The 144,179-nt window shown below is 47.0% G+C and overlaps 1 protein-coding gene across 1 annotated transcript; it reads left to right on the top strand.

Annotated features, from left to right (window-relative positions):
* The first annotated feature begins 24,724 nt into the window (after positions 1-24,724).
* On the top strand, positions 24,725-109,118 carry LOC140898583 (scavenger receptor cysteine-rich type 1 protein M130-like). The gene is made up of 15 exons (XM_073312584.1): positions 24,725-24,794; positions 53,037-53,351; positions 55,076-55,390; positions 78,839-79,153; positions 79,590-79,901; positions 89,936-90,253; positions 91,769-92,083; positions 94,149-94,475; positions 95,273-95,308; positions 95,692-95,829; positions 96,781-96,873; positions 97,884-97,955; positions 98,667-98,756; positions 107,350-107,502; positions 108,994-109,118. Exons 1-15 carry the CDS (start codon positions 24,725-24,727, stop codon positions 109,116-109,118), a joined length of 2,994 nt encoding a protein of 997 aa, XP_073168685.1.
* The last annotated feature ends 35,061 nt before the right edge of the window (positions 109,119-144,179 follow it).

Genomic DNA, 144,179 nt, shown 5'->3' on the forward strand with positions numbered 1-144,179 from the left:
CATATAATGGTAGACCTTTAGTGTGGGGTATCGGGCACGAAAAGGGGAGAGGGGCCGATCCACAAAGAGCTGACACAAGGTCGGACTATTTTGCATTCCCTGGGGCAAGACCTTCCACTGATACCTATGAGAGGGTTGCTGATTATTATATTGTGGCACCGTAAACGCGAATTTTTCACGATCTTGTGGGCAAAGGGGGATGGTGAAGAAACAATCCTTTAAATATAACACACAAAGCTGATCAGTTTGAGGAATTAAATTTGGGTTCGGTAAGCCAAATTGTAAGGGGCCCATGGGTTGGATGCGTTTATTTATTTCCCTTAAATCATGTAACAGCCGCCATGCACCCGATTTTTTCTTAATAACGAACACCGGGGTGTTCCAGGGACTAGTGGAGCGTTCCAAGCGCTGTGCTTGCAAATGTTGCTGCACAAGCGAATGAAGCGCTTTCAGCTTCTCTAGAGGGAGGGGCCACTGGTCAATCCATACAGGCTCTAAGGATTGCCACACCAAGGGTAATGCTGAAGGCATGGCGGGTGCGGGAAGGTTTTGGGCCATTAGATATTAATATCGAGAGTGGTGTCCAGCTTTGTAAGTAAGTCACGGCCCCAAATATTGAGGTGGACAGGGAGCACAAAAGGGCGGATTGTAGCAAGGGCACGGCCTCCTGGTTTAGAGACTGTGACCCAAGACAAATTTTGGCGCCCAGGTTTGCTACCCCCGATCCCCCACAACTCTTTAGAAGGAACCGTAGGCCAACTGACCAGCCACTCCGGATCACGAATCACCGTAATGTCAGCTCCAGTGTCCACCAGCCCTGTAAAAGGAACATTATTTAAGAGAAGTGTTAACTGAGGTTTCGAGGGGCGGACCGACATTGTTAGAGCAACAAGTGGAGAGGACGTGTTGTGAGATGGTGACTGAGCCAGCGTCGATCCAAAGCCGCCTCCGCCCCAGGCTCGATCCTCTGCAGCTGGCACCTGATAGGGGACTAAAATCAATTGCGCAATTGACCGCCCACGCGGGAGTGACTGTGGAAGATGGGTCCATACCTGAACCTTAATAACGCCGGTGTAGTCGGCGTCAATGACCCCTGGGATGACAAAAAAACCCTGTTTCCCAGCGTGTGAGCGAGGAAGAACCAGACCCACAAATCCAGCAGGGAGAGGTCCCGTCACCTGGGTAGGTATGGCGCAAACCTCCCCCGGTAACCGAAAGTCAGCGTCCTCCTGCATAATCAAATCAAGCCCTGCACTTCCGGCAGTCGCCGCCTTCATGGAGTCTATGGGTTTTAAAGCAGAGGAACAGTTGTCTGAGTGGGAAACACCCCCGTTTGGCCCTGGGTTCAGGGGGGACCCGCCGTGCGGTTTCCCGACCTGCTACGGCACTGATTAGCCCAGTGATAGCCCTTCCGACACTTGGGGCACTTCTTTGAGGGGCGAGCGGGTGCCGCCGATGAGCGGCACTCCCACTGAAAGTGACCCTTCTTACCACAGCGGTAACAACACTTCCCCTCCTTCCCGCTTTTCCGCAGAACTCCAGCTTTATGTGCTTGTGTGCCGATGTTTTGGCACGCCCGCAGCATGTCTGACAGCTCTAGAATTCCAGAGGCTTGTGCTGCCTGGAGAGCACGGCAGCAATCCTCGTTCACATTTTCAACTGCCATTTTTAACAGGATCTCCTGAGCTGCTGCAGGGCTATCCACCTGTCGGAGGATAGCCTCCTGCAATCTGTTGGTAAAATCCATAAAGGACTCTGACGCACCCTGACGGATACTAGCAAAGCTTTTGGTAGGCTTGCCGGAATCCGGGACCTTCCGGAAAGCATGCTGGGCGCAGGTGGAAATAATGGGGAAGACGGCCTGAGGGAGTTAAGACTGCAGCTGGACAGTAGCAAACTGGCCCTCCCCTACCAAGTGCTCATAAATGACACCTTGCTCTCTATACACCTGGGCTTGGCATTCCGCCATCTGCTGAAATTCACTAAGCCAAATAACATACTGACTAGGTGTCAGCATCATGCACAACAGCGCCTTCCAGTCTTCAGGGACCAGAGAGTATCCAGAACCTAGCCCTTCAATGAGACCACGCACATACGTGCTAGTCAGACTGAACTCGCGAATCACTTTCTTTACCTCTCTGATCACCGAATAAGGCAAACTGACCCAGTTTGCAACCTGGTTGCCCTGGCCATCATCCTGCCAGGTCACCGCAGCTCAGCTCAGCCAGCTCCTCTGCTGTAAGATCTGAGCGAGTCTTCGCTGCGTGAACCATTTGTTGTACCAGCGAAAGTCCCTGAGCAGACATGGACAACCCTCCGGGGGGCCCCGGAACATGGGGCCCCACGGGGGGAGGGTGATCACACACCAGCTCCGGTGGGGAAGGCCAGGGAGGCGGTGGTAATAGAGGCACTGGGGGCGAAGCAGGGGGAGGGATGGTTGCAGGAGCAGACAGGGGTGGCAAGATCGGCAGCCCCTCTGTTGGTGCGGGAGAGGGCCTTTCCCAGGCGACACACTGTGTCGCATCGCTAGGAGGGGGGACAGCTGCAGGGGCGGACAGGAGTGGCGAGAGCATCAGCCCCGCAAGGGAGGGCCTGTCTGAAGCGACACGCTGTATCGCGTCGCGGCAGAGGTGCCAGGCATGTAAAGCCTGCATGGGCGCCTGAAGCTCTTTGTGCAATGTCTGGCCCAACCGCTCCCAGTCCGCTACCTTAAGGGTTCCGGCTTCAGGGTACCACGGGCATTGGGCACTCACCTCCTGTAGCAGGAGAGGGAGTTCTCGAGTGGGGCAGTCATGCTGAGCCTTACGCAGCAAATACTGTAGCTCACTGTGGTGTTGCACTTGCAAAGCAGAGAGGGAGCTTCCCATATTTACCACAATGAAAAATACTCACCGGGATCCACGAAGCGGATGAGTGACGCATCTGAAACCCTTGCCGGGCAAGGTGAGTGCTGAGGGCCCCACGTTTGGGCGCCAGTTGTGGCGGTTCAATACAAGACAGGACACGGCTTTAAGCAAGCAAGCAGGCTGGTCTGCTGACGGGATCTTTTCTGTCAGCTTTTCCACCTCTACTTTATTTCTCTCCCCCCTGCGCATTACATACTCCGACCGCAAAAGGCATCAACAAAGGAAATAATATGACTTTGATGAATATTCTTATTTACCAGCCTCTATCTACTACAATCTTTATTCTCAGGTCTTGAGCCTAGGCCAAGGAAGCTTCCCATGGTTGATGTCCTTATTTTGACTTTCCAAATGTTCCCATGGTCCATGTCCTTGGGCAGAGCAGAGCAATGTGTGCATCGCTCCTACACAACAGTCAGGGTGTGCCCTGACTGTTTCCAGGTGCATGAACGCTACATGAACTCTTCACGTTTGTATCCGCGTATAAAAGAGGAATTACTGAGGGGGTGTCATTATTTGGCCAAGGGGGCATGGATTTCACTCATCTGGTCCGTTGTCATGGGCCTACATGTATTAAATGAATTTGTAGTATATATAGGGCACTAATATTGTGCTTTGTTGACAATAAACCTGGCCGAGCACCTTCGTCCCTGAATGGAGTCTGTGGTCTTCATGGGCAGTTCGATCAGAGCCTGCTGTACAGGCTAGCTGTCCAGAGCCAGTGCAGCGCACAGAGAACATACACGTGCAGCCAACGGCTGATGACAGCTGCGTGTCAGGAGGGGTATGCCTCAGGATGCAGGCAGGAATGTAGCTCAGGATGCAGGTGGAGGGTATCTAGGGGCTTTGTCCATGCAGGGGGGTAGCTCAGGGTGCAGGAAGGGGGTGTCTAGAGGCTGTGTGTGGGCAGGGGTAGCTCAGGTTGCAGTGAGAGGGGCAACTAGGTGTTGTGTGCAGGCAGAGGGGTAGTTCAGAGTGCATGCAGGGGGTAGCTAGGGGCTGTGTGCAGGCAGGGGGATAGCACATTGTGCAGAGATGTAGTAGTTAGGGGTTGTGTGTGGGAAGGGGGGTAGTTCAGGGTGTAGGGAGGGGAGTAGCTGGGGCTGCGTGCAGGCAGAGGGATAGCACGTTGTGCAGGGAGCGGGTAGCTAAGGGCTGTGTGCAGGCTTGGGGGCAGCTCAGTGTGCAGGCAGGGAATAGCTAAAGGCTGCATGCAGGCAAGGGGTAGCTCAGGGTGTAGGGAGGCAGTAGCTAGGGATTTGTGAGGGCCGGATGTAGCTCAGGGTGCATTGAGAGGAGTAACTAGGGGCTGAGTGCAGGCAGGGTTGTATCTCAGGTTGCAGGGATTGGGTAACTAGGGGCTCTGTGTGGGTAGCGGTGAAGCTTAAGGTGCAGAGAGGGGCTAGCTAGTGTCTGCGTGTGGAGGCAGGGGCATAGCTCAGGGTCCAGAGAGGGGATAGCTAGAGGCTGTGTGCACTAAGGGGTGTCACTCAGGGTACAGGGTGAGGGTAGCTAGGGGCTGTGTGCAGACAGGGGTATCACTCAGGATACTAGGAGAGGGGTAGTTGTTTATGGACAGGAATAGCTCAAGGTGCAGACAGGGGTATCACTCAGGGTACTAGGAGAGGGGTAGCTGTGTATGGACAGGAGGTAGCTCAGGGTGCAAGGATGGGGTAGCTAGGGCCTGTGTGCAGTCACCGTGCAGCTCAGGGTGAGGGGGGGGGTAGCTAAGGGTTGTGTGCATTGGCTTCTTAGTCAGAATATGGTTCAATTCAAGCTATTGATCTATAATCCCCGCTGTAGTATAGGTCCTAGATAAACAAAGGACCCTCCTCTCTCCCTTCCCAACATCTGAGATGTCCCTACTTCCCTTCCTGAGATTTGACTATCTAGGGGAAGTGGGCAGCCCAAAGCGCTGATGCTCACTCCATACATGGGTGGGTTAAATCCTGTTTTGCTAACCTGCAGGATTGTGTCAGGCCAGATGTTTACTCACATGTTTTCCTGAGGTGCTGCTACTAGGGCCTGTGAAAGGCTGTCTGCTGCGGTGAGAGTCTTAGTGAATTATTATTTGTTAATAAATAATTTCCATTTTCCTAATCACTGTGTCTGCCCCCAAAACTAAGTCAATAAATGCAAAGGTTAGTCCCTGCCCTTGGCTATTACTGGGGACATTTTTTCAGCTACCTGGGTGTTGACAGACAGACAGATACACACACAGAGGGATATTTGTTCAGTGACCTTGGTGTACACACACACACACAGCTATGAAATGACACAGGTGGAATCAAACACACAGATCCAGAGATATTGCTTTAGGTATTTAAAAATAAAGTCCCAGATATTCCCCTTCACGTTGTGATCTGGAGATTAAGCTCCTGAACATGCAGATTGCAGGTGCAGAAACCACAGCACATGGCAACCCATCAGCATAAGACTTGAACTCCCTCCAACAAGGCCCAAACCAGGAAGAAAGTGGTTTCTGTCTTTCCCCTTATTTCCCCCATTCAGTGTCACTTCTAGTAAAACACTGTGTGAGCTACTAATCCTCAATACACTGTTTTAATGAGCTGGTGGGCATGCTGGGGATATGGCCACTCTGCCCCTGCAGCCTTTTTCCCTGGGTCCATGGAGATCCCTTCCCCACTAACAAAGTACTCCAGGAAGAGGTTCCCTTTGGAATAATTTTCACTTTGCAGGGGGAGCTGTAAGTTTGCTCATCAAAGCTGCTCTAGCACATTCCTCAGCCTCTCCAGAGCTAGCTCAATGGCTCCTGCCTGGCCCAGGATATCATCCAAGTGCACTTGACAGCCAGCAGGCGGCGGATTCCCTAAGGCTGCTTCATTAACTGCTTAAATGTAGCAGGTGCCATATGATGAATCTTGCATTCAGTTTCTTCTTTCTATTATAAGTACCTTAACCTAACATACTCACACCCTTCTTTGAGGACCCAGTAATAGAGGTGAAGGACCAGCCTCACTCCTGGCATGCCAGATTATGTGATTGTGCTGGCTTCCCCAATGGTTAGGAATGTTGAGTAGTTATACTATACTGCACAAGATGAGCTGATAGCATGATAATAGATAGAAGATAGAATAGATAGATAGAGCTTAGAACTTAGAAGAGCTAAATTTAGCAGAACCCAACTGCACTAGCTGAAATCTCTTACAAGATATTTTATAGGATCCTGACCTATGTAATTCAGGCCCAACCTACTATACCCAAATCTTATTTCCTTACCCTAAGAAATTTATGTGTACCCTTCTCCTATATGTTAGTGGATTATGACACTTACTTTCTAAATATATTAATAAGGATTATCTCATTCCAAAACTGCAAACCTAGGCTCTCTTGATGACCTCCAAGTTGTGGTGTACCCTGAGGTTACCAACCAGTTGTAGAAGCCGGATAAACCTTTGATGTGATGTGGATAGTTCCTCACTTTGATTCCCCAAAGTTCATGGACCATTCTTATCTGTGCCAAAGGTTGCCAGCTTTTATGGTGACATATTTATAACTGATTATGCTTTTTGCAATATAGCAGATCTTACCGGATCTTACAGGCTGGTAGGCTTCTTGCATTTCAGCAAAACTTATTATTAGGAAACACATGCCTCAACACATCCTAAATTCCAAGGAATTAATACTGATAAAATATAAGAATAAAATGGATTAATTTCAGAAAAAGAAACATATTAATCGATACTGCTTGCTGGATTAGTAGGTTATAATACAGTAGCTAGCAAAATAATCCTATGGGCTACACCAGTGGTTCTAAAAGCTGGTCCGCCGCTTGTTCAGGGAAAGCCCCTGGCGCACCGGACCAGTTTGTTTACCTGCCGCGTCCGCAGGTTCGGCCGATCGTGGCTCCCACTAGCCGCGGTTCGCCGCTCCAGGCTAATAGGGGCTGCGGAAAGCGGCGCGGACCAAGGGGCGTGCTGGTCGCCCTTCCGGCAGCCCCCATTGGCCTGGAGCGGCAAACTGCAGCCAGTGGGAGCTGCGATTGGCCGAACCTGTGGACACGGCAGGTAAACAAACCGATCCGGTGCGCCAGGGGCTTTCCCTGAACAAGCAGCGGACCAGTTTTGAGAACCACTGGGCCACATTACCCACATCTCCTGTGGGACATCCATCTCCCCAAGTCTAATCTTCAGCAAGGCCTGCCCAACTATCCTGCCTAACTCCCTGATGCAGTCTTCAATTGCCCACTGGCTGGACCCTGTTTCTTCTGCAGGAAGCACCCACTTTGTGCAGGACTTGGGGGTCACAAAATAATCACAGCTGACCTTGTGTCAACCAGCCCTTATTGTACATGTTCTCAGTGCAACATCCCCCCACACAAGTATCGCTGCAATCCAGGGGACTCACTGTCCTTCTGCTGAGGCTGTTCCCCATCCATGGACACAACCTCCTAGTGTCCTTTGTTCGGTTTCCTAATCCAGGTCTCCTGGCTGGTTGCCTGGCTGGGGCTCTGGTGTCAGTTCCACAAGCCAGGTATCACCCCTTTATCCTGGCTCTCTCCTACTTGATAACAGGAACCCTTCCTCTTTGATAATGTGAAGTTAAAGGAAATGGGAAACAGGAAAAATTTCTAGTTGGGCTGTACCTGAAGTTAGAACAGAGAGATGAGGAGAAGAGGAGATTGCACAGGCCTGGCAAGCAGACCTGTCGCTTTCTATTCATGGCTTTGCCACTGAGTCACTGAATGGCCATGAGCAAGTCACTTGTCCTCGCTGTGACTTGGTGTCATAAATATAAAGGGAAGGGTAAACCCCTTTAAAATCCCTCCTGGCCAGAGGAAAACTCCTCTCACCTGTAAAGGGTTAAGAAGCTAAAGGTAACCTTGCTGGCCCCTGACCAAAATGACCAATGAGGAGACAAGATACTTTCAAAAGCTGGGAGGAGGGAGAGAAACAAAGGGTCTGTGTGTCTGTCTATATGCTGCTTTTGTCGGGGATAGACCAGGAATGGAGTCTTAGAACTTTTAGTAAGTAATCTAGCTAGGTATGTGTTAGATTATGATTTCTTTAAATGGCTGAGAAAAGAATTGTGCTGAATAGAATAACTATTTCTGTCTGTGTATCTTTTTTGTAACTTAAGATTTTGCCTAGAGGGATTCTCTATGTTTTGAATCTAATTACCCTGTAAGGTATCTACCATCCTGATTTTACAGAGGGGATTTCTTTACTTCTATTTACTCCTATTTCTATTAAAAGTCTTCTTGTAAGAAAACTGAATGCTTTTTCGTTGTTTTCAGATCCAAGGGTTTGGGTCTGTGGTCACCTATGCAAATTGGTGAGGCCTTTTATCCAACATTTCCAAGGAAAGGGGGGGTGTAAGTGTTGGGAGGATTGTTCATTGTTCTTAAGATCCAAGGGTCTGGGTCTGTAGTCACCTAGGCAAATTGGTGAGGCTTTTTACCAAACCTTGTCCAGGAAATGGGGTGCAAGGTTTTGGGAAGTATTTGGGGGGAAAGACGTTTCCAAACAGCTCTTCCCCAGTAACCAGTATTTGTTTGGTGGTGGTAGTGGCCAATCCAAGGACAAAGGGTGGAATATTTTGTACCTTGGGGAAGTTTTGACCTAAGCTGGTAAAAATAAGCTTAGGAGGTTTTCATGCAGGTCCCCGCATCTGTACCCTAGAGTTCAGAGTGGGGGAGGAACCTTGACACTTGGTTTCCACAACTATAAAATGGAGGTACTCAAGGTTGTGTTTATTATCTCATTTAACAGGGTGAGAAATGGAGACGCAGAGATTTGGGCCCTGTCTATGTTTCAGACTTTTAGTGAGTTTTTAAGCTAGTGACTGCCTGAAAGGTTCAGAATCCCATGGCTGACATGGCTCCTAAGCATGTGCATATCCTGTGTTTGACCCCATGTGAGAGGTGGGCCAGGAGCCCTTTCCCTGCTCTTCAGGGAACAAGAGGATATGTGGTGCCTGAGGGCTGAAGAGCTAACTCAGTGTAGCATGGGGAGCAGCCTCTGCTATTATACTGGGTAACCTGATGATCCCTAGAATCACAGTGAGCAAATGGGGTCTTCCAGGAGATTCAAAAGGGCAGCTCAAACAACAAGAAGGGCTTGCCAGGGGCTGCGGGATGGGTGTGGAAGTGACTTCATTTGGCATAGGGGATGGAGTGGCAGTGACATCACAGAGCCCCCGACATCAGACATGCATGATCAGTGAGGGGGTGTGACCTCTGAAATCCCTGTCTTTTTGCTGGGGGAACATACAGAGGTTTCAGGGTCACAGCCCAGGTTGGGAGGTACAACAGCAAAGCTGACCCCAAGGTTGCAGGACAGCCGGTGACACAATCCATCACTGGTCTGGATTACACCCCCCCAACACTAGATCACTGTTCTGGACTTCCTCTTGCCAGTCTGTCTCTTTCCCTGTCTGCACCCCAACCTGCTGCCTGGGCAGTGTAATGTGCCAGTGCAGCATCCTCTGCAGCTCTTGTTGGTCCCAGAGTGTCAGGAGGAAAGTGAGAATCAGCATCTCTAAACATCCGCCAACAAGGACCATCATCTAAAGCAGTGGTTCTCAACCTATTTATAATTGTGGGCTGCATATGCGGCCCACAAAGTGTTACCTGGGTTGCAGGTTGAGGACCACAGTGCTCCCCACCTAACACCCCCACAAACCTCTATGCCCAGCATCCACCACCCAGAGACCCCTCCACAGAGTGGGGCCAGGAGCAGAGTGCTGGGCATGGGGTGGGTAGCAGGGACCCAGACCCTGTTGTGTGGGGACCCCTGACCCTGGATCCCGCTGTGTGGGGCCGGGGGGCAGCCAGGACTCTGACCTCAGACTCTGCTGCAACTCTGGGCCTCAGCTGGGACCCTGGACCCCGGACCCCGAGCCCGCTGTGTGGGGCTGGGCAGTGGGTGGCAGCCAACAGCCTGCAGCTCACCATGTGGGGCTGGGCGGTAGCTGGCAGTCCAGAGCCCGGAGCTTCCTGTGTGTTGTTTCCTAATACCCAACTAGACCTCCCACACTGCAACTTGAGACCACTGCTCCTTGTTCTGTGATCTACCATCACTGAGAACAGCCGAGCTCCATCCTCTTTGGAACCCCGCCCTCCCCCCATTCAGGTAGTTGAAGGCTGCTATCAAATCCCCTCTCACTCTTCTCTTCTGCAGACTAAACAAGCCCAGTTCCTTCAGCCTCTCCTCATAAGCTCCAGCCCCCTAATCATTTTTGCTGCCCTTCTCTGGACTCTCTCCAATTTGTCCACATCCTTTCTGTAGTGGGGGCCCCAAAACTGGACTCAGTACTCCAGGTGTGGCCTCACCAGTGCTGAATAGAGGGGAATAATCACTTCCCTCAATCTGCTGGCAATGCTCCTTCTAATGCAGCCCAATATGTCATTAGACTCCTTAGCAACAAGGGCACACTGCTGACTAATATCCAGCTTCTCATCCACTGTAATCCCCAGGTCCTTTTCTGCAGAACTGCTGCTTAGCCAGTGGGTTCTCAGCCTGTAGCTGTGCATGGGAATCTTCCATCCTAAGTGCAGAACTTTGCACTTGTCCTTGTTGAACCTCATCAGATTTCTTTTGGTCCAATCCTCCAATTTGTCCGGATCACTCTGGACCCTATCCCTACCCTCCAGTATATCTACCTCTCCCCCCAGCTTAGTGTCATCCGTGAACTTGCTGAAGGTGCAATCTATCCCATCATCCAGATCATTAAAAAAGATGTTGAACAAAACTGGCCCCAAGACCGACCCCCTGGGGCACTCCACTTGATACGGGCTGCCAACTAAACATTGAGCCGTTGATCACTACCCGTTGAGCCTGACAAACTAGCCAGATTTCTATCCACCTTATAGTCCATTCATCCAATCCATACTTTTTTAACTTGCTGGCAAGAATACTGTGGGAGACTGTGTCAAAAGCTTTGCTAAAGTAAAGATATACCATGTCCACTGCTTTCCCCATGACTGCAGAGCCAGTTATCTCATCATAGAAGGCAAGCAGGTTGGTCAGGCATGACTTGCCCTTGGTGAATCCATGTTGACTGTTCCTGATCACCTTCCTCTCCTCTAAGTGCTTCAAAATGGTTTTCTTGAGGACCTGTTCCATGATTTTTCCAGGGACTGAGATGATGTCTGTAGTTCCCCAGGTTCTCTTTCTTCTCTTTTTTAAAGATGGGCACTAGATTTGCCTTTTTCCAATTGTCCGGGACCTCCCCCGATCACTATAAGTTTTTAAAGATAATGGCCAATGACTCTGCAATCACATCAGCCAATTCCTTCAGCACCCTCTGATGCATTAGAACTGGGCCCATGGACTTGTGTATGTCCAGCTTTTCTAAATAGTCCTTAACCTGTTCTTTCACCACCGAGGGCTGCTCACCTCCTCCTCATACAGTGTTGCCCAGGACAGCAGTGTGGGAGCTGACCTTGTCTGAGAAGACAGAGGCAAAAGAAGCATTGAGTACTTCAGCTTTTTCCAAATCATCTGTCACGAGGTTGCCTCCCCCATTCAGTAAGGGTCCCACACTTTCCCTGACCTTTTTCTTGTTGTTAACAAACCTGTAGAGACCCTCCTTGTTACCCTTCACATCTCTTGCTAGCTGCAACCCCAGTTGTGTTTTGGCCTTCCTAGTTACACCCCTGCATGCTTGAGCAATATTTTTATACTTTTCCCTAGTCATCTGACCAAGTTTCCTCTTCTTGTGAGCTTCCTTTTTGTGTTTAAGCTCACCGAAGATTTCACTTGTAAGCCAGACTGGTTGCCTGCCATATTTGCTATTCTTTTTGCACATCGGGATGGTTTGTTTCTGTGCCCTCAGTAAGGGTTCTTTAAAATACAGCCAGCTGTCCTGGACTCCTTTCCCCCTCATATGAGCCTCTCAGGGGATCTTGCCTATCATTTCCCTAAGGGAGTCAAAGTTTGCTTTTCTGAAGTCCAGGGTCTGTATTTTACTACTCTCCTTTCTTCCTTTTGTGAGGATCCTGAACTCAACTATCTCATGGTCACTGCTGCCCAGGTTGCCACCCACTTCTACTTCCCCTACCAAGTCTTCCCTGTTTGTAAGCAGCAGGTCAAGAGGAGAACGGCCCTTGGTTGGTTCCTCCAGTAGTTGCACCAAGAAGTCGTCCCCAACACTCTCTAAAAACTTCCTGGATTGTCTGTGCACTGCTGTATTGCTCTCCCAGCAGATGTCAGGGTGATTGAAGTCCCTCATTAGAACCAGGGCCTGTGCTCTGGAAACTTCATTTAATTGTCTGAAGAAAGGCTCATATACCTCATCCTCCTGGTCCGGTGCTCTATAGCAAACATCCACCACAACATCACCCTTGTTGCTCTTGCTTCTAAACCTAACCCAAAGACTCTCAACAGATGACAAATGTCATCTGCATATGTGACCTTGTGGGACTGGGTACATGGAAGGTTGTTTCTGTACAGGTTGAAAAACATAGGTGTCAGCACAAAGTCCTGGGGTAGACAGTTTGCTTGTTTTCTCCAGGCACTGTCTCCCATGTGCACTCAGAATGTCTGTTGCGGATGAGAATGTCAACAACACTGACTATTCATGCTGGGGGTGCTCTTGACTAAGAACCCCCATGTGCCAGACTATGTCATATGTTGCTGTCAGGTCCAGAAATATGACACCTGTCTCCAGGTTTTTCTGAAAACCATTTTCAATTAATGTTGGGAAAGCACCTTGAATGGAACAGACAACAGAGATATCGGTTGATGACTTTTGATATTCACCGTGTCTTCAAAAGTCGCTTTTTGTTGACCATTTGCTTGAAGAAGCGCTCCAGCCACTGATGAAAAAAACTCTCAAGGTAGTTCAAAAACTCTGGCGATATGTTGTCATAGCCAGCAGCAGTGCCACTCAGAATTTTGTCTAAATCTGAGGCTGTGAATGGCTCTCTGAGTTGCTAAGAGGCACTTCTCTGATGCCACTGACGCCATTCATCACAAACTTGTCATCTCACATGCTTCTCATTTAGGGTCTTTGACACATTCAGCAGATGGCTGGCAGCTTGGTTTGGTTTGACAGGTGGCTGGCTTAAGGTTATTGGTTGCTGAGCTGCACCGAGATGACAAATCAAATTCAAGCCTTTCTGGCTTGAGTGGGTGATATCTTGATTCCAAGTTGTGTCTTCCCATTGTGCCCATCTGGCAGCATCCAGTGACCTGATTAGATTATCAGAAATCTCTGGATCACCAAAGGATTCATTCTGACAGAGGAGTTTAGCACATTCAGCCTCAAGGCATGGTATATAGGCTGGATGGTGGCTGCATGGTACAAATGTACTGGCAGCACTGAAAATGGCTCATTGGAAGAGACTATAAGCTTCATTGACTGGGGTGATGCGTGATGGTATGGAGATGACACTTTTTTCTAGAGCATCTGAGTACTTCTACCACTTTGCCTTCTTGAAGTTCCATCTTGGTTTGTTAAAGGTTCTAATGATTGGGAGTTTTAGGACGATGTGGATAACAGAAGGTTTGTGTTGCCTCTGTGGGAAATCTTCCAAGACCAGATATGATGCAGGTTTGGAATGATCACTGATGACACCCAGCACAAATCATGAGGTATTCCTGAGAGCATCTGGCTGAGCAGAATATGCCTCTCTGCTTTGCATCATGGGTAAGGGCATGATTGTTGTTAGATGACCACTCCACCAGTTTGTCTCCATTAGAGTTTGATGCTGAGTATCTCCACTCAGGATTGTGGCAGTTGAAACCACCTATGTAGACAGCTGGGTGAGCTAGTCTCGACAAAACTTGCTGGTCCAGTTAACATTTGGTGGCTTATAAACATTTGTGATCTGGAAACCTCCCATCTGAATCACGTCACAGACATTAGTTGATGTATGTGGACCAGCATCTGAGAAGTTTGACAGGATGTAGATGGTGCGGCTGTATTTGGTGTGGGGGTGTGGCACAGTAGGTCAAAAACAGCTATCTTGAATCACCTTGAGAACAGCAATAGGAGGTGGGGGGACAACAAAAGTGTTAATGGGGATCAGAAAAGGCTTCAGGCTGGTGTGGTCTGATGTGAGGAAGGGCTGAGAGATGTCTTGTTATTATTCTTACAAGTGTGGAAGGGCAAGAAACTCCTGTATGGTCATATTGCCATTTTCCCCCAGCTTGGAGGAAAAAGGGAAGGATAGGGAGCTTCCCCCACCCTTGCAGGACACTACTGTCTGCTGAGCCATCAGCTGGTCCAAAAAAGAGTTTACCTGTCCCAACAAAGCCTGGCAGAGTGTGGTCAGTGAGATCTGTCCGAGAGAGAACTGGGACTGACTCTGCAATGTCTTGCGGATGGCCACCTCCAGATTTTTACCAATAGTTTGGAACTACCAGAGAATAGACAGGCCTCAGAAAATCCAGTTCAGGTCTTGTACTGACCCCAGTATGCGGTGGGAGTTTCTTATGCAGTGAAATCCCCGAAGGCTTATAAGACGATGGTGACACAGGGAAAGGATCTGCCCTTTCCAACCTCAGTTACACTTCCTGTCGCTGCTGAGACCCAAACATGAGGAACTCAAGCATAGGAACATCTGAGGGGTCACAATGTGGGCAATGCTGCTGCATTGTCTCAGGCTCCCCCACCCTCCTGTACAATGAATGTCAGGAAGATGTTACAATTCTCTTTCCTGTGTTCTGCTCCTTTAAATGTGAGGCGTCTCCTTGCCCTCCTCCAGGATGGGCCAGGCTGGGAGCACAGCACGGACCCCATACTGGGCCTCTCTCTCTTTATACTGATCACCTCTTTGGTGTTTTCTTGACTGTGAAATAAACTGAGATGGAAAGGGCCTTTGGAAAAGATTATTTTCTGTTTGTGGGGACTAACAGAGACACATACTAAAGTATATAGTCATACAGGAATGAATAGGAAATTCAAACAGGAAATGGTTGCCGTATCTAGCCACAGAGACAGAAGTAAAATTGTATCAATCGTCTCCCTGCCCATTCTCAATATGGAGTGAAACCCAATAGATTTTCTCCCTTAAGGAGTATACTAGCCTCAGTGCCAATCATGAGAGCCCAGTAGCAGGACTCTATGGATATTTTATGCTTTCTGGCAGTGTGAATTAGAACATTCCACATCTTCTCCCCACACTTTTGATCCCAGATCAGCAATGTCACAGGATGCAGTCCAGCATCGGTCCCCATGGTGTAGCAATGCTGCCACCCTATCCTCCATTTCCCCTGTGACAGTCCTAAAAAGTGCCCATACCCCATATGGCAGTTCCCCTTCCCTGGGGCTGTGTACTGGAACACTACAAATATGTACTCCTTTCTTCAGCTTCACAGCAGTGATCCTCCACCTTCTCCCTTTAGCCCTTCCTAGCTACACTTGGGCAGGGCATCACCAGCCCCTGTACTCCAGCTCCTAGTCTTGGTGTCTCTTTTATGTGAAGGATCTGGAGGATTCGACAAAGGAGCAGATATGAACGTGAACAACAAGAATTAGCCAAAGTTATAACAGTAAATACTGTGACATCATGGGTGTCTGAATGAATGAGGAGAGACCAAGCACATTGTCTAAAAGTCCACACTCAAATGCAGACAGATCCTTCATACAGCAGTGCCACCTCCCCTAAAACTGGGAATGGGTGGCACCTTCTTCCACAAGAAAGAACAATCACTTACCTTATAGTAACTGTGGTGTTTTGAGATGTCTTGTCCAGGTGGATCCCACTGTTGGCGCCAGAGCCCCATGTGGGTGACTTCAGAACTTTCTAGAAAGCAGAGTCCATTTGGGACTATGCTGAGCCTTACATATCCTCATGCCTTATTTCCCCTCATCCTTCCCAGGACAGAAAAGGCCTGTGACAGACAATTTCTAGGACAAACCTTATTGAATTAAGTATCTTAGTAGTTCATTGTATTAAAAATGAAAATGTGTGTGTCATATTGTCAGATTGTATGTAACTCCCCTAGATAGAAGGCCTGACTAAACCCTCTGAAATATTATGAGCTTCAAAGGACTATTTGAAACAATGCAAACTTTTAAAGTTGAGTGTGTTTCTTAGGACATATCTGGGATAATTTACATCTCTGGACCCAACCTTTTGAAGCTATGCCCTGAAGAGAGATCTATTGCTTACAAATTATCTGTTCCCAGATCAAAGACCCAGGCTATATAAAGGATGAGGCTAAATTATTCATCAGTGTGCTTGTTCTGAGACAAGGCTCTTATGAACTTGTAACCACACACACACACAAATCACACATGTATTAGCACATGTGAAGGTTCTTTTATATATGTAGATAGATAGATGATATGTTTTCTCCATAATGATTTCACTTTAAGAATAAACATGCTTGCTTAGAAAAAGCTGTGCAGTAAGTTAATGGTGAGCAATTACTCTGTTTATAGCCTGTGAGGAGAGGGCAAAGCAAGGCCGCTGAGGCAGTCTGCCTTGCTGGGGAATTCACAGTGTAGGCAAGGAACCGTGCAGCCTGGAAATGCCCAGGTCAGGAGAGAAAGAAAGAGACACATGTATCAGCCCCAAGAGAGGTAATGGCTGAAGAGCCAGAAGCCTAAGAGTGCGTGCCATTGCTCGACCACTAGGGGGAAATACAGGTGCAGTTGCTCTGACCTGTGACAGGGCCCAGCCGATCTTGGGTGGCTTGTGAATCCTCTGAGGTTGTCCTGAGGGCTGGGAACTGCTCATTGGGTGTCCAGCAGCTGAGGGAACTGGCAGCCTGACATCAGGAATGATAATGGACTTCTCAGAGACCTGATGGCTCAGGCTGCCATCAGTCCCCTCTGCCTCCATGTTGTCTTCTCCAGGGGACCTGTAGTGATAATTGGGGCCTACTAGTAACTGTAAGCCTAACTGTGAGAAAATGAATAAAAGTTTGTAATATGCCATACAACCTATAATACAAAGCACAAAATCAGTCACACCCATAAAGAATCATAAAGATCAATATAAAGAGATCCTTTAAATACATTAGGAGTAAGAGAAAGACAAAGGAAAGTATAGGTCTTCTACTTATTTGGGAAGGAGAGCTAATAACTTCACTAAAAAGGTGAATGGTGATCAGATACTCAACACAATTAATATTAACAAGGGATAAGGAATGCAAACCAAAATAGGGAAAGAACAGGTTACTTAGACAAATTAGATGTCTTCAAGTCACCAGGGCTTGATGAAATGCATCCTAGAATACTCAAGGAGCTGACTGAGGAGATATCTGAGCCATTAGCACTTATCTTTGAAAAGTCATGGAAGATGGGAGAGATTCCAAAAGACTGGAAAAGGGCAAATATAGTGCCAATCTATAAAAAGGTAAATAAGGACAACCTGGGGAATTACAGAACAGTCAGCTTAACTTCTGTACCTGGAAAGATAATGGAACAAATAATAAAGCAATCAGTTTGCAAACGTCTAGAAGATAATAAGGTGATAAGTAACAGTCAGCATGGATTTGTCAAGAACAAATCATGTCAAACCAACCGGATAGCTTTCTTTGACAGAGTAACAAGTCTTGTGGATAGCGGGGAAGTGGTAGATGTGGTATATCTTGACTTTAGTAAAGCTTTTGATACTGACTCGCATGACCTGCTCATAAACAAACTTGGAAATGCAACCTAGATGAAGCTACTATAAGGAGGGTACATAACTGGTTGGAAACCGTTCCCAGAGAGTAGTTATCAGTGGTTCACAGTCATGGTGGAAGGACATGATGAGTGGGGTCCCGCAGGTATCAGTTCTGGGTCTAGTTCTGTTCAATATCCTCAATGATTTGGATAATGGCATAGAGAGTACACTTATAAAGTTTGCAGATGATACCAAGATGGGAGGAGTTGCAAGTGCTTTGGAGGACAGGATTATAATTCAAAATTATCTGGACAAACTGGGGAAATGGTCTGAAGTAAATAGGATGATAAGGACAAATGCAAAGTACTCCACTTCGGAAGGAACAATCAGCTGCACACATACAAAATGGGAAATAACTGCCTAGGAAGGAGTACTGAGGAATGGCCATAGTGGACCACAAACTAAATATGCGTCAACAGCGTAACAACAGTGAACATCATTCTGGGATGTATTAGCAGGAGTGTTGTAAGCAAGAGATGAGAAGTAATTCTTCCGCTTTACTCCACGCTGATTAGGCCTCAAGTGGAGTATTGTGTCCAGTTCTGGGTGCCACATTTCAGGAAAGATATGGACAAATTGGAGAAAGTCCAGAGAAGAGCAACAAAAATGATTAAAGATCTGGAAAACATGACCGGGAAGACTGAAAAAATTGGATTTGTTTAGTCTGGAAAAGAGAAGACTGAGAGGGGACATGATAATAGTTTTCAAGTACATAAAAGGTTTTTACAAGGAGGAGGGAGAAAATTTTTTCTTCTTAACCTCTGAGGATAGGACAAGAAGCAATGGACTTAAACTGCAGCAAGGGAGGTTTAGGTTGGACATTAAGAAAAACTTCCTAACTGTCAGGGTGGTTAAGCTCTGGAATAAATTGCTTAGGGAGGTTGTGGAATCTCCATCATTGGAGATTTTTAAGAGCAGGTTAGACAAATACGTCCGGGATGGTCTAGATAATACTTAGTCCTGCCAGGAGTGCAAGGGACTGGACTAGATGACCTCTTGAGGTTCTTTCCAGTCCTATGATTCTATGATTGTATGAAATAATATATAGATAAATTGGATGTATTCAAGTCTGTAGGGCCTGATAAAATTAATCCAGGCCATTTAATGCACTAGGTGAAGCAAGCTCGGAACTGTTAGCAATTATCTTTGAAAACTCTTGGCGAATTGGTGAAGTTCCAGAGGACTGGAGAAGGGCAAATATAGTACCTATATTTTAAAAAGGGAGCAAAGAGGAACTGGGGAATTATAGCCCAGTCAGCCTAACTTTGGTACCTGGAAAGATACTAGAACCAATTATTAAACAATCAATTTGTAAACCCCTAGAGGATAATAGGGTTATCAGGAATAGCCAGCATAGATTTTGTCAAAAACAAATCATGCCAAACCAAGCTAAGTCCCTTCTTTGACAGTGTTGCTAGCCTAATGGATAAGGGGGAAGCAGTAGACATGATGTATTTCGATTTTAGTAAAGCTTTTTGATAATTGTCCCACATTACGTTCTCATAAGCAAACTAGGGAAATGTGGTTGAGATGAAATTACTATAAAGTAAAAGATGAAATTACTATAAACTGGTTGCAAGACCATAGTCAAAGAGTACTCAATGGTTTGCTTTCAAACTGGGAGGGCGTATCTGGTGTGGTCCCAGAGGATCTGTCCTGGGTCTGGCACTATTCAGTATTTTCGTTAATGACCTGGATAATGGAGTAAACAGTATGTTTATAAAAAAGTAGATGACAGCAAGCTGAGAGGGTTGCAAGCACTTAGAGGACAGGATTAGAATTTAAAATGATCTTGACAAATTAGAGTATTGGTCTGAAATCAACAAGATGAAATTCAATAAAGACAAATGCAAAGTACTTCACTTAAGAAGGAAAAATCAAATGCACAACTACAAAATGGGGAATAATTGGTTAGGTGATAGTACTACTGAACAGGATATGGGGGTTATAGTGGATCACAAATTGAAGATGAGCCAACAATGTGATGCAGTTGCAAAAAGGGATAATATAATTCTCTGGTGTATGAACAGGAGTGTCATATACAAGACACAGGAAATAATTGTCCCTCTATTTGGCACTGGTGAGGCCTCAGCTGGAATACTGCATGCAGTTCTGGATGCCACACTTTAGAAAAGATGTAGACAAACTGGAGAGAGTTCAGAGAAGAGAAACAAAAGTGATAAAATGTTTAGAAAACTGACCTATGAGGAAAGGTTGAAAAACACAGACTGAGAGAAGACCTGATAACAGTCTTTAAATATGTTAAGGGTTGTTATAAAGAGGAAGGTGATAAATTGTTCTCCAGGTCCACTGAAGCTAGGACAAGAAGTAATGGACTTAATCTACAGCAAGGGAGATTTAGGTTAGATATTAGGCAAAACTTTTTAACTATGAGGGTAACTAAGCTCTGGAACAGGTTTCCAAGGGATGTCGTGGATCCTCAGCACTGGAGGTTTTTAAGAACAGGTTGGCTAAACACCTGCCAGTGATGGTCTAGATTTACTTGGTCCTGCCTCAGCACAGCAGGCTGGACTTGATGATTTCTCAAGGTCCCTTACAGCCCTACATTTCTATGATTCTATGGACATGTTTTTTTTGGTAAATGGTGCAAAAAAAAAAAAAAAGAAACAGACAAACTGAATTAGTCTAAACAAAAAGGCCTACTGTGACACTCTTTACTTTAGAGTAGCATGCTGGCACCCCCATATCAGTGACCATCCCTGGTGCTGTAGTGTAGTAAGCAACCCTTTCCAGGACTCTCAGTGCAGGCCAGTATTTAGGGCTGCCCTGTGTGGTAACTCTAGGATACACAATCTGCATTAGTCCACCAGTGTTGCCACAGGAGCCATTAGAGAAGCCACCTGCACCAGCCCCTGCAGATCCCTAGGGAGACTTAGGAGCATCTCAGCCATTTGTGTCCGGTGTGCCTGGAATTAGATGTGGCCCCTTTGCCTGCTTCCCATCTGGGCACAGGGCTTGGTAATTGCCAAGCTCCTCCATGCTAACAGAGGCCAGAACTGGTAGGGCTACCCCAGTCAGGCTGGTGGCCAAATATGTCCCCTTCTCTTTCTGAGATCAGCAGTTAGGCTCATTTGTCATTACTAATGGTGTTGGGTGCAGCATCCAGCTTCCTGACCATCAGACATGGGGGCTTCCTGACTCACCAGGGGCCTCTGCCATCCCCATCATCTCATTTGGTGCTGAAGCAGGGTGCATTCATAGAATCATAGAATATCAGGGTTGGAAGGGAACTCAGGAGGTCATCTAGTCCAACCCCCTGCTCAAAGCAGGACCAATCCCCAATTTTTGTCCCAGATCCCTAAATGGCCCTCTCAAGGATTGAACTCACAACCCTGGGTTTAGCAGGTCAATCCTCAAACCACTGAGCTCTCCCTCCCTGCATTGCTGTCCCAGGTCTTCCCTGACCCCTCAGTTGGTGGGAGATCCTGCAATTTCATTGCTCACTTCTCACAGTGGAGCCTCCATCTGTCCCCGCCTGCTCTGATTCAGCACACAACCTGCCTAGGACTGCCTACTCCATCTTGGCCCACCCTGAACGTAGCTGTGAAAGCTGCTTAGTGGACCCTGCTTCTGTTTGCTGGCATGGGCTCCCTTCCTCACTGTCCTGCAATTCTGGCCCCAGAGGGACATCTGGGGAATCCAAAGGGACAAGGAGAGACTATGTCCTCTAAAATCCAACGCTCTGCTGCCTGGGATAGGGGCCGAGTGAGCCAGAGCCCCTCCCTCCATGCTTGGCCCCGGGGAGGGAGGCACAGGAAGAGAGGAACAGAGGCCTCCCCCCAGGCAGGTAGTGTGGGGTGGGGAGAGTGCAGCAGTCCCCTGGGGCACAAGACAGGGGAGTCACTAGGCAGAGGACATGTGGGGCAATCACATATCCTCTCCTTTAGATTGTGCCCCCTTCAGTATGGGGAGGTGCCAGTTATCCATGCCTTCTGCTTTGCACCACACTTGCTGTGAGGGGCAGATTTAAAATTTCATGCTAAACTCTCCTCAGGTAGGCCTGCTCTAACACATACCTACTGTGTTGGGGTGTATATCCAATCTGGCACTGACAGAGTTTTTTTTTTTTTTTTAAACAGAAAGGAGATTTATTTGTAACAGTTACAGAGAATACAAAAGAATAAAAAAAAACTTAACAACAAAACAACGCAATCAGAAGGTATAACTCAACAGCTTTCAGGAGGGAGAGGTGTTCAGGTTAGCCCAGGCCCAGAGCGGGGGGGCTTCCTCGACACTCGTGGTCTTCCACCCTCCTGAGTTACCTGGTGGCCTAGAGCGGGGGGGCTTCCTCGACACTCATGGTCTTCCACCCTCTCGAGTTACCTAGTGCCGCGCCCAGGGTCACCGACCCTCCCTCTCCTGAGAGTGCCCGACAAAATGGGCACGGCTGCGGGGTGGGTGGTTGGGAGGGAGGGGGGTACACCCATGTATAATAGGACCCCTGGCACTGACAGAGTTAGAGGGAGCTGGAGAGCTCAATTAAGGCACATGGTGGAAACGACTGGGCATGGCTGGCCCAGTGAAGGATGAGACCCAGCTGAGGAGGAGCTGGGTGACTAATAAAAAGGAATGGCAGAAGGAGAGAGGGAAGCTCAGGGGAAGAGTTGGTCTTGAGATCCTCCCCCGAATACTCTGGCAAAAGTGCAGGAGGAGAAAGGGAGCAAACACAAGTGTGGAGCAAGCTCTGGCAGTGAGCCTTGATAAAAGAGAGAATCTGGATTTCCAAGGAGAAAGTACTGGCAGGTGCTCAGGTGAGGAATGGAGCACAGGGAGAACTTAAGATGGAGGAATGTTCAAGCCCAAAAGGGCTTGGGGAACTCCATGCGGGAGCCCTGTGAGCTCTGGCCCAGAAAGAAGGGTGAGCCTGGAGAAGCCGTGGTGCCTGGGAACATAGAGAGGTCATGGAGGCTGAGAAAAATACAGTTTCATACTGGGCCTAGGAAGAAGCTGTGGAAAAGGTCTGCTGACAGACTGAGGTAGGAAGAAGCCCAGGGCGGCAGTGCGTGTGTGTGGGATCTGAACAGACAGATTTTGCCTGCTCACTACAGGGTCCTTAGGCTGCAATCCAGAGGAGAGGGAGGGTCTGGGAACCCTGATAGCCCACTGAGAAGGGTGGTACAAGGTCCCCAGAGACCAGGGGTGGAAGGATTAGTGAGTCTGGACTTGGATCAAAAACTCAGTGTGAGGCTGCTGGACTTTTATCTGTGGTGCTCTCTGCTATCCTGGAAAGGAAGGACTATAAGTGAGCTAGCCAGAGGGCCAAGTCCTGAGAAGAAGCAGGCCAGGCTGGGCTGGAGTGACTGTTGTCAGGGGGAACCTGCTATGCCATGCCCAGCCACTGCGGGCAGGCCAGCCAGTGAGCCATTCTTCAACACTGACACGTGGCTTCTTCAGGCTGAATTTAATCTTTGATTGCCCCTCCCCTGGCCACCTTTCCACTGGGTGGAAGTGATGGGGGCTGTCCATTTATTACTCATCCCATTTTTTTGGTGATATTCAAGACCCACCTGCCCCTTTGTTACACTTTGTGTGTATCAGTGTTACAATCTGCCATGCAAAATTAAGGACCCACCAGCCCCCTAATGCAGTGGTTTTCAAACTTTTTGCGCTGAGGCCCTGCTTTGAGATAAAAGTTTTGGTTGCGCCTCCCCAACCTAGACAAAAAGAGGTGAGTTGGGGGTGCAGGTGGAACTTCCTCCCCTAGCCCTGCCATGCTGAGCTGAAGCCTGAGCATCGCCACTCAACCCCCCTGAACGTTCCTCTCTTCCCCCTAGAAGGGCATGCCCCGGTTTGAAAACCACTGCCTGAATGTGTTACATAACGTGCTCCATTGTTTTTCCTTGCTGACGTCTCCACTTGGGGGCCTCATGTCCTTATGGCCAATGTAGTGCTCTCCTTGGTACAGGAGAGGTGGGATTCAGCTGCACTGACTACACAACAGAAGCTCTATCCAGATTGATGCAATCAAGCAGGACCCTGGGGTTCTCTCTAGCTGCCAGGCGGACTAATGCAGATTGTGTATCCTAGAGTTACCACATAGGGCAGCCCTAAATACTGGCCTGCACTGAGAGTCCTGGAAAGGGTTGCTAACTACACTACAGCACCAGGGATAGTCACTGATAATCAGACCTGGTCAAAAGTCGGAATTTCCATTCCTGAAAAAAAATCGTTCTATTTCTCAACAAAAAGTTAAATTTCCCATGAAAGCAAAAATCTGAAAAAAGAAATTCATTTGAAAATGTCTAATGGAAATTGAGCCTGAGAGCTCAGCTGTAGCTCCTAGGATTTCTAAACTCCTGACTCTCCACTGGCTGCCAGGAAGTCCTGAGAGCCCTGGCTCAAGCGGAAGTGAAATCTGAGCCTGAGAATCCAAGCTCCAAAGGTCCCAGTTCAGCTAAGGTTCAGGGGACCCTGGAAGCCCTGACGTCCCCGACTCTGGGGCAGTCTGTGTACAGGGCCTGGTCTGGAGCCACAGAGTCTGGATGTCCATTGGAAAATTCCTAATGGGCTCTACTCATAATCAGATCAGTAAGCATTAAGAACAAGGTCTAACAGCCTGAACAGAAAGCCCTACAAGCCTCTGTTGCCAGTGATAGTCACATGTTAAGAAGGAAGCTCTATGACACACTACTCCCTCCAATTTGCTACTGCTATTCATGCTCCATTCAGGAGGCCTTGAGCAGTCTAGGTTCCACAGGAGGAGCAGGGGTGGTTCCCTGTGTTTCTGATGCAGCTGATCCCAGGGGTACTGTCCCAGCTCTGTGGTTTTAGTGGTGTGGCTAAAACTGGACCCCAACATCTCTGAGGGGTTGGATTTTAGAGGTTTATTTTTCTCAAATTATACAATGATCAGCATTCAAGGCTCCACATTTATTTGCCTAATAAGGCAGAATCATTTTTCACGCTGTTCTGCCCTGTACCAAGGAGGGTGGTTGCATGATGATCTGAGACTGAAGCGAACATGACATCAGAAGCGGACTCGTCACTCATATATGGTCACAGCTGGAGTTTTAGAATTGTATTGGATGTTTTGGCTGCATAAAGTTTTAGATAAACTCTCTGATAATGTCTAAAAAGGTGAATGTTGTTTCTATTGGTTCCTTCTGGCAGCTGATGCTAGTGTCTGAATCTATATATTTCCCTGCAACTGCTTTGTTGTCACTTGTTAGACACAGAGAAGCCAGTGCAGTGTCAGGAGGGCACAGGGGTCAGGATGGCAATGAAGGGACATATCTCTGCTCAGCTGCTTTGGCTGTTTCTCCTCTCTCTTCAGGTCGCCATGGGTAAGTGCCTGCTTTATTTCTCTTACTGAGCCGGGCAGTCTGGAACTGAGAATCCACTAGAAATGTGTTTTATTCCAGAAGTCAGTGGACAAAAGGCAAGCAGGCAATTGAGTTAAAGTAAATTTGTGTCTCAAATTAGCTCCCAAAGGTGATTTTGAGAGAGGAGGTTTATATATTTACAGTAATCATAGATTTTACCCAGTCACCGACTGTGCGTATTTATGAATTGTCCCACTCTTGTAGCACTGTGAGCCCAGATTTGGTTTCAAGGAAAGACTGACTTCAGTGCTTAGAAATTCCTGATAAAGAAACTTGCTACAAGACAAGCAAAGTGGGCTTCTATATTGTGAAATCCAGTCTCATCCCCCTGTCCAGCTCTGTGCCTGAGTATGGGGCCTGTAAATAATTCCAGACATACAGCCCATACAATTTAAATAACACTGCTATGCTGTGTGTGTCAAATGTTCTGGGCCAACTTCAGCAGGGTTTGAGCGATCCATGTGTCAGGACATTGAACGGTCCAGTAGCAGCCTGTTTCTTTGAATTGGTGCAGTGTGAGACACTGAAGTATAAATCGGTGAAGTTGAAGATGGGAATCAGATTTTAAAACCTCAAATATTTTGCTAGAGACAAACCGTGGTATCACACCTGGTAAGTGCAGATCACAGATAGCTCTGCAACATCTCTGTGTCTGGGAGGGTAGAAGCTGGGGATTGCAGAGCAAGACATATTCAGGAGCAGTTAATGTGAGGTCAGGGCTGTGGTTAGGGAAATTGGTGCCCTGGGCAAACTTGTATTTTGGCCTCCTTGCCCCCCATTGCCCTGGGCCCTGATGCCTCCCTGAACTCCCCCTCACCCCCCATGGGCCCTGCTGCCTCCCTGGGCTCCCCCCATCACCCCTGACCCCCACTCCCTATCGGGACTCTCCTCTGGCCCCCATTGCCTCTCTGGGCTCCCCCTATCACCCTGTGGGCCCACTGCCTCCCCTGCTCATTGCCCCAAGCTCCCTTCCACGACCTCACACCCTAGGACTGCCCTGCTCCTTGCCTCTTGGCCATGGTGCCCCCCTGACCACAACGCCCTGGGCAGTTGTCCACCATCGTCCTCTCTGTCTGGAGTTTGTACCTGAACTTCCCAAGAAATTCAAACAGAATTAGCTGGAGTTTGATCTCACAATAAAACTGAACTTCACCAGAGAGAAGCAGTAGAGAATTCCACTGGGATTCCTGGGTAACCACACTGACAGGCTTAATGTGAAAATATGGGACCCTATTCTCTCCACACGGTCAGAATGATTTCCATTAGCTACCATGGGCGTAACTTGTACCTTTCAGAGAGAGAGGGTGGCTGCGGATTCCATTTATGAACAGTCTGGTGAGAGTATTAATAGGAGTTGGTTACAGTATTGCTTTTCTTGCCTTTAATGTGGCTCTGTGGAACAGGAATATCATCATCACACTTGTGTCTAGTTAAAAGTTCATAATCCAACAGACCATGAGCATGTTGTATGAGCTTGAAATTAAATAACAGTTTAAAATGGCACAGGAGTTCTCTGCCACCCTCCCTCAGTAATGGGGTGCTTTTCAAATCTACAAATGCCCATTTATATATGGGCCAGATTCTCACTCTTGAGAAACTTCTCGTGCTGTGTAGGCCCTTGCTGCATGAATAGTCCTGCTGAGTCCAGTGGGACCACTTGTAGAGTTAGGTGGTGCTCGGCATGAGGAAGAGTGTCAGAATCTGGCTATATCTCTCTAAACACAATCCCTCATAGGATATACTAGAGGAAATATAGATTAATGTTATGGGGAATGTTCCCCCTTAGTGTATGGAGTACCCCCAACAAAGGCTCTGATTAAAGAATCCCATGAAATTTAGTATGCTGAAAAGAACATGTGCTAAAGGACTTAAAATTCAAGCATGGAAGAGCTGAAATCATTCAGCTGTAAGACCATTTCCTTTAATCCCCAAAATGGTCAAGAGAAGGAGAGTAAATATTGTTTGGTTAACTTAACTGTGAATTTTAAACCTTAATTTAGAGGTTCCATGTTTTTCTTATTTGTGGGTTTGTTTGTTTTTTTCCAAAATCTAAAATATTCTCAACGATTTGTGTGCTTTAAATTACCCATACTTTTCCAATCTGTATTCCAATTTAACAAGGGCTTTTGGTTTTTGCCTTGGGATAATAATTTACAATGGGCTAAAGGGGATTTTGTTGTTAAAGCAGTAGTACTATATACATTACTGACTTTTTTTGCTAAAATTCGTAACTAGAAGAGTACTTTAATTCCCTTACTCTAAGAAGTTATTGGAGGAGCATTCACTTGAATAATCCACTGTTGACTTCCAGTGGCTTTGAGTCAGAGATACCAGCAAATGCTATGTGGAGGTCCAGCAGTAGTGTCATGGATATATGACCCTTGCCCATGTATGGCTCTTGCCCATGGCCAGGAGTAAATCATCCATCAGGGCCACTAGTGCCATCTCTGCTGCATGTCCTCATGTGAAGCCTGATAGGGAGAGGACCGGCTGTTGGCCCTACAGGTAGAGTTGGAGGGACCTTTGGGTACATCTACACTGTGTTTTAAAACCTGCAGCAACCAGTCTCGGAGTCCAGGTCTACAGACTTTTTGGGTTTGTGGGGCTCATGTTACAGCACTGTGTAGATGCTTAACCTATGAAACCCATGGAAGGGAAGGGATTAGGAAGGGAAGGGATTAGGGTTCAGAGCCCAGACAGCCGTGTGAGTGGCAGCTTCTGCACTGCTGTTTGTAGTGCAGGGGAGTGAGCCTGTGTCCGTAGACCTGTGCTCTCAGGCTTATGGCAGTGGGTTGTAAAACACAGCGTACCCTCGGTGAACCTCACCATTAGCCTGCACAGGAATGGGAGATTAGATACCCGTTAGTAGCTGCAGAGATTGGCTGAATCAAGCAATGGTTTATTAAGTAATGGCTGGATTATGTTAAATTTAGGGGGATGTTTCGGCACTGACTCCATGGGTGCTCCAGGGCTGGACCATCCACGGAAAATTTAGTGGATGCTGAGCACCCACCAGCAACCAAGCTCCCCCCTCCCCCCTGGCACCTCCCACCCGCCACAGTCAGCTGTTTTGCAGCATGCAGGAGGCGTTGGAGGAGCAGGGACAAGGCATGCTCAGAGGAGGGGGCAGATCTGGGTGGGAAGAGGCAGGGCAGGGGTTGGGGCTTGGAGGAAGGGGGCAGGTGGAGGCGGGGTCTGGGGTGGAGCAGGAGTGGGAAGAGATGGTGTGGGGGCTTGGGGAAAGGGGGTGGTTGGAGGTGGGGCATGGGATGGAGCAGGGGGTTGAGCACCCCCAGAGCCCGGAGGAAGCCAGCGCTTGTGGGGGGATGATGGTGAGGGGCAGTAGTGGACAATCAGTTTGTAAACAGCTATAGGGTAATAGGTCTATAAGGAATAGCCAACATGGATTTGTTAAGAATAAATTACGCAAAAGCAACCTAATACCTTCGTTGACAGGGTTATTGGCTAATGGATGAGGGAAGCAATAGACATGCTATATTTTGACTTTAGTAATGTTTTTGATATAGTCCCATGTGACATTCTCATAAGCAGACTAGGAAAATGTGGTCCAGCATCCGATGAAGTGAGCTGTAGGTCACGAAAGCTTATGCTCTAATAAATTTGTTAGTCTCTTAAGTGCCACAAGCTCTCCTTTCCTTTTTACAGATAAAATTGGAGGTTTTTAAGAGAAGGTTAGTCAAACGCCTGTCAGGAATATTCTACATTTACTTGGTCTTGCCTCAATGCAGGGGGATGGACTAAACAAGTCTCTTCCATCCCTTCTTTCTATGATTCTCACCTCAGAGGAAGTGAGGATGATTTCTATTAGAAGGGGTCCGAGGCGCACTCAACTTTCACTGGGCAAGAAAGACTAGGATCAAAGTCGCAATGTGATGGCTTGGAGTTTCTGGGATCCTCTTAGATTTTCAGTTGGGTGAATGGGTCAAATTAAAAGAAAGGTTGCATTCTCTGGCTTTTGTCTGATCTGTAGTTATTAGTGTCCTGAGAAGCCCTCTGGCATGCAGGTGATTTTTTCTAAGAAGTGAGCTGACAGTTCAGTGCAGCAGAAGGTGCTGAGTTCTGGAGCTGTGTAGGCACTTAGTGGGCTGATAAAATTATTTATTGTGTCTCAGTCTTGCATCCTTTAAGCAGGGAACACTTAAGATGAAGTTCTATCTCTAAGGCTGGCAACATTCTGATCTGTTGACCCATGAGCAGCTGCTCAAGGTTATTCTGATAACTGACATGGGGCCTGCCCTACAAATGAGCTGATATGGGTCTTTTTGCTACAGAATTTTGTTAGCAATGTGAGCTGCTATTTCCAGCATTTTATTCCCTCATGGGTGGGGGAGGTGGAGATAATATACTTGAAATCATACTATACCCCCAAAAGGTTCTAATTCAGAGATGGCAAACTGTGGTCCATAATACCAAAATGAGAGGAGATGCCTTTTAATGTTAACAATGGTGCTGCAAATCTAGAAGAACACCCATGGCTATTGGGCCCAGGTGTGTCCCTTTTTCTCACACAGATCTAATTAGAGATGGTTGAATTGTTCGTGTGGAAAGTTTTTTTTCTCCAAAAAGATGGTTTTGTTATAAACAATTTTTTTTACAGGAAAATTTCTATTTGGTTGAAAAATTTCAATTTTCACATAAGGACTATTAAAATGATTTCATTTTATCTTGATGTAATGTTCTATTTCAGCATTTTAGTTTAAAGAATCAAAACACAGGGACAAATTTTCATCTTGTTTCAAAATGTTGCCTGGAATTTTTTTTTCTTCAAATCTGTTCAAAAAATATTTCTGGCAAAAAAAAAATTTTCAGTAAAAAATATTGGTTTTCTGAGGGAAATTTTGATTTTCCAACCAGCTTTTGTTCTAAAGTTGTTCCTTTCCACAGCCTATCAAGTGACACAATAAGTAGGGAAGGATCTTTGAGTTGTATCTTCCTGGTCATTCTGCAAGACTTTCATGACTCTCCATGTGCTACCAAACCAACATTCAGGCTCATTCCTGGCATTTTGTGAGGCCCTGGTTGTCTCTCCTGTTTCCAGTACCACAACAGGAATATCATAGGTAACCAGAGTTCACTGTTGGAGAGCTCCTGTCATTGCACAAAAGTCACAGGCTGAATGGGGATCTCTGAGATATAGTTGAGCCAAGCAAGTCTAATAAACTTGGATGTAATTTGCAGTTGTGTATCAGCAGTAGTGCCTTTCAAATAAGTTCTATTTCTGGGCTGAGGCTGGCAGGGCATTCAAAATGGCACCCATGTGTCCTTGTATATCAACCTGAGCCTCTAGGCAACCTGTGTGATCAGTCAGGCTCCTTTAGAATGTGTTATTCCTTATGTGGTGTACAGAGAACTGTTAAAATTACAAACAACCACCTTAAATTGTAAGAGGGTTCCTGGTCCTGCTTGCAGGCTAGGGACCTCTGAGAGAAACCCTCTGACCTGTGTCCTCTTAGGCAACCTGCAGAGAGCTAGCCTTGAGCAAGGTGGGTGGAATTGTGCATCTCTGCTTTAGGGACCATCCTTCTTTTTTTTGGGGGGGGGGAGTTGTTCCTGTGTGTTAGGGTTCTGGAGTCTAAGAAATAAAATTGTGTTCCATTGCAACCTTCCAGAAAGAGTATTTATATTTTCTTCTACTTCTCTGGGTGTACGCTGTGTTTAAAAAAAACAACAACAACAACAAAAACCTCACTAGGGACTTCCATGGTTCATATTCTCCTAATGGTTTAAATCTCACCACTTGCATGAGCAGTCTTGTAATAAGGGACTAGCTCTTTACTGTTTATTTGTGTCACTAGTGGCTGTTGGTTTCTCATAAGCTTGAAATTATCAAACCTTGCAACTATCTTGTGTACCACGTTCACACCCATACATTTGCCAGATTATCTCTCCCTAGTTGGGTGTAACTGCTCTTGGAATCTGAAACCCTCACAGAATAATATTGTTACCTCTTTTGACCTGAGCAGTTAAAAGCATAAGAACGGCCATATTGGGTCAGACCAAAGGTCCATCTAGCCCAGTATCCTGTCTTCTGACAGTGGCCAGAACAGGTAATCCATTCCCCAGAGGGAATGAACAGAACGGTGATCCATTCCCTGTTGCTCATTCCCTGCCCATCCTGGCTAATAGCTATCTGTAGACCTACCCTCCATGAATTTTGAGGCTTGGGGCAGAATTTTGAGGTTTTGCAGGTTGTCCCAGTTAGGAGAAATTATTGGTAGAATCTGATATTTCTTTGATGCATTCCTGTTTATTTCCAAGGAATGTACGAAGTGCTTTCCTCCAGAACATGGCAGGAATAAAACAAGAGACAATTTCTTTGCTCACAGCTCCAAGCCCCCTTTCCAGTCAGCACTTAGCCCAAAAGCTCTGTCTCTAGGCTTTTCTCAGGGCCATGTTCCCAGTGTTTATTATGGCTGTGTCCTTGTATTTGCTGCTGCTTCTACACTCTGGTGTTTTCTCCTGCAGTTCTGCTTATCTCAAAAACACAGTAACACACATAGTGCCACCAGTCAATACCCCAACCCTGCATTTGCTATATCAGCCCCTGGGAAATCCTTTGGGCCATATCATACAGCTTCTGCTCAGCCTTGCCATATGGGCCTGTGTTTGGGGCAGTCGCCTCTATTGTTTCAGCTATTGATGAACAAAGGGGTATTTAAATTCTCGGTCATTTAGCCAGAATGGAAGGGCAACTGTTACATCTACCAGTTTCAATGGGGTTTAACCCAGCCATAACAATAAGCTACAGACAGCCAATCATCACTGGAATAGCACCTCAATGTGCAACCACAGCTGTTTAGTTTGTGGAAATGACTGGAACCGTCAGAAGATGCTAGTACTGGGGATGTGGTCAACAGATTGTTAAATGATCAAAAACACGTTCTGCTTTGTCCCAGAATCACACAAAGGCCTGGCTGTCCACTTCTTGAACCTTTTACCAGGCAAAGTGCATATGAAGTATTGCCATTCTGAATACATCGTGTTTGAAACCCACTGTACATGCAGATTGCACAGGCAGAAATAACTACCCAAAGTGCAAACCAAAGGAGAACCAGACACAAGGCTGTTTTAAGCAGTTCATAAATAATTCCAGCTGGTAGAACTCAGAGTATTTTGTAACCTGCTGTAAATTATACTGTTGTCCAACATGCCCTGGCTGACTCACCTGCACGATGCAAATGTAAGCAAGGTAAAGGGGCTTGACCCTGTATTGGGATATATCATTTAGGGTGTGTTCAGGGTGAATGCGCTGTCTTTGTTTCATGGAGCGGCGATAGCCCCTCCCTCTGAGAAAGTGGGAGTAGGTGGCCTCTCCCCTTGTGGGGTTGGCGGGGAGAGTGGCAATTGGAGGAGAAGGACGGTTGAGGGACAGGGGCAGGGAAAGCCTGAGAAAGAGACAGAGAGAAACAGAGTCTGGGACTAAATGGAGAGAAACAGGGTGAGGGGACAGGGCAGCCAGAGGGATAGAGGGAAACTGGGACTGAGAGGAACCCAGAGTGAGTGGAGAGGCAGAGGCTGGGCAGGACAGGCAGGCAGGCAGGAGAGGGTCTCTGTCAGTTTAAAGCTGGCTGGTCAAGTCAGTTCATGTTCGACGATGTGTTCCTGAGCATCCGTCCCTGTTTGTTCCTGAGCATCGGTTCCAGTGAGTCAGGTCTAATGACCAGTGAATATCATGAGTCAAGTTCATCCTGTCAGGAACTCACAAGAGGCACCTAATGCTCAAAATCTGACTTGGTCATTATCCAGCACCAAGTGAGATATTTGGGTAAAGGGGAACCTTGAAGAAAATAATAATAATAATAACCTAGAAAATAATAGCTTGTGCATACAGAGATATAGATATATTTTTTTATTTAAGTGCGTTACATTTAGTTAAGTACACTTAGTAGTAAATGATAGAATGATTTGAACACACACACACACACACAGTTTTTTATATTATCTATATTCATCTATTTAGTGTTATTGTAGTTAGGTGGAATCCAGTTTTGTTTGTTCCAGGTTAAATATGTTATGTAATTTTTTTGACAACCAGTTGTAGTGTCTTGTCTACCATTAAATAACCTTTTATCATGCTGTAACACTACCCTGCCCCCAGCTCTCACCTGCTGAGTAAATTATGCCGCCACAGTGTTGGACTCTTAATAAATCTTGGTCGGTGGTTTTGGGACAGGGTGACCCTCAGGTGTATTTCAAATTATAACACAAATAACTCTCCTCTGAGAAAAGAAAAGGAGTACTTGTGGCACCTTAGACTAACCAATTTATCTGAGCATAAGCTTATTTCTTTTTGCGAATACAGACCTACACGGCTGTTACTCTGAAACCTTCTCTGAGAAGTCAGTTTACACAAAGCTCCATTCAGGTGTGGGTCTGGTCTTGTATCTTCTGTGCTGTGAGGAATACAGTTTTTTTTTCTCCTTATTCCTTCATCGATCCTCTCTAGGGGTTAGTTTACATTAGAATTCCTACAGTGGCATAGTTGATAAAGTGACCATTCGGAACCTCATGTACCTGATATATTTGAGGCCAAGAAGGTCAAGGATGGGTCTTAAACCTCCTTTGTGTGTGGGTACCAGAAAGTACTAGCAGCAGTGAGTGGTCCTGATCAAGGAGCAGTATCTCATGAGACAGGTCCCTGAAGAGGGATATGAAGAGAGGGTGAAGAGGAGATGTGGAGAGGAATTGGATGGCATAACCCGATCTGAAGATACTTAGGACCCAGCTGTCGGTAGTGACTGAGCCCCAAGCATTGTAAAAGTGGGCTAGCCAGTCCTAAAAGGGGAGGGAGGAGCAATGACAAGAACAGTGCTCTGGACCAAGGAGTCAAAATGGACACTTGGGGGGTGCCAGGGTCGGTCATGTGGACTGGCCAACCCTGAGTCCAACTGCTTCCTCCTGTGGGATCTGTCCCTTTCTGGAGTAGTCCCATTGCGCCTGAGGAGGGAAAAGCTGGCCAAAGGTGCACTGTGGATGATATTACTGCTGCTGCCCAACGCCATAGCGGTATGTCTGCACTGCTGGTATGTACACCCCCAAGAATCACAGGGTAGCCCTGGAGTCCTTGAGGGAGTGCAGCATCTTATCAGTTTTGTTGGAGAACAGCGTTTGGCTGTCAAATGGCTAATCCTCAATAGTTTGCTGGACAGCTGGACCAATGCCTGAATTCTGCAGCTAGGAAGCCCTCCTCATGGTGATCTCAGGCCATCACCATGGCCGAGGTATCTGCAACATCTAGCGTGGACTGCAAGGACATCTTAGCCATGAAGCAGCCTTCAGTGACAAATGCCCCAAATTCCTCTTGCGAGGCCTCAGGGCAGCTGGTCTGCAAACTTTGACATAGCTGCCCAGTTAACAAAATTGTATTTGGACAGCAAGGCTTTCTGGTTAGCAATTCGCATCTGTAAGGAAGATGCGGTGTAACTCTTCCTGCCCATGAGGGCCATTTGTTTACAGTCCCTTTCCTTGGAGGTGGACTTAAAATTGCCCTGCTGGGCTCTGTCATTCACTGCAGTTACAGCTAGGGAATTTGGGGCGAGATGGGAGTGAAACCCCTCAAACCCCTACACCGGAATGAATGTGTGCTTTTTCATGCATTTAGCTGCAAGCAGTACCCAAACCAGAATGCTCCAGAGGGCCTTAGCCAGTTCAAGGACCGCCTCATTGATAGGGAGGGCAATTCTCCCAGGAGCAGATGGCTGCAGTATATCCACTAATTTGTGGGTGTTCTCTTGCAATAAGTCCACTTGGATACTGAGGGAAGCAGTTACATGTTGCAAAAGGTCTTGTTATGCCTTAATCCTCTGGTACTGAAAGGAAGGACGAGTCAGGCAGCACAGAGTCGTCCAGAGAACAAGACAAGGTCTTTAATTGGGTCAAAGCTGGATTCTGTTACAGAGCTGACAGACCTGGGCAGAATGGCTCTGGAGGCTCTGCAGGGAGAAGGACCTCTGGTGCCTGGCCCTGTAGCAGATTGATGGTCACCAACACAGACCTCACCAGCAATCTTGTCTTCAAGTGTGACAAAGGGTGGGAGCTCCATGATCTCAGCTGACAGACGGGGAGGATGATGACCCTGACCCAGACACCAAGGAGCCTCAGGATCCTAGGGATATGGGAGGAGCAAAACCAGACGGAGTGAGTAACCGTTCTGACATCTGTTGCCCAGAACGAGGCAGGAAACAGCATGGAAATGTAAGCAGTACCATTGGTACCAAGCATGCAGGTGCTGGAAGCGGTGTCAATCCCAAAGTCAACAGCAGTACCAGAGTGTCTGATGGTACTGATGTCGAGGGTGGTAAAAGCTGCCAAGGTAACATTTGTGGTGCCACCTGCAGCAGAGCCAAGGAGATTCCCAGTACTGAGGTCCCCTGTACCAATCCCAACATGTGGAAGGGGAACATTGGGGTGCAGTGCCTCCAGACCTGGGGGTTCAGCGGCAAGCAGTTGATGGGGCTCTAGAAGTATTGGACCAAAGGAGAGGTCAGGGCCAAAAGGTAGAATAGGCCTGTAGCTGCCTTGTATGCTGCCAAGGTGGAAACAGTCAGTGCCGGCATCTCCCTTGTTGGTATGGATTCAATGGATGCCCAGGGGCCAGAACTGGAGTCAACAATATGGGGTTTCTAACCTCCCTACTTGGTACTGGGGAAGGGCTAGAGGTACCCATGCCATCCTGCACACTAGCACCAACTGCGTGCCAGTCCATGCTTTTCCTAGGGGAGGCAGAAGTGTTCCCCTGAGAACATGAGCTGTCTTGACTAGTCTTATGTGACCTTGTCCTTGGCACAGTTGACAGGGAGCGGCCCCTCTGTTTCTTCAGAGAGGTGCTACTCTGAACGTGAAGCAACAGTACTCTTGGAGCCCGAGGGTGACCTCCGACCCAACAAGGGCCTTGGTGCTGAAACAACCTCATAGCCTGTTTGAGCAGGTGCTGTTTCGGGCAAAGCCTCTTGAATCTGTTTCTTGAACAATATGCAGATCACACAACACTCTTTAATGTGGGCCTCACTGAGACAGAGCAAGCACAGTATGTGAGTGTAACGGGGCACACTCACCTCTCATGAGCACCCCCTTGGCCAAGTGCATGTACCTGGGATAGAGCAGTGTCCCAGGGCACCCACCCTGGTGACAATGTCTTCATCCTCTTGGGCTTTCTGGCTGCAGCTCTCCAGCGGGGCCACTATAGTTCATTTCCTGCTCTGGGGTGCATCGGTGTCCAGACCACTTCCCCCCCCAGTGGCTAATGGGGCATGGGGGCAGAACTTGAGCTCGCCACTACTCCATCTGCTGTGTCCCTTTAATTAGCTTCTCTAATTCCCTTGTCCATTTCCCACACCCCCGTGCCTTATCCTAATGGAGTCCCATCAACCAGCTCAGGGTTCCTTCTCGCTCTCCCCAGCTTCTGGCAGCGCTGCCCTGTCTGAGGTTTTGCAGCTCTGCCAGTCAGCCACACACCATCCACATTCCTACAGCTTCTGCAAGGAACTGAATTCCCTCTGGCCCTGCAGCATGGTCTGTGAGGAATTCGAACGGGGCTCTCAGTAATTAGTAGCACAGTGCCACCACTGCCCAGCAGACAGCCAAGCACTCTTGTTCTATGGTGGAGTACCTAGTTGCCCACAGCTGAAGTTTTTTGCTCAGATAGAGGATTGGATGTTCTGTCCCTTGGAAGTTCTGGGACAGTACAGCCCCCAAACCTACATTGGATGCGTCTGTGTGCAGGATAAATGGTAAGTAAAAGTTGATGCATCAGACCACTGGCTGCTGCCCCAAAATGTCTTTTATACTTTGAAACACCACCTGGAATTCCTATATGCATAGTACCATATTCGGTGCCAACATCTTGGTCAGGTCTGTCAGTGGTTCTGCTACTGTTGCAAAATGGGGGATAAACCCACGGTAATAACTGGCCAGGCCTAAAAAGGCCCAAACCTGTTTTTTGTTTTGTTTTTTGAATTGGAGTTTGTTCTAGAGCTTTGGTTTTATCTTGTAGGGGCTGTATCTTCCCATTCCCTACCAGATACCCAAGGTATTTTGATTTCCTGCATACCAAAGTTACATTTCTTTGGCTTTGCTGTGAGCCCAGCCTCTCTCAGTGACTGCAGAATGGATGCTACCTGCATTAGATATGACCACCAATCTTCACTGAAGATCACTACATCATCTAAATAGGAAGCTGCAAATTGCCCATGGTGATGCAGTACCTGATCCATCAGGTGTTGGAAGGTGGCTGGCATCCCATGTAATCTAAAGGGCATAGCTATAAAATGGAACAGCCCTAGGGGTATGGCAAGTGTAGATCCCCTCCCTTTCCCCTCCCCCGGAATCTTTTGTAAGGGGTATTTGCCAATACCCCTTGGTTAATTCCAATGTTATGTACCTTGCCTGTCCAAGCTGATCAACTGGGGGCATGGGATAAGCATTGAACTGTAGGGCTGCATTTAGGGCCCTGAAATTGGGTGGTGCCATCAGATTTGGGCACCAGGACCATTGGGCTGCACCAAGGGCTTTGGGATTCCTCAATGACCCCCAACTCCAGCATTGCCTGAACCTCTTGTTCTAGAGCCTCACAGAGCTTTTCAGGAACTTGGTAGGTATTGTGTTCAGGCTTGGCAGTCAGATTTGCATGGATTTGATGGGCAGTAGATGATTCCAACCTGGCTGAGAGGAGAAGAGATCATCAAATTATCCCAGAAGATTCTTGTCCTGCCATTGCAGACGTGGAGGGAGGCATTCTGCTATGGGTACATCTGCAGCACCTGCTGGGGATTGCACCACTGGTCTCAAATCATCCGGCAGGTCCTGGAGGTCTATAAATAGGCCCTCCTGTGCTTTCCATGCTTTTAACAAGGTTACATGGAAAATTTGTTTTTCCCTCCTCTTATGTGGGCAACAGATTTCACAGTCCACATCCTCTATTTGTTTTATGACCTCATAGGGCCCTTGCCATTTGGCTAAGAGCTTACTCTCGGAGCTGGTAACAATAGTAAGACACAGTCACTGGGTTGGTAGACTTTCTCCTGGGCTCCTTTATTATAATGCAAAAAGAAAAGGAGTACTTGTGGCACCTTAGAGACTAACCAATTTATTAGAGCATAAGCTTTCGTGAGCTACAGCTCACTTCCTCAGATGCATATCGTGGAAACTGCAGCAGGCTTTATATATACACAGAGAATATGAAACAATACCTATTCCCACCCCACTGTCCTGCTGGTAATAGCTTATCTACAAGTACTCCTTTTCTTTTTGCGAATACAGACTAACACGGCTGTTACTCTGAAACCTTTATTATAATGGTGAGCCTAGGTTTGTTGGGCCCACTCCAGATTCTCTCTAGCAAACCTGGCCACCTGATCTAGTCATTCACGCATTTGTAACATACCGAATTACAATTTGGGCTTGGGTAGGTTGCTCTTTCCATCAAGGCTGGCTCCAGGCACCAGCGAACCAAGCAGGTGCCTGAGGCGGCAAATGTAAAGGGCGGGGCTGCGGGGGCACATTTCTAGGGGCGGTATGGCCGGTGCCGGAATGCCGCCCCTAGAAATGTGCCGCCCCAAGCACCTGCTTGTTTTGCTGTGCCTGGAGCCAGCCCTGTATACTGTTAGTAGTTGGGAGAGCGGGGTCAGTAGTGGAAGCAGATGCTTTTGTGTCCACAAGAATTGTGCATGGCCAGCCCCTTATTCATGCTTGTAAGTCTGGCCTCAAGGGATCTATATCTGCATTAGCAGTACAGACGAGCAAGCGTGCAGGGGGTGCGCTGGATTTTAGTGGGTCATGGAATTTAAAAGCCTGGCCATTTCCTTTTTGCTTAGGTGTGAGTAAGGGTTGGCAGCTGGTTGATATACAAGTTGGGGCCGGTTGCCCAGGGCTACTCGGCATGGGTATCTAGCTTGGGCATGATTTCCCCACATACAAAACACTGTGAGGTGTGTGAGGGGGTGGGGACGGGACGAGGACCAGATTGGCAAGGGCAGTGAGATGCTGCAGGGGGATTCAACTGGCCATGATGTGGTCCCTGACTAGGCTTTTGGGCCTTGCGCCTGCAGTTTTTTTGGGTATGCCCGAGACACCCACAATTATAGCAGGCTACATTACTGTTTGCTGTTACCACAGAAACGCGAGTAGCCTTGCTCTTTATTTATTTTTTTTTAGCTTATTTGGCTTTGCATTTGGAGGCCCACATATAGATGGATTAGAGCCTGGGTTCACTCCCAAATTAAGGGCTGTTTACAGGTGGGAGTTAAAACCTTCCTTTAACATTTTTAGAAATGCCTGATCAGTTTTCTTTGAGTCCGCAATACCTGCATTGCTGGAATACATCTCCCATTTTCTCTCACAATACTGAGAAGCAGGCTGGTCCTTGCCTTATCCCCAGTTACCGGCTCCATTCCCCAAGGCTTCTTGGATGGCTTCCTTAAACTCAGTGGAGGCACAGGTCATATCATTTTCAGATTCAAATTTTACAGAGGCCCAAACGCTGTTTCGGTGCCCTTCTGTAGGGATCTTGGCCCATGATAGGTTGGGGCATTTAGCTTTTGTTAAGATATAAAAATCCCTGGGATATAACGTATAGGTGATAACCATTTGGCTTATTCTTTTTCAGAATATCAAATTTGGGTCTTTGGGCTTTATATCAGGGAGATCTTTCAGTAAGCCCCTTATTTCCTTTGTGCTGAGAGGAGTGTACTTGTGAGTATTATGGGCCACTCTGTTTTCACCTGTCCCTGACCACCAAGTGGTCACTTGGAGAGGGGCCAAGGGAGCACTGGCACTTAATTCTGGGTTAAAGGGCAGGAGGAGGAGGAAGAGGGGGCCAATTATCTCGATCTTCGCCTGTGTGTGCCAGGTTCCAATTTTGAATTTGTTTTTTAAGGTGTTTCCAATTAGTTTCATTTTGTTTTTTATTAATATTGCTGCCTAAACCAAAGTCAGTGAAATTACCCTTTTATTGTTTGCTAGCAACAATATGCCACGCAGAGGAGTTGTTTACTTTTAGTTTTGCTTTTAGAGCTTTGTTTTCTGCTTCAAGCTTGCTCATCTTACAGTTGCAATTTGCCTTTTGATTTAGCTCTGATGGTAAGAGCCTTTTGGAGTATTTCTAACTTTTGTAATTTCCATTTATATTTACAATACATTATTACAGTCCTCTTCTTTAATTTTTTTTCTCTGACCAGACTATTGACACACTATCTATCATACTCATACCCTCATTCCATCCATTTTTTGCCATTGTCTTTTGAATCGTCTCATGTTTCCCCTTTTATAAAATCAATGAGTCTCCTTCCTGTAGAGGGTATCATTGGTTCACCCTGGGGCACGCCAACGAGTCCCCCTCCCTTAGACGGAATTGTTGACACCACCCTATACTGGAAACCTACTGACCACTATACTTACCTACATGCCTCCAGCTTTCATCCAGATCACACCACAAGATCCATTGTCTACACCAAGCTCTACGATACAATCGCATTTGCTCCAACCCCTCAGACAGAGACAAACACCTACAAGATCTCTATCAAGCGTTCTTAAAACTACAATACCCACCTGCTGAAGCAAAGAAACAGATTGACAGAGCCAGAAGAGTTCCCAAAAGTCACCTACTACAGGACAGGCCTAACAAAGAAAATAACAGAATGCCACTAGCCGTCACCTTCAGCCCCCAACTAAAACCTCTCCAACACATTATCAAGGATCTACAACCTATCCTGAAGGACGACCCATCACTCTCTCAGATCTTGGGAGACAGGCCAGTCCTTGCTTACAGACAGCCCCACAACCTGAAGCAAATACTCACCAGCAACCACACACCACACAACAAAAACACTAACTCAGGAACCTATCCTTGCAACAAAGCCCGTTGCCAACTGTGCCCACATATCTATTCAGGGGACACCATCATAGGGCCTAATCACATCAGCCACACTGTCAGAGGCTTGTTCACCTGCACATCCACCAATGTGATATATGCCATCATGTGCCAGCAATGCCCCTCTGCCATGTACATTGGCCAAACCGGACAGTCTCTACGTAAAAGAATAAATGGACACAAATCAGACGTCAAGAATTGTAACATTCAAAAACCAGTCGGAGAACACTTCAATCTGTTTGGTCACTCGATTACAGACCTAAAAGTGGCAATTCTTCAACAAAAAAACTTCAAAAACAGACTCCAACGAGAGACTGCTGAATTGGAATTAATTTGCAAACTGGATACAATTAACTTAGGCTTGAAAAAAGACTGGGAGTGGATGTGTCATTACACAAAGTTAAAACTATTTCCCCTTGTTTATTTCCCGTCCTACTGTTCTTGTCAACTGCTGGAAATGGCCCACCTTGATTATCACTACAAAAGGTCCCCGCCCCCCCGGCTCTCCTGCTGGTAATAGCTCACCTTTCCTGGTCACTCTCGTTACAGTGTGTATGTTAACACCCATTGTTTCATGTTTTCTGTGTCTATAAAATCTCCCCACTATATTTTCAACTGTTTGCATCCGAAGAAGTGAGCTGTAGCTCACGAAAGCTTATGCTCAAATAAATTGGTTAGTCTCTAAGGTGCCACAAGTACCCCTTTTCTTTTTGCGAATACAGACTAACACGGCTGCTACTCTGAAACCTGTTACTTTGTTCTCTCCATTATTACTTGGAACCACTTAAATCCTACTTTTTATATCTAATAAAATCACTTTTGCTTATTAATTAACCCAGAGTAAGTAAGTAATACCTGGGGGAGCAAACAGCTGTGCATCTCTCTCTCTCTGTGTTATAGAGGGTGGACAATTTATGAGTTTACCCTGTATAAGCTTTATACAGAGTAAAACAGATTCAATTGGGGTTTGGATCCCATTGGGAGCTGGGTGTCTGGGTGCTGGAGACAGGAGCACTTCTTAAGCTGTTTTCGGTTAAGTCTGCAGCTTTGGGGCATGTGGTTCAGACCCTGGGTCTGTGCTGGAGCAGACTGATATGTCTGGCTTGACAAAGCAGGGCTCTGGAGGCCCTAATTGGCAGAGAAAACGGGCTCAGAGGTAGTCTCAGCACATCAGGTAACAGTCCCAAGGGGGTTTATGTGACTGAACCCGTCACACCTGCCTTGAACCCTTTGGTGGAACCTGCTGACAGTCTCGACAGGACACACAGAAATTAGTGGCATCCTTATAGATCTCTGGCCAGAAGAACTGAGCCAATAAGTGGGCTAATGTTTTTTCCCCAACCAAGATGGACAACTGACAGTATTGAATGAGCCAGCCACAAGACCTCCCTCCTGAGGTCACTAGGAGTTACTAGTAGGCTTCCCTTGTTTTCAGGTCAAGGTCAACTTGATAGAGCATATCATTCTTTAGTTCAAAATGGGGAAATTGGGCAGCTTGGGCCTCCTGGATAACCGTCCTGTCAACCATCGCTATCCAGGTGTATGATTCTCTCAAAGTGTCATCTTCCTTTTTCCCACGTATAAAGTCATAGGTCTGCGTTAAATGGGCTAAGTCTATGTGGGGAGAGGATCTCCTGATCAGAAGGCGCTTCTCCCCCTTTGCACTGGGCGTCATCCATCTGGTGAGACAGTTCCCCTGGTCCCATCTCCCCAGCCAGATGGGCCTGTAACTAGGCACTCCCTTCTTCTGGGTGTTGTCTTCAGGATTTCCTAATCCTCTGGGTTTGTGTAGACCTCTCCAAAAGGTCAGATTTCAGTACTGGAAATATCTCATCCAGTTTTTGGGGTATTGGTTCAGACGGAGCAGGAGGTCCGGATCGGGGGAGGAGCAAAGGGGGGAACTGTTGTCAGTCTCTCAGAATTATAACCTTTCAAGGAAGGCATTTTGTTATGCCAACCTGATTTTTGCTTCATGATCGCCCAAAATCAATTGTATCCAAACCATGGGATAGGAGTGGACATCCCCATGTCATGACATGTCACCTTCAGGGAGCAGCCATATTGGAGGGTGCTAAAGTCAAACAGGGACTCTTGAACCAGGGTTTGGGAGCACCCTGAGTCCACCATCCAGAGCATAGTGCATCCCCACATGTTAACTTGGCCCACATAGGCCTTATGCCACTGGTGCAGCCTGGGCACAGAGCTGCTACATGTTTCAGTGACCCCACAGTCTAAGAAATCACATTCCATGACAGGACAAGATTGGCTGAAGTGTCCTGGCCTCCCACAGCAAAAGCATACCAGCAGGCCATTAATAGGGTCTGGCTGACCCCTTCTCTTTGGGGCTTCTGGGGTGCAGCTCTGGGATGGGAGTGGGGCAGGCACCCATTGTGACCGGTGCTCTGGGGCTGGATCCAGAGGCACTTCCCTCCTGGTTGGTTTAGGTCTCTTGGGTGCCCCCTTTGGCAACCAGGCAGAGTTCCCTGGACTCCGGGCCTGCCAGTTGTCAGATCTCAGCGGGGTATATTTGAAAGGCCTGGCAGCTAACGAATACTCCTTTTGTAATCTGTACCACAGTGGCAAGCGAGTCAGAGCTATGCTGTCAAGCCCATGTTGGAATTGACATTGGCAATATGTCTAGGTACTGCTCTAAGACTATCACGTCTATGATGGGCACAGTTGTGTGGACCTCAGGGCGTAGCCATCGGGTGGCCCAGTCTTTAAGGCATTGGGCTACAGCCCGGGGGTGAGCCCCTGAGGCAAAAAACTCTGAGCAGAACCTGCACTGGTAGGTTTCTGGGGATACTCCCAGGCAGTCGAATATGGCAGCCTTCACTGTCCGATAATCTCTCACTCATTCGTCATATGAATGGGGATATGGGGAAAGCGGTGGACACGATATATCTTGACTTTAGCAAAGCTTTTGATATGATCTCCCACAGTATTCTTGCCAGCAAGTTAAAGAAGTATGGATTGGATGAATGGACTATAAGGTGGATAGAAAGCTGGCTAGATTGTCAGGCTCAACTTGTACTGATCAACGGCTCGATGTCTGGTTGGCAGCTGGTATCAAGAGGAGTGCCCCAGGGGTCGGTCCTGGGACCGGTTTTGTTCAACATCTTCATTAATGATCTGGATGATGGGTTGGATTGCACCCTCAGCAAGTTCGTGGATGACACTAAGCTGTGGGGAGAAGTAGATATGCTGGAGGGTAGGGATAGAGTCCAGAGTGACCTAGAGAAATTGGAGGATTGGGCCAAAAGAAATCTGATGAGGTTCAATGAGACAAATGCAGAGTCCTGCACTTAGGAAGGAAGAATCCCGTGCCCTGCTACAGGCTGGGGACCGACTGGCAAAGCGGCAGTTCTGCAGAAAAGGACCTGGGGATTACAGTGGACAAGATGCTGGATATGAGTCAGCCGTGTGCCCTTGTTGCCAAGAAGGCTAACAGCATATTGGGCTGCATTAGTAGGAGCATTGCCAGGAGATCAAGGGACATGATTATTCCCCTCTATTAGGCACTGGTGAGGCCACATCTGGAGTATTGCATCCAGTTTTGGGCCCCCCCACTACAGAAAGGATGTGGAAAAATTGGAGAGAGTCCAGTGGAGGGCAATGAAAATGATTAGGGGCTGGGACACATGATTTATGAGGAGAGGCTGAGAGAACTGGGCTTATTTAGTCTACAGGAGAGAAGAGCGAGGGGGGAGGGGGGGATTTGATAGCAGCCTTCAACTACCTGAAGGGGAGTTCCAAAGAGGATGGAGCTTGGCTGTTCTCAGTGATGGCAAATGGCAGAACAAGAAGCAACGGTCTCAAGTTGCAGTGGGGGAGATCTAGGTTGGATATTAGGAAAAACTATGTCACTATGAGGGTGGTGAAGCACTGGAATGGGTTACCTAGGGAGGTGGTGGAATCTTCTTCCTTAGAGGTTTTTAAGGCCCAGCTTGACAAAGCCCTGGCTGGAATGATTTAGTTGGTGTTGGTCCTGCTTTGAGCAGGGGGTTAGACTAGATGACCTCCTGAGGTCCCTTCCAACCCTGATCTTTTATGATTCTGTGATCATCCAGGGCCTGGTAAGCCACCTGAGCTTCCCAGACAGGAACAGAGCCAGGTGAGTGGCGTAGGTCTCTTTATCCCAAGCTGTGGTTGTGGCTACCCGCTCAAAGGTGACTAAATAGGCCTCCGGATCATCATGTGGGCTCAGCTTGGCCAGCAGTATACCCAGCCCAGAGTTCAACTGATTTTGAGGAGGCTGAGCTAGTTAGTCGCTGCGACAATGCCTCTGGGAATTGCTGCTCCTGCTGCTGCCAGTGCTGCTGGAGCTGAAGCCTCTCCAGTGGTACAGCCTGCTTTTATTGAGCAGCCTGCTGCACCGCATGTTGTGCTTCAGCTAAGACCCTCTCGGTTTCAGTAGAGCTGTGCTGCTGCTGGGCCAGCAGCCTTACCAACTTTTCCATTGGCCCCTTGTTTCAGGGGTTGGTCACCGAATCCCCACTTCTGGTACCAGTGTAATGGGGCACACTCATCTCTCGTGAGTGCCCCCTTGGCTGAGTGCGTGTGCCTGCACTCTCTCTTTGAGTTTGTCCCTGCTCCAGGATAGAGCAGTGGCCCCAAGGCTACCACCTTCATGACAATGTCTTTGTCCACTTGGGCTTTCTGGCTACAGCCCTCCAGCTGCGCCACTATAGTTCAGTTCCCACTCTGGGATGCCTCAGTGTCCAGGCCACTTCCTCCCTGTGGCTAATGGAGGATGGGTTCAGAACCTGGTCTCACTCACTACTCTGGGTCCCAGCCCAGGGACCCTGCTGATAGCAGCCATCTGCTGTGTCATTTAACTGTGCCACACAGCTTCTCTAATTCCCTGGGCCACTTCCCCACAACTATGCGCTGAAGGAATTGGCGGCTGTGATTGCAGAGCCATTGGCCATTATCTTTGAAAACTCGTGGCGAACCGGGGAAGTCCCGGATGACTGGAAAAAGGCTAATGTAGTGCCAATCTTTAAAAAAAGGAAGAAGGAGGATCCTGGGAACTACAAGCCAGTCAGCCTCACTTCAGTCCCTGGAAAAATCATGGAGCAGGTCCTCAAAGAATCAATCCTGAAGCACTTGCATGAGAGGAAAGTGATCAGGAACAGCCAGCATGGATTCACCAAGGGAAGGTCATGGCTGACTAATCTAATCGCCTTTTATGATGAGATTACTGGTTCTGTGGATGAAGGGAAAGCAGTGGATGTATTGTTTCTTGACTTTAGCAAAGCTTTTGACACGGTCTCCCACAGTATTCTTGTCAGCAAGTTAAGGAAGTATGGGCTGGATGAATGCACTACAAGGTGGGTAGAAAGCTGGCTAGATTGTCGGGCTCAACGGGTAGTGATCAATGGCTCCATATCTAGTTGGCAGCCGGTATCAAGTGGAGTACCCCAAGGGTCGGTCCTGGGGCCGGTTTTGTTCAATATCTTCATAAATGATCTGGAGGATGGTGTGGATTGCACTCTCAGCAAATTTGCGGATGATACTAAACTGGGAGGAGTGGTAGATACGCTGGAGGGGAGGGATAGGATACAGAAGGACCTAGACAAATTGGAGGATTGGGCCAAAAGAAATCTGATGAGATTCAATAAGGATAAGTGCAGGGTCCTGCACTTAGGACGGAAGAACCCAATGCACAGCTACAGACTAGGGACCGAATGGCTAGGCAGCAGTTCTGCGGAAAAGGACCTAGGGGTGACAGTGGACGAGAAGCTGGATATGAGTCAGCAGTGTGCCCTTGTTGCCAAGAAGGCCAATGGCATTTTGGGATGTATAAGTAGGGGCATAGCGAGCAGATCGAGGGACGTGATCATTCCCCTCTATTCGACATTGGTGAGGCCTCATCTGGAGTACTGTGTCCAGTTTTGGGCCCCACACTTCAAGAAGGATGTGGATAAATTGGAGAGAGTCCAGCGAAGGGCAACAAAAATGATTAGGGGACTGGAACACATGAGTTATGAGGAGAGGCTGAGGGAGCTGGGATTGTTTAGTCTGCAGAAGAGAAGAATGAGGGGGGATTTGATAGCTGCTTTCAACTACCTGAAAGGGGGTTCCAAAGAGGATGGCTCTAGACTGTTCTCAATGGTAGCAGATGACAGAACGAGGAGTAATGGTCTCAAGTTGCAGTGGGGGAGGTTTAGGTTGGATATTAGGAAAAACTTTTTCACTAAGAGGGTGGTGAAACACTGGAATGCGTTACCTAGGGAGGTGGTAGAATCTCCTTCCTTAGAGGTTTTTAAGGTCAGGCTTGACAAAGCCCTGGCTGGGATGATTTAACTGGGAATTGGTCCTGCTTTGAGCAGGGGGTTGGACTAGATGACCTTCTGGGGTCCCTTCCAACCCTGATATTCTATGATTCTATGATTCTATGATTCTATGATTCTTCACCCTTACCTCAGGTTCTTGTCCTAATGGAGTCTCATCAACCAGCTCAGGGCTCCTTCTTGCTCTCCCCAGTTTCTGGAAGCCCTGCCCTGTCTGGAGTTCTCACAAGAGTGATGTAGTGGTGGGAGTCTGCTATAGACCACTGGACCAGGGGGATGAGGTGGACGAGGCTTTCTTCTGGCAACTTGCAGAAGCTACTAGATCGCACGCCCTGGTTCTCATGGGCGACTTTAATCATCCTGATATCTGCTGGGAGAGCACTACAGCGGTGCACAGACAATCCAGGAAGTTTTTGGAAAATGTAGGGGACAATTTCCTGGTGCAAGTGCTGGAGGAGCCAACGAGGGGGAGAGCTTTTCTTGACCTGCTGCTCACAAATCAGGAAGAATTAGTAGGGGAAGCAAAAGTGGATGGGAATCTGGGAGGCAGTGACCATGAGTTGGTTGAGTTCAGGATCCTGACACAGGGAAGAAAGGTAAGCAGCAGAATACAGACCCTGGACTTCAGGAAAGCAGACTTCGACTCCCTCAGGGAACGGATGGGTAGGATCCCCTGGGGGAATAACATGAGGGGGAAAGGAGTCCAGGAGAGCTGGCTGTATTTCAAAGAATCCCTATTGAGGTTACAGTGACAAACCATCCCGATGTGTCGAAAGAATAGTAAATATGGCAGGCGACCAGCTTGGCTTAACAGTGACATCCTTGCAGATCTTAAACATAAAAAAGAAGCTTACAAGAAGTGGAAGATTGGACAAATGACCAGGGAAGAGTATAAAAATGTTGCTCGGGCATGTAGGAATGAAATCAGGAGGGCCAAATCTCACCTGGAGCTGCAGCTAGCCAGAGATGTTAAGAGTAACAAGAAGGGTTTCTTCAGGTATGTTGGCAACAAGAAGAAATTCAAGGAAAGGGTGGGCCCCTTACTGAATGAGGGAGGCAACCTAGTGACAGAGGATGTGGAAAAAGCTAATGTACTCAATGCTTTTTTTGCCTCTGTCTTCACGAACAAGGTCAGCTCCCAGACTGTTGTGCTGGGCAACACAGCATGGGGAGTAGGTGGCCAGCCCTCTGTGGAGAAAGGAGTGGTTAGGGACTATTTAGAAAAGCTGGACGTGCACAAGTCCATGGGGCCGGATGAGTTGCATCCGAGAGTGCTAAAGGAGTTGGCGGATGTGATTGCAGAGCCATTGGCCAATATCTTTGAAAACTCATGGCGATCGGGGGAAGTCCCGGATGACTGGAAAAAGGCTAATGTAGTGCCCATCTTTAAAAAAGGGAAGAAGGAGGATCCGGGGAACTACAGGCCAGTCAGCCTCACCTCAAAATCCCCAGAAAAATCATGGAGCAGGTCCTCAGGGAATCAATCCTGAAGCACTTACACGAGAGGAAAGTGATCAGGAACAGTCAGCATGGATTCACCAAGGGAAGGTCATGCCTGACTAATCTAATCGCCTTCTATGATGAGATTACTGGTTCTGTGGATGAAGGGAAAGCAGTGGATGCATTGTTTCTTGACTTTAGCAAAGCTTTTGACATGGTCTCCCACAGTATTCTTGTCAGCAAGTTAAAGAAGTATGGGCTGGATGAATGCATTATAAGGTGGATAGAAAGTTGGCTAGATTGTCGGGCTCAACGGCTAGTGATCAATGGCTCCATGTCTAGATGGCAGCCAGTATCAAGTGGAGTGCCCCAAGGGTCGGTCCTGGGGCCAGTTTTATTCAATATCTTCATAAATGATCTGGAGGATGGTGTGGATTGCACTCTCAGCAAATTTGCAGATGATACTAAACTAGGAGGAGTGGTAGATACGGTGGCAGGTAGGGATAGGATACAGAGGGCCCTAGACAAATTAGAGGATTGGAACAAAAGAAATCTGATGAGGTTCAACAAGGACAAGTGCAGAGTCCTGCACTTAGGACGGAAGAATCCAATGCGCCGCTACAGACTGGGGACCGAATGGCTCGGCAGCAGTTCTGCGGAAAAGGACCTAGGGGTTACAGTGGACAAGAATCTGGGTATGAGTCAACAGTGTGCCCTTGTTGCCAAGAAGGCCAATGGCATTTTGGGATGTATAAGCAGGGGCATAGCCAGCAAATCGAGGGACGTGATCGTTCCCCTCTATTCGACACTGGTGAGGCCTCATCTGGAGTCCAGTTTTGGGCCCCATACTACAAGAAGGATGTGGAAAAATTGGAGAGAGTCCAGTGAAGGGCAACAAAAATGATTAGGGGTCTGGAACACATGACTTATGAGGAGAGGCTGAGGGAACTGGGATTGTTTAGTCTGCGGAAGAGAAGAATGAGGGGGGATTTGATAGCTGCTTTCAGCTACCTGAGAGGTGGTTCCAAAGAGGATGGTTCTAGACTATTCTCAGTGGTAGAAGATGACAGGACAAGGAGTAATGGTCTCAAGTTGCAGTGGGGGAGGTTTAGGTTGGATATTAGGAAAAACTTTTTCACTAGGAGGGTGGTGAAACACTGGAATGCGTTACCTAGGGAGGTGGTAGAATCTTCTTCCTTAGAAGTTTTTAAGGTCAGGCTTGACAAAGCTCTGGCTGGGATGATTTAGTTGGGGATTGGTCTTGCTTTGAGCAGGGGGTTCGACTAGATGACCTCCTGAGGTCCCTTCCAACCCTGATATTCTATGAGCTTCGTCAGCCAGCCACACACCATCCACATTTCTGCAGCACCTGCAAGGAACTGAACTCCTTCTGGCCCTGCAGCTCTTCTTATACTAGGCTGCTGGCCCTGATTAGCTGCTTCTCACACAGCCATTCTAGGCAGCTTGGAGGACCCTCTTCACTTTCCTTTTTTGGGTGGGGTGTGGCAGGGCCAGGAGGCCTCCAGCAGGGGGCCTCAGAGGGTCTGGTATACCTCATCACAGTGAGGATTACTATTGGTATCACTACCCCACATGAAGGACTGTGTTTAAACCCCATTGAAGGCATCACTGAGGAAAACTAAACAAATACAACTAATGCTAATCTAACAATAAGGATACTAATAACTATATGCAACAAAAGAAAACTAAACTGATTGAGAGGTTGTGAGGTTAAGACCACACACAGCTCCAACTCCAGCCTCGGCAGTAAAGAGGAACTGAGGGTTGGTTGAGGTGGCAGTGTTACCTCCAGGGCCGGATTTACACCTTATGCACCCATAGGCACAGCATCTTCAGTACCCCCCTCCTCCGCCTACAGCTGACCTCCAGGCTTTCTGTAAAAAATTAAACTTTTAACTCACTTTTAAGTTTTAAGCGCCCCTAGAATGCCGGTCCCCCTAGGCATGTGCCTACTGTGACTAATTGGAAATCCGTCCATCATCACCTCATGTAGTTGGGGAGGGGCAATGGCCACAAGATGCAAGTGCTGCCCCTTGACAGGTATTGCTAAGCAAATTTTTCTTGCTCTGGAGTGCTGGGTGCGTGCGCGTGCACACACACACACACACACACCCCTGAGTGGCATGCACAGCTGCCTCTACTGGAAGAAGAATCTGCATTTATACTTTATAACAAGCAGATGAAATGCAGATGGTGGAAGAGCCCCTGTGACTGAGGACCTGGGGTCAGTCAGTAATTTACATGTTAAGATAAGGTAAAATTGAGCAGAAGGATTTAACACGAGCTAAATCCATGCTACTTCTGTGATTTAGCTAATACAGAAACTGGATACATCCCACATGAGGGTGCAGCTCTTGAGTAGTGCTGGAATGCTCCAGAATGCCTTTCTGGCATTTGGTTTAGGAGCCAGAACAGTGTCCCGGTACTTGTCATAACTGTAAAGCTAAAAATATTTGAATTTTTTAAGAGACCTTTTCCAAAAATCCTACATCAACCCCCTGCTAATTCTAGCATTCTGGCACTTATTTTTTTTTAGGACTCAAGCACAGTGAGGATAGGATCTAACACGTAGTTAAGAGGGGAGGACATGCAAATTGAGCTGACTGCATGGGCGGCAGATATAATAGGCCAGGGGAGGCTTGCTGCTGGTGCTGGACACCTGGGTGTGGGTTTTGGGAGAAGTTTTTTGTTTGTTGTGGCCCATGCAGATTCCAGGGCATCTGAGGAGGTGGTATGTGCTATTCTGCTTCCTGGGTACATCAGTAATCTCCCTGGACTCCAGAGAGATTACTGATGAACCCAAGAAGCTGAGTAGCAGATACCACCTCCTCAGCCGTGCTGGTACCTGCATGGGGCATATCAAAAACCCAGGTTCTTCTTTGTGGGGAGATGCTGTCATGTTTTTGAGGATTTTCCGAGGTGGCTTGTGGTCTGGGGAGGGGAGGGAAGGTTGCAGTGCGGCTAGGGTTGCCAACTTTCTAATCACACAAAACCGAACATCCTAGCCCCGTTCTTCCCCAAGGCCCCGCTGTGACCCTCTGTATCTCAGCGGAACACCCTGCATCCCCTTGTTCATCCTTATAATATGATTGTGTGGTATCCAATGCAAAGTTTGTCATGTCAGGTGTCTTCGGAAGGCTCATGATGCACTGAGCATTGTTGTTATAGTAATGTTATAGCTTGTAGTTTTATGTATAAAGTTACGAGGCTGAAAATGTGTCCTTGTAGCTTAAAACAATCCCAGGCAAAACTCTCCAGGAACAGAGGGGCAGTTCACACCTCATCAGGGCATGTATAGGACAAACCCAGTGAGGAACAAAGGACACTGGCCTAGGCAGCAAGAAGTGATATGTTGGACTCCTGAGTGAGTCACCCCCTTCCCTTGGTCAGTTTGGGACTATGATGAGGTAATGCTCACCTGAACCTGAAGGTGGGGGGGGGCAACGCCAAGAGAGAAGAAAGAACATGATAAAAGGGAGAGACATTTGCCATGCTCTTCGTCTCTCTTCCACCTCCATCTACAGATATCACCACCAACTGACTGAAGCGCTGATCAAAGAGCCTGGCTGAAGGCCAACCAGCAGCCTGTGGTGAGAAGCATCTAAGTTTGTAAGGGCACTGAACGTGTTGAGATCATCTTAGAATGTGTTCTTGCTTTTATTTCATTTGATCAAATCCGACTTGTTGTGCTTTGACTTATAATCACTTAAAATCTATCTTTTGTAGTTAATAAGTTTGTTTGTTTGTTCTACCTGAAGCAGTGCGTCTGGTTTGAAGTGTGTCGGAGGGTCCCCTTGGGATAACAAGCCTGGTACATATCAATTTCTTTGTTAAATTGACAAACTCATATAAGCTTGCAATGTCTAGTGGGCATAACTGGACACTGCAAGACAGAGGTTCGTAGGGTTGAGTCTGGGCTCGGCGATATTAGCTAGTGTCATTCGGTTGCAGAATCCAAACAATGACTGGCCAAAAGTGCTCACTCACATAGCTGGGAACAGCTTACATGCCAGAGGCTGTGCATGAACAGCCCAGGAGTGGGGGTTCTCACAGCGGCACAGAGTAAGGCTGGCTCCCAGACTCGAGGATTGGAGTGACCTAGCAGATCACCAGTCCAGATAACACCAGAGGAACTTCACAACTGCCCCCTGCTCACTACATTACCCCTCCCTCAGTGGCTCTCTCTCCCCCACCCTCACTCACTTTCACTGGGCTGGGGGTGCAGGCTCTCTGGTGGGATCAGGGATGAGAGATTTGGGGTGCAGGAGGGGGCTCCAGGCTGGGGGGTGGGGCCAAGGAATTTGAAGTATGGGAGGGGGCTGCGGGTTGAGGCAGGGGGTTGGGGTGTGGAAGGGGGTATGGGATCTGGGCTGGGGGTGCAGGCTCTGGGGTGGGGCCAGGGATGAGGGGTTCAGGGGCAGCAGGCAGAGAGGGATGAGGTCTGACTGGGGCAGCAGGGGGTAAACCCCATGTTTGATACTGTCCAGGCCAGAGGGATTATTACCAACAACAAGGGGGCTCTGTGCTGTCTGTAACTCTGCTCTTTGTCTCTCTTTGAAGGTGCTGATGAACTGAGGCTGGCGGATGGAGGCAGCCCCTGTGCCGGGAGAGTGGAGGTTAAACACAACAATCAGTGGGGGACGGTGTGTGATGATCGCTGGGACATGGAAGATGCTGAGGTGGTTTGTAAGCAGCTGGGATGTGGATCTGCTGTCAGCGCCCATGTTTGGGCTCATTTTGGACAAGGATCTGGACCAACTTGGCTGATTGTAGTTGATTGTGATGGTGACGAGTCAGCTCTCTGGGACTGCAAACATCCAGGATGGGGTATAATCACGTGCTCTCATTCTGCTGATACTGGAGTGATCTGCTCAGGTAAGAACTTGGCAAATCTGCCCCCATAGAAAACTCACCACGAAAGAGAAGGGACTGAACCCATGTGTGTGACATTCCTGATGAGTCAGAACTGAACCATGCCCTGCACTGGGGTCCATGTGGAGCTGACCAGTCTCTCCCTGAGCTCCTCTGGGCAAACTGGGGATGAGTAGGCTGCAACATCCTCTAGGCTTCCAGTATGGGGCAGGTGGAGGTCAGGTGGTCCCATTAGAAGGTCTGTGCTGGTAGGTGCCTGTGTACAGAAGCCCAGTATCTCACCAGAGTCTCAGCAGCAGGTCGTGACAGTGGCTGCTGGATCTGGGACAGGAGCCAATGGGGGTTGAGTGCTGTGGAGCTTTCCCTAGAGTTCACTGAGGCAGCAGGAGAGGAGCCATGAACCTGAACTTGGCAAGGGGGAGGCAATCAAAACAACTGCACCAACTGTTAATACATCCCAGAATGATGTTCGTTGTTTGGTTTTTTTTGCAATGGTGTTACACTGTTGACTCATATTTAGCTTATGGTCCACTATGACCCCCAGATCCTTTTCCACAGTACTCCTTCCTAGGTAGTCATTTCCCATTTTGTATGTGTGCAGCTGATCTTTATTGATCTTTATTAATGACCTGGACATAGGAATAGAGAGCACACTGATCAAGTTTACAGATGACTCAAAGCTGGGGCTGGGGGTTGCCAACACTTTGGAGGACAGAGCTAAAATTCAGTGGGATATTGATAAATTGGAGAACTGTCCTATATACAACAAAATGAAACTCAACAAAGACAAATGTAAGGTGTTACACTTAGGGAAGAAAAACCAAATACGCAAATACAGAATGGGGGATAACTGGCTTGGCAGCAGCACTGCTGAGAAGGATCTGGGAGTTGTGGTGAATCACAACCTCAACATTAGTCAGCAATGCAATGCTGTTGGAAAAAAGAAAATGAAATTTTAGGTTCCATTAACAGAGGCATAGCATGCAAGTCATGGGAGGTGATAGTACTGCTCTACTCAGCACTGGTTAGGCCTTACCTGGAGTACTGTGACCAATTTTGGTCACCAATGTACAGAAAGGATGTGGAGAAACTGGAAAGGATCCAGAGGTGAGCAACAAAGATGATCAAAGGGATGGAATGCAAGGCATATGAGCAAAGGCTGAAGGAACTGGGTATGTTTAACTTGGAAAAGAGGAGATACGGGGGGGACATGATAGTGGTCTACAAATACTTGAAACGCTTCCATAAAAAAATTGAGAAAAGTTGTTCTCTTTTGCTACAGAGGACAGGACAAGAGGTAATGGATTCAAACTACAGCATAGCAGATTTAGATTAAATCTCAGGAAAAATTTCCTAACTGTAAGTACAGTAGGACAATGGAGCAGACTGTCCAGGGAGGTTGTGAAAGCTCCTTCACTGGATGTTTTCAAAAGCAAGATGGATAACCATCTGTCTTGGATGGTTTAGACACAACAATTCCTGCACCTTGGCAGGGGGTTAGACTAGATGACCCTTGAGGTCCCTTCTAACCATATGATTCTATGATTCAAACTCTCTCATCACTGGAGCACAGAAATTGTCAGAGTGGGTAAAGGATTCCTGCCTATTTAAAACTATCTGTTACTGGGAGAAGAAGGTGCCCTTCATTTTGTCTCTATGAAAGTGTATGGAGGGCTATGGGATGTCAGTGCAACCCCTGCTTACTGATGGATTTATTGACTTTCTAGGTCACATTGAGCTCCGGCTGGTTGGAGGGGGCACTGCCTGCTCAGGACGTGTTGAAGTAAAACATGGAGAAACATGGGAGACAGTCTGTGATTCACACTTAGATTTCAAAGCCGCTACAGTTATCTGTAATGAATTAGGGTGTGGACAGGCTGTAGCCACCTTGGGAACAGCTCACTTTGGAGAAGGACATGATCTGATCTGGAAGGAAGCATTCCAGTGTGTGGGGAATGAGACTGTCCTTTCAAACTGTCCCAGGATGTCCCATTCTAATGAGACATGCTCCCACGCTAATGATGTTGGCCTATTGTGCTCAGGTAAGAATTCAGATTGATGACTTTAACATACCATAAACATGGGTCCGGCAGCTGGGATACTCAGTCTCTTTTCTCCCACATCCACCTATTTCTCCTGTGAACGCACATCTCAGAATCCTTTGCATGTTTCCATGATGCTTCAGAGGATTCCAGTTTGCTAGCAAGGGTGGCTTCACTCTCTCTCCCCTCAATGGGAGCCAGAAGGGATGGCAGGAAACCACATTATCTCTCTCACATTCCTCACTCTATTTCAGGTATCCTCAATAAATGGGGGGACAAGGTGGGTGAGGTAATATCTTTTATTGGACCAACTTTTGTTGATGAGAGAGACAAGCTTTCAAGCTACATCAACTGCAGTTGGTCCAATAAAAGATATTACCTCAACCACTTTGTCTCTCTAATAGCTGGGACCAATAAGACTACAACAAGACTGCATCCAATAAATGGAGACACTTCTATTTACTTTTCTTCCTCTATTACATCACAGTCCCAGCAATGCTCTGATTCTCCTTCATCCTTCATTAGGGGTACATGTTCTCCAATGCGCTTCCAGTGCTGAGAACTCCGTTTCCTACACTCCCTACATTTGTAAAGGGATAGGGCATGGTCTGGTGGCTTGAGAACAGAACCAGCACCTGGGAGACATGGTTCCAGCTTTGCCATTTTGTTCATTAATCCCCGTGCCTCAGTTTCCCCATCTGTAATAATAATTACCTACCTCAGCGAATAGTTATGAAGCTTAATTCATTAATGCTTGTAAAGTGCTTTCAGGCACTTGGATACCTCATGCTACATACGGGCCATGTGTTGTTTCAGATCTTTACTGACAGAATTTGTGCAGTTGTCGCCACTTATGTATGTTATTGCCCTGTAACAGGGGTTGGCTTCGTGGCCCCCATTAATATGGATCTGGTTTTCAGAGATAACAGACACTGTCTTCTTGTTAGGGCCAAGATCTTGTCAGGACACAAATCTAAATGGGTGAGATAAAATAAGGGCTGGACCATCTAGTGCGTAGCCTTTCCCATCACCGCTAGTAGCACAGCCTGGAAAGGATCTGTACTGCCCACCAGCCTGCCTGTGGAACACACGGTTGCCTGAAAGAGCCATCCATTGCAGCCAGCCAGTTAGCCTGTCTCTGTGTGAATAAAGAGCCCATGGTCATGCTGCTAGGTTGGGTATTGGGATGGGTGGGGGAAATGGAAAACATAATGGTCCTTTTTCCTAAAAGGTAAAGTCCTGGGGAGAGGAGGCCAGGATCTGAGAGGGAGCTCATTCCTCCATAAAGAGGGGCAGAGAGAGAGAGAGAGAGAGAGAGAGAGACCCTAGCCCTCTGGTGCTCATTACTGCAAATGTCTCTGTGAGAGCTCCTAGAGATAAAGCTTTCTCCTCTCCCTGCCCCTTCCCCAATTTTCCCTTCAGTGGTGTGTTTCACTCCCTGTCTGATCTGGCAGTGGCAGTTGAGGGATCTGCTCCATATCTTGTGCGATTGAGCTCTGTATTTGGGGGACTGTGACACACCAGGGCACAGTCCAGACTAACGAATAGCTGTGTCACCCCTACCCTCTAACCTAGGGTGCCCTTTATAATATCTTGAGGCTGTAGCCTCCAACCTGGACTTCTCACAAACAGCCTCCAGCATGTAAGTCACTTCCAGTTATGTTTGTGCTGCTGCCAGTCAGCCACACCTTGGTTCTTGCCAGCCTTGGTTATACTGCAGGGTGACCCCAGGACACCTCCATTGCCAGATCTTCCCCTAGAAAAGTATGTCCTGTATTGCCCAGTCCTCTCCTGGACAGTACAAATATATTAAGTTGATTATTCCTTTAAGGGAATGATATGCCAGTTTATTGCTTTAAATCAAATACCCAGACACTTCAATTTAAACACCCTGGATTAGATAAAACAGTAAAACAAATTTATTAACTACAAAACAATTTTAAGTGTGTAAAAGTAATGAGGCATAAAAGTCAGAAATGGTTACAAGAAAAATGTTTAATAGTGCCTAACTCCACAAACTATGCTAGATTCAAGCAAAAATTCTCATCACATGTTTCCAGCCAGGTTACTGACCAAACTCTTCAGGTCAGGGCCCCTCTTCCAAATTCCAGGGGCAGTTTCCTTTTGTCTTCTCAGGTGCAGAGAACGCAATGGGCAGGGAGAGAGAGAGAGAGCGGTCCGTTGGGGTGTTAGTCCCTCCTTTTTAAAAAGTCCCCCTCTTGAAAAACATTTCCAGCTGAGACCCAGGAGCGAAAGTGTCTTTGTGGAAAGTTATTCCCTGCTGGTTTTTAAACCTGTTTAAATTTTTTTGTCTTCCCTTCCTGCTTGATGCCTCTGTTTAATGCTTAACTGAAAATTAAGGCAAGCACACAATCCTTCCTTTCTTTAGGGCAGACATGACTTCTGCCAGGGCAGGGATGTGGGGTTTGGAACATGTGTCAGTCACACCATAGACTCATAGAATATCAGGGTTGGAAGGGACCCCAGAAGGTCATCTAGTCCAACCCCCTGCTCAAAGCAGGACCAATTCCCAGTTAAATCATCCCAGCCAGGGCTTTGTCAAGCCTGACCTTAAAAACCTCTAAGGAAGGAGATTCTACCACCTCCCTAGGTAACGCATTCCAGTGTTTCACCACCCTCTTAGTGAAAAAGTTTTTCCTAATATCCAATCTAAACCTTCCCCACTGCAACTTGAGACCATTACTCCTCGTTCTGTCACCTGCTACCATTGAGAACAGTCTAGAGCCATCCTCTTTGGAAACCCCTTTCAGGTAGTTGAAAGCAGCTATCAAATCCCCCCTCATTCTTCTCTTCCTCAGACTAAACAATCCCAGTTCCCTCAGCCTCTCCTCATAACTCATGTGTTCCCGTCCCCTAATAATTTTTGTTGCCCTCCGCTGGACGTTTTCCAGTTTTTCCACATCCTTCTTGTAGTGTGGGGCCCAATACTGGACACAATACTCCAGGTGAGGCCTCACCAATGTTGAATAGAGGGGAACGATCACTTCCCTCGATCTACTGGCAATGCCCCTACATATACATCCCAAAATGCCATTGGCCTTCTTGGCAACAAGGGAACACTGTTGACTCGTATCCGGCTTCTCATCCACTGTAACCCCTAGGTCCTTTTCTGCAGAACTGCTGCCGAGCCATTCGGTCCCTAGTCTGTAGCAGTGCATGGGGTTCTTCTGTCCTAAGTGCAGGACTCTACACTTGTCCTTGTTGAACCTCATCAGATTTCTTTTGGCCCAATCCTCCAATTTGTCTAGGGCCCTCTGTATCCTATCCCTACCCTCCAGTATATCTACCTCTCCTCCCAGTTTAGTGTCATCTGCAAACTTGCTGATGGTGCAATCCAGGCAATCCTCCAGATCATTAATGAAGATATTGAACAAAACCGGCCGCAGGACCGATCCGTGGGGCACTCCACTTGATACCGTCTGCCAACTAGACATGGCAGATCACTACCCGTTGAGGTAATGATCTAGTTAGCTTTCTATCCACCTTATGGTCCATTCATCCATCCCATGCTTCTTTAACTTGCTGGCAAGAATACTGTGGGAGACCGTGTCAAAAGCTTTGCTAAAGTCAAGAAACAATACGTCCACCGCTTTCCCCTCATCCACAGAGCCAGTTATCTCGTCATAGAAGGCAATTAGATTAGTCAGGCATGACTTGCCCTTGGTGAATCCATGCTGACTGTTCCTGATCACTTTCCTCTCCTCTAAGTGCTTCAGAATTGATTCCTTGAGAACCTGCTCCATGATTTTTTCAGGGACTGAGGTGAGGCTGACTGGCCTGTAGTTCCCAGGATCCTCCTTCTTCCCTTTTTTAAAGATGGGTACTACATTAGCCTTTTTCCAGTCATCCGGGACCTCCCCTGATCACCATGAGTTTTCAAAGATAATGGCCAATGGCTCTGCAATCACATCCGCCAACTCCTTTAGCACTCTCGGATGCAGCGTATCCAGCCCCATGGACTTGTGCTTGTCCAGCTTTTCTAAATAGTCCCGAACCACTCCTTTCTCCACAGAGGGCTGGTCACCTCCTCCCCATGCTGTGCTGCCCAGTGCAGCAGTCTGGGAGCTGACCTTGTTCGTGAAGACAGATGCAAAAAAAGCCTTGAGTACATTAGCTTTTTCCACATCCTCTGTCACTAGGTTGCCTCCCTCATTCAGTAAGGGGCCCACACTTTCCTTGACTTTCTTCTTGTTGCTAACATACCTGAAGAAACCCTTCTTGTTACTCTTAACATCTCTTGCTAGCTGCAACTCCAGGTGTGATTTGGCCTTCCTGATTACATTCCTGCATCCCTGAGCAATATTTTTATACTCTTCCCTGGTCATTTGTCCAATCTTCCACTTCTTGTAAGCTTCCTTTTTGTGTTCAAGGTCAGCAAGGATTTCACTGTTAAGCCAAGCTGGTCACCTGCCATATTTACTATTCTTTCTACACATCAGGATGGCTTGTCCCTGTAACCTCAACAAAGATTCTTTAAAATACAGCCAGCTCTCCTGGATTCCTTTCCCCCTCATGTTATTCCCCCAGGGGATCCTGCCCATCAGTTCCCTGAGGGAGTCAGAGTCTGCTTTTCTGAAGTCCAGGGTCCATATCCTGCTGCTCTCCTTTCTTCCCTGTGTCAGGATCCTGAACTCAACCATCTCATGATCACTGCCTCCCAGGTTCCCATCCACTTTTGCTTCCCCTACTAATTCTTCCCGTTTTGTGAGCAGCAGGTCAAGAAGAGCTCTGCCCCTCGTTGGTTCCTCCAGCACCTGCACCAGGAAATTGTCCCCTACCCTTTCCAAAACTTTTTGGATTGTCTGGGCACCGCTGTATTGCTCTCCCAGCAGATATCAGGGTGATTGAAGTCTCCCATGAGAACCAGGGCCTGAGATCTAGTAACTTCCGTGAGTTGCCGGAAGAAAGCCTCGTCCACTTCATCCCCCTGGTCCGGTCGTCTACAGCAGACTCCCACCACAACATCACCCTTGTTGCTCACACTTCTAAACTTAATCCAGAGACACTCAGGTTTTTCTGCAGTTTCATACTTGATCTCTGAGCAGTCATACTGCTCCCTTACATACAGTGCAACTCCCCCACCTTTTCTGCCCTGCCTGTCCTTCCTGAACAGTTTATATCCACCCATGACAGTACTCCAGTCATGCGAGTTATCCCACCAAGTCTCTGTTATTCCAATCACATCATACAGGGGAATCTTATAACTTCACATACACTGTTGCCCCACATAATTTACCAGGACAATACTGAACAGCAAATTATGAGTTTTCAAATGATACCTTAAGAGGCATACTTTGTACAAAGTTTATTAAGTAGTATGTACAGTGTGAATACTGGGGTATATTCCATCCCAGGGACCCTCCCTTGGGACATCAGTGTTATCCAATGTAAAGAGCCACAGGGTAAAAGGGGATGTGCTGTGTCCTGCAGTGTGAACATGCACAATAAAGCTGTTACATTTATTAATGCTATCAGCAGGGGATGGGTTGATCGAGGATTCAGGGGTACAATGTGCTAATGCTTTTCTTGGGCAGCATCAAATGCTCCATAATTTAAGCTTTTGTTAAAAAAAACAACAACAAAACAAAACCCCAAAGACTCAATAAGATAAAAGGACACATTTTCATATTTGGGTACCTCAAGTTAGGCACCTAAATCCATACTTAATCAGCTAAATAAATGGTCATATCTTCCTTGGTGAAGAGCTGCCTGGTGCTTCCATTAACATCAGTGAAACAAGAGCTCCAAGAGATGTGAATTGCCTCAGTGAACAGTGTTTAATTTGAGACTTTATGACTAATCAAGCACCAGTGACTATTTCACTGCCCCTCATTTTAGAGCTGATCTGGGACTGGGGTAGAACTGGAGACTGAGGCCAGAGTTTGGGTAGAATATCTCCATTCTTTATTTTTCTCTAGTCAGACCCCTGAGTCCTAATGCTTTGATTAAATGAACTTCCAGTAACTTAGAACACAGTAGCAGTGACATGTAAGAACCCCATTTCCTTCACATGACACTTATATGAAGTCTTGGGGACAGTCCCTGCAGAATCCTGACTAAGATTTTGGAACAGTCAAAGGAGAGACTGGCCCAGCCCTCAGAGAACCCATCCGAGGTGTGACGCTGAACCCAGAGCAGTATATGCTGGGGCAGAGTTTGGTGAGTGCTGCAAGACCCCTCAGGCAGGGCAGACATCAGACATGGGCAATAACACCAAGCAGCTAGTCCTGGAACCCACCAGAGGAGAGGCAATCCTTGATTTAGTCCTAAGTGGAGCATAGGATCTGGTCCAAGAAGTGAATATAGGTGGAACGCTTGGTAATAGTGACCATAATATAATTACATTTAACATCCCTGTGGCAGGCAAAACACCACAGCAGCCCATCATGGTAGCATTTAATTTCAGAAAGGGGAACTACACAAAAATGAGGAAGTTAGTTAAATAGAAATTAAAAGGTACAATGCCAAAAGTAAAGGAGTACTTGTGGCACCTTAGAGACTAACCAATTTATTTGAGCATAAGCTTTCGTGAGCTACAGCTCACTTCATCGGATGCATACTGTGGAAAGTACAGAAGATCTTTTTATACACACAAACCATGAAAAAATGGGTGTTTACCACTACAAAAGGTTTTCTCTCCCCCCACCCCACTCTCCTACTGGTAATAGCTTATCTAAAGTGACCACTCTCCTTACAATGTGTATGATAATCAAGGTGGGCCATTTCCAGCACAAATCCAGGGTGGAACGTCGGGGAAGGGGGGAGGAAAAAACAAGGGCAAATCACACCTGGAGTTGCAGCTAGCAAGAGATGTTAAGAGTAACAAGAAGGGTTTCTTCAGGTATGTTGGCAACAAGAAGAAAGTCAAGGAAAGGGTGGGCCCCTTACTGAATGAGGGAGGCAACCTAGTGACAGAGGATGTGGAAAAAGCTAATGTACTCAAGGCTTTTTTTGCATCTGTCTTCACAAACAAGGTCAGCTCCCAGACTGCTGCACTGGGCAGCACAGCATGGGGAGGAGGTGACCAGCCCTCTGTGGAGAAAGGAGTGGTTCGGGACTATTTAGAAAAGCTGGACGAGCACAAGTCCATGGGGCTGGATACGCTGCATCCGAGAGTGCTAAAGGAGTTGGCGGATGTGATTGCAGAGCCATTGGCCATTATCTTTGAAAACTCATGGTGATCAGGGGAGGTCCCGGACGACAGGAAAAAGGCTAATGTAGTGCCCATCTTTAAAAAAGGGAAGAAGGAGGATCCTGGGAACTACAGGCCAGTCAGCCTCACCTCAGTCCCTGAAAAAATCATGGAGCAGGTTCTCAAGGAATCAATTCTGAAGCACTTAGAGGAGAGGAAAGTGATCAGGAACAGTCAGCATGGATTCACCAAGGGCAAGTCATGCCTGACTAATCTAATTGCCTTCTATGACGAGATAACTGGCTCTGTGGATGAGGGGAAAGCAGTAGACGTATTGTTCCTTGACTTTAGCAAAGCTTTTGACACTGTATCCCACAGTTTTCTTGCCAGCAAGCTAAAGAAGTATGGGCTGGATGAATGGACTATAAGGTGGATAGAAAGTTGGCTAGATTGTCGGGCTCAACGGGTAGTGATCAATGGCTCCACGTCTAGTTGGCAGCCGGTATCAAGTGGAGTGCCCCAAGGGTTGGTCCTGCGGCCAGTTTTGTTCAATATCTTCATAAATGATCTGGAGGATTGCCTGGATTGCACCATCAGCAAGTTTGCAGATGACACTAAACTGGGAGGAGAGGTAGATATACTGGAGGGAGGGATAGGATACAGAGGGCCCTAGACAAATTGGAGGATTGGGCCAAAAGAAATCTGATGAGGCTCAACAAGGACAAGGGCAGAATCCTGCACTTAGGACGGAAGAATCCCATGCACTGCTACAGACTAGGGACCGAATGGCTCGGCAGCAGTTCTGCAGAAAAGGACCTAGGGGTTACAGTGGACGAGAAGCTGTATATGAATCAACAATGTGCCGTTGTTGCCAAGAAGGTGAATGGCATTTTGGGCTGTTTAAGTAGGAGCATTGCCAGCAGATCAAGGGACGTGATTGTTCCCTTCTATTTGACATTGGTGAGGCCTTATCTGGAGTACTGTGTTCAGTTTTGGGCCTCACACTACAAGAAGGATGTGGAAAAATTGGAAAACGTCCAGCGGAGGGCAACAAAAACGATTAGGGGCTGAAGCACATGACTTATGAGGAGAGGCTGAGGGAACTGGGATTGTTTAGTCTGTGGAAGAGAAGAATGAGGGGGGATTTGATAGCTGCTTTCAACTACCTGAAAGGGGGTTCCAAAGAGGATGGATCTAGACTGTTCTGTCATCTGCTACTACTGAGAACAAGGAGTAATGGTCTCAAGTTGCAGTGGGGGAGGTTTAGGTTGGATATTAGGAAAAACTTTTTCACTAGGAGGGTAGTCAAACACTGGAATGCGTTACCTAGGGAGGTGGTGGAATCTCCTTCCTTAGATATTTTTAAGGTCAGGCTTGAGAAAGCCCTGGCTGAGATGATTTAGTTGGGGATTGGTCCTCCTTTGAGCAGGGGGTTGGATTAGATGAGCTCCTGAGGTCCCTTCCAATCCTGATATTCTATGATAAGCTGTCATGAGATAAGAGGGAAGGTCCTCTCATGGATTGGTAACTGGTTAAAAGATAGGAAACAAAGAGTAGGAATAAATGGTCAGTTTTCAGAATGGAGAGAGGTAAATAGTAGTGTCCCCCAGAGGTCTGTACTGGGATCAGTACTATGCAACACATTCATAAATGATCTGGAAAAAAGGGTAAATAGTGAGCTGGCATAATTTGCTGATGATACAAAACCACTCAAGATAGTTAAGTCCAAAGCGGACTGAGAAGAGTTACAAAGGGATCTCACAAAACTGGATGACTGGGCTACAAAATGCGATAGCTGATGGATTCCTTCATCAAGTAGTTGCCTAACCGACTAGAGGGGATGCCATTTTAGATTTGGTTTTGGTGAGTAGTGAGGACCTCATAGAAGAAATGGTTATAGGGGATAATCTTGGTTCAAGTGATCATGAGCTAATTCAGTTCAAACTGAATGGAAAGATAAACAAAAATAAATCTGCGACTAGGGTTTTTGATTTCAAAAGGGCTGACTTTCAAAAATTAAGGAAATTAGTTAGGGAAGTGGATTGGACTGAAGAATTTATGGATCTAACGGTAGAGGAGGCCTGGGATTATTTTAAATCAAAGCTGCAGAAGCTATTGGAAGCCTGCATCCCAAGAAAGGAAAAAATTCATAGGCAGGAGTTGTAGACTAAATTGGATGAGAAGCATCTCAGAGAGGTGATTAAGAAAAAGCAGAAAGCATACAGGGAGTGGAAGATGGGAGGGATCAGCAAGGAAAGCTACCTTATTGAGGTCAAAACATGTAGGGATAAAGTGAGACAGGCTAAAAGTCAGGTAGAGTTGGACCTTGCCAAGGGAATTAAAACCAATAGTTAAAGGTTCTATAGCCATATAAATCAGAAGAAAACAAAGAAAGAAGAAGTGGGACCGCTAAACACTGAGGATGGAGTGGAGGTTAAGGATAATCTAGGCATGGCCCAATATCTGAACTAATACTTTGCCTCAGTCTTTAATAAGACTAAAGAGGGATAATGGTAGCATGACAAATGGGAATGAGGATATGGAGGTAGATATTACCATATCTGAGGTAGAAGCGAAACTCAAACAGCTTAATGGGACTAAATCGGGGGGCCCAGATAATCTTCATCCAAGTATATTAAAGGAATTGGCACATGAAATTGCAAGCCCATTAGCAAGAATTTTTAATGAATCTGTAAACTCAGGGGTTGTACCGTATGATTGGAGAATTGCTAACATAGTTCCTATTTTTAAGACGAAAGGGAAAAAAAGTGATCCAGGTAACTATAGGCCTGTTAGTTTGACATCTGTAGTATGCAAAGTCTTGGAAAAAATTTTGAAGGAGAAGGTAGTTAAGGACATTGAAGTCAATGGTAAATGGGACAAAATACAACATGGTTTTACAAAAGGTAGATCGTGCCAAACCAACCTGCTCTCCTACATGATTTTTTAGACAAAGGAAACGCAGTGGATCTAATTTACCTAGATTTCAGTAAGGCGTTTGATACTGTGCCACATGGGGAATTATTAGTTAAATTGGGTAAGATGGGGATCAATAGGAAAATTGAAAGGTGGATAAGGAATTGGTTAAAGAGGAGACTACAACGGGTCCTACTGAAAGGTGAACTGTCAGGCTGGAGGGAGGTTACCAGTGGAGTTCCTCAAGGATCAGTTTTGGGACCAATCTTATTTAATCTTTTTATTACTGACCTCAGCACAAAAAGTGGGAGTGTGCTAATAAAGTTTGCGGATGATACAAAGCTGGGAGGTATTGCCAATTTAGAGAAGGACAGGGATATCCTACAGGAGGATCTGGATGACCTTGTAAACTGGAGTAATAGTAATAGGATGAAATTTAATAGTGAGAAGTGTAAGGTCATGCATTTAGGGATTAATAACAAGAATTTTAGTTATAAGCTGAGGACGCATCAATTAGAAGTAACGGAGAAGGAGAAGGACCTTGGAGTATTGGTTGATCATAGGATGACTATGAGCTGCCAATGTGATATGGCTGTGAAAAAAGCTAATGTGGTCCTGGGATGCATCAGGAGAGGTATTTCCAGTAGGGATAAGGAGGTTTTAGTACTGTTATACAAGGCACTGGTGAGACCTCACCTGGAATACTGTGTGCAGTTCTGGTCTCCTATTTTTAAGAAGGATGAATTCAAACTGGAACAGGTACAGAGAAGGGCTACTAGGATGATCTGAGGAATGGAAAACTTGTCTTATGAAAGGAGACTCAAGGAGCTTGGCTTGTTTAGCCTAACTAAAAGAAGGCTGAGGGGAGATATGATTGCTCTCTATAAATATATCAGAGGGATAAATACCAGAGAGGGAGAGGAATTATTTAAGCTCAATACCAATGTGGACACAAGAACAAATGGATATAAACTGGCCATCGGGAATCATAGAATCACAGAATCATAGAATATCAGGGTTGGAAGGGACCCCAGAAGGTCATCTAGTCCAACCCCCTGCTCAAAGCAGGACCAATTCCCAGTTAAATCATCCCAGCCAGGGCTTTGTCAAGCCTGACCTTAAAAACCTCTAAGGAAGGAGATTCTACCACCTCCCTAGGTAACGCATTCCAGTGTTTCACCACCCTCTTAGTGAAAAAGTTTTTCTTAATATCCAATCTAAACCTCCCCCACTGCAACTTGAGACCATTACTCCTCGTTCTGTCATCTGCTACCATTGAGAACAGTCTAGAGCCATCCTCTTTGGAACCCCCTTTCAGGTAGTTGAAAGCAGCTATCAAATCCCCCCTAATTCTTCTCTTCTGCATTCTTCTCTTCCCCACATGCAGCATGCTATATTTTGGGCTCTCCCTGTCTGCATTCGTCTCTTATGCTCTTTGTTCTCTGCGTAGCCCCTGGCTCTGTGTTTTGCTCTTTCAGGGGCAGCAGCAACCAAGTAATAGCATTTTCTGCTTTCAGTCTTCCCACATGCTAACTAACTAGCTCCCCTCTGAAGCCATTCTGCCTGGAGACCCTCCTGTGCTTGACAGAGGAAACCCACTTGCCTTCTAGATCGTTCTTATTTGGATCAGACCCTTTACGCAGCCAGCTGGAGAGCCTAGTCATTTCCCTAGTCTGCACAGAGCTCCTGTTCGGGGAACAGCCTGCAGTGCATGGCCCAACAAGCCACTAAGCCACTCACCTTGGTCCTGCTTCCACTGAATTCAGCAGGAGTATGCAGTGTGATGGAAGCAGAGCCAGGCTCTTTGTGCAGCCTGAAGGAGGTTGCTCCAAAGGTCACAGGCCCAATGAACGTGCGCGCGCAGGGAATTGTCCAGCAGTCCAGAGCACTAATCTGGGACTGGGATTCAAAACCCTGCTCAGCCACAGGCTTCCCAGGTAAGCCTCCAGCTCCCTGCACCTCACTCCCCCTCTGTGCAGTGGAGACAGCCTCAGCACTTCCCTGTTCATGGGGGTGTTGGATGGTGAGGTGTTCAGACTTGTTTAGACTTGAAAGGGAAGTTTAGACTTGAAATTAGATGAAGGTTTCTAACCATCAGAGGAGTGAAGTTCTGGAATAGCCTTCCAAGGGAAGCAGTGGGGGCAAAAGATCTATCTGGCTTTAAGATTAAACTCGATAAGTTTATGGAGGAGATGGTATGATGGGATAACATGGTTTTGGTAATTAAATATTTATGGTAAATAGGCTCACTGGCTTGTGATGGGATATTAGATGGGGTGGGATCTGAGTTACCCAGGAAAGAATTTTTTGTAGTATCTGGCTGGTGAATCTTGCTCATATGCTCAGGGTTTAGCTGATTGCCATATTTGGGGTCGGGAAGGAATTTTCCTCCAGGGCAGATTGGAAGAGGCCCTGGAGGTTTTTCGACTTCCTCTGTAGCATGGGGCACGGGTCAGTTGCTGGAGGATTCTCTGCTCCTTGAAGTCTTTAAACCACGATTTGAGGACTTCAATAGCTCAGACATAGGTGAGAGGTTTTTCGCAGGAGTGGTGGGTGAAATTCTGTGGCCTGCGTTGTGCAGGAGGTCAGACTAGATGATCATAATGGTCCCTTCTGACCTAAATATCTATGAATCTATGAAAATGGCAGATGAAAATCAGTGTTGATAAAGGCAAAGTAATGCACCTTGGAAAACATAATCCCAACTATACATATTGTGATACAGGAGGGCCAAGGAGCAGTGGTAGAGTGGTCGAGGGGAAATATAAGCCCTAGGCTAATTAAGGCGTGGTTCCCCGTAGACTAGAGAGGGTTGCTACAGATTAATTGGAGCACCTGTGGTCAATTAAACCCTGTCAGGAACCTAATAAAACCTCCTGCTTCAGGCAGTCAGAGGAGGAGAAGGAAGGAGAGAGGACTGGAGCTTGGAGGTGTGTTTAGAGATTTGGAAGACCTGAGAATTGAAGTAAGGGAGACCCTGCCCCAACGGGACAGGGGGACCCCTTCCCCCCAACACCTAAGGACCGAGGGTAACCGCACCTAAAATGGACAAGGGTAAGAAACCCGCAGGGGTTGAGAGGGGCTGGGACTCAGAGTGAGGAGCAAACCCAGACCCCTTAGAATCATAGAATCATAGAATATCAGGGTTGGAAGGGACCCCAGAAGGTCATCTAGTCCAACCCCCTGCTCAAAGCAGGACCAATTCCCAGTTAAATCATCCCAGCCAGGGCTTTGTCAAGCCTGACCTTAAAAACCTCTAAGGAAGGAGATTCTACCACCTCCCTAGGTAACGCATTCCAGTGTTTCACCACCCTCTTAGTGAAAAAGTTTTTCCTAATATCCAATCTAAACCTTCCCCACTGCAACTTGAGACCATTACTCCTCGTTCTGTCATCTGCTACCATTGAGAACAGTCTAGAGCCATCCTCTTTGGAAACCCCTTTCAGGTAGTTGAAAGCAGCTATCAAATCCCCCCTCATTCTTCTCTTCTGCAGACTAAACAATCCCAGTTCCCTCAGCCTCTCCTCATAAATCATGTGTTCCAGTCCCCTAATCATTTTTGTTGCCCTTCGCTGGACTCTCTTCAATTTATCCACATCCTTCTTGAAGTGTGGGGCCCAAAACTGGACACAGTACTCCAGATGAGGCCTCACCAATGTCGAATAGAGGGGAACGATCACATCCCTCGATCTGCTCGCTATGCCCCTACTTATACATCCCAAAATGCCATTGGCCTTCTTGGCAACAAGGGCACACTGCTGACTCATATCCAGCTTCTCGTCCACTGTCACCCCTAGGTCCTTTTCCGCAGAACTGCTGCCTAGCCATTCGGTCCCTAGTCTGTAGCTGTGCATTGGGTTCTTCCGTCCTAAGTGCAGGACCCTGCACTTATCCTTATTGAACCTCATCAGATTTCTTTTGGCCCAATCCTCCAATTTGTCTAGGTCTTTCTGTATCCTATCCCTCCCCTCCAGCGTATCTACCACTCCTCCCAGTTTAGTATCATCCGCAAATTTGCTGAGAGTGCAATCCACACCATCCTCTAGATCATTTATGAAGATATTGAACAAAACCGGCCCCAGGACCGACCCTTGGGGTACTCCACTTGATACCGGCTGCCAACTAGATATGGAGCCATTGATCACTACCCGTTGAGCCCGAAAATCTAGCCAGCTTTCTACCCACCTTGTAGTGCATTCATCCAGCCCATACTTCCTTAACTTGCTGACAAGAATACTGTGGGAGACCGTGTCAAAAGCTTTGCTAAAGTCAAGAAACAATACATCCACTGCTTTCCCTTCATCCACAGAACCAGTAATCTCATCATAAAAGGCAATTAGATTAGTCAGGCATGACCTTCCCTTGGTGAATCCATGCTGGCTGTTCCTGATCACTTTCCTCTCATGCAAGTGCTTCAGGATTGATTCTTTGAGGACCTGCTCCATGATTTTTCCAGGGACTGAAGTGAGGCTGACTGGCCTGTAGTTCCCAGGATCCTCCTTCTTCCCTTTTTTAAAGATTGGCACTACATTAGCCTTTTTCCAGTCATCCGGGACTTCCTCGGTTCGCCACGAGTTTTCAAAGATAATGGCCAATGGCTCTGCAATCACAGCCACCAATTCCTTCAGCACTCTCGGATGCAACTCGTCCGGCCCCATGGACTTGTGCACGTCCAGCTTTTCTAAATAGTCCCTAATCACCTCTATCTCCACAGAGGGCTGGCCATCTCTTCCCCATTTTGTGATGCCCAGCGCAGCAGTCTGGGAGCTGACCTTGTTAGTGAAAACAGAGGCAAAAAAAGCATTGAGTACATTAGCTTTTTCCACATCCTCTGTCACTAGGTTGCCTCCCTCATTCAGTAAGGGGCCCACACATTCCTTGGCTTTCTTCTTGTTGCCAACATACCTGAAGAAACCCTTCTTGTTACTCTTGACATCTCTGGCTAGCTGCAGCTCCAGGTGCGATTTGGCCCTCCTGATAACATTCCTACATGCCCGAGCAATATTTTTATACTCTTCCCTGGTCATATGTCCAACCTTCCACTTCTTGTAAGCTTCTTTTTTATGTTTAAGATCCGCTAGGATTTCACCATTAAGCCAAGCTGGTCGCCTGCCATATTTACTATTCTTTCGACTCATCGGGATGGTTTGTCCCTGTAACGTCAACAGGGATTCCTTGAAATACAGCCAGCTCTCCTGGACTCCTTTCCCCTTCAAGTTAGTCCCCCAGGGGATCCTGGCCATCCGTTCCCTGAGGGAGTCGAAGTCTGCTTTCCTGAAGTCCAGGGTCCGTATCCTGCTGCTTACCTTTCTTCCCTGCGTCAGGATCCTGAACTCAACCAACTCATGGTCACTGCCTCCCAGATTTCCATCCACTTTTGCTTCCCCCACTAATTCTACCCGGTTTGTGAGCAGCAGGTCAAGAAAAGCGCCCCCCCTAGTTGGCTCCTCTAGCACTTGCGCCAGGAAATTGTCCCCTACGCTTTCCAAAAACTTCCTGGATTGTCTATGCGCCGCTGTATTGCTCTCCCAGCAGATATCAGGAAAATTAAAGTCACCCATGAGAATCAGGGCATGCGATCTAGTAGCTTCCGTGAGCTGCCGGAAGAAAGCCTCATCTACCTCATCCCCCTGGTCCGGTGGTCTATAGCAGACTCCCACCACTACATCACTCTTGTTGCACACACTTCTAAACTTAATCCAGAGACACTCAGGTTTTTCTGCAGTTTCGTACCGGAGCTCTGAGCAGTCATACTGCTCCCTTACATACAGGGCTACTCCCCCACCTTTTCTGCCCTGCCTGTCCTTCCTGAACAGTTTATAACCATCCATGACAGTACTCCAGTCATGTGAGTTATCCCACCAAGTCTCTGTTATTCCGATCACGTCATAGTTCCTTGACATCACCAGGACCTCCAGTTCTCCCTGCTTGTTTCCAAGGCTTTGTGCATTGGTATATAAGCACTTGAGATAACCTGCTGATCGCCCCTCATTCCCAGTATGAGGCAGGAGCCCTCCCCTCACAGACATTCCTGCCTGTGCTTCCTCCCGGTATCCCGCTTTCCCACTTACCTCAGGGCTTTGGTCTCCTTCCCCCGATGAACCTAGTTTAAAGCCCTCCTCACTATGTTAGCCAGCCTGCTGGCAAAGATGCTCTTCCCTCTCTTCGTAAGATGGAGCCCGTCTCTGCCCAGCACTCCTCCTTCATGGAACACCATCCCATGGTCAAAGAAACCAAAGCCTTCTCTCCGACACCACCTGCGTAGCCATTCATTGACTTCCACGATTCGACGCTCCCTACCTAGGCCTTTTCCTTCCACGGGGAGGATGGACGAGAACACCACTTGCGCCTCCAACTCCTTTATCCTTCTCCCTAGAGCCACATAGTCCGCAGTGATCCGCTTAAGGTCATTCTTGGCAGTACCTTCCCTGCTTCCCTCCTCTACCACCTTCCTGGGCTAATAGCGGGACCCTTGGCACCCAAGAGCAGGGGCAAGGGGTGGCATCTTAGCCCCTCCCCAAGAAAAGCGCAGGACCCACCATATAAACATCGGCCATCTTGCCACATGTGGTGTCAGGGGTGGGATTTCTGTTCTGTGAACATAATCCAGGGTGGGTCATGACCACCCTGCCCCAAGGTGGAGGACATGGTCAAAGCACTGGTGCAAGCCACTGCTGCCCAGCAGGCGGCTACCCGGGTCCAGGCAGATGCCCAACAGGAGGCCATGAGGCTGCAGCAAGAGACCAATCACCTGCTGATGACCCAGGCCACCCAAGGTCAGCCCATGCTGCAGGAACTAGTGAACCAGGTGAAGGCCCTTACGGAGCTGAGCCATGGGTATGATGGAACACAGACCATACGGGCCACCTACTGTCTGCAGAAAATGACCTGAGAGGATGATGTGGAGGCATACCTCCTGGGCTTTGAGAGGACAGCCCTGCAGGAGGCCTGGCCCCGAGACCAGTGGTCAGGCATACTCACCCCATTTTTGTGCGGGGAGGCCCAGAAGGCCTACTATGATATAACTGCAGAGGAGGCAGCAGATTACACCTGACTGAAGGGGGAGATTCTGGCCAGGGCAGGGGTAATGACAGCCTTGCGAGCCCAGAGGTTCCATGAATGGCAGTACTGTGAGGACAAGACACCACGGTCACAACTATTTGATCTAATCCACCTAGCCCGGAAGTGGTTACGCCCAGAGGCTCTCAGCTCGGAGAAAATGATGGAGCTTCTGGTGCTGGACCACTATACAAGGGGACTACCCTTGGGCCTCTAAGCCGGGGTAGGCCAGAATGACCCCTCCACCTATAATGAACTGGCCACCCTTGTAAAGAGACAACTGGCAACCCGTGAACTGGTCGAAACCCCGGGAGGTGAAACACGGCGTTCCAGGAAACCAGTCCCGACCCTCAGGCCCCGGATCATCGAGAACTCCATGAAAGCCATAGTGGGAAGAACAGGCACCAAGGAGCGGTCTGAGGCCCCAAAGGGACCTGTGGGTCTTGGGGGAGAGGGCTGGCAGAGCGTGTCAGTGGGCCCAAGACAGAGGGCGACCTCTGGGATGAGATATTGCTGTTATGCGTGTGGGGAGTTGGGGCATATAGCAGCCCAGTGTCCCAACAGGGAGGAGCCCATGCAATGCAACTTCGGGGATCCCAGACACCAATGTGGCCTAATCAGGCTGGTGGAGGTCGTGATGGCCCCACATGAGTACACCGGGCCAGTAAGGATAAATGGCATCCAGACCACAGCTTTGCTGGACTCTGGAAGTGCTGTCACATTGGTCTCAGGAAAGTTAGTGGGACAAGACCAACTGAGCCGGGCCAAGAGCACCAGAGTGACATGTGTCCATGGCACAGAACATTTCTACCCCACAATTCCAATATGGATTGAGATCCAGGGAAACACTACCAAGATGACTGCAGGGGTGGTCCCCAAACTTCCCTACCCAGTCTTAATTGGCAGAGACTTTTCTGGGTTTGAGAGCTTACTCCCCCCGCATCGAGTTAGGGGAGGGAAGTAAACCCCAAGCAGAGTTCAAGGCATCCATGGATGGCCCTACCATATTTTTTGCTGGGTTTTCCCCAGAGTTATTTTCACCCCCCGGGAAGTCTTGGAAATCCAGATGGGAAAGGAGGGCAGATAAAAGACTAGGAACCAGGATTTTGGCAGCAAACCAAAGAGCTGCCCTGGTTGGGAGGAAGTCCCGTGGAGACCCAGAAATGGCCCCCAGCACAAGCAGAAGCACCACAAGAGAAGGAGGGGAGCCCATTCCGATAGAATCAGGCCAGATCGGTCCCACACGCAAATATTTTGGGCAGGACCAAGCTGATGACCCACTGTATGTGAACGTGAGGGACGATGTAGTAGAGGTAAATGGTGTGCAAGTAGAAAGGAAAACCAAAGGCCCAGGGCCCTACTATTATTATCAAGCAGGATCTGTTGTACCAGGTAGTGCCAATACGGGGGGGAAGTAGTCGAACAGCTCTTGGTGCCACGGAAGCACACAAGGGCCGTATTAGAGTTAGCTCACAGTCATCTGTTTGGGGGACATTTAGGAGTAGACAAGACCCTGGATAGAGTCCTAAGGAGGTTCTACTGGCCGGGGTTACGGGCAGAAGTCTGGCGCTATTGCACCTCCTGCCCAGAGTGCCAGCTGCATAGTCCCCGACCTCAGTTAAGGGCCCCGTTGGTACCCTTGCCTATAATTGAAGTTCCTTTTGAAAGGATAGCAATGGATCTAGTGGGACCTCTAGAAAACAGCCCGGGGCCACCGAAGCATACTCGTCATTCTGGACTACGCTACACGGTACCACGAAGCCATTCCTTTAAGAAACCCCATGTCCAAGGTGATTGCAAAAGAACTGGTGCAGGTTTTTGCTAGGGTAGGCATCCCTAAGGAGATCCTGACAGACCAAGGGACTTCCTTCATGTCGAGAGTAATGAAAGACTTATGTACCCTGCTTCACATCCAAGCCTTGTGAACCTCGGTCTACCATCCCCAAACAGATGGTCTGGTTGAGTGATTTAACCAAACTCTCAAGAGTATGATACAAAAGGTGGTTGCCCAAGATGGAAAAGACTGGGATACCCTCCTCCCATACCTGATGTTTGTAATACAAGAAGTTCCCCAAGCATCTACTGGATTCTCCCCCTTCGAGTTACTGTATGGATGTCACCCACATGGCATATTAGACATTGCGAAGGAGGAATAGGAGGAAAAACCCAACCCAGGGAAGCACGTCATTACACATGTAGCCCAGATGAGAGAATGAATAGCCCAAGTGACCCCCATAGTAAGAGAACATTTGGAAAAAGCACAAGAGAACCAGCGAACCTACTACAATCGGGCAAAAACACGGTAATTGGTGCTGGTACCAACCACAGAAAGTAAGCTCCTGGCCAGTTGGCATGGACCCTATGAGATCGTGGAAGCCATTGGGGAGGTGAATTATAAGGTGAAGCAGCCAGACTGCTGAAGGCCAGAGCAGATATACCACATCAACTTACTGAAACCCTGGCATGATCGGGAGACATGCCCGGCTGTCCTGCCAGTTCCATCCCAGGCAGATGGCCCACAAGGGCAGGTAAAGATATTCCCCGAATTAGCCCCAGAACAATGAACAGAGGTTGTCGAATGATCCAGAGGAACCAAGATGTGTTCTTTACACAACCAGGCCATACAACGCTGATCCAGCACCACATTGTCACCTCTCCCAGAGCAAGGGTGACGACAAAGCCATATCGCTTTGTCTATGCCCAATGGCCTTTTCCAATATACCATCCTCCCTTTTGGGCTCCATGGGGCCCCCGCGACTTTCCAACGATTGATGGACAGATTACTTAGATCCCACGCCAAGTATGCTGCCACCTATTTAGATTATGTGGTAATCCATAGCCCTGACTGGGAGAAAGTGGAAGTGGTACTAGATACTCTTAGACAGGCTGGCCTCACCGCTAACCTGTCCAAATGTGCAACAGGGTTAGCCGAGGCCAGATACCTCGGGTATGTACTTGGAAGGGGCCTGTTGAAGCCCCAGTGGAACAAAGTGAAGGCAATACAGGAATGGCCCCGCCCAATCCAGAAGAAGCAAGTCAGAGCATTCTTAGGGATAGTGGGGTACTATTGCCGGTTCATCCATCACAAGAGCTCGGGGCCCGGAGATAGTTAAGTGGACCGAAGCGGCAGAAGAAGCTTTCAGAGACCTAAGGATGGCCCTTTGCAGTCATCCAGTGCTCATAGCCCCAGATTTTAAAAACAAATTCATCTTTCAGATGCCTCGGAGGTAGGACTTGGGGTTGTCCTTTCACAGATGGTGGGGGATGAGAAGCACCCAATCCTTTACCTTAGCCAAAAGCTCCTGCCCAGGGAGTAACGATATGCCGTAGTAGAAAAAGAATACCTAGCGGTTAAATGGGCCATGGAAATTCTACAGTATTATCTGCTTGGGTGGCGGTTCACTCTTGTGATAGACCATGCCCCACTCCAATGGATGCACACAAACATGGAGAAGAATGCACAAGTGATTAGATGGTTTCTATCCCTACAACCTTTCCACTTCTGGATACAGCATAGAGCTGGAAGCCAACACGGCAAAGCGGATAGCCTGTCACGACAACACTGTCACTCGTCCCAAGTAGCCCAACCCCATGGTATTGAGTGGTGGTGGTGGTGGTGGTGGTATGTGATACAGAAGGGCCAGGGAGCAGCGGTAGAGTGGTCAAGGAGAAATATATAAACCCTAGGCTAATTAAGGCGTGGTTCCTTGTAGACTAGAGAGGGTTGCTACAGATTAATTGGAGCACTGTGGTCAATTAAACCCTGTCAGGAACCTAATAAAACCCCCTGCTTCAGGCAGTCGGAGGAGGAGGAAGGAGAGAGGACTGGAGCTTGGAGGTTTGTTGAGAGATTTGGAAGACCTGAGAATTGAAGTAAGGGAGACCCTGCCCCAGTGGGACAGGGGGATTCCCTTCCCCCCAACACCTAAGGACCGAGGGTAACCCCACCTAAGGGGGACGAGAGTAAGAAACCTGCAGGGATTGAGAGGGGCTGGGACTCAGAGTGAGGAGCAAACCCAGACCCCTTCCCTGCTTCCCTCCTCTACCACCTTCCCGGGCTAATAGCGGGAGCCTCGGCACCCAAGAGCAGGGGCAAGGGGTGGCATCTTAGCCCCTCCCCAAGAAAAGCGCAGGACCCACCATATAAACATCGGCCATCTTGCCACACTATAAAATGATGGGGTCTAAATTAGCTGTTACCACTCAAAGAGATCTTGGAGTCATTGTGGATAGTTCTTTGAAAACATCCACTCAATGTGCAGCGGCAGTCAAAAAAGCTTACAAAATGTTGGGAATCATCAAGAAAGGGACAGATAATAAGACGGAGAATATCGAATTCATAGAATCATAGAATCATAGAATATCAGGGTTGGAAGGGACCCCAGAAGGTCATCTAGTCCAACCCCCTGCTCAAAGCAGGACCAAATTCCCAGTTAAATCATCCCAGCCAGGGCTTTGTCAAGCCTGACCTTAAAAACCTCTAAGGAAGGAGATTCTACCACCTCCCTAGGTAACGCATTCCAGTGTTTCACCACCCTCTTAGTGAAAAAGTTTTTCCTAATATCCAATCTAAACCTCCCCCACTGCAACTTGAGACCATTACTCCTTGTTCTGTCATCTGCTACCATTGAGAACAGTCTAGAGCCATCCTCTTTGGAACCCCCTTTCAGGTAGTTGAAAGCAGCTATCAAATCCCCCCTCATTCTTCTCTTCTGCAGGCTAAACAATCCCAGCTCCCTCAGCCTCTCCTCATAACTCATGTGTTCCAGTCCCCTAATCATTTTTGTTGCCCTTCGCTGGACTCTCTCCAATTTATCCACATCCTTCTTGAAGTGTGGGGCCCAAAACTGGACACAGTACTCCAGATGAGGCCTCATGAATTGCCTCTATATAAATCCATGGTATGTCCACATCTTGAATACTGTGTGCAGACCTGGTCGTCCCATCTCAGAAAAATATATATGTTTTGGAATTGGAAAAGGTTCAGAAAAAAGCAACAAAAATGATAGGGGTATGGAACAGCTTCCATATGAGGAAAGATTGAAAAGACTGGGATTTTTCAGCTTTCAAAAGAGATGACTAAGGGGGGGATATGATAGAGGTCTATAAAATCATGACTGGTGTGGAGAAAGTAAATAAGGAAGTGTTATTTACTCCTCATAATTCGGGCTCCATGTCTGTCACAGAGGTCGCAGAAGTCACAGATTCTGTGACTTTTCGCAACCTCCGTGACTTCTGCAGCGGCCAGTATGGGTGGCCTTGGGACCACCTGAGCAGCTAGTTTGGGGGCCAGCTGCTCAGGTGCCCCAGGGACAGCCGCACTGGCCACTGCTGGAGCAGCCCGGGGCTAGTCGCACCAGCTGCTGCTCTGGCAGCCCCAGGTAGCTGGCTCTGGGGACTGCCCGAGCAGCAGTTCCCGGGATAGTCAGAGCAACCGCTGCTCTGGTGCTCCCAGTAGTGGTTCCTGGGTGGCTGAAGAAGCCGCTGTTCTGGTGGCTCCTGGCAGTTGTCCCCAGGGCGGCCGGAGCAGCTGCTGCTCCAGTGGACCCCCGGCTGCAGGTGCCGCTGGCCCCAGCCCCCTCCTCCAGCAGCAGCCCCCTGGGGTGCGCCCCCGCAGCAGCCATCCCAAGATTTAGTCAGGAGTATTTATAGTATAAGTCATGAACAGGTCATGGGCCGTGAATTTTTGTTTATTGCCGATGACCTGTCCATGACTTTTATTAAAAATACCCATGACTGAGTCGTACCCTTACTTATAACATAAGAACTAAGGGTCACCAAATTAAATTATTAGGCAGCAGGTTTAAAACAAGCAAAAGGAAGTATTTGTTCATACAACGCACAGTCAACCTGTGGAACTCCTTGCCAGAGGATGTTGTGAATGCCAAAACTATAAACAGGGTTCCAAAAAAAACTAGATACATTCATGGAGAATAGGTCCATCAATGGCTATTAGCCAGGATGGGCAGGAATGGTGTCCCTAGCCTTAGTTTTGCCAGAAATTGAGAATGGGGAACAGGGGATGGATCACTTGATGGTTACATATTCTGTTCATTCCCTCTGAAGCACCTGGCATTGGCCACTGTTGAAAGACAGGATACTGGGCTAGATGGACTTTTGGTCTGACTCAGTATGGCAATTCTTATGTTCTTAGTGTAAGAGCCTGATTATAAAGTCTGTGTGCCCTGAGTTAAAAAGGTCCCCAGTAAGCTGTGAATTAATTATTATTGATCCCAGGTAACTGGGGCTCCTTTATCTCATCTCTGTAGACAATTGTGTAAGAGAAATGTCCCTCTGATCTCCCTTTTCCTTGTTCTCAGGGTATGCCGGGTACAGGCTGGCAAATGGCAGCACAGGGTGTTCGGGGAGAGTGGAGCTTCACCATGGAGGCGCCTGGGGAACCCTCTGTGATTCCCAGTGGGATTTACAGGCTGCCCACGCCCTCTGCCAGCAGCTTGACTGTGGATTCGCCCTGTCAATGCCAGCAGGGCAGCTCTTTGGGACAGGAGATGGGCCTGTCTGGAACGGCACGTTTGGCTGCGAGAGGAACGAATCCCGTCTGAGGGACTGTCCTGTTACTGCTCTGGGTACAACTGAGTGTCCCCCTGGGAGCAAAGCCAGCGTGGTGTGTTCAGGTGAGCTGCAGTGGGAAGAGGAGCTGAAAGCAGAGGAAGGAATGTCCAGTGGTTAGAGCACTAGCCTGGGCCGTGGGAGAGCTGTGTTCAGTTCCTGCTCCACCACAAAATCCTATATGACCCGGGGGAAGTTCCTTAGTCTCTCTGGGCCTCAATTCCCCTCCTGTAAAATGGGGATAACTGTACTTCCCTATCTCACAGGGGTGGTATGAAGATGCATATATGAAAGACTCTTGTCCTCCCTTTGCACTAAGTGGGATGGATCAAGTATCAGTTTGTGCATATGCTGATGGAGAAAAGCCACACAGCCCCGACAGAGTAACTGCTAGCATTGAGCATGAGCAACAATCCCTTCCTGTTCCCCACTCCCTTCCCTGTTGTTGCCATTAACACTGATCACTGCGCCATCTCAACACTTACTTTCCCTTGTACTCAGAGTGCTCAGGCGGCAGGTTAGTGAACGGCACCGAGTGCTCCGGGAGAGTGGAGATCCGACATGGAGACACATGGGGAAGCCTCTGTGACTCCCACTGGGATTTGCAAGACGCCAATGTCCTCTGCCATCAGCTGAACTGTGGATACGCCGAGTCGACCTGGGGAGGAGCCCATTTTGGGGAAGGGAGAGGAACCGTATGGAGCGATGCTTTTCATTGTGAAGGGACTGAATCCTGTCTGTGGGATTGTTCTCGCACAGCCCTGGGCAACCCAGCCTGCTCCCCCAGAGACACAGCCAGGGTTATTTGCTCAGGTAAGTTTAATATAGACGTGTATATGTTAGTTACAGTGCAATGTAATGCCCAGATTAGTACATTCACGAGTAGTCCCATTGACTACAGTATTCAATGTAGATAGGGGTACCAGAACCTTACTTTCTTCATTTCATGTTCCCCAGAACAGAGACCCCTCTGGATGCAGTGAGTGGGGTCGGGAGGTAGATCCTAGTACTACAGTAGAGTGAACTGGAGAGAATGGCTATGCACTGTAAACTTGAGTTTTGCAGTTCACAGATTCCTTCAGACCTCAGCAGGACTGATCCAGCCATTCATCAGGTTGAGGCTGGCATTTCAGAAGTGAGCTATGTGCAGAGATGTCATCCAAGCTGTTGTGCCATTACAATCCAGTTTTACTCTCTGGAAAAGTAGGTGTTTGCCCCGGTGTTCTGGACAAAATGCTTCCTCTTCTCCCTCCCCCACTTATCCAAACTGTGTCACATGCTTTTACTCTGCAGCCCTAATCTGCAGATTTTGCAGTGTGTGTGTGTATATGTTTATAGATAACTAATACCCCCAAACACTTCATATAATAGTAATTTCTTTACCAAAGATCTTGGTTTTCAGGGAAGTGTTCAGATGTTCTCTTGAGCAGGCTTAGATGTCCCTAAGAGCAGGGTCTTTGTGAAATTTAGTACCTGACTCAGATCTTGCTCTCAGGGTAGGTTTACACTACCACATATGTTGATATAACTTCCATTGCTCAGGGGTGTGAAAAAGCTACCCCCCTGAGCATCACAAGTTATAGCGACCTAACTTCTGTCCACTTATAACGTTATGTCGGCAGGAGACGTTTTCCCACTGACATAGCTTCCAGCTCTCATGGAGGTGGAGTAATTATGCTGAAGGCAGAACTCTCTCCCATTAGCATAGACCATCTTCCCTAGATGATCTACAGCTGTGCAGGCTGCATCAGTAGAGTTGTGCTGATTTAGCACTTCTAGTGTAGACTAGTGCTTAGTGACAGCAGCTGGTGCTTTGCTGAAGATCCTCCTCTACAAAGCAACACAAATACTGCAGGGGTCTTTTTTTCCTCAAGGTTTCTCTGAAGCTTTCCCTCAATCAACTTCAAAGGCTTTTTCATGACACACTGGAGAACAGAAGTAGCTGACGGAGTATGTTTCATAGATTTATAGATTCCAAGGCCAGAAAGTACCATTGTGATCTAGTCTGATCTCCTGTATAACAGAAGCCATAGACCTTCCTCAAAATAATTTCTTTTCAACTAGACCATATGGTTTTAAAAAAACACCCAGTCTTGATTTAAAATTTGACAGTGATGGAGAATCCACCATGACCCTTGGTAAATCGTTCCAATGGTTAATTATGCTCACTGTTTTCTATTCTGAATCTGTCTAGCTTCAACTTCCAGCCACTGGGTCTTATTATACCTTCATCTTTTAATCTGAAGAGCCTATTATCAAATATTTGTTCCCCATGTAGATATACAGAGTGATCAAGTCACCCCTTAACCTTCTCTTTGTCAAGTTAAATAGATCGAGCTCCTTGAGTCTAGCACTCTAAAGCATGCTTCCAATCCTTCAATTATTATTCTGGTTCTTTTCTGAACCCTCTCCAATTGATAACATTCTTCCTGAATTGTGGATACCAGAACAAGATGTCATATTACAACAGTGGTTGCACCAGTGCCAAATACAGGGGTAAAATAATTTCTCTACTCCTACTCAAGATTCCCCTCTTTATGCATCCAAGGATCGCATCAGCTCTTTTGACTACAGTGTTGCTCTGATAATTTATGTTCAGGAGATTATCCACCATGACCCCAAAATCTTTTCCAGAGTCAGTGCTTCCCAGGATAGAATCCCCCATCATGTAAGTATGGCCGACATTCTTTGCTCCTAGATACATTTAACCATATTAAAACATATATTGTTTGCTTCTGTCTATCTTACTAAGGGTATGTCTACACTACGAAATTAGGTTGAATTTATAGAAGTTGGTTTTGTAGAAAGCGTTTTTATATAGTCAATTGTGTGTGTCGCCACACAAATGCTCTAAGTGCATGTAGTCGGCGGAGTGTGTCCACAGTACCGAGGCAACCGTCGACTTCCGGAGCCTTGCACTGTGGGTAGCTATCCCACAGTTCCCGCAGGCTCCGCCACCCATTTGAATTCTGGGTAGAAATCCCAGTGCCTGATGGGGCTAAAACATTGTCGCGGGTGGTTCTGGGTACATATCGTCAGGCCCCCCTTCCCTCCCTCCTTCCGTGAGAGCAAGGGCAGACAATCGTTTTGCGCCTTTTTTCTTGAGTTACCTGTGCAGATGCCATACCATGGCAAGCATGGAGCCCGCTCAGGTAACCGTCACCGTATGTCTCCTGGGTGCTGGCAGACGTGGTACTGCATTGCTACACAGCAGCAGTTTATTGCCTTTTGGCAGCAGACAGTGCAGTATGACTGGTAGCCATCGTTGACGTAGTCCTGGGTGCTCTTTTAACCGACCTTGATGAGGTCGGGGCGCCTGGGCAAACATGGGAGTGACTCAGACAGGTCATTTCCCTTTTAAGTTTCATCTCATGGCGATTCAGTCCTACCGGCAGTGTACTGTCTTTTAATCAGCAGCCAGCAGAAGATGATGGCCAGCAGTCATACTGCACTGTCTTCTGCCAAGCACCTAGGAGATGACGATGGCTAGCAGTCATACTGTACAGTCTGCTGCCAGCAAGATCTATAAAGATAGATGAAGTGGCTCAAAACAAGAAATAGACCAGATTTGTTTTGTATTCATTTTCTCCTTCCTCCCTCCATGAAATCAACGGCCTGCTAAACCCAGTTTTGAGTTCTATCCTTGAGGGGGCCATTCAGTTTCTCGCAAAGCCACCCCCTTTGTTGATTTTAATTCCCTGTAAGCCAATGTTGTCAGTTGCCCCTCCTTCCATCAGGGCAACGGCAGACAATTGTTCTGCGCCTTTTTTCTGTGAAGACGCCATACCCCGGCAAGCATGGAGCCCACTCAGATCACTTTGGAAATTAGGAGCACATTAAACACCACATGCATTATCCAGCAGTATATGCAGCACCAGAACCTGGCAAAGCAAAACCGGGCAAGTAGGCAACATCAGTGCGGTGACGAGAGTGATGAGGACATGGACACAGACTTCTCTCAAAGCACGGGCCCTGGCAATGTGGGCATCATGGTGCTAATGGGGCAGGTTCATGCGGTGGAACACTGATTCGGGGCTTGGGCAACAAGCACAGACTGGTGGGACCGCATAGTGTTGGAAGTCTGGGACGATTCCCAGTGGCTGTGAAACTTTTGCATGCATAAGGGCACTTTCATGGAACTTTGACTTGCTTTCCCCTGCCCTGAGGTGCAAGAATACCAAGATGAGAGCAGCCCTCACAGTTAAGAAGTGAGTGGCACTAGCCCTGTGGAAGCTTGCAACGCCAGACAGCTACCGGTCAGTCAGGAATCAATTTGGAGTGGGCAAATCTACTGTGGGGGATGCTGTGATGCAAGTAGCCAACACAATCAAAGATCTGCTGATATCAAGGGTAGTGACCCTGGGAAATGTGCAGGTCATAGTGGATGGCTTTGCTGCAATGGGATTCCCTAACTGTGGTGGGGCCATAGACGGAACCTATATCCCTATCTTGGCACTGGAGCACCAAGCCGGCGAGTACATAAACCGCAAGGGGTACTTTTCAATAGTGCTGTAAGCACTGGTGGATCACAAGGGACGTTTCACCAACATCAGTGTGGGATGGCTGGGAAAGGTACATGACGCTTGCATCTTCAGGAACTCTGGTCTGTTTCAAAAGCTGCGGGAAGGGACTTTATTCCCAGACCAGAAAATAACCGTTGGGGATGTTGAAATGCCTATAGTTATCCTTGGGGACCCAGCCTACCCCTTAATGCCATGGCTCATGAAGCCATACACAGGCAGCCTGGACAGTAGTCAGGAGCTGTTCAACTACAGGCTGAACAAGTGCAGAATGGGGGTAGAATGTGCATTTGGACGTTTAAAAGCACGCTGGTGCAGTTTACTGACTCAGTTAGACCTCAGCGAAACCAATATTCCCACTGTTATTACTGCTTGCTGTGCTCTCCACAATATCTGTGAGAGTAAGGGGGAAACGTTTATGGTGGGGTGGGAGGTTGAGGCAAATCGCCTGGCTGCTGGGTACGCACAGCCAGACACCAGGGCGGTTAGAAGAGCACAGGAGGGCGCAGTGCGCATCAGAGAAGCTTTGAAAACCAGTTTCATGACTGGCCAGGCTACGGTGTGAAAGTTCTGTTTGTTTCTCCTTGATGAAACCCCCCCGCTCCTTGGTTCACTCTACTTCCCTGTAAGCTAACCAGCCTCCCCTCCTCCCTTCGATCACCATTTGCAAAGGCAATAAAGTCACTGTTGCTTCACATTCATGCATTCTTTATTAATTCATCACACAAATAGGGAGATAACTACCAAGGTAGCCCAGGAGGGGTGGTGGAGGAGAGAAGCACCAGGAGGGGTGATGGAGGAGGGAAGGACAAGGCCACATAGCACTTTAAAAGTTTAAAACTTTTGAATGCCAGCCTTCTGTTGCTTGGGCAATCCTCTGGGGTGGAGTGGTTGGGTGGCTGGAGGCCCCCCCCACCGTGCTCTTGGGCATCTGGGTGAGGAGGCTATGGAACTTGGGGAGGAGGGTGGTTGGTTACACAGGGGCTGTAACAGCGGTCTGTGATCCTGCTGCCTTTCCTGCAGCTCAACCATACGCTGGAGCATATTAGTTTGATCCTCCAGCAGCCTCAGCATTGAATCCTGCCTCCTCTCATCATGCTGTTGCCACCTTTCAGCTTCAGCTCTCTCTTCAGCCCGCCACTTACACTGTCTGCCTCCACGCATTCGTCTGTGCTCTGTCAGTGTGGGAGGACAGCATGACCTCAGAGAACATGTCATCGCGAGTGCGTTTTTTTCACCTTCTAATCTTTGCTAGCCTCTGGGAAGGAGAAGATCCTGTGATCCTTGAAACACATGCAGCTGGTGGAGAAAAAAAAAGAGACAGTGATATTTAAAAAGACACATTTTATAGAACAATGGGTACACTCTTTCACAGTAAACCTTGCTGTTAACATTACATACATAGCACATGTGCTTTCGTTCCAAGGTCGCATTTTGCCTCCCCCCACAACATGGCTAGCTTCTTCCCCCTCCCCTCCGTGGCTAACAGCGGGGAACATTTCTGTTCAGCTACAGGCAAACAGCCCAGCAGGAACAGGCACCTCTGTATGTCCCCTTAAGAAAAGTACCCTATTTCAACCAGGTGACCATGAATGATATCACTCTCTGGAGGATAACAAAGAGATAAAGAACGGATGTTGTTTGAATGCCAGCAAACATACACTGCAATGCTTTGTTCTACAATGATTCCCGAGTACATGCTACTGGCCTGGAGTGGTAAAGTGTCCTACCATGGTGGACGGAATAAGGCTGCCTTCCCCAGAAACCTTTTGCAAAGGCTTTGGGAGTACATCCAGGAGAGCCGCGAATGCTAGGGCAAATTAATCATTAAATATGCTTGCTTTTAAACCATGTATAGTATTTTAAAAGGTACACTCACCAGAGGTCCCTTCTCTGCCTGGCGGGTCCAGGAGGCAGCCTTGGGTGGGTTCGGGGGGTACTGGCTCCAGGTCCAGGGTGAGAAACAGTTCCTGGCTGTCGGGGAAAACCGGTTTCTCCGCTTGCTTGCTGTGAGCTATCTACAACCTCATCGTCATCATTTTCCTCGTCCCCAAAACCTGCTTCCGTGTTGCCTCCATCTCCATTGAAGGAGTCAAACAACACGGCTCGGGTAGTGGTGGCTGAACCCCCTAAAATGGCATGCAGCTCATCATAGAAGCAGTATGTTTTGGGCTCTGACCCGGAGCGGCCGTTCGCCTCTCTGGTTTTCTGGTAGGCTTGCCTCAGCTCCTTAAGTTTCACGCGGCACTGCTTCAGGTCCCTGTTATGGCCTCTGTCCTTCATGCCCTGGGAGATTTTGACAAATGTTTTGGCATTTCGAAAACTGGAACGAGTTCTGATAGCACAGATTCCTCTCCCCATACAGTGATCAGATCCTGTACCTTCCGTTCGGTCCTTGCTGGAGCTCTTTTGCGATTCTGGGACTCCATCATGGTCACCTCTGCTGATGAGCTCTGCATGGTCACCTGCAGCTTGCCACGCTGGCCAAACAGGAAATTGAAATTCAAAAGTTCGCGGGCCTTTTCCTGTCTACCTGGCCAGTGCATCTGACTTGAGAGTGCTGTCCAGAGCGGTCAGAATGGAGCACTCTGGGATAGCTCCCGGAGGCCAATACCGTTTAATTGTGTCCACAGTACCCCAAATTCGACCGGGCAAGGCCAATTTCAGCGCTAATCCCCTTGTCAGGGGTGGAGTAAGGAAATCGATTTTAAGAGTCCTTTAAGTCAAAAAAAAAAAGGGCTTCGTTGTGTGGACGGGTGCAGGGTTAAATCGATTTAACGCTGCTAAATTTAACCTCAACTCCTAGTGTAGACCAAGGCTAAGTGATTCAGATTGCTCTGTATTAGTGACTTGCCCTTTTAATTATTTACCACTTCCTAATTTTTGTGTCATCTGCATACTTTATCAGTGATGACTTTATGTTCTCTTCCAGGTCACTGGTAAAAATGTTAAATAGTGTAGGGCCTAGAACCAATCCATCTGGGACCCCACTAGAAGCACACCCACTCCATGAGGATTTTGCATTTACAGTTATACTGTGAGACCTATCAGTTAGCCAGTTTTTAATGCATGTAATATGTGCCATCTTCATTATGTATTGTTCTAGTTTCTTAATCAAAATATGGTGCTATACCAAGTCAATTTTTTTACATAAGTCTAAGGCTATGTGTAACTTTGGAGTTAGGGGTGTGATTCCCACCTCACGAAGACATACTTACGCTAGCTTTCATTGAGCTACCATACTAAAAATAGTAGCGAAGCCATGTAGCACAGGCAGCAATGAGTGGCAGCATGGCTTAGCTGCCCCAAATATGTACCCAGGAGGTCCAGGCAGCTTTGTGCTCAGGGCAGATAGCCTGTATCTCTGCTCACTGTTGCCCATGCTACCATGCTACCACTCTGTTATTCTGCACAGGCTTGATCTCAGATTGACAGGCTTATAATTACTCAGGTCACCCTGTTTACCCTTTTTAAATATTGGTACAACATTAACTTTCTTCCTGCCTTCTGGAACTTCCTCAGTATTTTAAGACTTATTGAAAATCAACATTAATGATACACTGAGCTCCACAATCTCTTTAAACTCTTAGATGCAACTTAACTTAGTAGCTGCTGTTTATCCTCCTGAGTTACCATTGAAATGTGCAACACAATCATGTTATGATTACATCATCTGTCTTTTTTCCAAATACAGAATAAAAATATTTATTGAACACTTCTGTCTTTCCTACATTGTTATTGACAATTTTACCATTTCCATCCAGTAATGGACCAATACTATTGTTAAGATTCCTTTTATTCCTAATATACCTTATTGTCCTTAACTCTGCTGGCCATAGATTTCTCTTTGAGTCCCTTTGCTTTCCTTATCAATTTTCTACTTCCCCATTCTTCTTTTTGTTATATATTGAATTTTTATAGCTGCTTTCACTCCCTCTCTAAGCCAGGTTCTGTATATTGGTCTCTGGAAACTTGGATTATTTTAAGGATAAAATGTAAAAATCCATAATCAGCTAGTCCTCTTCACAGCTGCCAAGGGAGACACCTCTTTGTCCTTTTTCAGGAAAAACGGAGACTCTGAAACAGAAGAAGGCAGCCCGCAATGCACCCCTGGCCTAGGAGCAGGGGCACTGTAATTCCGCACATAGGGAACTGGGACCATTCATACTCTATAATTCAGGGAGGGGGAATGTTTGCTTTGTTTATGGAGGAGATTGGGCTCCTGTTGGCCACCGTGCCCCATGCCAGCCCTCTTACCATGTCCACACAGCAAAGTCTTGCCTATATCCATTAAACTGTACACCTTCCACTCCTTGCACATGAGATGGAAGAGCCATGTCTAATCTCCTGCTTCATCACTCCCTAGCAAATGATTCTTCTGTCCATCTTTGCCAATTAAATCTTTCATCCCTGAGCACTGGAGCCAAACAGCAGTGATGTGGGTGGCAGCAGATGAGGTCAGAGCAAAGCTGCAGTTGGATAGGTGGGTCCCTGTGTTTGGACTGGGTAGGTTAGGGAGTGGAGTGTGTCGCTAGGCCTAGAGCACAAGCTTCTCACATGTAGTGTGAAGCACAGAGTGGAGGTGGGTGGGGCAAGTGGTGACTCCAGCCTGGAGTAGTTTACATGGTCAGGCTTTCACCGAGCCGCAGAACCTGGCAGTCTGTCCCAGGACCTGCAGGCTACCAGCTCCATGGGAGTGAGCCAGGAATCCCTGAAAGCCCCAGCTCAAATTAGGCTTCTCAGGACTTCCAGGTTCTCTGCCGTAGAACCCAGAGCCAAGCTCTAGTTAGAATTAGGGCTTCCAGGCTTTCTGCTGCAGAGCTGAAAGCCCAGAATTCCTGAGATTCCTGGCTTAAACTGAGTCTCCCAGGGCTTCCAGGGCTGTCAGGCTCCCAGTTCCATGGTGGGGACTCTGGAAGTCTGGCAAGGCAGAGCTTCCCCAGAGCCATGGGCCATAGAAATGTGGGTCCCCAGTCCCAGGGCAGTCAACATGGTGGGGCTGCCCCAGAGCTTCCAAGACTAGAAGTCTGGGGTCTCCAGGCCTGGGGCAGTAAGCACAATGGGGCTGCCCCAGGGCCAGAGCCAAGAATACTAGAAGCCTGTGGTATCCAGTCCTGGGGCAGCCTGCATGGCAAGGCTCCCCAGAAGCCCTCCAGGCAAGTAAACCTACCTGGCAGAAAGGTTTCATGGTAGTACTGCCTTTGATTCAGTGAAAGTTAATTAAACACAACTGGCTTTTGTGAGAAATTTTGGGTTTGGTGAACCGGCATTTTTAATTTCATTGTAAAATTTCCAACCAGCTCTAGTCATTGCTGTCCTCTGTGACATACATATATACTTTTTTTCTTACAGCTATTTATTTAGGAAATTTTAACAGGTTTATAAATCATAATATTTTTAAACAACATGGATTCTTTGGAATGCAAGGTACTTTATGCACTTTATAAATCTGCAATAACAGTAATTAACTGAAAGAGTATGGACTTCTCCCACTAAGAACTTCAACACATTTATATGCTCAGTGGTCACAATTTTAAAATAAAAAAAAAAAGCTTTTAAAAATTAGGATGGTCTTCCCCATTTCCTGGGAGGTCATTCATCCTTCTATGCATCCTCTCCAACCAGGACAATAGGTAGAGTTCATGAGAAAGGTAATTCAGGCATCCAGAGTTGCTGACCTGGCCTGGAAAAACCCTAAAAAAAAATTATTTTGTTGGCTTCTTATGAGTTTGGAGCTGACTCGGTGATCGTGGGTCACTAACATGCATTGAACAGGGACAAAGAGGACAGGGGGGCTATTTAAAGGAACCACGTGTCCTGGCAGTGCTGGCTTTGGGAATTGTAGCAGGGAAGTGAGGAGCTTGGTGCACTCGTTGCAGTCCGATACTCAGACGCCTGTTAATCACAGCTATCCTACAGCACTGCCACTATCAGTATGTTGGGTGAGCACTGAGCTCTTTTGCACTGGGCACTTTCGTAACCAAGGGCCTGATCTGCACAGTGCTCCTGAGCACCCCCTGCTCACATTGACTTCAGAGGGAGGTGAGAACCCTTCACACTGAATAGGAGGTGCCCAGCTCCTCACAGGATCTGGCCTCAGAGCTGGGGAAGCCTTTCCCACCATCACCCCCTGCATTTCTGAGTACAGAGACAAATGAAGCCCTTGCTAGAGGCTGCTCCCAGTATCGCAGAACAATAATGAGGGTTATCTTCCACTTAGCCACTTAGCACAGAAATTTGTGTTTCCCTTTACATCTGTGCATTATTTCTAATGCAGTACCAGCGGGGAGTGATATTCAGTGTATTTCCCATCTCTCCTGAGCCCAGGTCGTTCAGCATCACTCCGACTGTTGAATGGAGAGAGCCGGTGCGATGGGAGAGTTGAGATTTCACTCCGTGGTGCTTGGGGCAGAGTGCTGGATGACCAGTGGGACATGAACGATGCCAGCGTGGTGTGCAGGCAGCTCCAGTGTGGAGTTTCTGAGAAAGCTTTTAACCTCCCTAAGTCTGGGCGAAGAACAGGCCCTGTGGGGCTGAGAAGTGTCCAGTGTGCAGGAAATGAGACTCATCTGACTCTCTGCAACGTCTCCACATCTGAGACCACTCAGGCACGAATTGCTGAGGATGTCGGTGTTGTTTGCTCAGGTGACTTACCGTGAAATCTTAAAAATATCCTGTCCTTGTTCAATAGGAACATAACCCACCCCAGGGTCTGCCTCCAGCTCATCTTGTGCTGTGAGCTCATCAGCGCTCAAAAAAATATAGATCTGAGGTTCAAACATTGACACTTTTATAGTAAACATATTGTTTTATAAACAGAAAAAACATAGCCACATTATAGGGGTAACCTGCAGCAACCTCTGCAGCAACCTCTCTCTCTTTGTCTTGTATTTATTAGAGCTGGTCAAGAACCGTTTTTTATCAAACTTTTTTCTGCTGAAAAATATTTGCAACAGAACATAAATTTTCACAAAAGGCTGTTTTTATTGACAATGTTCAGGTTTTTATGGAAAGACGTTTTTATTTTTTTGAAAAAAAAATATTCATTTTTGTCTAATTTTTTTCCAGGAAAATAAAAATTCTGAGCAGTTCTAATATTTTTAGTGACTTCTTAATCTTAAATCATGTGCTGTCCTACTCAGAAAGGAATAATAGGAAAAGAAAGTCATATGTAAGCCAATTTGATCAAGAGGGCCACAAATAGTGGCTCTGTGACTCAGAAGTTAAGTAGGTTTCAGAGTAGCAGCCGTGTTAGTGTGATATAGTTATGTTCAAATCTTATAACTATGTAATTTTGCTTCATTTAAAGGGAAAAATGAAGACTGTTATTGTTATTGATTGTGCATATTACCATTGTAAAAGATAATTCTATTGTTCTCTTTGCTGATATATTTACTTACTTTAAGAGTCCACAGTAAACATAAACATAGGCCCTTCACACTGGTAACTGTCAAGCAACAGATTTGTTTGTATGTACTGTGCACTGTAATGTTACTGCACCAAAACTTTTATTCATGCATATTCCGGTTGCAGGGTAATTACAGTGCATTAAGGGCCCATTCCTCCACCCATTGTGTTAGTGGAGGTGTTGCTGTTGACTTCACCAGAAGCAGAATTGAGCCCTACCTATTTGGGACTTGCATCAAATTGCCTTTCTTTTTTTATTTGCAAAATAAATTGGTACCATGTTTGCTTTTCTCAAATCCCAGGTACCTCCCAGTTCTGTGAGAATTTAAAAGAAAATTAGAGTTTTTGATAAATGTATTAGCTAATCATAAATTCCTCAAACACCCTTGATGCTTATAATCTTAGAGCTGTTTGAAAAAAATCAGTTTTTCCAGTAAGGGCTGATCCTGAAAACCCTTACTCTCACAATTACTGTCGTTCTTATTTATTTGGGGAATTCCATACGAATTACTCAGATGAGGAACGAATTCACAATTAGGCTCTTACCTTTACATACTTTTTCACAATAGCTTTCTCTAAAAAGTCTTCATAATTTCCTTACTCTACAGATTTTTTTCTTTTCTAAGTTTCTGGTTAAAGACAGATGTTTAAAAGTATTTATGTCTCAGCCATTGTAGCAACCTCACTGATTGGCATGGAAGCTGTTCACTTATCATTTTATTGCACATTAACAGTTAGGATTTATTGCTGCAGGAAGCAGGCGGATCAGGCTGGTGAATGGGGCGGGTCGCTGTGCTGGGAGAGTGGAGATCTATTACAATGGCACCTGGGGGACAGTCTGTGATGATTCCTGGGACCTACTGGACTCCAATGTTGTTTGCAAACAACTGGGATGTGGCCATGCCATAAGTGCAACTCTCACTGCTCATTATGGACAAGGATCCGGGCAGATCTGGCTGGATGATGTGAACTGCTCTGGGAAGGAATCTGATCTCTGGGAGTGTCCTTCCGGGGGCTGGGGCCAGCACAACTGCAGACACAAACAGGACGCAGGAGTTCTCTGCTCAGGTTTGTTCTGTGAATGCTTTGATGGTTGCCAGGGAATTTAATGCGGGGCTGATGTTTGAGGAGAGTGAGAATGATAGAGCCGCTCCCTCGCTGTCGTTGTCTCTTGTCTCGCTCCTACCTCCCTACAAACCACAGACCCAACTGAAAGTCACCAGTTACTATCAGTTCCCACCCAGGGGTATTGGAGATATCACAGCATTTCCATAGTGGTAGGAGGGTCAGTCACTGCTGTATCTTGGCTATCTGTGTGTGTAACTGTTGGGAAATGGTGACTTTCCCGAAGGGTTCACTGTATTGCTAATGGGCCTGTAGTGTCCAGAAGAGTCTCTGATTCTTGGAGTGATTCTCTCTGGCATTTGTACCTGCAGAATAATGCACAGGATCATTAGCGATCACTGGCATTTCATTCTTCACAGACAGATAGTTGACCTATGTTCGGTTGACTTACAGCCACTGCAGTAATTACTCAGGTGGTTCATGTCCACACTGCCCTCCTTCTGCCGGTGGTGTGCATCCTCACCAGGAGCACTTCCACTGACTTAAGAGGGGCAGTGGAGGAGGGGGGGCTGAGAGCCTGGGCTCTTAGCTCCATGCACAGCTCCCTGTCAGGAGCCCGGCCACTGCCCCAAGGCTCTCAGCTCCCTGCCCCCTGCCAGTAGCACAACTGCACCCCCACACCCAGGTTCTCAGCTCCCTGCTGTCCACTAGGACCACAGCAGCTACCCAGTGGGGAGCTGGGAGCCTGCGCGAGGGAGCTGTGCTCCTGGCAGGGAGCTGGGAACCTTGGGGCAGCAGGGAGTGGGAAGCTGGGAGCCTCTGGGCAGCACCCAGGCTCCTGGCTGGGAGCAGGGAGCTGGGAGCCCAGGCAACAGCCCAGCTGGGAGCAGAGAGCTGTGTGGATGCAGCCCAGCTCCAAAAAGGGAGCTGGGAACTGGGAGTTTCAGGGAAGCACCTGGGCTCCCAGAGGGGAGCCAGGCGCCTTGGTGCAGCCAGGCTCCCCACATGGAGCGGGGAGCTCGAGCAGCAACACAGCTGGAAGCAGGGAGCCAGGATCCTAGGGAGTAACCAGCTCCGAGCGTGGAGGAGGTAGTCTGGGCAGCAATCTGGCAGGGAGCAGGGAGCCTGGGGGCACCTGGGCTCTAGCTGAAGCCCCCACACAACTTTCTTGTCAATTTCATGGTTCTAGCATGGAGCTGTGAAATTGACATGAATCATAGAATCATAGAATATCAGGGTTGGAAGGGACCTCAGGAGGTCATCTAGTCCAACCCCCTGCTCAAAAGCAGGACCCATCCCCAATTAAATCATCCCAGCCAGGGCTTTGTCAAGGCTGACCTTAAAAACTTCTAAGGAAGGAGATTCCACCACCTCCCTAGGCAATGCATTCCAGTGTTTCACCACCCTCCTAGTGAAAAAGTTTTTCCTAATATCCAACCTAAACCTCCCCCACTGCAACTTGAGACCATTACTCCTTGTCCTGTCCTCTTCCACCACTGAGAATAGTCTAGAACCATCCTCTCTGGAACCACCTCTCAGGTAGTTGAAAGCAGCTATCAAATCCCCCCTCATTCTTCTCTTCCTCAGACTAAACAATCCCAGTTCCCTCAGCCTCTCCTCATAAGTCATGTGTTCCAGACCCCTAATCATTTTTGTTGCCCTTCGCTGGACTCTTTCCAATTTATCCACATCCTTCTTGTAGTGTGGGGCCCAAAACTGGACACAGTACTCCAGATGAGGCCTCACCAATGTCGAATAGAGGGGGACGATCACGTACCTTGATCTGCTCGCTATGCCCCTACTTATACATCCCAAAATGACAGCCAACAGCTGATGTAAGTAACCCTCAGTGTCCACATGGACACTGCATTGCCCTAACTCCATAGACATAAGCCCTACACCTCTCGTGGAGGTGGAGTTATTATGTTGATGTAGCAGGGCACTTACATTGGTGGGAGCAAGGCTATAGTGGGTACACTGACATAATCAGTCAACCTTACGCTGTAGTGTAGACCAAAAACTTTCAGGATCATCAATTTAAATTCCCTTTTTGTGCATTTCCTTCTAGAGTTCACAGATCTGAGGCTGGTGAGCAGCAGTGACTGTGCTGGGCGCCTGGAGGTTTTCTACAATGGGACATGGGGCAGTGTTTGCTCAAATCAGATGACTGGCATCACCCCGACAATTGTATGCAAACAGCTGAACTGTGGAGATGGAGTGCTCACTGCAGGAGAATTTCAACATGGGGAAGGTTCTGGTCTCACGTGGCTGGACCATGTTAAGTGCACTGAGCAGCACAGCTCCCTTTGGCAGTGTCCCTCAGGCCCATGGAAATGGCAGTCATGTGATCACCGAGCAGAAGAGACCCATATTATTTGCAATGATTCTTCAAATGGTAATTATAAAAAAATGTATAAAAGAAGTGGGGACCCATGGTGCAATCCACTAGTAAGACCCCAGAAAAGCCTCTCAGTAGAAAGCATAATTTGTGCAGCTCTTTGGCTATTGAGCCTTTTGGGATGAACAATCAGAGATGGGTCCAGGATGTGCAGTTTGGGTCAGGATCAGAATTCCCCACAAGTCTGTTTGTGAGGATGTGTGTGTGAGAGAGGGGTGTTGTGGGTGAGTTTCAGTTCCATTTTGAGCCCAACTGTAATAACAATATTTCTCTTCTATGGATTTTTATACTAACGTGGGTGACTTTCAGATGATTAATCTGTGCACATTTGAACCCCTTGTATGAAGTGAGCTGTAGCTCATGAAAGCTTATGCTCAAATAAATTTGTTAGTCTTTAAGGTGCCACAAGTACTCCTTTTCTTTGAACAGACTCAGATATACAAAAACAAACACAGCAGCAGAAGCTATGCCTAAAGATTTCAGCATCCATAGTAAAAACTGAATAGCAAATCCATAAATGATAAAATACACCAATTTTTCGATTTTTCCATTATAAAGTGCTGAAATTAATGGTTTAATATGCAGATAAACTCTATTATCATCTGTGTCATGCACACTACTCAATTTGTTGTCTCAGAATTTTATTTCCATAAGAAGAAAAGGGAAACCATCTCAGACACTGTTTGACAAATGTCCACACACAGAGACTTTGAGAGTGGATGTTCTCCCATGTAACAAACACATCACCTGCCCCTTACTTCAGACTCTAACTCTCGTTTCCTTTCCCTTTGCAGGTGTGATGAAGACAACAGCTTCACTGTTTAGAAGAGGTAAAATATTCCCCTCCCATCAAGGATTAAATTTACCTGGTGCCAGGGTCACAGAGGAATGAGCTGGAACCTCCAGCCTGAGCGAATGAGCTCCTTTATACTGAGTGTGAAATCTAAGGACTGAATGACACATGTGTGAATGACACCTGGGTGGGAGCTGCAGGCTGTGCTGAGCAGGATGATTCCTGTCTATTGGTTCTAGCCACCAGAGCAGGGCCCATGATTTAAACAGCAGCCTGTGAGCTGCCCCTGTAGCGCACAGACTGTGTCCCAGCCCGTTACCCTGCTGCCCTGGGCCATGCAATGAGTGACTGAGGAGCTCCCTGGGGCCCCCTGACTCTCACAGGATAATTACTCCTTGTTGCATATTCATTTCCACCCAGCTCCCCCGCGCCGCCCTCCGACCGACAGTGGGAGAGTCACAGTGCCCGTGGTCATCTGCATTATCCTGGGGGCCTTGCTCTGCCTGGTCTTAATCATTCTGGGCGCACAGGTGCGAAGTGCCAAGGCACAGCGCAAAGGTGGGTGCTGATTAGTGTCACTGTCTGAAATGCCTCTGCAATAGCAGGGGGAGCTGCAGGTGTGGAGAGGGCCAAGGCTGTGAGAGGACCTAGAGCTGGATCAGCGCAGGGTGAGGGGAGGATGTAGCTGAGGAGAGGGAGGACCCTTGGTAAAACTATGAGGTTCCATGTGAAATCTTGTTTTATTTAATATTTTCCTTGATGATCTGGCCCTGGAAATGAACAGCACAGCAGAGACACTTGCACATGACACTGAATTGGGAGGAGTTGAGAGCAGTGATGAGGACAGAGAAATAATTCAAAGAGGATTAAAGAGATTGCAATAGTGGCAGAAAATAACATGTAGAGATTCCATTTGGAAATCTGCAAGAAAATCCATGTGGGGCAAAGTTTCTGAACAGAGAGATTGAGTGGGAGAGAGGGTATGAAGAAGGAGAAATGCTGGAAAAGAGCCTTGGTGATAATGTCTAAAAGATCAAAACACTGATATTAATCCATGGCACTTAGAGTACTTTCCATTGATAAATCACTGCACAACCATTAGTTAATTCCTCCCCACAGGGTCACTGGCCAGTAGATAAGTAAGTACTATTATTTCCACTTTGCAATTGGTGTAAACACCAAGTTGGTGGAAGAATTATTTAAGGTGATACAAGGAGGACTAACCAGGAGCAATGGGATGAGAGCATGAGGGAACATTTAGGATGAACACGAGGAAAGACATTATGATAGTAAACCTGTCCATGGAATCGTCTCCAAAGGGACGTTGTGGAATGGGATGTGGCTCCCATCAGCTGGGACACTCACTTGAATATAGCCTGGACAGAGCAGTGGGAATGTGCTGTAAGGCTCAATCTTGCACTGCTCCCAGAGGGAGGGGCTGGATGATCTAATAGGTTTTCCCAGCTCTACTTTCTATGACCCTGGGCAAATCCTGACCTTTGTTTCCAGACTCCAGAAGATCCTCGGACCCTTTCACTGAAGCCATATATGAGGAGATCGATTATAACCTGAATGGAGAGAAGCAGATGTTGGGTCGCTCAGGTCCGTGTGTCTCATTCCTAACGGAGCAAATATCTACTGCACTTTCCATCCCGAGGCCCTGACCCAGAGCTAAAATCTCAGCCCTCATCCCTGGGATCCCTGGCACACTGTGGATACAGATTTCTTAGTGATTTACTCCCACATAGCACTCACTCTCCATTGGTGTAAATGACACCACAAGGTGCATCTATCTCCAGGTTTGTTGTGTGATGAACTCATGAAGATGACAGGTTTCAGAGTAACAGCCGTGTTAGTTTGTCTTTGCAAAAAGAAAAGGAGTACTTGTGGCACCTTAGAGACTAACCAATTTATTTGAGCATGAGCTTTCGTGAGCTACAGCTCACTTCATCGGATGCATACCGTGGAAACTGCAGTAGACATTATATACACACAGAGAATGGTCTCTGTGTGTATATAATGTCTACTGCAGTTTCCACGGTATGCATCCGATGAAGTGAGCTGTAGCTCACGAAAGCTCATGCTCAAATAAATTGGTTAGTCTCTAAGGTGCCACAAGTACTCCTTTTCTTTTTTCATGAAGATGAGCTTCCTCCCCACTCTTCTCTGCTTGTTCCCATTCTTGGAACAGACATCCTGCAGCCTTGGGCCTTGTCTTCACTGAAAAGAAAAGGTGTGTTCTTAACTTGGGATAACTAACACAAGGTAACACCTCAGTGTAGACAAGACAGTTTGTAGCTTTCACATGAGTTAGCAGGTGGAGTTGGAGATTTTTAAATTCCTTGTTAAAGGTCACACTCAGTCCCCCCCGCACCTCCTAGGTTCAGCATGGATGTTCCCAGCATCTTCCCAGTCTGATTTTATCCTCCCCAAACCCACGTTTACCACAATAAAATGGATATTTCTCAGTGTCACTGTGCATTCAGCATCTTCCCTAAAAGAAGGAGACCAGAAATCTTTCTCCCAGCCCCCAGATGCACCAGCCATTTGTCAACTTAGCTGCTCTCACTTTGATAACATCTCATTTGTTGTCCCTACAATCTCCTATTCAGATGATTCACTGATGAAACTTCGGTATTACACCAAGGACAGCGAGGTGGGAAATGATCCTGCATCAGAACAAGGTAATGGGGAAGGAGAGATACAGAGACCATATCTGGGTGGAGAATTTAATCTCCACAGCATTTTCTGTAAAGGCTGTCATTTCCCCTCAATCAATTTCATGACCCAGAACAGATTTTATACATTCTGATGGGATTAGATTTAACCAGACTTTCAAAGATTTCTGTCAACCTTTGTGATGGAAACGTGTGATAAAATCATCACCTTTCCTGTATGTGGTTTGTGATGCCCTCCACTCGGGGAGGAGCTTCAGGGAATGCGGTCCAGAACTATTCGCTTGGCATGGAAGTACTGAAAGTCACAGCTGGAGCCTACCAGTAAACAAACCCTGATCTGTACCTATGGTTTTACCAGCTGGCATAAGCAAGTAGCCCAAGTCACAATCTAGTCCATATAAACTAAGAGACTATAAACCATCATTATAGAGTTTGGTTGGAGTCACAAAGGTCAGCTCTGGTGCAGCAGCTACCATCTTCCAGTGTGTCTAGTGTTAGCTCAGCACCAACACAGATCCTGATCCCACTGAAATGCATGAGAAAATTTCACAGAATATCAATCATGCTTTTCCCCTGGATCACCCTGTGACTTTCTCCTACAAACTCCATGGTAAACAGCCCATGCTCCAAGGCAACAGGCACTTAATGGGGAACTAGAAACCTGCTCAGGAACTGGGTGTGTTCAGGGGACACTGAGTGTGCTGTTTGCTGTTACAGAGGGAGTTTCCCCTTGGGGGTCTCAGTTGGATTTCGATAATGTGGAGGACCCTGTGTCGAGTGATGTGCTCCTGACTTCAGACAGCCAAGGTGAGGAGTAAATCTATAGCCTTGAAGCAATGATACCCTGTGGAAAAACTAGTAATTAATAACACCTAGCTCCTATGTAGGGCTTTTCATACATAGACCTCAAAGCACTTTAAAAAGGAGGGTGGTACTATTATCTCCATTTTACAGATGGGAAAACTGAGGCACAGAGTAGTGAAGTGATTTGCCCAAGATCATTTAGCAGGGCAGTGGCAGAACTGAGAAAAGAACCCAGGTTTCTGCATCCCTGTCTAGACCTCCGCCCAATAGATCACAGTGTCTGTCTATACAGGCAAAAATTGTCATTTATGGCTTGATCTTGTGAGGTGCTGAGCATCTTTAGTACTTGTTAGGGGCTTTCCCTTCACCCCTCCCCTGGTTCTTGTCATGCAGACAGAAAGCAGAAGACTGGAACTCCGAAGTACAGGCAATGCAATGTTTATTGGTGTTAATTGAAGCAAGCATATCCATAGCTCTGATGCTGCAGAGCCTTTTTCCCAGTGTCACTGTTCTCCTTCCTTAGCAGGCATAATTATACCTGTAATGCATGCCCTTGGTCCCACCCCTTACAGTTTATGGTCATGTTCCATTTTGAAGGGTCTTGTTGTGACATGTTCCCCGCACCCCATTTGGGGTGCCGCTTGGAACTGGGGTACAACTGAACCCACCTGAACCACCAGCCTGGATTCCCTTCTCAGTGTACTGCTGAGACAAGCCTGCCAAGCCCATCCTCAGGTTTCAGACTGCACCTTACCAGCACACGTAAAGGTAGGGACACACCCATCTGCAGCTTTACACACACATGTTGAGATCAGCTCTGCATGGGAAGGCTCAGCTAAGCAATTGCCCAGCAATTGTGTGCACCCCCCTCTGGGGTGTAAACCCAAAATTATACTGCCTTGCAGTTCACTGAGAACTGTACAGCATAAGCTCATGAAATTCGTCCCCTCCCTCAATGTGGAGAGAGATATGCAACAGCTTTTTGCTCCCCAATTATAGTTTCCACACACACTGGTTTTAGACAAAACCAAAAACAAGTTTATTAACTACAAAAGATAGATTTTACATGATTATAAGGGTTAACAAACAGATCAAAGCAGATTACCTAGCCAAAAACAATAAAAACCACGCAAGCTAAGCTTAATATACTAAAGAAACTGGATATGTGTAACAAATTCTCACCCTAAATGATGTTTTAGGCAGATTGCAAAGGTTCCTGAAGGCAAGCTGCACTTGCTTGCAGCTTAAATCTCCAGGTATTTCTTTCACAGGCTGGAACTCCCTCTAGCCTGGGTTCAGTCCTTTCTTAGAATCATAGAATACCAGGGTTGGAAGGGACCTCAGGAGGTCATCTAGTCCAATCCCCTGCTCAAAGCAGGACCAACCCCAATTTTTGCCCCAGATCCCAAATGGCCCCCTCAAGAATTGAACTTACAACCCTGGGTTTAGCAGGCCCATACTCAAACCACTGAGCTATCCCTCCCCCCAGGTTCAGTCTTAGGTGTTTACAGCAGTCATCATAGGTGAGGAGACAATGAAGAACCAACCACGATGATATCACTGCCCTGCTGTTAGGGGGCTTATTCCTTCACCCACTTAGAATCATAGAATCATAGAATATCAGGGTTGGAAGGGACCCATGAAGGTCATCTAGTCCAACCCCCTGCTCGAAGCAGGACCAATTCCCAGTTAAATCATCCCAGCCAGGGCTTTGTCAGGCCTGACCTTAAAAACCTCTAAGGAAGGAGATTCTACCACCTCCCTAGGTAACGCATTCCAGTGTTTCACCACCCTCCTAGTGAAAAAGTTTTTCCTAATATCCAATCTAAACCTCCCCCACTGCAACTTGAGACCATTACTCCTCGTTCTGTCATCTGCTACCATTGAGAACAGTCTAGAGCCATCCTCTTTGGAACCCCCTTTCAGGTAGTTGAAAGCAGCTATCAAATCCCCCCTCATTCTTCTCTTCCGCAGGCTAAACAATCCCAGCTCCCTCAGCCTCTCCTCATAAATCATGTGTTCTAGACCCCTAATAATTTTTGTTGCCCTTCGCTGGACTCTCTCCAATTTATCCACATCCTTCTTGTAGTGTGGGGCCCAAAACTGGACACAGTACTCCAGATGAGGCCTCACCAATGTCGAATAGAGAGGAACGATCACGTCCCTCGATCTGCTCGCTATGCCCCTACTTATACATCCCAAAATGCCATTGGGACATTGGCCATTGGCCTTCTTGGCAACAAGGACACACTGCTGACTCATATCCAGCTTCTCGTCCACTGTCACCCCTAGGTCCTTTTCCACAGAACTGCTGACTAGCCATTCGGTCCCTAGTCTGTAGCTGTGCATTGGATTCTTCCATCCTAAGTGCAGGACCCTGCACTTATCCTTATTGAACCTCATCAGATTTCTTTTGGCCCAATCCTCCAATTTGTCTAGGTCCTTCTGTATCCTATCCCTCCTCTCCAGCATATCTACCACTCCTCCCAGTTTAGTATCATCCACAAATTTGCTGAGAGTGCAATCTACACCATCCTCCAGATCATTTATGAAGATATTGAACAAAACCGGCCCCAGGATCAACCCTTGGGGCACTCCACTTGATACCGGCTGCCAACTAGACATGGAGCCATTGATCACTACCCGTTGAGCCCGACAATCTAGCCAGCTTTTTACCCACCTTATAGTGCATTCATCCAGCCCATACTTCCTTAACTTGCTGACAAGAATACTGTGGGAGATCGTGTCAAAAGCTTTGCTAAAGTCAAGAAACAATACATCCACTGCTTTCCCTTCATCTACAGAACCAGTAATCTCATCATAAAAGGCGATTAGATTAGTCAGGCATGACCTTCCCTTGGTGAATCCATGCTGGCTGTTCCTGATCACTTTCCTCTCATGCAAGTGCTTCAGGATTGATTCTTTGAGGACCTGCTCCATGATTTTTCCAGGGACTGAGGTGAGGCTGACTGGCCTGTAGTTCCCAGGATCCTCCTTCTTCCCTTTTTTAAAGATTGGCACTACTTTAGCCTTTTTCCAGTCGTCTGGGACTTCCCCGGTTCGCCACGAGTTTTCAAAGATAATGGCCAATGGCTCCGCAATCACAGCCGCCAATTCCTTCAGCACTTTCGGATGCAACTCGTCCGGCCCCATGGACTTGTGGACGTCCAGCTTTTCTAAATAGTCCCTAATCAGCTCTATCTCCTCAGAGGGCTGGCCATCTCTTCCCCATTTTGTGATGCCCAGCGCAGCAGTCTGGGAGCTGACCTTGTTAGTGAAAACAGAGGCAAAAAAAGCATTGAGTACATTAGCTTTTTCCACATCCTCTGTCACTAGGTTGCCTCCCTCATTCAGTAAGGGGCCCACACTTTCCTTGGCTTTCTTCTTGTTGCCAACATACCTGAAAAAACCCTTCTTGTTACTCTTGACATCTCTCGCTAGCTGCTGCTCCAGGTGCGATTTGGCCCTCCTGATTTCATTCCTACATGCCCGAGCCATATTTTTATACTCTTCCCTGGTCATATGTCCAACCTTCCACTTCTTGTAAGCTTCTTTTTTATGTTTAAGATCCGCTAGGATTTCACCATTAAGCCAAGCTGGTCGCCTGCCATATTTACTATTCTTTCAACTCATCGGGATGGTTTGTCCCTGTAACCTCAACAGGGATTCCTTGATATACAGCCAGCTCTCCTGGACTCCTTTCCCCTTCAAGTTAGTCCCCCAGGGGATCCTGGCCATCCGTTCCCTGAGGGAGTCGAAGTCTGCTTTCCTGAAGTCCAGGGTCCGTATCCTGCTGCTTACCTTTCTTCCCTGCGTCAGGATCCTGAACTCAACCAACTCATGGTCACTGCCTCCCAGATTCCCATCCACTTTTGCTTCCCCCACTAATTCTACCCGGTTTGTGAGCAGCAGGTCAAGAAAAGCGCCCCCCCTAGTTGGCTCCTCTAGCACTTGCACCAGGAAATTGTCCCCTACGCTTTCCAAAAACTTCCTGGATTGTCTATGCGCCGCTGTATTGCTCTCCCAGCAGATATCAGGAAAATTAAAGTCACCCATGAGAATCAGGGCATGCAATCTAGTAGCTTCCGTGAGCTGCCGGAAGAAAGCCTCATCTACCTCATCCCCCTGGTCCGGTGGTCTATAGCAGACTCCCACCACTACATCACTCTTGTTGCACACACTTCTAAACTTAATCCAGAGACACTCAGGTTTTACTACAGTTTCGTACCGGAGCTCTGAGCAGTCATACTGCTCCCTTACATACAGTGCTACTCCCCCACTTACTTCCTTCTCGCATGAACAGAGAGCAACAATACCCGAAGTCCAAAGGTTCAAACAATTCGATGTTTATTGGGGTGAACTTCCATCAAGCATGATTCCAGTTTCCTTCCTTAGTGTCCCCCTTCCCAGCTCTGACACCACAGAGTCTTACCTGTGTCCCTGTTCCCATTCCTGCTCTTAGCTAAACATGATTCCAGTTTCCCCACCCCCATTTCCTGTTCCCATTTCCCCCTTTAGCAAAACATGATTCCAGTTTCCCCACCCCCATTCCCTGTTCCCATTTCCCCCACCCACACACCCACCTACTTCCTGATTGACTGCAGACTATATAGTAAAACTTGAGTTCTGCTTAGCTATACCTTAACCAATCATTTTCCTGAAATTTAACTAACCAATCCTAACACATTGTAGCATGATTATGTAACCAATTATATCCCACCACCTTAATTAGTTTACACCCAGCAAAATTAATTATACAGCAGACAGAGACAATCATAGAACCAGACAGAGATTATGCAGACAAACAATAGGGAAATGGGGACTACAGTGATAGAACAAACACAGAAGTGAGGATTTCACATCCCAGCTATTGATAAGTGAGTTCTTGCCAGACAGGCTGCTATCAAACTAAGTTTCCTTTTACATCTTCTAGACACTTCCCTTTCTCTGGAGGTGATAGGCATTATCAGGACAGGACTGTATTCCTAACAGCCCAATAGCACCTTATTTCAATGTGACTACGTTGGAATGTGAGGAACCGTTCGCTTCCCAGCTTATGGCTGCCTCTGCTGCTTAGCCAAAGGCCTTAGCCTAAGAACAGGGTCTCAGACTGTCACAGTAAGAGAAGGCTCTTACACTGGCAGACAGTGATTTTGATTGTTTCTTTTATACCTCTATAACTAGCCAAGTGGTAAGAATACACCTAAATTCTTAGAGTATAGCCCTTTACAGACAGGACTGAATATCTATATCCTAACACCTGCCTTAACTAGTTTTTGCATATGGCGGGAATCCTTTGTCTCCCAGTTTGATTTCCACCCCCAGCCAGTAGGAAAATACTAGTATTATCATGGTGTCCAATACCAGGTGAGTTGGTCACATGTCCCTGCAGTCATAACTCAGAGGCTGTTTGCAGCATCCCCATGAAGACTTCCCAGGAAGGTGGGAGATTAGCATCTTCAAAGACCTATTGTTCTCTCTAATGGTCCATTGACTTGTTCCTAGCTAGCCATCTAGACTGATTGCATTCTGTCTAGTGGGCGTTCCCCATGTGTAAACACAATTTGTAGTACAGATACATAGTCAATATTCCTAACTTCAGATACAGAAATGATACATGCATTCAAGTAGGATAATCATATTCAGTATATCAGTGATATTTCACATACCTTATCTTGCATCAAATACATCATAATTATGCCATACTCATATCATAATAATATTTCTATGAAGAATATGGGGGCATAGTGTCACACTGGGGGCTTTGGTGCCACTTCTTTTGTATCCCATGGGAGGGGTAGGGAGTGAGATTATGTATCAGCCAGCGTCAGGATTTTCTTTGGCTTTTAGTGTTTCTTATACCTTCCCCACCATCCACCTCACTCCTCCCAACTGGTTGCTTGACCTTGCCTTGAGATAGGAGTCGAGGCAGTCTTCAAGTGTACGCTCATATATTACACTCCCACCGTACCTAGCAACACTTTAGGTCTATCTCTTATCTTTTCACATTGTACTAAAAGCCCCATCTGGTTGTGGGAAATGCAACACACAGTCTCTTTGTTTCTTGTCCACACATATTAGTAAGGATATAAGAGTATCAAAAATCAAACTCAAAATTCTATCTCAGGCTAACAAACAGGCCTATTTTCTAACAGTACTGATGCAATCAGTGGGAGCTGATCAATGGAGAAAATGCCTTACATGGGGAAATTTAAAGTGCTCAATCTGTTTAGCTTGACTAAAAGAAGATTGAGAGGTGCCTTAATAAAGAATCTTCACAGGGAGAAAATACTGATATTAAAGGGCTCTTTAACTGAGTATAAAAAGGCATAGCAAGAATCACTGGCTGGAAGCTGAAGCAAAACAAATAAAAATTAGAAATTAGGTGCAAATTTTTAACAGTATGGGTGATTAATCACTGGAACAAACTACCAAGGGAAATGATAAGTTCCCCATCTCTTGATGTCTTCAAATCAAGAATGAATGCTATGGCAGATATGGCAATTTCCTACATATCATTGGGCGGCCTTATTGAATTAAGTTTAAATATATCTGGGGTCCACTGTATTAAATGCAAAGGTTATGTATTACCATGGGCCAGGATTACATATACGCTATTTGAGGGGAGGTGTGATATGAGTTCTGGGAGTTCAAAAGACTATATTGAAAATGTGCCAGACAAGAATGGACTTTTGGGAAAATAAGTGTGAAGTGGATTTCCTGGAGAATCCCTAGGGAGCGGTTAATGCAAATTGCACCATTGCGGGTTATGTAAAAATCCAGTCTTTTGAAGCTACACCCCGAGGAGTAGGTCATTGTGTGCGGATTACCTGTTCCCAGAGATGAGTTAAAAAGCCAGAGCTGTGTAAAGAAACAGCTGTACCACCCAACCTGGGTTCGGGTTCTGAATCTGAGACAGTTGTGAACTTGTAACTCTGGAGAAAGCCCATTTGTGGGTTGTGAAGGACTGGCACCTGCCAGAGCCTGAGGTTTGAGTTGGGGTGCTCTCTGGTAAGCTTTTTAGCTTGTGTTTAGGTTCTTTTATTGCTCTATGTTTTCTTTGTAATGCTTTTACCTTAAGAATAAATGTGCTTGCTTGGAAGGAGGTGCATGGCAACTTACAACTGCAGGCAATATACTGGAAATAACTTCTGGAGAGAAAGCAAAGCATACACACTGGCCCTTAGGCAATCTGACTTGCTGGGAATATCACCATGTAGGCAGAGAACTGTGAAGGCTGGAAAAATCCCGGTCAGAAGGGATGGAGGTATCTTTCCAAGAGAGGAGACAGCTGAGGAGCCGGGAGCCTAGAGTGGGTGTCCTTGGTGGCCCACAGAGGGGGAATACAGGTGCAGTTGTCCTGAACTGTGACAGACATACCTTAGCCAAACACGGGTTATTCTCCTTAATAGAGGGGCAACTAGGTAAAATTCAGTGGCCTGTTATATATACAGGCCGTCAGCCAAGATGAGCTAATGGTCCCTTTTGGCCTTGAACTCTATAAATCTGTGACTCTCAGGGTGCTCAGCATGTCATAGGATCTTCTAACTCTTCTCCCACAGAGCATGGCTGTGGGTGCTGGTTTAGGTCAGAGCTGTATGGAGGGGAAATAGTAAAGCATGTGGTACCACACAGGCCAACCAGTGTGACTCTAGAAGAAGTTTATTCAGTGCCTGCCCATGGTGCCCCTGACTCTAGTCACTGCTCCCTGACCTTCACTTTAATGTGCACTAACATTACTCACAAAGTTAGGAGACAAGCTCTCTGAGCACAGCCCTCTGCTCTGTGGTAATGGTCTCCCTCAGCCATCCCTGTCTTTGCTAAGTCCACTGATCTATACTTGAGTTTCACACATGAAAGGGATGTACAGATTTCACACCCACAGGCCCATAGAATCATACAATATCAGGGTTGGAAGGGAGCTCAGGAGGACATCTAGTCCAACCCCCTGCTCAAAGCAGGACCGATCCCCAATTAAATCATCTCAGCCACAGCTTTGTCAAGCCTGACCTTAAAAACCTCTAAGGAAGGAGATTCCACCACCTTCCTAGGTAACTCATTCCAGTGCTTCACCACCCTCCTAGTGAAAAAGTTTTTCCTATGCTTGGCCTGACTTGGTGGTGTGTGTTCCAGACACTGCAGATCAGGGGTGGGTTATGGGCCAAACTCGTTTAGAGAAATGGAACAAAATGAGCTTTTCACAATAATGGAAAGTTTAGAAAGTAAGTGATAGAACAAATTAAAGTATCATTTATCTGTATAATTAGTATAACAACAAAGTACCATGGGCAAATCGTCCTCTGACATAAACCCCACTCCTAGCCACCTCTTCCCAAATCTCCCACAACCTTCATTTCAGTTTCTGTTTGAGGCTCCTTTGAGTAATTTACAGTTATATCAGGTCCTTGAAATGTGTCAGACAAACGTTACATGAATGAAATTCCTCTGACACTAAGGTTGGTGAGGGAGGGACTTTTGGTTTCTCATCCCCCTTGGGGTGTCAGTACCTCAGGCTGTTTGTACCTGGTGTATAATTTATTTCTCTATTCAGTGGAAGTTCTCTCCTCATTACCATTAATTCTTGCCTCTTTTTCAGAGGCTCCTGCACTGCCTGGAAATGTCACAGAGAACGGTTATGATGATGTCAAAGAAGTTTCTGACCCCAATGATAACCACGGCCCCGGGCAGTGTGCCTGGGAAGACACTGGAGCCCCAGGAGAGAGTGACAGGAACAGGGATTCACAGACAGGTGAGTGGGGAAATGCACTTTTGCCAATTCTTGCAGTTTATTGCTAGTCTCATGATATCTAGTATTTTTAAAAGTTCAAACTCCCGGAGACATGAGAGTCTCTGCTTTAATTTTTTAAAAAGCAAGTTCTCTAGCCCTGATGGTTGCAGAAAGAAGCTTCAGAACATGAACTGAGTTTCACCTAAAGGCTCAGAAACCAGAGGACAAAAAAAAGACCAAAAAAAGTCTTTTTAATCTACTGATTTTTAAACCAATCTCATGATATGTTGAGGCCTAACTTCTGTCAGTGACTGAGACATAGGTAGTCGTGTCCAATAGTTAGACCCAGAATCAGGCTCAGTGGTTAGAGCTGGAGTCAGAGCTAAAGTCAGAAATTGGAGCCAAGGGGCAGAACTGGAGTCAGGAATTGGAGCTGAGGGTCAGGACCAGGTAACCTGGAGTAAAGCAAGGCAGGGGTAAGGCTGAGGTAAAGCAGGAACAGAAGTGGGAACAAGGCAGGAGCGATGGCAGCCATGGGTGAATGCTACAAGTAGCTGCTGAACTGCAGCTCTGCTGGACTAATGAGCCACTCTGAGGACTCTTCCAGCCAATAAGGCAGATTATTAGGTTCTCTGGAGATTGGCTCTGCTGCAGGCCCTGCATCCTGTCAACTTCTAATTTTTGAACGCTTGGGGTTGGCAAAGCTGGAAATGTCTGTGTTTCCCAGTGATCCACGGGACCAATGTCTGGATGGGAATATGGATTATGCAGCAAGGAAGTGACCCTGGCCAAATTACTTGTTGTGAGGACAAAGTTACACAGGTGCGTTTGCAGGATCACAGCCTGTGTGTCTTCCCCCAAACAAGGTGTCAGTGCCCAGTATGGTAATGGGAAGAGCAGGGCCCTGCAGTGGGGTTAGTTAGAGGCCTGGCATCAGGTTTGAAATCACTCTCTTCAATATGTAAATGGCTCCATTAGCCTTGTATGAGAGCAACTCACAGTCTGGAGCTGACGGCTGAGCTCCCACTTTGCACCTCAGAGGAAAGTGGGTTAGGATGAAATGTGCATTTCTTTGTTCTTGTTGAGAGAAACATTCAAACTCATATTGTGTGGGCAGTTGAGATCTATTATGTCCCCTGTTTTTTGGCTTCTTGTCCTTGAATGTCTTGTGGGATAGAAGCTCCAGCCTGCTCCACCCTACCTGGTTTCAGCTGGTGTATGTACCCTTAGGGACTATACCAGCCATCGGGAGTTAGAGCAGCCCCTGCTTGAGCATCAGGGAGGCGTCACCAGCTCACTGACATCTCCACACTACTCCTGCAACAGGCAGGTCTCAGCACAGAATGAATGCACTCCCAGATGTTTTCTTTGTAGGCTATAGAGAGATAATGGATTAAACTTGTAGGGCCCCAATCACAGGAACAGAAGGGATATGTCACAGCCTATACTGTGAGTATACATGGGTGTAGAATGGTTACATTGACTGCAATGTGGCCCCTTGTTCATTTTCAGATTGGAGTCTGCACTTGCTAAGAAGTGAAGAGGTCTCTGAGGCTGAGAGAGACGCCCTGTCCCTACTTCCTGGAGACCCAGGTTATGATGACGTTGAAGATGGGGTCTCTGGGACATCACTATAAGAATGCTGAGTTCAGATCAAATATCCTGTGAGGACATAAATGTTGTATGATTGGGCTATTCTTCTTTCAAATGCTCTCTGGGCCATCAGAAACAATCCCTACCTGGGAACTAGTTCATACAGCTTTTATATTGCAGTTTTGTCTGCTTGCAAGAAATATGTGTGACTGAGACAGGATCTGTGGTTTCCCCTGTAATTCCCAATTGATCAGACTGTCTGGAACTGTCCTGCTTTTTTATTCCTGCTGTTTTATTTGTAACATGAAATATTATTTCTTCCTTGTGAATTTTTACTTTCTTAGTAAACTGTTTTTGAAAGACTGTTCCAGGGCTGATGCTTCTCCAACGAGGTGTGTTGGGCAGCTCCCTGGAGACCATTGGGGGAAAAATTGAGATTGAACCACCAAAAAATTATAATGGTAAAATGTCACCCCTCGGGTATCTCAGGTTGTTGGACAGGGTGTTACATTGAGAATGAATATTCTGCCAGGTGTGTGGTAATAGTGAGATACCTAGCAACAGAATATTCCTCACTCCAAAGATGGCCCTAACACCCAGTCCAGACTTTCCTTTGAAATTCTGGAGGATAAATAGGATGCTATTTACAGGTATCTTAATGCCCATACACACACAATCAGATAGCAGTGAAAATATGCCCCTATCCTTTCCTCTTCTCTTCTATATAAATTCATGTGCCATGCCCATCATTCTGGCATCAGAGCACCTTCCAATGATTTACTTTCAGTGTACATGTGTACTTTTATTCCTCCCCAGAGCAAAAACACATGGATTTTTTATGGTGGGTCATGGGTGGTTATCGGTGAGTTTATTTTATGATGTGATATGGGCTTATATTAGCAAAAGCAGACTGAGGAACCCCGCAAGTGGAACAGAAAGAGGTTTCAGGTGATTTTTTAGATCTTGTGGGATTTTGTTCTAGAGTCTTTGATCAGCCCCCAAGAAAACTGTCTCCTGTACAAATGAGTTTTCCCCTTGCAGGAGACAGCTCCTTTGTGTCTAAGGCAGTGGTTCCCAAACTTGTTCCGCCACTTGTGCAGGGAAAGCCCCTGCCAGGCCGGGCCAGTTTGTTTACCTGCCTTGTCCGCACGTTCGGCTGATCGCGGCTCCCAGTGGCTGCGGTTCGCTGCTTCAGGACAATGGGAGCTGTGGGAAGCAGCGCAGGCCGAGGGATGTACTGGCCGGCGCTTCCAGCAGCCCCCATTGGCCTGGAGCAGCGAACTGCGGCCAGTGGGAGCCGCGATTGGCCGAACCTGTGGACGCGGCATGTAAACAAACTGGCCCGGCCCAGCAGGGGCTTTCCCTGCACAAGCGGTGGAACAAGTTTGGGAACCACTGATCTAAGGGATAAAGCTGATGGGCACAGTCCTGGAATGAGTGGGAATCTCTTAAGTGTCCCAGGCCCAAATCATGAAGTTCCTTGAATGACTGAGACATTACATTAGACATAGTGTTCTGTGGGAGGCCAGTGTAGTAAGCCCAGGACAGGCTTGGTGTGCCCTGGTGACCTGGGTTGCCAGGAGGTGCTCTGTTGCTTTCTATAGCAGTGGTTGTTTCCTCAGGACTGGGCACTACATACCCAGGCAGAGTCCAATTAACCATTGGAACAACTCACCTAGGAAAATGGTGGATTCTCCATCACTTGCAGTATTGAGATCATGATTGGATATTAGAGCTGTTCAAAAAACAGAATTCCCATCGTACCAGAAATACCAACATTTCAAAATTTTGTTTAATCTCAAATCATTCATAGTGGAATTCATAGTCATTCATAATAAGACTGGATAGTCATTGGGCCAAGGACAATAGCAGATGACTCTATAGCTTGGTGGCTAGGATACTCACTTAAGATGTGGGAGACCCGACGTCAAGTCCCTACTGCAATAGCTATTTATAAATAGAACAGCTTTGGCATGTGAAAGTTTCACATCAGAATAGCCCAGTTGCCAGAGCACTTGTCTGCAATGTGAGATACCCAAGTTCAAATGTCCTCTCCACATCAGGCAGTTTGGAGATTTGAACCTGAATCTCACAAAAGCCAGGTGAGGGATTTAACCACTGGGTTGGTGCCTATGTCCCATAGCTCTTTTGTGAATCTACTCGTCTATTGCTTTTTTGAAAATATCCTAAATTGAAACATAAAATTTTGAGTTAGGTTGAATGAACCTAAGCAGAACTGGACAGGACACAGCATTCTAGTGCAGTGTTACCAGTGCTGTGTACACAGGCAAAACTTCTCCCTACTTCTACTTGATATTTCCCTTTTTATGCATCAAAGAATCACATTAGCCCTTTCTGCCACAGCGCTGAGAGCTCACGTTGAGGTGCATATCTATGATGACTTTCTCTGAGGCATTGCTTTCCAAGACAGAGTCTTCCATCTTGTAGGTATAACCTGCATTCTTTGTTTCCAGGTGTACTACTTTGAATTTGTCTATATTAAAATGTGTGTTGTTGGACTGCGACCATTTTACCAGGAGGATCTCTGTAACAATGACCAGTCCTCCTCATTGTTTATTACCCCACCGATCTCTGTGTCATCTTCAAACTTTACCACAAAAGATTTCATATGATCATTGATGATACTATTGAATAGCATTGGATCAAGAATTGATCTCTAGGGGACCCTCCACTAAAAACAGCCTCGCTCACTTATATCTCCCCATTAACAACTAGACTTTGTGATCTGTCAATGAGCCAGTTTTTAATCTATCTAATGCATGCCCTCTTCATTCCATATAATGCAACTTTTAAAATCAAAATATATGTGGTACTAAGGCAAATGCCTTGGAGAAATGGAAGTTGAGTATATCAACACAGTTACCTTCATCTGCCAGATTTGTAATCCTGTCAAAAAAAGACAACAGGTCTGCTTGATAAGACGTATGTTCCATGGAACCAGGCCAATAGATATTATAGCAGAGCACCAAAGACAAGCTTTTTGTTTAAAGCTCAACTCTTCTATAGGTATGTCTACACAGCAATGTAAGCCTAGGGTTAGTGGGACTTGAGTCAGCTAACTCATGTCATGGGCCCCTGGGCTTGAGCATCTACATTGCATTTTAATCCTAGGTTAAGGATTTTCTGACCCATACTCAAACCTCTGCACAGATCTGAGTCAAAGTAAACATATCACAAAGTGCCTAGCTCCCCACTCCCCACAGGTGTCAACACTCTAGCCCTGTGAATGGGGTGCACTGTGGGAAAATTCCACTGCCCACCCTGTTTCCTAACTGTGAGTGTGCTATTGATGAAACTCAGGTGCCCATAAGGAGCACAAGTACATAAACTGTATAATTAGCTCTTTTGGTGGCTGTTTCAGTAGAATGACTGCAATTTGGGAAGGCTTTATACTCTAATCTGAGAACTGGACTCCCCACCTGTAGGCTGAGTCACATTGGCAGGACAATGCCCATGTGCACCTGCTCTGAGTTATTAGCCAATATAAACTTATTAGCCAACTATTTTGGTTCTCCAGTTAGGTGTGCTGCAAGCATTTCTAAGGCTCATGTGCAAAATGGGTTACATTGTACATGTGCAGAGACAGAGGCTAAGGGGGTTGAAAGCTAGCTATGCTTACAGGTACTGAATAGCTCAAGGGGCCTGTTATAGTAATTGAAATTAAGCGGCACACAGGTGCTGTAAAGTCAAATTCAGCTACAGGCAGGCATCTGAAATAAAGAAAGAGGGGTCTTGCTACAATCTGCATCTGTCAAAATATTTTTATTTATTATATTGGGGAGATGTCACCTGAGCACAGCACAGTATTCAGCAGGCACTGAAACCATTTTTTAAAAAAGAAAATAAATTACATATGCAAATGCTCACTGGGTGGGAAGGATGATTAGGGTTGGAAGAGTAGATGGAAATAGGGAGAGAGGTGTTTGGACTGCAATGAGGGTAGGGGATAAATGGGAGTGGGTGGGTAGGAAAGGGGTTTGGGTGAAGTGATAGGGAAGGACTACATATTGAGAGAAGGGAAGGGGGGACACCAGGAAGGGGTCATGTGTGTGAGTGGCAAGGGGACTGGGAGAGAACAGGGGTAGGGGGGCCTGTCAGCCCCACATTCTCCCCTCCCCTGTGTGTGCCATGATCAGCAGGGTGTTGCCTCTCTTGTGACCCAGGTTCTGTGTGTGGGGGGGTTCTCTTTCTGCAGGTGCCTGAGCCTCTCAACCTACCCCACTCACCAGGATCTGGGGGCCCTTGCCCCTTTGGGTATCTGAGCCTCTTTCCCTGACCCACCATGTGAGCTGGGATCTGGGGGGGAGCTTGTCAGAGCTCCTCTCCGTGCCAGCATCTGGGGAAGCTCTGCCCCTCTGGGTGTGAAGCTGAGAACAAGCATAGTAGACTCGTACACCAGGAACACACTGCTGATACTGGAGTGAGGCGCTGAGAAAGGGCATGCTTGATCATGGTAGCAGTGGAGATGTGGAGTGTGGGAACACTTCCTGACATGAATGGAGCAGTTCACGTCTCAGCAGTGTACTACTGTTTTAGGCTGTATTTACTTCTATGGGGAGTTCCTACTCCCTTGAAAACATCTCACTGAGATGAATGGACCACAAGGTTGCATGGGCATGTACCTTAGCTCTGTATTTCCTGGTTTTCACAAGTATGACTTTTGCTGAACTTGATGTTTTGGCAGGGTGTGAGCAGTCACCGACCAACCTTAACTCTGCATTAACAATTTTTTTTGCCATTTAATTAATTATATTTTTAGTCTCTAACTCTTTGTTAGTAGAGTCGTGAATTAATTGTACCATTATTTTACCCAGGATTCCTGTCAGGCTAACTGGTCTATAGTACCCTGGGTCATCCCTTTTACCTTTTATAAATATTGGAACTACATGGGCAGTTCTCCATTCATTTGGAATTTCCCCAGTTTTCCAAGATTTGATCAAAATTAACTCATGTCCTCATTAGCCATGTAATGCCCTTCATGGTACAGGAGAGACGGGAATCAATAGCACTGGCTACACATGAGATCCTCTATTCACACTGATGGGAATGTACAGGACCCTGGGGTTCTCTCCAGCTGCCTGTTCTGCCTAGAGTTACCACACAGGGTAGCCCTAGATACTGACCTGGACTAAGAGTCCTGGATTGGATCGCTACCTACACTACTGTATGAGCAATGGTCACTCATAATCTAATCAGTAAGCGTTAAGAACAAGTTCTAAGAGGGTGAACAGGAAGCCCTACAAGACTCTGCTGCCACTGATGGTCACTCTTAGAAGAAAAAAAAGCAGGTTGACCCAGAGGCAGATATGAGTACAGGCTTCTTTATTGCGATACTTGGTTTTTTGGACCCCATTGTTTAGTAAGCATTGAATTAGTTACAGGACAGTCTTTTTGTTTGGGTTAGTATGTACATGCCTACATCTGGTACAACTCTCCCAAAACCGTTATTAAGTAATAGAAACACCTACTGTTAGTAAACCCACCTCTATCTGTTACTCATAGCATTACACATACTTTTACCTTGAAGATACATTTCTTTGCAATACTTTGTTGCCATAAATTTTCCTTGTCAGCAGTTCTCAGGGGAGGCAGGAAGGGGCTATGACCAGTTCTCAGGGAAGGGGAAGGAAGGGGCCCTAAGCCAGGACTGGTTTATGTAGCTGAGAAAGGGAGGTAAAACATTCCTTTTACCTTCTTTTACACAAGGGCATTTCTCCTGCAGCTTCTACAGCTGCATTTTATTAATCTTTATGAGCAACAGAGAAGGGAAGAATCTGGCAACTTATATTTTAGACAAATACTGAAAAATTTTCAACTTATGTATTAGACACGAAAATATTGCCTACATATGCCTTTGTCCACTAATACCATGTCAGCACATTAGTAGCTTATTGTTATGCTTAACCCTGAAATATCCCAACAGTCACATCTGAAGAAGGAAACACTCCTAATGCCAATGCACCACTGACATTCCTGTTCCATTCAGGAAGCCCTGAGCACTGGGTTCCACAGAAGGAGCAGGGGTTGTTCACTGTGTTTCTGATACAGCTGATCCCAGGGGTACCATCCCAGATCTGTGGTTTTAGTGGCATGGCTATAATTGTGAAAGCAGGGTCTGAATGAGTTCTCCCGACAGATAGCTGGGATGCGGAGAGACTTCAGGAACAAACTGTATTTACATGAACACACGTACTCTGCCAAGATATCCAGTAGATAGAGCGGTGTTGCTCAAAGTGATCAAATCTGGCTGGTGTTGGGTGACAAATCACTTTAGTACTGAATGCAGGCATAGTGAAATGTTATCAATATTGTCTGTTGCAGTGCCTCCTAAACTCTCCAGCCTGGGCTGTCTCTCACGATGCCTTGCTAGTGACAAGTAGCAAGCCCCTCCAGGCACAGTTATCACTCAGCACAACTGCATGTGGAGCCCCATACCCAGCTAGATTGCATGAATGGATTTGTTCCTGGATATTTGTTTGTTCCTCATGTTCCTGTGGTTAATTAAGTTAGTTCTGTTTCTCTGATCTTTTCCTGAGGACTGCACCTTGATGTGGCAGGGGAGCTTCTGTGTTCCAGTGACTGGAAAGCTATGCTAGCAGGAGTGTAAATCCTGATAGGGCCACCCAAGCTGGACAGGCCAAAGGGGAGCTGAAAAGCAGATGAAAAGCAGTAGACTCGTCACCCAGGTTGAGGGTGGAGTGGTAGGCCAGCAACCCATCCTTCTAAAAAATGTTAAATTATAGAAGCAATCAGGGCAGCCATTCCTGCATACAACATGACAGACGGGGAAGGTGAAGCCTTGTTCATGTCCTAAGCAACATCTGAACAGCTGTGCTTTGCTTAGCATCTCTTCCTCCATCTCCTGCTTTGAGGGGTTTGGGTGTGTCCCTGATCATCACTCCTTTGTTATGTTCCTAAAGACTTTCTAAAGAAACCATTCTGGGGTCCATAATTACTCATTGTCAACAAACATTTGTTTTATTTAGGTAACTGTTGTCCAAAACAACACATGGGAAACATTAGTCATCACTTCTACTACCTATTTGTGGGCTAGGTTATAGTAATAGCACAAGTGATCCAAAATCCTCACAGTGTACTCCCCCAAAATGCCCCGTGCATACACTTCACCCACCTACTCTGTGGCTTTTACACTGAAACCAGAAGCAGACCAGGGGTGAGAGAAATTCTGAAAATCTATGCATGGAATTGTTCTGCAAACATGAAACACAAATAACAGTAAATAAATCATATGTGGTGCCAAGCCAGTTGTCCAGTGTTGTCTGGGGGGAAAGAGGGGAAGTTCAACAGGAAATAAAAGTGCGAGTGTCCCTTCCTTACACAATTTCTCTCAACTAAAGTTGCCCCTTCCCCACACCCAACAAACACAGCAAAGACAGGAGCAATATTAGTTCTGTAGACATGAACACATTGAATAAACCAAATGTGGTGCAAAACCACTCGCTGTTCCACAGAATTTGGAACTGAACAAAGTTAAAGGCAAGAAGTGGGGGATGGGGGAAAAGGTTTCTTCATTCAACTCCTTACAGTTCCCCCCACCAACATCAACTTAGCACAGCAGCAATATTTGTTCTGTGGCTGGGATCTTCAAACAGAAAAGCAAATAAACCTAACATTGTCAGGGGCTACAAGTAAGAACAGTTGCTTGCTGCTTTTTCCATGTTATTTGGAAGAAAACTAGTTAGCTTATGAGACCGTCATGTGGGACTGTGTCAAAAGCCTTGCTAAAATTCAGGTACATTATGTTCACCTCATTCCCCCTATCCACCAAACCAGTTACCTTGTCAAAGAAGGAAATCAAGCTGGTTTGGTATGATTTGTTCTTGGTAAATGCATTCTGGCTGCTAGTGATTACTCCTTCATCCTCCAGGTATTTGCAAATAGAATGTTTTATACATTGCTCTGATAGCTTCACACTGAAGTCAGGCTGACTAATCCATGGTTCTATCTTTCTATCTTTGCTGTTCTTTTTTCTTCCCTTTCGTGTGTGTTTGTCTTGTTCTGTCTTCTAGGAAATGGGTTTGGACTTTAACAACAACAGCAACAACAATAGCTCCAAACTACCTTAATTAACATCTTCTCTTTTCTCCAAAAAAGACAGTTATTGTCATCTTTGATACCATCTAAAAGCCTCTCAGACAAGAGGGGTTTTTCCTTCTACAAACTCTCTCCAGCTAAAGGGAGCGTGAACAAGGGATGTTGTTAAGATAAAAGCCCCTTATTTAATACTGTGATGGGTTTGGTCACAGAGACCCCCTTGAGACTGTCACCTGATGTGTTGGAATTACCTCTGAGCCCATTTTCCCTGCCAGCTTGGGACTCCAGAACCCTGCCTTGTTGAGCGAGACATGCTAGCCCGCTGCACCACAGAACCAGGTCTGGTCCATGCCCCCAAAGCTGCAGTCTTTAACCAAAAACTGCTCAGCAGGTCACCTATCTCTAGCACCCAGTCACCCAGTTACCAGTGGGATCCAAACCCAAAATAAATCTGTTTTACTCTGTATAAAGCTTATACAGGGTTAACTCATAAATTGTCCACCCTCTATAACACTGATAGAGAGATATGCACAGCTGTTTGCTCCCCCAGGTATTAATCACTTACTCTGGCTTTACTAATAAACAAAAGTGATTTTATTAAGTATAAAAAGTACGATTTAAGTGATTTCAAGTAATAACAGACAGAACAAACGAAGTCACCAAACAAAATAAAGCAAAAACACGCAAGTCTAAGCCTAATAAATTAAGAAATTGATTACAGGTAAAATCTCACCCTCAAGATAGGTTTCAGAGTAACAGCCGTGTTAGTCTGTATTTGCAAAAAGAAAAGGAGTACTTGTGGCAACTTAGAGACTAACCAATTTATTAGAGCATGGGCTTTCGTGAGCTACAGCTCACTTCATCGGATGCATACCGTGGAAACTGCAGAAGACATTATATACACACAGAGACCATGAAACAATACCCCCTCCCACCCCACTGTGGGAGGGGGTATTGTTTCATGGTCTCTGTGTGTATATAATGTCTTCTGCAGTTTCCACGGTATGCATCCGATGAAGTGAGCTGTAGCTCACGAAAGCCCATGCTCTAATAAATTGGTTAGTCTCTAAGGTGCCACAAGTACTCCTTTTCTTTTTACCCTCAAGATAAACTTCTTTTACAGACTAGCTTCCTTCCTAGTTTTGGCCCCATCCTTTCCCCTGATACAGTCCTTGTTAGTTCCTGCAGACATCTTAGGTGGAAACTAGGGGTTTTCTCACAACTGGCAGCCTGCTTTATTCTGTTCCACCCCCTTTTATAGCTTTGGCACAAGGCAGGATTCTTTTGTCTCTCTGGGTCCCCACCCCTCCTTCTAAATTGAAAACCACCAGGTTTAAAATGGATTCCAGTATCAGGTGACATGTTCACATGTCCTGTGAGACCACAGCCTCTATTCTTCCAGGGCTCGCCTGCATGGACCCAGGAAGGTTTGCAAGTAAACAGAGCCATTTATAGGTCATTGATTCTGAAGCACCCTTAATGGATTCCACTTAACATGTTTACATCAGTAATACAAGTTTATATCTTATTCTCAGGTTTCAGAGTAACAGCCGTGTTAGTCTGTATTCGCAAAAAGAAAAGGAGTACTTGTGGCACCTTAGAGACTAACCAATTTATTAGAGCATAAGCTTTCATGAGCTACAGCTCACTTCCTCACGAAAGCTTATGCTCTAATAAATTGGTTAGTCTCTAAGGTGCCACAAGTACTCCTTTTCTTTTATCTTATTCTCCTAACTCCAGACATAGAAAAAATACATGCAAACAAATGGGATGAACACACTCAGTAGAGCATATGCTTTGTAATGATACCTTACAAGAGACCTTTTGCCTAAAGCATATTCCAGTTATATCATATTCATATTCATCAGTATATTTCCATAAAACATATGGAGTGCAACGTCACAAATACTTTACATTTTAAATGCTTTAACTATTTTTCCTTCTTTTCTGTATCTTTAATAAAAGGTTAAGAAGGATATTAATTGTGTGTTTGCCATTCTGCTAAGTAAGCTGAGGTCTCTGTATACCCAACCTGAATCTTGTTTAAAATTGTTTAATGTTGGATTGTAACAGGGTTATTTTAATACCTTTTGTCCACGTATTCCATCTAAATCGGTGGTTCTTAACCTGCAGGCCGCTTGTGGCCCAATCAGCGCACAGCTACCACCCATGTGACATCCTCAGGTCCATACAGGTAGTATATATGTTGTGTGGATGTGGTCCACATAATCCATAGAGAGCTGCATATGTGCCCACAATGGTAAATAGGTTGAGAACCACAGATCTACAGTAATATAACATGGTTCTCCTGCAATGTCAATCTAGGCCACAAGGGGGTGCACAGGGATGGCACAGTCCCTTAGGGTCTCCATTGTCCCTGCAGGGTTGGAATGTCTCCTGTTAGCTTCAAGACAGATCTCGAACTCTGTGGAGACAGAAAGTGGCTGCAGACAATACTGATGAACAGTCTAGTCAGAGTACTAATAGGAGCTGGTTACAACATTGCTTTTCTTGCCTTTAATTTGACTCTGTGTGGAACCAGAATATCATCATCCCACTTGTGTCTGGTTAAAAATTCATAAGGAAACAGACCGAGAGCATGTGTATGAGCCACTATTAAATATGAGCTGAAAATGACTTATGGGGTTGGCAGCAGGGAGGAAGGCAGGAAGTGGTTTCCCTCCTCAAAGGAAGTGTGGATGATCTCTGTTACTGTAGTAGGGGTCCCAGGTGCTTCTGACGCTTTCACAAACCAAAAAATGCAAATATCAAAATCACAGGGGGTGGCTTGCATTTCTGAGATCCTTCTAGATTTCTTATTCTGTGAATGGGGGAAATTATAAAGGGAAGGTGTTGTGTCATGGACCTGTGTCCACTGTGTTGTTCTTAAAAAGAAAAGCAGTACTTGTGGCACCTTAGAGACTAACCAATTTATTTGAGTATAAGCTTTCATGAGCTACAGCTCACTTCATCGGATGCATACTGTGGAAAAGCAGGAGAGTGGGGTGGGAGGAGGTATTGTTTCATGGTCTCTGTGTATATAATGTCTTCTGCAGTTTCCACAGTATGCATCCGATGAAGTGAGCTGTAGCTCACGAAAGCTCATGCTCAAATAAATTGGTTAGTCTCTAAGGTGCCACAAGTACTTCTTTTCTTTTTGCCAATACAGACTAACACGGCTGTTACTCTGAAACCTGTGTTGTTCTTGGTGCTCTGAGAAGTCATCTAGGGTAGGATGCAGGTGATTTCCTCTAAGAAATGAGCTGACAGTGCAGCGTGGCAGATGGTGCTGCACTCTGGAGCTGTGTGGATACATAATGGGTAGATAAAATGATTTGTCTGTCAGCCTTACATCTTTTAAGCAGGACATTTGAGATGGCAGCATTCTGCTTTGTTGACCCATAAGCATCTGAGCTGAGTTTACTCCAATGGTTAACCTGGGGCCTACCCTACAGCCCAGCTAAGCTTGTGGGGCGGGGGGGGGGGGGGGTCTTTTAATGCAGAATTCTCTTAGCAATGTATATTGCTCTTTCTGTAAAATCCACTCCCTTGTTGGTGTGGGGAACTGGAAGTAATATGATTGAAATCACACTGTTTTAAAAACAGTTTTATTCAGAGCTGGTAAACGGTGGCTCATTGTCAGTGATTATTTCCTCCAGAATGCCGAAGTGACAGAAGATTCCTTTCAACATGTGTATGGTGGTGCTGTAAATCTGGAATATCAATGGCAACTATGCCTAGGCATGTCCCCTTTCTCCATATGGGCCTAATTAGAGCTGGTGAAACTGTCTGAGGGGAAAGGTTTCTCTCCAAAATGTATGGTTTTATCAAACATTTTTTTTATCATAAAATGTCAATTCTGATGAAAAATTTCATTTTTCCCCACAGAAAAGATCAAAATGACAATTTTCATTTCAAATTAAAATGTCCTTTCATTTAATCATTTTGACTTTAGAAAATAAAACAAAATGGCAATTTTCATTTTGTTTCAAATGTTGACTCAAAAAATATTTTTGCTTCAAATCAGTTTGAAACTGATACCCTAGGAGCAGTCTGGGAAAGTGCAAGGTGTCCCAAGGAGTCAGAGAAGCTAACTGCTACATTTAATTTTGGATAAATTAAATAGAAACATTTTGATTTTTCTGAAACAAATTTTATTCAGAATTTCCTTTCCTTTACACTCTCCTTACAACCAGTCAGCTGCCCACACATAATGCTGTGGCGAAATGAGCCATCTGTGCATATAGCCCTGCAGTCGCTGCTAGGGCTGAACTTCAATCCACACTGGTGACCTGTTTATTATCATTAATGTCTAAGAGTCCCTCCAAGGACAGGAGGCAGTCCTTCATTCATTGTAACCAAGGCCAGGCTCTCCTTACTGCCTGAGAACAGACAACTTTGCATGTCAGTCACTGTGGAGTTACATTAGAATTACATAACTCTTGTGTCAAAAGTGACACAATCCCCCCTCCACAGAGAGGAGGAAACAAAGGGATGGGGAGAAAAGCAAGGAATAAATGAAACACTTCAGCTGTGGGAAGGGAGAGTTTCAGTCCCTCACCCCAAGCGCTGAGTAGGCTGGGGCTGAAAGGGGAGAGCAGAAAAAGCTCTGGGAAGGGCTGCGGGGTCAGGAAAAGCCCCAGCCCAGAGAAGTGGAGACTAGAAGCAAAACAGGCAGAGCACAGAACACTAAACTCTCTTCAGATCGACAGCAAGAAGCCATAGACAGAGAAAGGGGGATCCAGAGGAGCAATAAGAGAGAGAGCTGCTTCACAGGGCTAGAAGCATCGGAAAGAAGCAAATACTGTAGTTTGGAAAGGAAGAAGGGTGATGGAGCTGATGGTTCCTATAATCCCCCTCCCCAGGTGCTTTAACCTTATTAATAAATGATAGTGAAAGAAATTGAGGCACCATTTTGAGCAGCTTTGCGAGGCATCCAGCCATGTGAGAAATAGCATGTTAGCTGCCTCCTGTTTGACATGGGGGATGAGTCAGGTCGAATGCTGATGATCTCCAGCCTCACTCCAAAACCTTGGGGAACTCAGGGGAGATAATCAAAAGGCACAAATGGCAGTTAGGGACCTATTGGCTTTCAATGAGCTTGGCACCTAACTGCCATTTGTGCCTTGGGTGATTTCCCCCAAGGTCTATAAATATTTCCCCTCTCAACAGAGGTCACTGAGAATAAATGAGGAGTGCTTCACACTGCAACCTGTGTTCCATGTACCACACTGTGTTGGGATTAGGTCAACATGCTAGGGTCTTACTCATTCAAAGCAATCTGAGCAGCTGTGGTGCAGAACATTCTCTACTTCATTCCCCATGAGCATCTTATCTAATCTGTTCTGGGCTATCTTCACTCATGGTGGCTCACTCACTTCCCTTTATGTTTATCTCATTGCCTCCTCCTTCCACTGCTGGGGAATTATTCCTCATCTCCATCCTTTGCTATTCCTTTCTGAACTCTTGGTTATTATTCTAGCATTGTCAAATAAAATGAATAAGCACTTCCATGGCTTGTTATTCCTGTGTGATACTTGCATTTGTTGTCCCTTCCCTCTCCTTCTCCTTTATTCTCCAGTATCACAGATGGAGACTTTTCCCAGCCTCCAGTTCTGAGAACTGTTGGTTTATCATTATCCTTCCTATAAAAGGACAGATGCTCACAATATTGCAGCTGAGGATGGGCTAAGTCTATGTAAGCACTCCTCATTCCCACCTGATTCTCTCACCCACCACCACCGCCCCACACACGCACACACAATCTGGCATCTACCTATTCACTCCCAAGAATTATGTCACTGACTTGCCCCTCCCCACGTTCCAGATGCTCTCTTATTCAGTTTCTTTGCCCCTGCAACACAAGAATTGCCATAGTGGGTAAAGGGCTCTGTCTTGCCTGTTTAAAAATGGCTTTGCTATTGGGGAAAAGAAAGAAGAAAGCAACTTTCATTTCATGCCCATGAAGGTGCAAGAGGGTTTATGGAATGTCACAGTAACTAACACTCACTGATGGGTTGATCTGGGAATGTCAAAAGGGCCTGAGGCAGCTGTGTGTACAGCTTCCATTGAAATTACATGGGACTTAGACATGTAACTTGCTCCCTAAGGCCCCTTTGAAAACTCCAGCCTTTGTTGGCTTTCTAGGACACATTAAGCCCCGGCTTGTTGGAGGGGACAGTGCCTGCTCAGGATGTGTGGAGATAAGACACGGAAATGTGAGCTACCATCTGTGATGCACACTTTAATTCATTATAGATAACACTGGCAGCTTTGAGATCAGAGTGTGGAACAGCTTTATCTGTCCCAGGAAGAGCTCTTTGGAGGAGGACATGGGCTGATCTGGACTGAAGAGTTCCAGTACGTGGGGAATGAGTTACACCTTGTGTACAGTCCCAGGATATCACATGTGAATCAGATGTGCTCACATGCAAATGATACTGGCACCATATGCTCATGTAAGAATTCAGCATCCCAGTGATAACTGGACATCCAGAGATGTTCCAGAGATAACTGGACATCCAACACCTTTGTGGCCTCCTTGAGGAACCCCACTTGGCTCTCTGGCCTCTAGCCATCATCTTTCTCATAGCAGGATCCTGCAATCTGCTCCTTTCAGATCAGGGACTTCTGCAATTCACTGGGATCACCTCATCAGATCTAACTTTAGTTCAGCACCTGCACTCCTGTTCTCTAAGGGGCAATGACAGGGTTAACCAGTAGCCAGCCAGCTTCCCTAAAGCAAAAGTATTATTTATTCAGCACAAAAGCATTATAGAGAAGACATATCTTAAAGAAAAACAACAAACAGCTTCATGCATACCTGGCTTACCAGGGGTCGCCTATCCTCCCCATGGAGATGCTGGCAGGTTTCAAGCAACTTCAGTTCCTTTGCATGGCCTATCTGTGGTCACTGGTTCATGTCTGTCCATTCTTGGAAAGAGTGTGAGAGACTCTTTCCCCAGATCATGGCAGTTTCTTTACACAGTTTTCAGTTCTTCATTTGCCAGGCCTCTTGAACCAGGTCAGATCAGCATATGCTATTGGCCCAGCAGTGAAACTTCCCCGATACCTGGCATTACAGATTTGCATAAATAGCCCCCAGTGATTTTAGTTTCTATCAGAAGCGTCCTTTAACTCAACCATTGAGCCAGGAATACAATCACTCGCCAGCCCATAAAGATACATATAAAACATAGATAAAGTTGATACAATAGTCTCTGATAATTCAATGTTTTCAAATCACCACATCTGTCAGAATGTGTATTCTAGATTAGGGTGCAGCAATAAGACAATCTCACTATATAGGGAGCTGGGATGATAGGGTGCCATCAGCTTCTGGTAAAACCCAAACAATCCAAGATAATAAGAAAGGGATCAGTCACCCCAACTTCCCGTACTTATCAATTTGATATAAAATTGCTCCAAGGCTCCTTCTCTAAACCCCTTCTCCCTTGGGCACACAGGGTTCCTGCTGGTGAACGGCAGCACAGCGTGCTCAGGGAGGGTGGAGATCCAGGTTCTTGGTGCCTGGGGAACCCTCTGTGACTCACGCTGGGATCTATCAGATGCCAACATTCTCCATCATCAGCTCCACTGCTGGTTCGCTGTATCAGCTCCAGGAGGATGGTATTTTGGGAAGGGAACTGGCTGTCTGGACAGACACATTTTACTGTACAGGACTCAACCCCATTTGGGGCATTGCCCTGTTACTGCTCTGGGGGCCTCTCTGTGCCCACATGACCATGATGCCAGTGTGATTTGCTCAGGTAAGTGCAGCAGAAATGCTGCCCCTCAGTGTGTGACACTGGCCCCAGAGCAGGGGAGCCTCAGGGCAGAGACATAAGCTAAATCCTAGTTCAAAGATTATACAATATGATAATTATTAGTACCTGGAAAAATCTCTGTGTTTCTGTGACAGGGTGCTGGCTAAGGAAATCTAAGCCAGGCCTCTGTCATGCCAGCTCCAGTCAAGAAAGGGGGATTGGAGCTGGCTGAGTAAGCCCAGGCCTGATTGGCAAATGGGGAACAGTTGCTGGCCTCATTAGCAAGGGCTACATAAAGGCTGGCAGGAAAAAAAAGCCAAAGGGGAGAAGGAAAGGGAGGAGTCAGAGAGTTCATAGAAGATTAGGGTTGGAAGAGATCTCAGGAGGTCATCTAGTCCAACCCCCTGCTCAAAGCAGGACCAATCCCCAACTAAATCATCCCAGCCAGGGCTTTAAGCCACTGACCTTAAAAACCTCTAAGGAAGGAGATTCCACCACCTCCCTAGGTAACCCATTCCAGTGCTTCACCACCCTCCTAGTGAAATAGTGTTTCCTAATATCCAATCTAAACCTCCCCCACTGCAACTTGAGACCATCACTCCTCGTTCTGTCATCAGCTACCACTGAGAACAGTCTAGATCCATCCTCTTTGGAACCCCCTTTCAGGTAGTTGAAAGCAGCTATCAAATCCCCCCTCATTCTTCTCTTCTGCAGACTAAATAATCCCATCTCCCCATAAATCATGTGCTCCAGACCCCTAATAATTTTTGTTCCCTCCGCTGGACTCTTGCCAATTTTTCCACATCCTCTTGTAGTGTGGGGCCCCAAAAGTGGACACAGTACTCCAGATGAGGCCTCACCAATGCCGAAAAGAGGGGAATAATTACTTCCCTCGATCTGCTGGCAATGCTCCTACTAATGCAGCCCAATATGCCGTTAGCCTTCTTGGCAACAAGGGCACACTGTTGACTCATATCCAGCTTCTTGTGCACTGTAATCCCCAGGTCCTTTTCTCCAGTTAGTCCCCAGCCTGTAGCAGTACATGGGATTCTTCCGTCCTAAGTTAAGGACATGGCACTTGTCGTTGTTGAACCTCATCAGATTTCTTTTGGCCCAATCCTCTAATTTATCTAGGTCCCTCTGTATCCTATCCTTACCCTCAAGTGTATCTATCACTCCTCCCAGTTTGTCATCTGCACTAAATTGATTCCATCATCCAGATCATTAATGAAGATGTTGAACAAAACCGGACCCAGGACCCCTCCCTCCCTGTCCCGGGCACTCAGCTTGATACCGGCTGCCAACTAGACATCAAGCTGTTGATCACTACCCATTGAGCCCAATGATCCAGCCAGCTTTCTATCCACCTTATAGTCCATTCATCCAATCCATACTTTCTTAACTTGCTGGCAAGAATACTGTGGGAGACTACAGCAAAAGCCTTGCTAAAGTCAAGGTATATCACGTCCACTGCTTTCCCCATTTCCATAGAGCCAGTTATCTTATCAGAGAAGGCAATCAGATTGGTCATGAATGACTTGCCCTTGGTGAATCCATGTTGACTGTTCCTGATCATCTTCCTCTCCTCCAATTGCTTCAGAATGGATTCCTTGAGGACCTGCTCCATGATTTTTACAGGGACTGAGGTGAGGCTGACTGGTCTGTAGTTCCCTGGCTTCTCCTTCCCTTTTTCAAGATGGGCACTATATTTGCCTTTTTCCAATCATCCAGGACTTCCCCCAGTCACCACAAGTTTTCAAAGATAATGGCCAATGGGTCTGCAATCACATCAGCCAACAACCTCAGCACCCTCGGATGCATTAGATCCAGCCCCATGGACTTGTGCACATCCAGCTTTTCTAAATAGTCCTTAACCCGTTCTTTTACCACTGAGGGCTGCTCACCTCCTCCCCATATTGTGCTGCCCAGTGCAGCAGTCTGGGAGCTGACCTTGTGTGTGAAGACCGAGGCAAAAAAAAAAAAAAAAAAAAAAAGAAAGAAAAAGAAAGGGTTTTTTTTTTTTTAGTACTTCAGCTTTTTCCACATCATCTGTCACTAGGTTGCCTCCCCCATTCAATAACGGGCCCACACTTTCCCTGACCACCTTCTTGTTGCTGACATACCTTTAGAAACCCTTCACATCCCTTGCTAGCTGCAACTGCAATTGTGCTTTGGCCTTCCTGATTACACCCCTGCATGTTTGAGCAATATTTTTATACCCCTCCAAATTTCCACTTCTTGTAAGCTTCCTTTTTGTTTTTAAGCTCACCAAAGATTTCTCTGTTAAGCCAAGCTGGTCTCCTGCCATATTGCTATTCTTTCTGCACATTGGGATGATTTTTTTCCTGCACCCTCAATATGGCTTCTTTAAAATTCAGCGAGCTGTCCTGGACTGCTTTCCCCCTCATATTAGCCTCCCAGGGGATCCTGCCCATCACTTCCCTGAGGGAGTCAAAGTCCAGGGTCCGTATTCTGCTGCTCTCCTTTCTTCCTTTTGTCAGGATCCTGACCTTGACCATCTCATGGTCACTGCTGTCCAGGTTGCCACCCACTTCTACTTCCCCTATCAATTTTTCCCTGTTTGTGAGCAGCAGGTCAAGAGGATCATGGCCTCTGGTTGGGTCCTCCTGCACTTGCACCCAGAAGTTGTCCCCAACATTCTCCAAAAACTTCCTGAATTGTCAGTGTACTGCTGTATTGCTCTCCCAGCAGATGTCAGGGTGATTGAAGTCCCCCATGAGAACCACGCCTGTGATCTGGAAACTTCTGTTAGTTGTCTGAAGAAAGCTATAGACCACCAGATCAGGAGGAGGAGGTAGACGAGGCTGACACCCACCACGACATCACCCTTGTTGCTCTCGCCTCTAAACTTAACCCAAAGACTCTCAACAGGCTTTTCTCCAGTTTCATACTGGAGCTCTGAGCAATCATACTGCTCTCTGACATACAGTGCAACTCCTCCAGACTTTTCCCCCCGCCTGTCCTTCCTGAAAAGTTTATACCCATCCATGACAGTGCTCCAGACATGTGAGTTACCCCACCAAGTTTCTGTTATTCCAATCACATCATAGTTCCTTGATTGTGCCAGGACTTCCAATTCTTCCTGTTTGTTTCTCAGACTTCTTGTGTTCGTGTACAGGCACCCATGATAACTAGAGAATTGCCCTACTTTCTCAGTAGGGATCAGGAGGCTTCCCCTGTTGCACCCTCCTCCTTGTGTTTCCTCATGGTATCCTACTTCCCCACTTACCTCTGGGGTTAGGTCACCATCCCCCGGCAAACCTAGTTTAAAGCTCTCCTCACTAGGTTAACAAGCCTGCCTGCCAAGATGCTTTTCCCTCTCTTCATTAGGTGGATCCCATCTCTTCCTAACAATCCTTATTCCTGCAACAACATCCCATGATCGAAGAACCCAAAGCCCTCTCTCAAACATCACCAGCATAACCACACATTTACCTCCACAATTCAATGTCCCTACCTGGGCCTTTTCCTTCAACAGGGGGGATGGGCAAGAACATGACTTGCGCCTCAAACTCCTTTATCTTTCTTCCCAGCGCCACAGTCTGCAGTGACCCACTCAAGGTCATTCTTGGCAGTATCATTGGTGCCCATGTGGAGAAGTAGGAAGGGGCAGAAGTCGGAGAGCTTGATCAGTCTCGGCAGACACTCCGCGACATCCTGAATTCTAGTTCCAGACAAGCAGCACAGTTCTTGAGTCTCCCAAGACTCTGGATGGATGGATGACTGTCCCCCTTAGGAGGGAGTCCCCGACCACCACCATCCATCTCCTCCTCTTGGGAGTGGTGGTCATGGAACCCCCATCCCTAGGGCAATGCATCTCATGCCTTCCAGTCGATGGGGTCTCCTTCTGATCCCTTCCCTCAGATAACTCTTCCAAATCAATCTCTGCTGTAGTACCTGTGCAGACAGCCTGAAAACAGTTTCTTACCGCTATCTGCATTGGGGATACATGGGTTCTCCCCTTTCTTCTTCTGGATGTCACATGATGCCAATTTTCTTCCTCATTCTGCACTGCCCTCTGATTCTTCAGCATGCTGTGCCTGCAGTACCAAACTCTGACTTCTATCCAGAAAGTCTTCATTTTCTCTGATGCAATGCAGGGTTGATACTTGGGTCTCTAGTCCTTTAACTTTCTCTTCCAATATGGAATCCAACTTGCACTTCATACAGACGAAGTCGCTTCTATCCCCTGAGAGAAAGACAAACATGGCACATCCTGTGTAGGTCACAACAGCTGATCCCTCACTATCCATAATGTCTTCCTTCTAAGAGCCTCTTCAGATGTTCTATTTACTGCTGACAGAAGACTGAAAGGCAAGAACACAAAAAACCCTCTGAGGGAACTCCCTCTGTTTGCCTGTCCTCCGTTCACAACTGGCTGCTTTTTTATAAGGCTACTGGCTCAAAGCAGTTGGCTCGGCTCAAAGCTTTCCCTCCTATCAACCACTCAAGGCCCACCTGGAACAAAGCACTCCCAATTCACACTTTTCAAACAAACAACCACACAGTCAAACAGTCCCTGCCACTAGCTCCAGACAAACCAATGGTCACAGCAGACAGACACTCAGATATTCACCCCACCACCTCACAACACAGCCCCCCTAATGCAACACTCACTGTAGCTCTTATCAGACAGCTCCCAGGCAAACTCCCCCTGCTTGCCATTCACTCGGTTCGCAACTGGCTGCTTTTTTATAAGGCTGCTGGCTCACAGAAGATGGTTGCCCTAGTCCTAGAATAATTGCTACAGGGCCTCCCCAAGAACATCTGAGTCAGGGTCAGGCGACATCAGCCAAGTACGGTCAATGCAGCAGTCAAGCTGACTGAGGAATACACGGAGACAGACCTCCCCTGAATGAAGGGCCAACCATATAAAGACCTAGAGTTGGGGAAGAAGCCGAGGGAACCCTTCCCCGGGAAAGGCCCAAAGAGGAAGAAGGAGGAACTCCAAGGAGCTCCCAATAGAGCCGGTGCGATCATTTGCTGGCAGTGTGGGTGGCCCAGGTGCCCCTAGAAGTGCAGGGCAGATTTAAATAGAAGCGAGTCATGGTCATAGAGGAGTTACCATACCCCATTGTGTTGGGTATGGACTGGGGCCCTCTCCCCAGAGGGAAAAGGAAAAGTTCCTCAAAGAAGGGGGTGGGGACACCTAGACTGAAAAGCCCCAGGGAGGAAGAGGAGCAGGGTCATCGGGGAAGCAAATACAGAAGTCCCAGACAACAGAGCCCAGATGGGATAGAAAGAGATGGAGGATGTGTGGGTGAGATGGCCAGCCCTAGCCCCTTAGTGGGAGAAAAGGGGCAACTGAAGCTCCCCACAACACAGCTCGCTGGAGAGGAGATATGGACCCCGCATGGTGGCTTGGGAGAACCAGAGGCCCAGAATGTCCTGCAGAAGGTCAGGATTGACCCCGACCCCTTACTGGATGAAAAAGGGATAAAAGAGAAGGGACGCCCACGGGGGTGTGACTGATGTGAGGACCTGTGGGTGGTGGCAGAGCTATGGGGGGCATCCACCCCCTACATAGGGTATGTTCTGCAGGTTGGGGATGAAGGAACTCCCCCAGAAATGGCACCAGGGATCACCCAAAAGAAGGAGAGAGACTCCCCTGGACGAACCCCACTGGCAGGGGATATAGAGGATGAGGAAGGATGAACCTGGTGGTTCATAAGCGGGGAGGTTTGCTGGCTAAGAAACTCTGAGCCAGGCTTCTGTCACGTCAGCTCCAATGAAGAAAGGGAGATTGGAGCTGGCTGAGTAAGCATAGGCCTGACTGGCAAATGGGGAACAGCTGCCAGCCTTGTTAGCCAGGGGATACATAAAAGGCTGGCAGGAAAGATGCCAAAAGGGAGAAGGAAAGGGAGGAGAGTGCCTGTCTGTAGCTAGAAAGTGGTGGGAAAGCATACTGTAAATAAAGAGCATGGGTGATTGCACCAATGCAGAGGTCTCTGGCTGGTTTGTGGGTGCAGAAGGGGCAGAAGCCAGAGGTGCCCAGCTGCACCCTGTTACAGGTCCCCAGTAGGAACTTCAGCAACTTTGCCTGCTCTGCAGAGACCATTTTACCAGGGAAGAAACTAAAATTTACCAAGAAGAATAGGAGCATTTGCCTCTCCTTTTGTAGGGCAGATGTACTAGATGCTGGAAAACAGAGTGTGAGAAAGTGTGTGTGTGGGGGGGGGGAGCGGGGAAGAATGTTAAATTAAACAGTGAAAACTTGTGAAAGGTGTGTATATTTCCCACACTTTCTGTTTCCCGGTTGGCCAAATTTGGAAGACATCAGCAATGTATGAGAAAGTGGGGGAGGAAACCTACTGCTTTGTTACTGTTTTCCAGTTTTTGTCAGTTGGAAAACAGTAAAGCGACGTGAAGAGTGAGTTCTTCCAATTTTACCTTTTTTTCATATCTTTCACTCCTTTTTCCAGTGGAAAAAATGGGGAAAGTAAAAAACAACAAGCAAAGGGGTGAAGGGGAAGCCCTGAACATTCAAAAATCAAACTGGAAAACCAAGATTTTTAGCTTTCCAAAAGTTGCAAGGAAACACACCATATTTATTTTGGTTCATTTTCACAAATCAATACAGTTAATCTCATTTGAAATTGTCATTTTTTTTCCATTTTGACATTTGAAAATGAAACTTTTCTAAATGTTTTGTTCCACAAAAATCTAAACATTTTGTCTTGTCATCCTGCTTTGTTGAAATATGTGAATTTTCCATAGGACAGGAGTTCTGTTTTCACAGTAGCTCTGCTTGCCTGGAACACCACCATGATGCAATGGCCCAGATCTCAGCTATTTCTTGTGCGGGAAACTTCCACTCCACTTCCTGCCTGACAAAGCACACTGGAAAAAGAGCTTGGGTAACAGCTCTCATGCTCCCCCTCTGCTTCTCTGCCATAGCTGGCATAGTGGAGCAGAGACTCACTTCACAGCTCTGTCATGCTCAGGAATCCTGTGCTCAGCCACTGGCACACCACTTCACTCCCCTGTAAAACATCTGCCTTATTTCCTGCAGAAGATGTGAAGTGTGCTGTGAATGGGGCACGGGAGAGCAGGAAGTGAAAGGATGGTCTCATGGCTAAGGCAGCTTCAGCGTTACTCTGGGAACCTGGGTTCTATTGTTTCCTCTGTCACAAACATCCTATGTCATGCTGGGCAAGTCACTTACCCAGCATGGTCAGAGATGGCTGCTAATGGTGTGTTCCTCATTTCTGGGTGCCTAACTTGAGATCTCTGCGGCCTGATTTTCAGAAATATCAAGTGCTCCCAACTGCAAATCGTTGAGAAGTCTACTGAGGGGTGTCTGTAGATGAGGACTCTACTAAGGCTCGCCCATCCATGTATAGGTGCTACATGGTGGGAGGCCCCCTTCCCACAAGCCTTTAGAAATTCTTTGGCAATTCTCCAACCCCTCTGCATTTTAAAATAAAATATACACACTTCAGTAGGGTTCTCATCAGCTACAAACAAGCCTCAGTATGTTTCTCAGTCCCCAATAAGCTTAAGTCTGTTCACAGGGGGCAGACAAATGGGCATAGGCCTGGTGTGGGGGAAGCACAGAAGGTAAGATGTGTCTAACAAGATTACTAATGCTTGTGGGGGGGAGAGGGGCAGCTATCCTCACATGCAGCAGTGGCTTTAGCCATTTTTCCAGACAGGGTGGAAAATAGGGTTGCCAACTTTCTAACCACATAAAATTGAACACCCTAGCCCTGTCCCTTCTCCAAGATCCTGCCCCCCAAAATTCCCCCTCCCTTGGTGGCTCACTCTTCCCAACCCTCACTCACATTCACTAGGCTGGGGATGGAGGTGTGGGAGGGGGGGAGGGCTCTGAGGTGGGGCCAGAAATGAGGGGTTCAGGGTGTGGGAGGGGGCTCGGGGCAGGGAGTTGCGGTGCAGGAAGGGGGTGAGGTCTCTGGCTGGAGGTGCAGGGTCTGGATTGGGGCTCCAGGTTGAGGGGGTGGGGCAATTGGATTCAGATGTGAGAGGGGGCTGCAGGTTGAGGCAAGGGGTTGCGGTGTGTGGGGGTTCTGGGGCTTGGGGCCAGGGATGAGGGATTTGGGGTGCAGGAGGGAGCTCTGGGATTACCTCAGGTGGCTCCCAGTCAGTGGCACAGCAGGGCTAAGGCATGCTCCCTGCCTGTCCCGGCTCCATGCTGCGCCCCAGAAGCCGCCAGCAGGTCCAGCTCCTAGGTGGCGGAGCGGGGGGCTCTGTGCGCTGCTGTCGCCCATAGGCACCGCCCCCCAGCTCCCATTGGCTGTGGTTCCTGGCCAATGGGACTGCAGAGCCAGTGCTCAGGGTCGGGGCAGCACATGGAGCCCTGTGTCCCCCCGCCACCTGGGAGCCAGACCTGCTGGCTGCTTCCGGGCCACAGCACAGTGCCAACAGGTAGGGACTAGCCTGCCTTAGCCCCGCAGCACTGCTGACCAGACTTTTAATGGCCTGGTTGGCAGTGCTGACCGGAGCTGCCAGAGTCCCTTTTTGACCGGGCGTTCCAGTTGAAAACCTGGCAACCCTAGTGGAAAATGTTTTGAGCGCCACTTCCTTGTCCCAAGTGGCTGAGCCAAAACAAACAAATCACAAGTGCAGAACAATAGTGATTCAGGTCCCTAATATCTTCACCAGGCAGGCGCCATCTTGTGATGTTAGAAGATGAGTGTGTTGGGATGGGTTGGGGAGAGCATGGTGTATGGAAGACGCCAGCAGAGCAGGGGGGGATGTTCCCCAACCCCAGAATCTACTGTAAGAAACCTGGGGAAGGAACAAGCCCACTCACTGGATGCCTCCTCCTGCTTCCTGGCCCTGGCAGCGAGTGAAAGTTAGCTCATTAGAGCCAATCTCCCATCCTGAAGCTCCTGTTTAAAATACTGGTGATTTTTGCACTCAGTCACTAGTCAGTTAACCTTCAGCCCTGGGCACTACATCATAACTTAGTGAATCCAGGAAATGATGTTTTGTCACCCTCCTCCTTGTCATTATTTTATCCAAAATGGTGAAACAAAGCTATGAAATATTAAATGAATTTTAAACTCTGGAGAACCTCTCTGTACTTTAAGGCATTATAGATTGGGACACCCACCCCCCCAACTTATTTACTTTAAATTAGACAGTGAAAATGGACTTTGACCACAGATCTCAACTGCCAATACTGAGGCCTACATTCCTTTAACAGGAGATGTTTGGAGGGGGCCAAAATCAGTTCTATACAAGAATCTCAGTCCCACCCATAACTGTGCGATGGCTGCCACTGCACCGTACTTTTGATCTATTGGTTCATTTCTTTGTGTGAAAATCTAAACAAACCAACCAACCAAATCAGGACAATGTACTAGACTTTTCTCATTGTAAACAGAGGGTCTCTCTCTCCTTCTGTTCTTTTTAGATGTAGTCCCTCCCCGATGTGTGGCTTAAGCTTCCTCCCTTGTATCCCTGGCGCTTGCTGTTACCTTTGCTTCTCCCTTCTCCTCACATGGGTTGAGTCCTGGGTTCTCTTTCTTAGCACCTGATGCCTCCACCTAAACTACTAGCTGGCAAGCTGTGTAAAGCCCAGTACACAGGGGACAATAAGATAAACACAAGCACAGGAATGACATAAAAACAACAGGTTTCAGAGTAGCAGCCGTGTTAGTCTGTATTCGCAAAAAGAAAAGGAGGACTTGTGGCACCTTAGAGACTAACCAATTTATTTGAGCATGAGCTTTCGTGAGCTACAGCTCACTTCATCGGATGCTCACGAAAGCTCATGCTCAAATAAATTGGTTAGTCTCTAAGGTGCCACTAGTCCTCCTTTTCTTTTTATAAAAACAACAGTATAACAGAGGGGAACTTTATTGGGAACTAAAAACAACAGGATCTGGGGAAAGAAGGGATTAAGGTTAATACTTAACTAACATTTATAAATAAGCCAGTTCCCCAGCTCCTATCTCTCAGTAGCCCCTCCAAATCCCAGCTCCCTTCCTGGCACCTTCCCAAGGCAGATGGCACAGCTCAGATTGAGTGTGATGGGAAGCAGTGTTGCAGCACTTTGGCTAGCTTAAGCAAACTCCTTTACCCCTAGGTGTGGCAGGATCCTCTCCTGACCCCAGCCAGGCTTGCTGATTCCCTGGCTTGGAATGCTCCTGGGGTCTTGATCATGAGGGCAGAAAGAGAAAACATGGCTAAGGTTCTGTTGTGGACAAACACCCCCTAATCTTTCCATAGGTGGACTGAGCAAGGAGAGGTGAGGAGAAGTGGTTGAGATCTCATGATTCCTCCACAGAGCAGTGAAATAACTGGTAACACATTAATTGTACCCACACTGGAGTTTGGTCTGCATGAGCCCAGCAGACAATCATAGAATTATAGAAAAGCAGGTCTGGAAGGGACATGGAGAAGTCAAGTCCAGCCCCAGGCTGGAGGCAAGATCAAGTAAATCTAGACCATTTCTGACAGGGTTGCGTGTGCAGAGGGAGCAGGGGATGACACTGACAGGACAGGTGCTATTACCAGGCAGCATATCCAATTGAGAACCACATCATTGCTGGAGCATTTCAAAAAGGCAGCTGTTGAGGTCATGTGCCCCAGTAGAACAGCTGAGGCAGTTCTTTACTCATCAGTTTTTACTCTTATCCTGTGCTTTGCAGAGGAAATCCAGCCACATAACTGTAATCTTGAAGAAGTCTTTGCAATGCTTCTTGGCACTTTTTTTGTTGCTAGGTGGAACCCAGCTGCAAAACCTCACATTAAACTCTGTCTCCTAGGAAGGCTGCTCTGTATCAGATGAGCCCCAGGATGGCAAAATCATGCTGTTTAGCAGGATGGAAGAGGATCTAGTGACAAAGAATTAAAAAACCCTTTCAAAATAGAAATGCTATCTGGATCATTCCTTAAAAGATTTTAAAATCTTTGTTAAACTGCTTACTACAAGGGTGGATGGATTTCACTCTTGGATGAAAGAGAATGGAACACTGAGTGTCTGATAACTTGGAGCTGACTCTGGCAAAACAAAGCCAAGTGTGGCACTCACAAGCCTAATCAGAGACTGTGCTGTACAAGTTAGGCACTGATCTGCATTTCCAGTGGCAGTGCGTACAAAACCTCTGATCATTCCCAGCTATGAGTTGTGCAGATTTCTGAGGTGTAGGGAAATGCAGGGCATTTGAAACACTGTTGTGCCAATGCTGGGATTAAGGAGGATTTAATCTTAATTTAAGGAGTAAATCCTTTCACAATTGTTTCTGTGAAGTCTCTGACAGAGGAACTGATCTAGGTGATGGATCATAGAAGATTAGGGTTGGAAGAGACCTCAGGAGGTCATCTAGTCCAACCCCCTGCGCAAAGCAGGATCAATCCCCAACTAAATCATCCCCGCCAAGGCTTTATCAAGCTGGGCCTTAAAAACCTCTAAGGATGGAGATTCCACCCACTGCCCTAGGTAACTCATTCCAGTGCTTCACCACCCTCCTAGTGAAATAGTGTTTCCTAATATCCAACCTAGACCTCCCCCATTGCAACTTGAGACCATTGCTTCTTGTTCTGTCATCTGCCACCACTGAGAACAGCCTAGCTCCATCCTCTTTGGAACCCTGTTTCAGGTAGTTGGAAGCAGCTATCAAATCCCCCCTCATTCTTCTCTTCTGCAGACTAAATAATCCCAGTTCCCTCAGCCTCTCCTCATAAATCATGTGCTCCAGCCCCCTAATCATTTTTGTTGCCCTCCACTGGACTCTCTCCAATTTTTCAACATCCTCTTGTAGTGTGGGGCCCAAAAGTGGACACGGTACTCCAGATGAGGCCTCACCAATGCCGAATAGAGGGGAATAATCACTTCCCTCGATCTGCTGGCAATGCTCCTACTAATGCAGCCCAATATGCCGTTAGCCTTCTTGGCAACAAGGGCACACTGTTGTCTCATATCCAGCTTCTTGTGCACTGTAATCCCCAGGTCCTTTTCTGCATAACTGCCGCTTAGCCAGTTAGTCCCCAGCCTGTAGTAGTACATGGGATTCTTCCGTCCTAAATTCAGGACACTGCACTTGTCCTTGTTGAACGGCATCAGATTTCTTTTGGCGCAATCCTCCAATTTGTCTAGATCACTCTGGACCCTATCCCTACCCTCAGTTTAGTGTCATCCGCGAACTTGCTGAGAGTGCAATCCATCCCATCATCCAGATCATTAATGAAGATGTTTAACAAAACCAGCCCCAGGACAGACACCTGGGATACTCCGCATGATATTGGCTGCCAACTGGACATCGAGCTGTTGATCACTACCACTTGAGCCTGACGATCTAGCCAGCTTTCTATCCAATTTACAGTCCATTCATCCAATCCATACTTTAACTTGCTGGCAAGAATCCTGGTGAACCCAGGCTGGCTGCCCTCATAAACACACTTGGAGGGTTCTCATAATGAGAAACCATCTGCTACTTCGGAGACATGGTTGATGGGCTCCAGACTAGTTTGCTGAATCTATGGGAAGCAGTGCCATGTCAGTAGGGGACAAATACCCCATCTCCTCAGGCTTGGTTTGGACCACTATCACTCTGTTTTAATGAGCTGGAGGGCATCATGGGGGTACAGCCACTCTGCTCCTGCAGCAATGTTCCCTGGGTCCATGGGATGGCAACTAACAACTTGCCCCCAGGGACAGGTTTCCTTTGGAACAGTTTGCCCTTTGCAGGGGGAAAGGTCTGTTGGTTTGCTCAGCAGAGCTGCTCTCGTACATTCTTCAGCCTTTCCTAAGCTAGCTCTATGGTTCCTGCCCAGACCAGGATGTAGTCCAAGTGCACTTGATGGTCAGCAGGTGGCAGATTCCCCAAGGCTGCTCTATTAACTGCTCAAATGTAGCTGGTGCCATCTTATGAATCTTCCATTCAGCTTCCTCTCTTTGGGCCACAGGCAGGTGATGTGGGACTTGTGGGCTAACCCCTGCCTCCTGTTTCCCACAGACCAGGGGTTCTGAAACTGGGGGTCATGACCCCCCCAGGGGGCTGCAAGGATATTATATGGGGGGTTGCGAACCGTCAGTCTCCACCCCCAAACCCTGCTTTGCCTCCAGCATTTAGAATAGTGTTAAATATGAAAAAAGTGTTTTTAATTTATAAGGGGGGGGTCGCACTCATAGGTTTGCTGTGTGAAAGGGATCACCAATACAAAAGTTTGAGAACCACTGCCATAGACGCTGCTATAAATCTACTCTCCTTGATCCCTCTGGTGGGGGCGGGGGAGAGGTCCAGGGATGTAATAATAATAATACACTGACCTGGTCCAGGCTGCCTGCTCCCTGGGGGAAAAATGACCATTACAGGCTAATAGGACTCAGGGCCCCTTGCTAGGGCTGCCCATCAATACAATCAGGTTTCAGGGCAGAGGCTGAACAAGTCTTCCTAGCCCTGTCCGGGGCTCAAACCCCCTAGAGTAGCATCTCACAGGGAACTGCATGGAAACCCCCTCCAGAACCCTGGCAGCCCCAGTTCCTCCCTTAGCTGGACAGCTCCATGGTGCAGGCATTATGTGCGGGATCATCTACTTTGGACCCCACCACGGAGCTGCTGAACGAATCTGGGCTGCTGAGTTTCTGTGACTGTGAGGGTGGCCGAGTTCACAATGGAGAGCTGCTGGAGTGACGCATGCCACTGATCCAGCATGGAGACCCCTGGCCCTGCGGTGGGGACTAGGAGTGGAGGGAGGAGGCCAGGGCTGATGGGGACTCAAGCAGATGATAGTCCCAAGAAGGGAAATCCCCTCCACACCTCTGTACAATGGGCGAGCTTCCATCTGTGCCCCTGAGAAAGGGGGGGGGGCGGATCTGCAATATGCCATTGATTCCCCCCAAGCCCAGCACAGAGGGAACTCTGCTGCTGACCCAGAGACACTGGGCACAAAATCCATTTCTGAATGAGCATTTTAGGTGAATGTGACAACCCCAGGGGAGACAGAAAGTGTGTTAGTCTCCCATGATGTGCTCAGTCCCAGGGATACCTTCAAATAAGCCACCCCGGACCCTCAGGAAAATTCTGGATATTCTCCTAATTACCTGTGTTGCTCTGATACTTAACTAAGTCAGTTTGATGCAGTTCACCTGGCTTCTGGGAGAACACCCCCTATAGCCCCACCTGAGCTGCCATAAAACTGCCTTTCAAACTTGGGGCTCCTGCCTACTGACACATCTCCTCCAACATGTCTGTCAGAACCCCAGGGGCCTCTATTCCTCAGTGGGAACCCACTTTCCCTCCCCTGTCTGCTCCTAAATGGACTAAACCCACCTGAACCACCTGGCCCTCAGTCCCCACAATTAGAGAGATTTCTATGGATCACATTAGCTACTAAAGTGCTGGGATAGCGGGTCAGAGTGGCCATACCCCCAGGATGCCCACAAACTCATTAAACCAATGTATTGAAGATTTGTAGCTCACACAGTGTTTTACTAGAAGTAACACTGAATGGGGGAAATGAGCGGAGGAAGAGAAACCACTTTCTTCCTGGATTGGGCTCTGCTGGGGGGAGTTCATGTCTCATGTTGGCAAGTTGCCATGCACTGTGGTTTCTGTACCTAAAAATCTACACGTTCAGGAGGTTATTTTCTAGATCACAACTTGAGGGGGAATATTTGGGACTTTATTTTTAAATGCCTGAGGCAATATCTCTGGCTCTGTGCGTTTTATTCCACCTGTGTTGTTTCATAGCTTCCCATGTGTATGAATCAAGATCACTGGACAAACATCCTCAGAGATAGCCAAGGACTAACCTTTGCATTTTATTTACTTCATTTCAAATTTATAAAATGCACCAAATGCCTGGTGATATCAGTCAGCTCTGTGTTCTTGGGGAACTGGGGTGTAGTATCCAGCCTGTCTGACTCATGAAAGACACCCCCCCCCACACACACACCCCAGTCTCTGCTTAAACCAAAACCCATCAGAGAAAAAGGAACTTGCAGAGAGCAGTGAAGGGCATTCAGAGACATACCTAAACCCCTCCTGACAAGGGTGACAAGATTAAGACATCTCCATTAGCATACAGAATGAAGAACAGAGACAACTCCCCTAGCCTCATTTGCATAACATCCTTAGCCTCATCAACCTAGGTCCTGCAAGATAGCTTCATTGGGAGGGGACTTGCAGAAGGAAGGGTTAGGGACCAGAAAAGCAGGGAAGCACTGCATCATGGGAATCTCTGCTCCAGATATTAATGAACCTACACACATCCAGCTTAGCAATTATCAGACCAATTCTAGTGATAAATCCTTGATTGATATCCAAAATACTGAAGCAGCCTAGTTACATTGTGAGCTCCCTGGAAGAAACCACCACCCATAGCCAAGAGTGATCAGCTCCTATTGTCTAACCTAAAGAAAACCCTTGAGTCATCAGTTTACCTATAAACAAATCTAGTGTTCTCCCTTGAACCATTGTATTTTCTCTACAAAATCCCTGCTCACCCTCTAGTCAGTGTCCTGATGCTTAGATCCAAACTATGCATCAGTTGCACTGGGACTCCATCTCCTGCCTGATGGTGCTGGGGGCTCTGCCTGTCTCCAGGAGGCTTGAACTGGTCAGGGTTCCCAGGTGATGGTGGTAGCTCAGGGTCCTGAGTGGTGAGACCCTTTTTTCCCCCTTCTCTCTCCATTTTCCTTTCTACTTCAGTTATTAACCTTTAATAATATACGTTATGTTGGTTTAGGCTCTCCTTGTGTAGTTATCACTATTATTCAATAAATAACTTATGGTTAAGCTGGTTGCCTCTCTCTCTCTGCACTTTATTCTTTTGTGTTTTAGCTTCCCCCATTTACTCTGCAGCAGCGCTTCTTTTACCTAAGCTAAAGATCCCTGTAGTGCCCAAAAATCCTGTGGGGTTTGTTCATCAAGCAGGTTACTACCAGTACAATTGTGATGTGAAAGTGGGATAGGGACATGTAAGGGGATCAGCTTGAGAGTGCTGAATGACCCGGTCCACTCAGACTTGCTCTGTTAGTGTGTGTGTACACGTGTGTTCATCTAGTCCTAAGGCTGGAGGAACCCAGTCCTGGGGAACCTAGGTCCTGCAGGATAGCTCCATTGGGAGGGGACTTGCAGAAGGAAGGAGTAGAGCTCCATATGAACACACAAGTGACATAAGCGGTACATTAATAGAATTACAAAACCACCCCGCCCCAGAAGAGTAACACTAATAAATGAGCATACCCCAAAGTAACGGCCACATCTGGTAACACTGGTCTTAGGGGTAGACCCAGGAATTAGGAGAATATAAGTTATTTAACAAATAATAATGCACTGAGACTTTTGTTGCAGCAGACAGACCTTCACAAGCCCCACTAGCAGCATCTCAGGTAAACATGTGAATAAACAAGGGGCCTGATTCTGTCCTGTGGGTCAGCAAATCAGGATTTATCCCACCAGTGTGAGAATGAGCACTGGAGCCTTGGTCTGTTCCCTGGGGGCACCTTGCCTTCAGACATCCAAATCCAGGAAAAGTGAGTGGGAGGATCTCAGATGTCACGAAGGGAGAGAAGTGGGTCCTTGATTTATCCAGGACTCAAACTACAGAAGGGTTTATGGAGAAACACCTTGAATTGCACCTTGCCATGGATAAAAGCCAATGCAGACATCAAAGTATTGGAGTGCTATGGTCTTATGACAGACAGCACTTGACAGTGAAGATAACGTAGGTCTGCGGTGTGCCCATGTACAGCACAGGATGGTAACTCATGAGAGCATTATAGAGCCTTGGACAACTGTGATGAGTCCATTTCACAGACAAATTGTTGCAGTGATTTAGCTAAATACACATGAATGGATAAAGGTGGTTCTTATTATGGATGCTGCCTGGGGATTTAGGAGTATTTGGGGACTTTAGAAAAGTGACTCACTGGCCAGTATGCAACCTTGTTGATGGGCATGGGATAGCAGGACTTAAAGAAAAAAGCATAGTCCATTGAATAAAAACAGGTAAAGCTCAGATCTTACAGTGTGGAGCTGATTCCCCCTGTTGGTGTTGTGACAGGGTCACGACTCACCACTGCTGGCACCTCCTGTGGGTTGCTCTGGGAATTAGCTCTTGTCCGCTGCAGAGCACCCTCTGGGCATGGTGTCTCACCTGCTATCTGCTCTGCTGGTTTGGGAGCTATGTTGCACCCCGCTCTGCAGCATCCTCTTCAGGACACTGCCCAATACTCCAGTCTCACTGCCTTCAGGGTGGGGGGCAGTTAACAGCAGTCCTTCAGTTTGCACCTGCCTCAGTGGCCAACCACAACCCCAAAGCCTAGCCCCTCACTGCAGGGGCAAGTTGCAGTCTGTCTTGGCCACACTCCTCTGTGGCCAGGTGCAGTGCAAGGGGGGGACCCAGGTCCACCTGTTACTCTCGGTCCCAACCCAGGGACCCTCTAGCAGCAGGGTCTCTCTGCCCTTCTTTTCTCCCCTCTTGTCCAACTAACTTCCCTAGGCCACTTCCCCTTTGGCCCCATGCACCTTCTCAACCCTTTCTAGCAGGGGCCACAGCCTGGCAGGTAACTGGGCCAGAGCTCTCCTCTGCTCCCCCAAGCCTGCCCAGCACTACTCTGTCCAAGGCACTACATCCTTGCCTCAGGAGCTAGTCATCCTCCTCCCTTGCTAGTTAGGGAGAGACTCCCATCTCTGCTGCTAGGCAGCCTTTATATAGGACCCAGCCTGGCCCTGATTGGCTGCCTCTCCCTTTGCCCTGATTGGCTCTCCACAGGCCTTTGCTGATTGGCTGCTGGTCTGCGCAGCCTCTCTGGCCTGTTCTAGCCCTTTTCCTCATGGAGTGCAGCCTCCCCACTGCAGTGTATGTGAGCTTGAAGTAAAGGTAAAAGGCAATGTAGAAAGAATAATGTTTGTAATTGTGCAAGGGAAAAGGGTGCCAATGCTAGTGTTGAAAATGTGTCAGACCCTGGGTCTTATAAAGTCAGTGTACTCTTTAGAGGGGCAGGGGATCACATACACTGAGGACCAGCTCTAAGAAGTCTTTAAGGGGATTGAAAAGTTTTCAGCAGAATATAAGATATAGTTGACTGAGCCCAATAGACCCATTATACACGCCCTGAGGAATGTAGTCCTTAGGCAGGAATTTAAAGAGGAATTGGACATGATGTGCATGTGAACCTCATAAGAAAATATTCCCAGTCACAGACAGAATGTGGATTGAAATTGCCAAAGCCACAGGTGAGGATGAGACTTTGCAAAGAATCATCCACACTATGTGGGTAGAGTTGGCATTGAGGTTTGTTGCATGGATTGATTCCTGAGTTAGAGTTACAATGGTGTGGTGTGTAGTTGCTGGTGAGAAAATGCACCCCATCACTAGAGGAGCTCTGAGGGCTTCCTCATTGATGGGGCTGGAGGGCTGAGCAGATCATGGCAGGGCTTCAGCTGCAGTGGTGTGCACCAGATGTAGAGTGCCTGCTATGCCATGCCCAGCCACAAGGGGGTGTGCCAGCCAGTGAGTCACATCTGGACATCTACACACAGCTTCTTCAGGTTGAATTTTACATGTGAATGGACCTTCCTCCAGCCGCTTTTCCATGGGATGGAGGCAGTTGTTTTCTTGGTTAATTTGCTGATGTCTCCACCGGGGGGCCTTGTGTCCTTATAGCCAGTGTAGAGCTCTTCACGGTACAGGAGAGGTGGGATTCAGCACATTGACTACACAACAGAAGCTCTATTCAAGACTGATGCAATCAGACAGGACCCTGGCATTGTCTTTAGCTGCTAGACAGACGAATGCAGCTTGTGCTGCCTATAGTTACCACACAGGGGAGCCCTAAATACTGGCCTTCACTGAGAGTCCTGGAGAGTGTTGCAAACTACACTACAACACCAGGGGTGATCACTAATAACCAACATGGTCAAAAGTCAGAATTTCCATTCTGAAAAAAAATCGTTCTGTTTCTGAACAAAAAGTTGAAATTTCCCATGAAAGGAAAAATCTGAAAAAAGAAGCTGATTTGGAAATGTCTAATGGAAGTTGAGCCTGGGAGCCCAGGGTCTGAGGCTTCTGGCTCATCCATGGTTTCTAGGCCTTTTAGATGGCTGGACCCCCCATAGTAGTCTGGAAGACCCGAAAGCCCTGGCTTGAGCCAAAGCTCCCAGACTCCCAGTTTAGCTGGGGCTAAGGGGAACCTGGAAGGCCTGGGGCCTCTGGCCCCAGGGCAGTCTGCATGACAGGGTCCCCTTGAGCCTTGGATCCTGGGGTTCCTGACTTCCTCATGGTGGGGCTACCCTGGAGCCACAGACTCTGGAAGTAGCCTGT

This window comes from Lepidochelys kempii, chromosome 1, assembly GCF_965140265.1.
Source record: "Lepidochelys kempii isolate rLepKem1 chromosome 1, rLepKem1.hap2, whole genome shotgun sequence".
Taxonomy (NCBI): domain Eukaryota; kingdom Metazoa; phylum Chordata; order Testudines; family Cheloniidae; genus Lepidochelys; species Lepidochelys kempii.

What these genes read in the sequence shown, in the direction of transcription:
- LOC140898583 (XM_073312584.1), top strand. Translation starts at nt 24,725, where the DNA reads ATGGCAATGAAGGGACATATCTCTGCTCAGCTGCTTTGGCTGTTTCTC. An exon ending in TGTCGGTGTTGTTTGCTCAG is followed by an intron (nt 90,254 to 91,768) that starts GTGACTTACCGT and finishes TTATTGCTGCAG; the next exon opens with GAAGCAGGCGGATCAGGCTG. An exon ending in AGCTTCACTGTTTAGAAGAG is followed by an intron (nt 95,309 to 95,691) that starts GTAAAATATTCC and finishes ATTTCCACCCAG; the next exon opens with CTCCCCCGCGCCGCCCTCCG.